This window comes from Hyaena hyaena, unplaced genomic scaffold, assembly GCF_003009895.1.
Source record: "Hyaena hyaena isolate Hyena2069 unplaced genomic scaffold, ASM300989v1 scaffold_51, whole genome shotgun sequence".
In the NCBI taxonomy this organism is placed as follows: Eukaryota; Metazoa; Chordata; class Mammalia; order Carnivora; family Hyaenidae; genus Hyaena; species Hyaena hyaena.
The window spans coordinates 3,797,778-3,941,657 of NW_024080683.1; the positions used below are offsets into that span (position 1 = coordinate 3,797,778).

Below are 143,880 nucleotides of genomic sequence, written 5' to 3' on the forward strand. Positions count from 1 at the left end.
AGTCAGCAATCTATGGCATCTCTCTGGCATGGCAGCCTCATGGTAGCTAGACTTTTTACTGGAGATTCAGGGTTCCAAAGACATATAACTCAAGAGAGAGAGAGAGGGAGCAGGAGAGAGACAGGCAGATGGAATTTCTATTCTGGTTTTCATTTATTAGCTCTGTCACTTTAAGCATGTGATTTATTCTCTCAACCTCAGTTCTCAGATTTTAAAAATCAGGATTCACTTTGCCCAGAAGACGACTCTGAGACAATAATTGCAGAGAAAATAGTTTATTTGGGAGTTAATCCCAGGAAATATCAGAAGGCAGCTAAGTATACAGGGAAGGGAGGAAGCCTGTCACCAAGCGAGTCACCACGGTGGGCAGCTGGAGCTTAAAACCTCTGGGGAACCCTAGGGAAACACTGTAGAATCTACATCACAGAGCTACTTTGTCCAAGGGTCAGAAGCTGGGATATTTATACATCAACGCCCATCAGTCTTTGGTTGAGGACCCTGGGGATTAATCCCTGTAAGTTTATTTATTTCAAGAGAGAGCCCTTGAAAAGAGAGCCAGGTGAGAGAGAGCAGAGAGACATAGGGAGAGAGAGAATCCTAAGCAGCCTCCATGCTCTGTCAGTGCAGAACCTAACACGGGGCGCGATCTCATGAATTGTGAGATCACGACTTAACTGAAATCAAGTCAGACGCTTAACCGCATGAGTCACCAGGCACCCCAATTCCTCAGCACCTCTGGCCTATGGAGTTCCATGCAGGTGGGAAAAGCCCTTAGACAAACAGATACAGGTGCTGTTGGAGGAAAATGAACAGATTTGCATCAACAGGGTTTGCTACAGAATATAGTAGCTGTTTTTTAAGGTTGTTGTTCAAAATGAGAGGATAGTAAAAAAAAAAAAAATCCATTCCTGGTGTGATGCCCCTCTATCTGCTTTGGCACAGACCATTGCAGGATTCAAGGAACGCCCTCAGAGGACCAGGAGCTTTCGATACTCACATCGGAAGACACTGCCAATTAATTTCCTGAAAGGCAGTCTCAAGAAACGGCAGTAATATAAATGCCATTACCCACCCCCCTTAACAGACCTCAAGGGTGCTTCTGTAAAATTCTACCTACACCTCTAATAACTTGTCACCCTATGGAGTCCAGACCTCCTCAGTGGTTCCTCATAACCGAGTCTCATCTCTGTAAAACTTGCTACCTTGGTTAATCTTACTCAAGCTCCACCCTTTGCAGATCACCGCCACCCTCTCCTCCAACCCCGCTCCCCCGCCCCCCCCCCCAGCCCCTAAATGTTCTGGAACTCATGATCTGGTGATATTGTCCAAGAATGGTTGCAAACCCATGTTATTACGATATTGGATTTATAAGTTCGTGGTCATTTGATCGTTCTCTGCGCATCTCTGAAGGTTTTTGAGCAGAGGAGTGACATAATCCAATCTTGGGGAAGATCCTGGTGTGCAGGATTAAAAAGACAGGAAAGAGGGAAGAGCGGAGTGTGTGTGTGTGTGAAGTTATTACAACTACCCATTGTGAGGCACGCGGGATGGGAGGCACACACTTGGCAAGAAGCGCTGTGAATGTAAACGGGCCGATGTGAAAGCGGTGTCTCATAATAAAATAGCCAACGGCCTGGTGTCGCAAGACTCCGGACCCAATGCATGCGGCCACTGTTACCTTTGCAATGTCCCTCGAGTCCTCCCTCGAGTGTAAGGAGAGAATGGGGGTACCCTGCCTGGCGACAGCGCCAGCGGCGAGCTCAGCGCGGAGTCTGCACCAGCATGAGCGCGCCAATCCCGTTTTCTCCTCTATCGAGAAAAAGGCGGGGGAGAGCATACCCTCCACATCCAGGTTTGCGGTCAGTACTGAGGCTAAGTACCGGGCCTGCGGAATGCACCTTACCCAGCCCGTCGCCTCCCCGGCTCCCACGCCGCGAGGGACCCCAGGGAGACCGCCTCGGCCAGCGAGCTCGCGCACAGGGCTCCCCGGCCATCCCCCCGCACGCGCGCCCTCCCGCCAGGCGCTGTTGCCGGGGCCCGGGCACCGCCCCACACCAGCGCAGGCCAATGGCAGCGCGGCTCGGGCACCGCCCAGCTCCAGCGCGGACCAATAGCAGCTCGGCATGGGCACCGCCCTGATCCAGCGCCGACCAACAGCCGCGTGACCCAGCGCGGGAACCGCCCCCGGTCGGGTGGGGAGGCGGGGAGACGGTCACCGACTCCGCCCCCCTCCCCTCTGACCCGGTGTCTCGTCTCTCCGTCTTCCTGTTCCAAACCACGTGGACGCGCCGGGGGCTGCGGGGCGACGAGACGGAGCCCGGGTGACCACCGCCGCTGTCGCCGCCGCCGCCGGGGTCGCGACCCCCGCGCCCGTCCGAAGTCGCTGCGCCCCGGCCGCCGGCACCCTTGCGGAGGGCGCGCACATGGCGACCCAGTCGCACTCCCTCAGCTACGCGGGCTGCAACTTCTTGCGCCAGCGACTGGTCCTGTCCACCCTGAGTGGGCGCCCCGTCAAAATCCGAAAGATTCGGGCCAGAGACGACAACCCGGGCCTCCGAGGTACCTCGCGGCGGGCGGCGCCAAGGGTGGGCGCGGGGGCCGCGGGCGGGCGACGCCGAAGCTCGGCGGCGGGGGGGGGGCGGCGCGCGGGGAGCCTGCGCGTCCCGCGGGCGCGTCGCCCCCACAGCCGGGCGCGCCGGGCCAGGGATGGGGGGGCGGGGTCGGGCCCCGAGGGGCGTGCTCCGCGCCGCGCTGCGCTGGCGTCTCCCGGACGCTGGTAGTAAACAGCTACACGTTTCCCAGCGCTACGTGTGGCTACAAATCCCGGGCATCGCCCCCTCGCCCGCCTTCGGTCCCTCTTGCTCTCGCCGAGAACCTCTCGAAGGATAAAGGCAGTTTGCTGGACCGAAATGTGATTGGGCAGATAAAAGATGGAGAGAGATTTGGAGAGAAAAGTACCTACCACTGGTTGGTTCCGCGCCCTGTCCCGAAAACACGTCTCCGAAACGGCTGCCCCCACGGACATCGGCTGTCCCTGTCGCCATGATTTCTCGGCTGCCCTCACACCTCTCTGTGGGTGTGGATGAAAGACATTTTTAAAAATCTGTGTTTGCTTTTAGCCGTATCTGTGATGTGCGCAGGACGGAAGCTTTGAGATAAAATATTTTAGTCATGGGCCTAATTGCCTTGACTTTAGTAAGAGATTTGGTGACAAGCGCTAAACTACAGGTTTCCAAGCCCCGTTTTTCCCCTACGAAGGTGAATGGGTTACAAAAAGGCCCTATTTAAACCCACGTCAAGTTACGTGGTGCCGATTTTCAGCTGGTCCCCTGGAAGGACACACATGCGTTTCAAAGCTTCTGTCTGGTTATCCCAAACTGAGAGATTCAGCCAAAGGGGGGGAAAAAAAAAAAAAAGGAAAAACCGATCTGCACCTTGAAGCGGAGGGTTTGTGGTTGGTCCTGGAAGCTTTGTGGGTCCTACTGAAGTGTTTAATTTTGCACCAACTTCTGCACGATGTGGCCTGCCCCTTTCATCATCTGTCTGAATGCCTGTTCTGGACGGTTACATTTCTGCTTCTCTTGAATGGTGATTGGTTGCGCATAAAGGGAAAATGCCATGTCATTGATGGAGATAGAAGGTTAGGAAAGAAAGAAGCAGAAGACCCTCCATACCTGGTGGCAGTGAGGAAGGCTTGTGTTAGTACATGATTCTCTTCTCTCCACTGCTCAGGAACCCTGAGGAAGTTTAGGGAGGGACCCCTCGCATGGTTTACGCTGGGTATTCTCAACATTTCTCGCCCTTATTTTGTGTCTGCTTGGGCAGAGCAATTGCCCGATTGCTTTCCTCGGTGGCGTTCTCAGCCGACTCTCCCCTTTACCTCCAGATTACTCTAGACAACTTGCTGTTGGCTGGATATGGTAAGAACACCAACTTCTACTTCTGTGCACGCTGGGCATGGTTTTTGTCTATTTGTTTTGTTTTGTTTCAATAGGAATAGAGGCACTGTGATCTGAGAACCTGGGATTTCTGTGGAAAATATAATACCTGTAAGATACAATTTAGTGTTTGTCTTTCGACAGGTGGCTTCCAAACTAATATTTAATGTTCCGGAGGATTCTTCCCTCTCCCCCGCCCCCAGCCACTGTTTGTGAACTTCGCGCCCCCCCTCCCCCCCTGCACCCCAGAGCCCCAGTACGTGTGAGGCTTTGTGAGACTATAAACATGAGAAGTTGATTGCCCCATTCTCAGGGAGCTTGCTAAGAGGAAGTGCTTGAGAGAGTGGCTTGAGTAACGTGAAATAGGAAGGGCTGAATGTTGTCGAGGGACTCGGAGGAGTTAGGGCAGAGGCTTCCCCGGGGCTTGTTGAAGGAGGACTTTCTGGACCTGCTTCTGGTCTGGACACATTGGTTGGTGGCTCCCAGAATCACTGTAGGTGAGAGGAACAGCTCATAAGTCAAAGAGTTCCTTATTTATTACGTTGAGGTGAAATGCTTAATGCGTTGGGGTCGAAGTAGCTGGGTGGTTAAGAGCTCGGTCTCAGCATTAGACCTTGGTTTGAGTCTTGGTTCTGCTTTTGCTATTAGCTCTTGGACTTTGGGCAAGTTTGTTAACATTTCTGAGCCTCAGTCTTTTCATCTGTAAAGTGAGGCCTGCGTTACCAATCTCGTAGGGTTGTTGTAAAGATTAAATAAAATAACACTTGAAGTGCCCTGTACAGTGCCTGGCATGTCGACAGAATAAATGTTCGCTGGTTTTACTCCGTAACTTCTGCCTACGAAGTTTGGTTTGCTGTCTGGCGTCCGAAATCCATTCCTGCTTCTATACGGAAACTTTTCACATATTTAGAGAGAATTATTCCTTGATTTTGTCTTCTCTTTTCAGCCTAACGGTTTCCATTTGGGTGACGGCTCCCAAGAATTTGTGTGTATTGTGTATAATGTAGTGGTTTTCAACCACTGGGGAGCAGTTTTGCTCCCCAGGGGGACATTTGGCAGATTTTGGAGAAATTTTTGGTGGTCACAACCGGGAGGTTGCCTCTGGCATCTAGTGGGTGGAGCCCAGGGATGCCATTAAACATCCTGCAGTGCACCAGACAACTTCCTCACATAAAGAATACTTCTGCCCAAAACGTCAACTGTGTGGATGTTGAAACATCCTGGCATACAAGACTTAAATATTAAGCCTTTTCTCTCCCCCCCCCCCAACTCTGATGGTTGGGAATAGCAGCTTGTCAACTAAGAAAGCTGCTCAGGGATTCGGAAGGGGATGAGACACAGGGTCAAACTCTGTGACTTTAGGCAAACAAGCTCATCTCTTAAATAAAACAGATAAAACTGCCTTCTTCCAATACAGAAGGATTGTATATAATGAGAAGAATTTGAACTGCAAAGAAAGATGCTCATGGAATTGTTTTTATTAATTGTACAATTGTAATTTTTGTTTCACTGTTGAGAAACTTGAAAAACTGTGTTTCATTTTATTCTTCCTATTAGGAGGAAATTGTTTTGTTTTGTCTTTTGTTTTTGGCTGCTGTTTCCCCGCAGGTGGAAAGCCAAGGCATGGAGTGAGGTGGACTAGCTGGTGAGCTTGGACGGCCCCCAGGCGACAGGGCTGGAGGGAGACTGCAGCCAGCTCCCGCCCGGAGGGCTCGTTCCCCCTTAGAACTGCGGGACGGACTTGGCTATTTCTTGTCGTGTTATAAAGCAGCCGTCCACACTGCCTCTGTCCCTGGATTTCCTGAGGGCTGTGTCATGCAGGGTTAGGTTGAGTTCACAGTGGGTAAGGTGAGGTCCAAATGGAAAGAATTCCATGAGCATGATGACGGTTTTAAGTGGGAATAACGGAAAGATGGACTCTGGCTGGAGGGGCACTGGGTTAGCACTTAGGATGTGGGCCTGTCCCCACCCCTGAGCCAGTCACCTGACCGAGCCGGGTTCCCCTGTGAAATTGGAGAGGGGAGTTCCGTGGGCCCACGGGAGTGCTGCACGTGGCACAGGCAGATGAGAGTCTGAAAAGGGAGGGGGAATGGAGTTTTAATGAAAAGAATTCCTTACGCTGTGTTGCTGAAACATGCTACACAGAGGTCCTTTGAAAGGAAAACATCGTTTGGTAAACTGATGGGTTGTTTGGGGGATAAATCTGGCTGTTCATAAATTGCATCTTCTGGAAGGAGAATCATAAGGGAAACTTGTTTTTCTTCTCTAAATACTTCTAACACCAGATGTGTGGGTTTTTTCCCCTACGAAGCAGTTCTCCAGTTCTCAGCGGGCATCAGCGGCGTGTACTACAGATTCAGCTCCGTTCCGACACTGTCTACAGGGAGAGAACTTCAGATCCCACAGGGCAAGGGCTCTGTCCTACCTGACTGCTGCCGCTTCAGGCCTCAGTCACAAGTCCCAGTCGCACATTCAGGCCACGTGTACTGCTGACCAGCTGGCTGTATAAATCGGGGGATCCTACAGTCCCCTTCTTGGGCTGATAATTTGCTAGAGTGGCTCACTAAACTCAGGGAAACACTAATATTTACCGGCTTATTACAAAGGATTTTGTGAAGGACACGGCTGAACACACACAGATGAGGTGTATAGGGCCAGGTCCCAAAGGGTCTAGATGAAGAGCTGCTGTCTCTCTGCAATCAGTATGTGCCACCCTGGAAGTTCTCTCCTTGTTCTAGGGTTTTTATAGGGTTTAGTCTCCAGGCAGCCTCCCTGTCCCTCAAGGTCAGTGGTGGGGCTGAAGGTTCCAAGCCTCTATCTAATCACCTTTTTTCTGGTGACCAGCCCCACTCTGAGGCCATGTATGGGCCCCATGCTAAGTCACCTCATCAGCATAAATTCAAATGTACTCCAAATGGGCTCCTTATGAATACATTTTAAAAGACACTCCTGTTATTTTGGAACTTCCTTCCAAGGGTTTTAGGAGCTCTGTGCCAGGAATTGAGGGCAAAGACCAAATACATTTATTTATTTTCTTTTTAGTGTTTATCTATTTTGAGAGAGTGCACATACGAGCAGGGAAGGGACAGAGAGAGAGGTGGAGACAGAATCCCAAGCAGGCTTCATGCCCTCAGCGCAGCACCCAACACGGGGCTTGAACTCAGACTGTGAGATCATGACCTGAGCCGAAACCAAGAGTCAGGTGCTTAGCTGACTGAGCCACTCAGGCGCCCCACACATTACTTAGTATACCGCAAGGAGCACCTGTATTTTATTTTAGTAATGATAGTAGATTGAATATTGCCTTCTTGCTGGGGAACCTGCGCTTTTGTGCATCTGTTGACTGTTAAAGTTTGCTGCCACCTGACAATTATTAGGGGCCCCAAAATGAGATACTCATCTTTTAAAGATAAATGCCAAGAATTCTTATGGTCTACTTTCAGATCTGCTGTTGCTTGGAAGCTGTAAAATGCTATTCCAGATGGAACTGTGTACCACTTTTTTTTTTTTAACTATGCTTTTATTTATTTATTAAAAATGTTTATTTTGAGAGAATGTGTGTGCACACGCTTGGGGCAGGGGCAGAGAGGGAGAGAGAGTGTGCATAAGCTTGGGGGAGGAGCAGAGGAAGAGGAAGAGAGAGAATCTCTAGCAGGCTCCCAGCTGTCAGCTCAGAGCCTTACATGGGGCTTGATGCCACAAACCATGAGATCATGACCTGAGCTGAAATCAAGAGTTGAATGCTTAACTGACTGAACCATCCAGGCACCCTGAAAGCTAAACTTTTGAGATAGTTGTATATTCATATGCAGTTATAATAAGTAATACCAAGAGATCTTGTCTATACTTGTAACATCTTGTAAGAGCTGTAGTACAGTATCATATCCAGGGAGCTGACATTGGTAAGAGTAAGGACCCTGAGCATTTCCATTACCACCAAGATTCCTCAAGTTGCCCTTTTTTAGCCACACCCATTTTTCCTCCTTGCCCCACTAACTTCTTAACCCTTGGCAATCGATAATCTGTTCTCTATTCCTATAATTTTATCATTCAGAGAATGTTATATAAATGGAACCATAGTAAGTAACTTTATGTGGTTGACTTTTTTTCACTCAGCATGATTTCTCTGGAGATTTGCTTTTTTTTTTTTTTTAAATCAAATTTGTTCCTTATTATTGTTGAGCAGTATTCCATGGTATGAAAGTACCACAGTTTTTCTTACCCGTCCACCTGTTGAAAGACATCTGGATTATTTCCAGTTTGGGGGCCATTATGAGTAAGCTGCTATAGACATTTCTGTACAGGTTTTTGTGTAAATGTAAGTCTTTGCCTGGTCCACAAGCCTACGAGCGAAGTTGCTGGGTTGTATGGTAGTTTGCATACTTAAGAAACTGCCACACTGTTTGCCATTTTATATTTCTACCAGCAGTGTGGGGGTGATTCAGGTTCCGTACACCCTTGCCAGCATTTGCTGTTGTCACTCTTTATTTTTTATTTTTTACGGTTTTAAAACGTGTTACTTCTTCTAAAATCAACATCTTGATAACTTAGCTAAGCTCATGTGGCTGGTGGCACTGAGGACCCCTCCTGGCCTCTGGCCCTGCACACCAGCTGCCGAGTTCACTGGGCTGTATCTGGAAGACCTCCAGAGGTCATTGGCTGAGGCAGCAGTTTCAAGGTCGCTGTCCCACCCCTTTCCCCACCAGAGGTCACATGTTGGAACAGTCCCATCTTGACCAGACTTTCTTGTAGAACTTGATGTTCCTGGATTTGGAGGGCGGGCTGCAGTTTCCTTGGTGGTGGCCAGGGATGGGTGATGCTGTTGATGTGAAGGCCATTAATGGCGTTCAGAGGAGGAGGAACACCAGTGAGTGTGACCCGGTTTCTGAGGAGGGTTACAAAACCCAGGAGTACCCCACCCCTGGAGAGGAGGAAAGAGATGAGGAAGGGGGCAGAGCCCATGGTCCTCACATCTGGGACGCTGTCAGGAGCTGCAGGGTGGCCGGGCCGGGCGCCCAGAGAGGTGTAGTACTTGCTGTGCTCACTGCCTCCCTGGACAGCATTTCCTAGTAGGATTGTTTTGACCTTAAGTTTTGAGAGTTCTTTATGTGTTCTGGCCTTTTGTCAGATATGTGAACAGCTGATATTTTATCCCACTCCAGAGCTTGTCTTTTCATTATTTCTTTCTCTTTTAAGTAGGCTGTACACCCAGTGTGGGGCTTGAACTCATGACCCTGACTTAGATCAAGAGGTGTTTGCTCCACCGACTGAGCCAGCCAGGCACCCCCGGTCTTGTCATTCTCTTAACTCAGTCTTTGCAGAGCAAGATTTTACTTTTAATGTAATAGAACTGGTCAAATTTGTCTTTTATAGCTTGTGCTTTTGTTGTTGAAGCTAAGATCTCTTTGCCTGGTTCTAAGATCCCAAAGATTTTCAATGTTTTTTTTTCCTAAAGGTTTTATAGTTTTACGTTTGATTTTTGTATGAAGTTTAAAGCTTAGGTTGAGGTTTCTTTTTTTCTTTTTTCTTTCTTTCTTTTTTTTTCTTTTTGGCTTTATGGGTGTCCAATTACTCCAACACCGTTTGTTTAAAGGGCTCCCTTTCCAATCACAGGAAGAAGTCTGCAAAACCTCCAAAAACATGGAGGTTAAAGAACACTCTACTAAAGAACGAATGGGCCAATCAGGCAATTAGAGAAGAAATTCAAAAATATATGGAAACAAATGAAAACGAAAATACAACAATCCAAACTCTATGGGATGCGGCAAAGGCAGTCCTAAGAGGAAAGTACATTGCACTTCAGGCCTATTTCAAGAAATTAGAAAAAGCGCAAGTACAAAATCTAACAGCTCACCTAAAGGAACTGGAGGGAGAGCAGCAAGAGCACCCCAAACCCAGTAGGAGAAGAGAAATAATAAAAATCAGGGCAGAAATAAACACTATAGAAACCAAAGAAACAGTTGAACAGATCAATGAAACCAATAGTTGGTTTTTTGAAAAAATAAACAAAATTGACAAACCTCTAGCCAGGCTTCTCAAAAAGAAAAGAGAGAGCACACAAATAGACAAAATCATGAATGAAAATGGACTTATTACAACCAACCCCTCAGAAATACAAGCAATTATCAGGGAATACTGATATATGAAAAATTATATGCCAACAAATTGGACAACTTAGAAGAAACGGACAAATTCCTAAACACACACTCACTACCAAAATTCACACAGGAAGAGATAGAAAATCTGAACAGACCCATAATCGAATCAGTTATCAAAAATCTCCCAACAAATAAGAGCCGTGGCCCAGATGGCTTCCATGGGGAATTCTACCAGACATTTAAAACAGAATTAATACCCATTCTTCTCAAGTTATTCCAAAAACTAGAAATCGAAGGAAAACTTCCAGACTCATTTTATGAAGCCAGCATCACTCTGATTCCCAAGCCAGACAGAGATCCAGCAAAAAAAAGAACTATAGGCCAATATCCCTGATGAATACAGATGCAAAAATCCTCAACAAGATACTTGCAAATCAAATTTAACAGCACATAAAAAGGATTATCTATCAAGATCAAGTGGGATTCATTCCTGGATTACAGGGCTGGTTCAATATTTGCAAATCAATCAATGTGATATGTCAACAAAAGAAAAGATAAAAACCATATGATCCTGTCCATAGATGCAGAAAAAGCATTTGACAAGATACAACATCCCTTCTTTAAATTTTTTTTTTTTATGTTTTATTTATTTCTGAGAGAGAGAGACAGCGTGAGCAGGGGAGGGTCAGAGAGAGAGGGAGATACAGAATCTGAAACAGGCTCCAGACTCTGAGCTAGCTGTCAGCACAGAGCCTGATGCAGAGCGCAAACCCACGAACTGTGAGATCATGACCTGAGCTGAAGTCGGATGCCCAACCAACTGAGCCACCCAGGTGCCCCTATCCCTTCTTAATAAAGACCCTCGAGAAAGTCAGGATAGAAGGAACTTAAACATCATAAAAGCCATCTATGAGAAGCCCTCAGCTAACATCATCCTCAACTGGGAAAAACTGAGAGCTTTCCCCCTGAGACCAGGAACACGACAGGGATGTCCACTCTCACCACTGTTGTTTAACATAGCGCTGGAAGTCCTAGCATCAGCCATCAGACAACAAAAGACAATAAAAGGCATCAGAATTGGCAAAGAAGAAGTCAGACTTTCACTTTTTGCAGATGACATGATACTCCACTTAGAAAACCTGGCGGACTCCACCAGAAGCCTACTAGAACTGATCCAAGAATTCAGTAAAGTTGCTGGATACAAAATCAACGTACAGAAATTGGTTGCATTTTTATACACCAACGATGAAGCAACAGAAAGAGAAATCAAGAAACTGACCCCATTCACAATTGCACAAAAAAACATAAAATACTTAGGAATAAACCTAACCAAGGATACAAGAGATCTGTATGATGAAAACTATAGAAGACTTATGAAGGAAATTGAAGAAGACACAAAGAAATGGAAAAACATTCCCTGCTCATGGATAGGAAGAATAAATATAGTTAAGGTGTCATTACTACCCAAAGCAATCTACACATTCAGTGCAGTCCCAATCAAAATTGCACAGCATTCTTCTAAAAACTAGAACTATCCTAAAATTTGTATAGAACCACAAATGACCCCAAATAGCCAAAGTAATATTGAAGAAGAAAACCAAAACGGGAGGCATCACCATCCCAGACTTTAGCCTCTACTACAAAGCTGTCATCATCAAGACAGTATGGTACTGGCACAAAAACAGACACTCAGATCAGTGGAACAGAATAGAGAACTCAGAAGTGGACCCAAAAGTGTACAGCTAACTAATCCTTGTCAAAGCAGGAAAGAGTGTCCAATGGAAAAAAGACAGCCTCTTTAACAGATGGTGCTGGGAGAACAGGACAGCAACATGCAGAAGAATGAAACTAGATCATTTTCTCACACCATACACAAAAATAAAATGGATAAAGGACCTGAACGTGAGACAGGAAACCATCAAAACCCTAGAGGAGAAAGCAGGAAACAGCCTCTTTGACCTCAACTGCAGCAATTTCTTACTTGACACATTCCCAAAGCAAGGGAATCAAGAGCAAAAATGAACTATTGGGACCTCATCAAGATTAAAAGCTTTTGCATGGCAAAGGAAACAGTCCATAAAACTAATAGGCAACTGACAGAATGGGAAAAGATAGTTGCAAATGAGATAAAGGGTTAATATCCAAAATCTATAAGGAACCCATCAAACTCCACACCCGAAAAACAAAGAATCCAGTGAAGAAGTGGGCAGAAGACTTGAACAGACACTTCTCCAAAGAGGACATCCAGATGGCCAACAGACACATGAAACGATGCTCAGCATCCCTCCTCATCAGGAAAATACAAGTCAAAACCACACTGAGATACCACCTCATGCCGATCAGAGTGGCTAAAATGAGCAAATCAGAGAACTCTAGATGCTGGTGAGGATGTGGAGAAACGGTCATCCTCCTACAGTGTTGGTGGGAATGCAAAGTGGTGCAGCCCCTCTGGAAAACAGTGTGGAGGTTCCTCAAAAAATTAACAATAGAACTCCCCTATGACCCAGCAATAGCACTGCTAAGATTTTACCCAAGGGATCCAGGAGTGCTGAGGCATAGGGGCACATGGACCCCAATTTTCATAGCAGCACCTTCAACAATAGCCAAAACATGGAAAGAGCCTAAGTGTCCATCAGCGGACGAATGGATCAAGAAGATGTGGTTTATCTATACCATGGAATACTACATGGCAATGAGAAAAAATGAAATCTGGCCATGTGTAGCAACATGGATGGACCTTGAGGGTGTTATGCTGAGCGAAATAAGTCAGGCAGAGAAGGACAGATACCATATGTTTGCACGTATAGGAGGATTAGTAGGAACTTAACGGAGAACCATGGGGGAGAAGAAGGGGGAAAACAGTGGGGGAGAGGGAGGGAGGCAAACCATGAGAGACTCTTGAATGCTGAGAACAAACTGAGGGCAGATAGGGGGGAGGGGAAGGGGAGTGATGGGCATGGAGGAGGGCACTTGTGAGGGCACTTATGGGGATGAGCACTGGGTGTTATATGGAAACCAACTTGACAGTAAACTATTAAAAATAAAAGAGGGCTACCTTTCTTCCATTGAATCACTTTAGTACCTTTGTAAAAAAATTAGTTGGGCACATTTGTATGGGTTGTTTTTGGGACCTGAATTTGTTTCCACTGATCTCTACGTCTGTCCCTTGGTCAGTAGCACGTACCCTTGATTACTGGACCTATCATCGTGTAGGCTGATCCCTACACAATTACTTTTCATGATTTTGTAAGGTATTCTGGTTCCTTTACCTTTCCATATAAATTTCAGAATGATCTGTTCTCATCTAAACACAAATCTTGTTAGGATTTTGACAGGAACATTATGTAGTTTTCAGCATACAAGTTCTGTACACATTTTGTTAGATTTACACCTAAATATTTTTACTCTTTGAGCAGTTGTCAATGGTAGAGTATTTTTAGTGTTGGTCTCCATCTGTTCAATGCTAGTAAATAGAAATAGTTTATTTTTTTGGAAGATGTGTCTCTTGTATCCTGTAACCTTGATGAATTTACTTGTTACTTCCAGGTGTCTTTCTGCAGATTCTTTGGGATTTTTTTTTTAAGTTTATTTGAAGTTTATTTATTTTGAGAGAGAAAGAATGCATGTGTGCACATGCTGGGAAGAGGCAGAGAGAGAAGAAGAGAGAATCCCAAGTAGGCTCCAGGCTGTCAGTGCAGAGCCTAACTCTGGGCTCAGTCTTGTCAACCTTGAGATCGTGACCAGAGCTGGAATCAAAAGTCAGACCTTTAACCAAGGGAGCCACCCAGGCGCCCCTTTGGGATTTTCTGTGTAAACAACCATGCCATCTGCAAATGCGAATACTTTCATGTCTTCTTTCTGAACTTTATGGCTTTATTTCCTCTTCTTCACTGCATTGGCTACAACTTCTAGCACCATGTTAAGTATGCAGCGAGAGCAAATTGCCCTGTTCACTATCTTACGGGGAAGGCTTCCCGTGTTCGGCTGCTAAGTGTGATGTTAGCTGTATAGTTTTTGTTGTTGTTTTTAAGATGCTTTCCATCAAATTGAGACAGTTCACTTCTATTCCTGTTTTCTAAGTTTATTATTATTATTATGAATGAATGTGGTATTTTTGTCAGATGCCATTTCTGCATCAATTGATGTGATTGTATGATTTTTCCTCCCAGTGTGTTTGTAAAGAAAAAGACTAGAACTGAAGAATTTATATATGAATAGGAAACTTGAAAGGTCATAAAATAGCATAAATCAGAGAATTAAATTTCCCTTTGTTTATTTTATTTCTTTTACAGGTTTTTAAATAAGCACTGCAAAATAGCTAGGAACATTTGAAAGTATGGGATAAAAAAAGTAATCTTCAGTGTTTGTTATAAATAAAGCAGCAATAAAAATTTTTGTATATATATCCTAGCATACTTCTATTTCTGCAGGATAGAGTTCTAAATATGGAATTTTTGGGTCAAAGATAATGCTTTTTAAAAATGTGGGGTCAAATCCAAGTATGTGAAATCCTCTTGCTTAATTGGTAAGATAACTTTTCCCTTAATTGTGATTAAGGGATTAAGGGATTCTTCCTTGTATTGACACCTTCTGTGTTTTTTCTTTTTTTGGAGATATTTTTAATGGTATTTCTAGTATAGCAAATTGGAGAGATGAATGGATTTCTTTGCATTTCTCGTATTTTTTAAAGATACTCGTTCTTTGAGCTTGGTTTTTATTTTTTAAAAATGAACTTTTGCCAGAGGATACTCCACATTAATAAAAGTGCAGAGACAATAATAGATAGCTTGGTGAATTATTGCAAAGTGGATATGCTCACGTAGCCATTACCCCTGCCAAGAAATGAAGCAGCAGCCCTCAGACCCCTCTCTTGCCTGCTCTGTCACATCATTTCCTTCTACCTCCAGCGTAAATAATAAACTGACTTTTTAAATCATAGATTACACTTCTGCTTAACCGACTGAGCTACCCAGGCGCCCTGCCTGCCATAGATTACATTTCTGAAATGTTAACCATAATTTGTATAACTGGTATGGTAGAGTATGTATTTTTTGTGTATGTCTGGTTTCTTTGTTCTGTATCGTGTTTGTCAGATTCATCTCTGCTGTAGCAGCAGTAGCTGATTTTCATTGCTGTAGCATGCTATTATGATTTATTAACATGGCACACTTTTTGGCTTCTCTGTTAAGGTATTGCAAATAACTAGTTCCATTCTGTGATTTGTCTTTTCATACTTCATGGTTTGTTTGTTTTTTTCTGATAAGCAATAGGTACTACTTTTAATGTTGCCCAGTCTATAAATTTTTCTCTGCTCTTGTAAAAAAACATCTTGGTCTACCCCAAGGCCAATGAAGATGTTCTCCTTGAACTTCTAAGACTTCTTTTTTTATCTGTAAAAACCTATTACAATAAATAAATTCATTCCTCATACTTTTTAAAACAATTTTGTTGAAAAAAAGATGTTGGATTTTATCAGATGTCTTTCCAGTAATAGGTAAGCTAGTTACCTGATCCCCCCCATCCTGTTTTTGTATTTAATCTTGTATTTATTAATAATGTCTTCTTTTTTTGTGTCTTATCTGCAGTCCTTTCCTGGGGTGTCCTCTCTTTTCTTTCTTTTTTTTTTTTTATGTTTATTTATTTATTTTGAGACAGAGAGATAGTACAAGTGGGGGAAGGGCATAGAGAAAGGGAGAGAGAATTCCAAGCAGGCTCCACACTGTCAGCACAGAGCTGGATGCAGGGCTTGAACTCACAAACCGTGAGACACAGAGTCTGAAGCAGGCTCCAGGCTCTGAGCTGTCAGCACAGAGCCCGACATGGGGCTCGAACCCACGAACCGTGAGATCATGACCTGAGCCAGAGTCAGATGTTTAACTGACTGAGCCACCCAGATGCCCCTCATTTGTTCGTATTATATGAAGTTAGTTTGGGGGCATCTGGGTGGTGATTGAAACTCTCTTTGTGCTTTTGTTGTTGTTGTTCTTTGGAACATATAGTATAAGAATTATTTTCCTTTGAATGTTGGGAAGATATTTTCCAGCAATTTTATCAGTGATCCTTTTGGTTTATTGATAAATTTTCTCTTTTCCATAGTTTGGGGTTTCTCTCTTTGTCCTTTTATCATCTTTTTACATAGCTATATGAATTTCAAACGTATCTGTAAATATTAGAATAGTTTATCACAAGGCTTATAGTTTCTTTTGTTAATTATATTGTTTTTTATTTCTGATTTTCTTAACTCACATTTAATTTCCTCTTACAGGTGAATGAGACTATTGATCTGTGTTGTATTTTTAAAATTAATTAATTAATTTTTATTTATTTATTTTTAGAAACTGTAGTATTCTTTTTTTTTTAATTTTTTAATGTTATTTATTTGTTTGTGTGTGAGAGAGAGATAGTGTGAGCAGGGGAGGGTCAGAGAGAGAGGGAGATACAGAATCTTGAAGCAGGCTCCAGGCTCTGAGCTAGCTGTCAGCACAGATCCCGACGCGGGGCTCGAACCCACAAACCACAAGATCATGACCTGAGCCAAAGTTGGATGCTTAACCGACTGAGCCACCCAGGCGCCCCAATTAATTAATTTTTAAAGTAGGCTCCATGCCCAGCGTGGGGCTTGAACTCACAACCCTGAGATTAAGAGTGGCATGCTCTACTGACTGAGCCAGCCAGGTGCCCCTGTGTTGTATTTATTAAATAAATTACCTTGATTTTTTTCTGCTATGTTTCCCATTTTAAAAATCTCTTTTGAGATTATTTTTTTATTTACTTATTGGTTTGTAAATGCATTCCATATCTGAAATCTCAGTTCGTTTTGCTCTTTTCCTTTATTAAGTTAATTAAGGTATTTAGTATGGTAGATTTTTTTTGTAGACTCCTGTGTATTCTGATAGAATTAATATTTCTGTTTAAAGTATTTTATGTTCTGTGATTTTTTTTACTGGACATATTGACAGTTTAAATTGGAAAGGTGTTATATGCTTCAGTTAAAATACAATTTATCATTTATCACATAATGTATAATTATGTATTATACACAGAATACATGTTTTATTCATAGTGACTGTGTAGTATTAGAAAGATCTTTCATAGGCTATTTAATGAGAGCAGTTTTGTTGGCTATTTAAATTGTGTCACAGGACCTTTATTTGTATTTTTTAACTTAAATTTTATGTATTTTAAAAAATACACACATGGCATGAAACTCAGAGGGAACAAGAAGGGTTTCCACAGTGTAGTGTGCCTCTGTCTCTTCTTTATTCTTCCTTCCCTGTGAAGCAACTAGTGTTACTAGTTTGCTGTGTATCTTTCCAGGGCTATTTTATACATAAATAAGCAAATACATATGCATGTTTTCCTCTTTCACACAAATGGCCATCAGCATCTTTTTTTCACTCAGCATACCATGCAGATGACTTACATCAGTATGTAAAAAAGTCTCCTTAATTTTGATGCTGCAGAGTGTTCTGATATATAGCCTATATATATTTATATCTAACATTTATATATGTGTTATACATAAATATAAATAAATGTCCTTATTTGAGACATAGTTTGCCTTTCTTAGTGAGGAGTGGGTCAGGCTGATGACTGCCACTGTTTTACAGTTACTGGCCCCTTAAAGACGTGATGAGCTCACTTCCCATAAGGAGGGCAGTGCGTTAGGGATCGGAGGCAGTATTTAAGGAATTCTGAGATTGAAGGTCCTAATAATAGACATTTTTAAAAAGTGTTCAGTATAGTAACATAACAAATGCATAAAACGGAAAAGCAGTGCTTAAAAGCTGATACAGTGAACACCTGCGTGAGCCTGTTCACGTCAAGAAACGGAACATTTCTGACCTCTGGGGTGGGGCGTCTTCCAGCAGCCGCTGGCAGCCACTGTCCTGACCCCTGTGGTATTTGTGCTCATTGTCTTTATGGCTTTATCACCTAATTATGTGGTCCCAGGCAGTGCCAAGTTTTGGGTGTTTTTCCCCAGTGTTTTTGGATATCTGAAACTCTGTACCCCCAAGAGCAGCCTTGAAGAGGAAGGGTCACAAAGCGTGTACGGGAAGCGAGGGGACCACGAATCCTACACATCTTGCCTTAATGAAGACTGCGGACTTCAGGCTTACTATTATTAGGTGAACTTGAGAGCTTTCTCATACCACGTGATGGAGCTATATCTTCACTGTGGCCAGGATTCTGGAACTAGCTCTTGTGTTTGCTTCTTTGAAGTACTGTTTCTGAGTCACCTATTTGCTGTGACCAAGGGATGGTCCAGCCTGGGGTTCTCTGTGCCCATTCACTTCCTGCCCATGTCCCTCTGCTGTTCACGCTTAAGTACTCCTGTGGGTTGCAGAAGGAAACAAAAAATCTAAAGTTACGCTTTTTTTTTTTTTTTTTACATGTTCTTTTTTCTTTCCTAATCTGCAAGAGCGGTGCAGTTTAATCTTGGGGTTTATTTATAAATTCTTGTTCCTCTATCCCCTTTAGCCATCTCAAAAGCTTGAGCAAATCGAAAGGTTTCCTTTTTTTTGTGCAGATCACGCTGCGTTTGCTAAAAATATAGGTAGAAAGTGGCACTGTGGTCTTGATCATGCCTGATTTTTAAAACCAGAATGTTCTAGGGGTGCCTGGGTGTCTCAGTTGGTTAAGCGTCTGACTTCGGCTAGGTCAAGAACTCACGGTTCATGGGTTTGGGCCCCGTGTAAGGCTCTGTGCTGACAGCTTAGAGCCTGGAGCTGCTTCAGATTCTGTGTCTCCCTCTCTCTCTGCCCCTCCCCTGCTCATGTTCTGTCTCTCTCTCCCTCTTTCCCTCTCTCAAAAATAAGCATAAAATTTTAAAAACAGAATAGTCTATATGAAGAGGCCATAGAAATCATTTTGTAGTTGAGTTATTTTCAAACTTTGGGATGCCTAACACCACAACCAAGTACGCATGCAGATACTTGTAAAACACGAAGTTTTCACGAACTGTGCCCTACCTCCAGTTCACTCTGACCTTGTCATTCTAATTTCATTAACAATAAATGTTGACTGGGGATCCATGAAATGGCCTGCAAGACCCTGCAGTAGGTCAGTGCCTGCGGTAAAGAGGTACCACGGTTTTCTGGAGGAGGTGGTGGACTCTGAGCATTGACTGAGTCTGGCAAAGGTGTGTTGTGGTGAGGACTGTGGACCGCGGGGAACCTGCTTGCCCTGCGCCCCCAGCTCCGTCACTTGCCAGTTCCCGTTCTCGTGCCCCGGCCTCCTGTGCAGTGGGAACAGCCCTCCCCGCCAGGGGGTCTGCAGACCCAGGACAGAGGGTCCGGCTGTAAGGTCTCTTCCGTACACGCCTGCTGGATTGCCGGGACTCGCTGGGGTCTCTGACTTCTCGCCCAGTGCTCTCTGAATGGATTGCAGCATCTACCTTGACCCCGGAGGGGGGGGGGGAGGTGGCACGGTACATAGCAGCACAGGTGGACGGGAATTGCTTAGCTGGCGTGCTCGCCCTGTGGGAGTAGTGCAGTGACTGCTGGAGTCTGTGCTGGAAGCTTCTGTTAGTGTGTTACAGACAGGGGTGGAGACTGCCTATCTTGCCAGGTGGTGGCAGTGCCTTCAGTGTGGAAAAGTTGGTCTTTCTGTCCTTCTTCATGGGCGGAGGTTGATGCCCCAGAGAGAGGGAGTGAGAGAGAGAGAGAGAGAGAGGGAGAGAGAGAGAGAGTGTGTGTGTGTGTGTGTGTGTGAGAGTGTGAGTGATCCACTTAGGGAAGGCACAAGACATATTCTCCTGCCTGAGTCTTCGTTCTACCTCCTCTCCTTTTTCACATTAAAAATCCATTTTTTTCTTCTCTACCCACCCGCCTTTTAAATGATGACCGGTTTTTATGTTTCAGTTAACAATCTGTCCATAGAAGGAATTGAAGCAAATGTGTACATCAGGATTTAAATAAGAACATGAATTTCATACAGTGCCCTAGCGTGCAGAGAGAGCCATTCGTTAACACATGGTGGTTTTTCTTCCAGTCTTTGATTCACACATTAAAAAGAAGGTGGCAGTAATAGTGTACACTCAAGTACCTGTGCGCTGAGGTTACAGGCTACAGTGGGTAGATGGCTCTAAATGAGTTAGATGGCCGAACGAGGAGGGAGGAGGGACTGAGTGGGGGACCCCAGGGCCTCTTACTGCTTCTGAGACTGAAGGGGGCCTGCACTGTCTTCTGCTCTCAGGGGAGGAACACATAAGGAATTGGCTTTAAAACTCTCCCCTCCTTTCGGCCGCTTCTCCCGTTTGGCTTGCGCTCTTGAGGTCCGAAGAACGGGTCTTTATGTCGGTGTTAGGCTGCCGACAGGGATACCCCGTAGGTGCAGGTGGGCTTGCTGTCTATTGTGGGGTATGAAAGCCTAGTTGTTTCTCAGGGTTGCACTAAACATACAGACGCTGCTCAGTGCTTTTCAGATGCTTCCGGTCCCAGCCCTGTGCCGACTCGAGCCTGGGTGTGGTGCAGGGGTCACTGACCCTCCGCTGCACTTCCTGGGTGACCCACGTTCTCTGCAGATGGTGACCGGTGTATTTCCTCTTCCCCCCACAGACTTCGAAGCCAGCTTCATAAGGCTGTTGGACAAAGTAACTAATGGTTCTCGGATTGAAATAAACCAAACAGGTAAGCGCTCTTCCTTCCCTTTCCTGAAAGCAGCCACCTGTACCTCTCACACATTCCTCTACTTCGCGTGCCTTTTAACGGTATAAATGTTCGGGTGGGAAGTCCGGCCTCCCGGCCTGTGATTCAGTTGTCTGTGTTGTGTGTGAGATCTGCCGGTGTGAGAGGCGCACACTTGACCAAAAGAAGAGGGCTGAACATTTCAGCTCAAACAAGCACCTCCTCTTCTTCAACGACAAAAATACACCTAAAATTGATGTGTGGCTTTTTCGAAGTCTGTTTGTTTATTTTGTCACCATAAAATTTTATAGCAAACTCCCTTGAGATAGTTGAATGTGCTGAATTTTCTTTTTCTTTTCTTTTTTAAAATTTATTTCTGAGAGAGAGAGAGCGAGCGTGCATGAGCAGGGGAGGGTCAGAGAGAGGGAGACACAATTTGAAGCAGGTACCAGGTTCTGAGCTAGCTGTCATCACAGAGCCTGATGTGGGGCTCGAACCCACGAACCGTGAGATCATGACCTGAGCCAAAATCGGCCACTTAACCGACTGAGCCACTCAGGTGCCCCTGTTTTTGTCTTTTAAAAGTATGCACACGTGTATGCAAAAGATGTGAAAATCCCTTCACCTGTTTCTTCTTCCAGCCCCTCCCCATGGGGTCGCTGAGGTCACAGGCTGGGGTGTGTGCCCTGGGCACCTTCCCACATGTCTCCTTACACGGGCACCTCAGTACCTCAGACCCGCAGTGGCTCACGCTCCTCACGTTCTGTGGCCCGCGTGTTTTCCCTGCAGCCCATGTCTCAGGGAACTTGCCCTCCACGCATATGCGGGCCCACTTCAGGATGTCAGTGCGCTTACTAGAGTGTTCTGTCGTAGGGATGCATGGTAATTTATTTGATTGCTTTCTGCTGATAAACATTTAGGTTCTTTTCAGCTGTTCGTTCGCTATTAGAAACTCTTCTCTGGACACTTAAGGGAGAGCATGGCACACATACTTTGGGCAGTTCCCTGAGCTGGTCACCTTTGCACATATACTCAGCCCAGGAAACCCCAAGCTTTCTCATGCACCGGCTTTCTTAAGAAGGAAGACCAGCTTGGCCTAATAAGTGGCCGGTGCATCACGTGAGACTCCGCCGTCTGGAGCCGCATTCAGTCATACTTTATGGAGAACGAGTTTCAGGCCTGAGGCCTCAGATGCTCTTTGCAAGCTGTTGTTCCCTGAGTGTTCCTTGGCTTGTTTACTTGGAAATTGCTGGAGATTTTTTAAAAATTTAAAATTTTTAAAATTGTTTGGCTGGAGATTTTTTTCCGGCTGTTTTTATCGTTGATTCAGAGGGTGCGTAATTCTTCTCTAGTCCAGTCTTCAGCTTAAGTTGGTAAGTAAGACATTTTACAAGATCCTGCTTCCACTTCATATCCCGACCTGTGTCCACCAGAGTAGAAGCCTTCATTCTGAGAACCTGACCAAGTTGTCACTCTGTTAATTTGCAGGCATAAACAGGTTTGCAGAATTTAGTGGTTATGTAGTTTTGTTTTGTTTTGTTTTGTTTCTGGCTTTTTGACCTAAAGGATTGGTTTTGTGCCTCTAGTAGTATTTAGACTAACTGATGTAGACTCTTTCTCACTTTGATCAGAACAGGACTCCAATTGTGATCATTGGGATTTTGGGTTGTTTTTTTTTTTAAACATTTTTATGTATTTCTGAGAGAGAGAGAGACAGGGAGGGAGAGAGACAGCATGAGCATGGGAGGGTCAGAGAGAGAGGGAGATACAGAATCTGAAGCAGCTCCAGGCTCTGAGCTGGCCGTCAGCACAGAGCCTGACGCGGGGCTCGAACCCATGAACCATGAGATCATGACCTGAGCCAAAGTCGGATGCTTAACCGACTGAGCCACCCAGGCGCCCTGGGATTTTGGTTTTTAATATAATAAAGCCTACATTTATTTTATGAAACACACAAGAGCGGCTTTCCTTGTGAGTGACTGAGCATTCATCTCTTTCCTCTAATCTTGAATTTATTGATAAATTGTGCCAGAAGACATTGACAGAAGGTTTTGAGCAGCACCAATACCGTGTTCACCCATTTATGCCCTCCCGCCCCCAATCTAGAATATTTACTTTGCTTTCCCTATTATACATATACCCAGTAAGAAACTTTTTGGATGATACGAATATGCAAAGGAGTGAGCGGGGATCCTAGTTTCCACCAAAGCTATTTGATAATTTTAAATCTATTTGTTGTTAAATTAAAAGAGCTACTATTAATGGAGTTAAGTGCCAGAAAGTACTTGCCTGCTCTAGGAATCCTGTCAATGAGTGCAGTTTCTGGGAAATCTCATTTCAAGAGCCTGGAAGAGGCTGGCTGCTGATGTGAGGACTTCAGCATGTCGTCTGCGGAGCCCTCCGCCAGCGGGCAGAGTGTGCTGTTGGAAGACCACAGCGCCCGCTGGGATCTCTCCTCTGTGCCCTGCCACGGCTTTGGCACTTGAGATGCTTAGGGAGGGGTTTAATTTATTGCTGTTTATTAAATTACACTCACAGTTTATTATTGTTACAGGGGCTTGACAGTAATGAGTCAGCTTTTGGAGTGAAATGTGGGCTCTTGGGAATGGCATTTTGAACTTTTTGGATGCCCTTGTCAGAGTTTCCCCTTGGGACTTGCTGCTTTCCTTGTCTTTGTGCCACTTAGTGTTTTCTGGTTTTTTTGTCTTTTGTTTTTTCTGCTGAATGTGGCTCTCCCTCCTCGGGTGTAAGGCACAACCTTGTATTACCAGCCTGGCCTCCTGTACGGCGGGTCCCTGGAACATGACTGCAGTGTCCTTCGCGGCATTGGCTACTACCTGGAGAGTCTTCTTTGCCTGGCGCCATTCATGAAGCACCCGTTGAGAATCGTTCTGCGGGGAGTAACCAATGACCAGGTCGACCCTTCGGTGAGTAGTAGTGAGTAGTCTTGTCTCTTGTCACAACCCAGTTTTTGAGAAGCAACTTCCTGACAAAGCACAGGCTTTACTGTTGAGTGTCTTTGCTTTGTTATTTACCTTGAGATGTAGACATTCATCACTCTGGGAAGCGGATGAACCAAGATTCACAATCGTCAAATGCCGTGACGACTGTTAACATTCATCAAGGTGCCTTTCATTGTCGTGTCTGAGAACCTCAGAGCAGATGTGTGCAGCTTCACCATGGGTGACATGAAATATGGCTCTGTTGGCTCAAGTGCTCGAGCGTGGAGTCTTCTTAAGGTCACGTGATGGCTGTGGCTGCAAAACAGCAGACCAGAATTTTAGACGGAAAATGATAATATCCCCTTGGCATTGCTGTAGCATCATCTTGACTTACTCGGGTTTTAACCATAAATTTTAGGAATTTTCCTCTTCTGAGAAGAGTTTGCAGATTTAGAAAAAGGGCAGGGGCGGGGAAGGTGTATGTGACTTTGAGAGTTTGTGGGCACCAGCAGCCTCCTTACTAAGCATGCTAATTTTCCTGCATGTGTGGGGAGGATATTTTAATATATATCCAGAATTTTCATTGTGGTCACCCCAGACAGCTGTCTTAGAGCCAGTCTAGGATGGGTTTTGTCGTGTGTGGGTGTGGGTGTGGGTGTGTGTGTAAGAGAGAGTGAGAGACAGATTAGAGCAGTTCTTTCCAGGCTTGCCTTAGACCTCTCTTGCAGGGAGCAAGGATCTCCACCTTTTAATTCTTTGCTGTCCAGAGAAGGTATCTTAAAAGCAAGGGCCATGATGTGAAGTCCTTACCAAGGTTCACCTTTACCAGTGTGGGACCAGGGCCACGGAGAGGGTGGCTCCAGAGGCAGGATGTGAAGTGTGTGTAGCTTTCCTAACCAGTAAAGACCAGTTAGGCGGTGCGTCGAGCCCCACAGCGGAGACTGCTGGTATTCACCAAGACATCTAGGGTGTCAGCGTGGTTAATGTGTTGCTAGGCACTGGAAGACTTACTCCTCAGTTCGTGGGAGTTCAGGTACATGAACTCTTCCTAGGATCCTGGGTACAGTGCAAATACTGAAATTGTCAGCTCTAAAGGAATGCTGTACAAACTGTAGAATTTTAAACTAATTTCAAATGATTGCTTTTTTTCCTGCATTTTCTGAAGATTCTAGGAAATGGGCCTTTCAGTTAGAAATGTGACGGGAGGCCTCTCACTTCTGGATGGGGGTGGGGGGAGCAGGAGCCTCGCATAATGGGAAGAGCTCTGAAGCATAGAGGAAACGGGCGCTGGCTGCCTCAGTTCTGTACTCTTTTTTTTCCCCCTATAATTGCTAATAATCTTAAAAGCCATTACTACTGGCATTATTAAAAAAAAAGTTTTATATGGTTCCAGTGACAAAGATTAGTTGATAAATTCCCCAGAAATAATACTTTTGCATGCAAAGTATTTAAAGAAAAAAATCTGTTTTCAGGTGTTGTGGGGCTCTCTGCTTTTTCCAGCTTCATGGCTAAAATGACTTTGGTGAATAGTTGGCTCCGGCCCAGGATGAAAGAAATACACCTAATCCTGGATGCAGAGTAACTTCTTCAGCCTGTGGCTTCATCATTTCAAGCTTTCTCTATCCTGTTGGGCTTCCCCAGTTCATGCCCGTGCCCACTCTGTGCCCACAAGGCTGAATTCTAGGAGTTCTGCCCTTCGGGACCTCGATCTCATGAGGTGGACAGCTCTGGAGGCAGCCATGGAAGGCTATGAGGGTGCCCTTGTCAGAGGTACAGGTGAAGTGCTGAGGGCTGGGGAAGGTTTTCTAGAGGAAAACAAGCCACAGAGGCCGTCTTGGATTTTAGGAAAATGACTCTGGAGGCCAAGATGAGGATGAATTGGAAGGGTCTCCATTCCTTTGAACATGATGGAGGTGGAAGTAGAAAGGAAGGGACAGATGTCCTTCCGGACATTGTGGAGGGAGAGGCTTCTTAACTTGACAGCACATTGCAGATGGGACGGGGGAAGGAATCGTACATAATTTCCTGATTTCTGCCCCGGTTGACTTGAAGGGCAGGGATCAGATGGCATTTGACATGGGGAGGAGGAAAATTGTGGGATGATGGATGACGTGTGTAGTTTTGATCCTCTTCTCTGGGATCAGGATACTGGCAGGATATCCACAGGGCCTGTCCAGCCCACAGTTAGAAATTATTGTCTGGGGCTCAGAGATAGGTTGCCAGGATCCTACCTCCTGACGGTTCAATCCCAGGAGAATGAGGTTGACCAGCGCCAGGGTTGAATGCTGGGGGCTTTTTGACGTAATGAATTCTACATGTGTGCCTTCCCCCGCCTGAATAGTATGGTGGTGGCGTGTGTCTCTGACTTGGTGGTTCACATTTGAGACCCCAGGTTTTACGTCACAGTAGGTCCATGTGGTAGCACTGGGTGGCCATCAGAGGGACCTGAGTGGCGCCGTCCTCTTTGGATAAGATGTGAGTGCTCCTGTTGGACACAGGCCTTAGGTGGCCTCATCGTTCACTTAAATTCCCTTTCTGGCTTCCGTGGGCATTTGGCTTTTGCCGCACGGTCCCAGAGCCTGGGAGTAGGGGAAGAAGAGGAAATGAATGTTTGAGATGTGAGCTGGGGAAGAGGGGCTGGAGATGGTGACCATGGAGATAGGAGGCAAGTTCTAAGAAGCAGGCGGAAGAGCCACAAAGGCAGTGTGTGCAGGAGCCGACTTAGGGCGGGGTGTGGGGGTTTGGCAGCGAGGAGTTGTATGGACCTCGAGAGAGCAGTGTCCTTGGACTTTAAAGACAGGCATAGGTTGGGGAGTGAGTAGCAGACAGAACCATAGAGAACCAGGAGATTCTTCTAGAAGGTTAGGTACGATGATGGGGCTGTTTGTAAGGCTGACTCCCGCAGCTGCTGGAGGGGCGAGGGTAGACAGTAGAAGTGATAGAATGAGCCTTGTGAGGGAGTAGGGACATTTTCCCTTGGGGACGGAAGGGCAGAGAGTAGTGTGAAATTCTGAGAAGAAAAGTTCAGGAGGTCTTCTTTGAATCTCCGTGATACTGCACCAGAGCACATATGTTTATTGGTGCCAACAAACCAGTCAAATGGCAGAGAAGATTCCAGTCTTTTTCAGTACCCTCCTAGAAGGTGAAAAGAAGTACAATTTTTGTGTCTGCCGCATGCTGGGCACTGTTGTGGGTGAACCTGTGTTCATCTCTATGTGTCCTTATTTATTGAATTCTTGTCCCAACCCTGTGAGGTGGCTGTTCTTACCACTGTCAGACAAGGTAGCTGAGAGCAGGTTTCTTCCCTTTTTCTTTTTGGCTTGGATCTGATCACATTTCTGTCGACTGAACTGAAGGGTAATGCCTCTGCCATCAGGTGCCACTCGGGCCCGAGTTTGGCCTATAATCGCAGGGTTCCAGCTCCCTTTTCCTTAAACAGAACTTGTAGACACCCTCACTCTGCTAAGATGAGAGTGTGCACAGCCAGAGGAGCACATCCAGTCCAGCCCTCACCTTACGCAGGAGGCACCCGCGGCCCCGGGGACGTGGGGAGGTGTCCGGGTGTCACAGCTAGCAGGAGGCAGAGAGGGACTCAGGCCCACATCTGCTTTCGCAGCCCCGGTCCCACTGCACCGGGATGCCTGCCGTCCGTGTCAGGTGGGGACTGATGCAGGAGGGAGGGCCCCCTTCAGCTACGCGAGGGCTCCTGGCTGACCTTCAGAGACAGTCTGACCTCAGCCTTTTGACACCAGGTATAGGTAGCGTGAGCCAGAAGGGGTGCACTGCTTTCTCCCCCGGCTCCCCTGGGAGAGCTCTGCGTGCCCAGTGCCCGGGAGTCACGCCAGCAGAGCAGTTCCTGCACCCCCGCTGTTCCCAGAGCCGGGGTTGGCCTCCCCGATTGCCCTTGATCCTATCCTAGCCTGGCGTCGTCTCAGTTCTGGTAGCCCCAGATGCATTATTTTAAGTATGGGACATGTGTTCAGCTTTAATATTTAATGAAATTAGCTAATCTTTAATGAGTTTCCCTCAGAACTGCTCTTCCCGCACCCGATCCGTTCTGAATTGAATGACCCCAGTCATTTCTGAGGTCGTTTCTGCCCCTGGTTAATTTTGTGGCATCAGGATATTTAGTTGGGGCTGTTCTCTTCTATGAAGCCTTATTGGAGTATCGCTCTGGTCAGTCTCAGCATGTTAGAGTTGGTGGCAGCTTGGAGAGCCCCATACCTTAAAGACACATGGGATTTTCTGACCTGAGGCCACACAGATAACTGGAGGCAGAGCGTGGGTCAGGACCAGGACTTTTCTGGTCCTGCTCCTGCCCGCTGTGCTCGCTGTCTGCCGGGGGTCCGACCCGGGAGGCCAGAGAGCCACTCTGGTCCTATGGGAACAAGAAGGGAGTGATTCTCCTTTCCTTTCTGAGTTGCCATTGAGACAACATTCACTGACTTGTTGCCAACCTGATTTGAATGTCTTCCTTATTCAGTCTGCAAATAAGTAAGCAGAGGACCCCAGGCCCCCCAGGAGCTCCAAGGGAGGAGGTCATGGTAGCCACACTGCATAGCCTTGCCATCAACTGTGGGCATTGTCATCGCACTCTGGGCTTTGTGCTCTTCTCTGAGCCCGAGGCTGCCATGCTCCTCGCCCTCAAACCCCCCCCACCTCCACCCCATGGACTCCCCCCTCCTGTGACTGCCTGTGTGGTGCCCGCAGGACTCCCAGGTCGCCCCTGCCCAGGTTGCAGACTTCATTTGGTTTGCTTTGGCTTGGATTGCCACCAGCTTCAGCCCTAAGCAACCACGATGGGAAAAGAATAATAAAGAAGACTGATATTTTCTTCTGTAGCACTTAGGCTTCTAGGAATGAGCAGAAGTCCCAGTTTATTTTCTGGATGAGCCGAGCTGTTTCTTGATGCTTTTTGCATGATGCATGTGATTCTCACGACTCATAGGGAGGTGTGTGCTATTGTAGAGCGAGGAGAGGGGGCCTTGCAGAAGCTGGCGCCTGTGAGAGCGCAGCCTTACTTGGGAGCAGAGCCGGCCCCCGCCCTCAGCTGGGAGCCCGTGCCTTCTCCTCGCAGGCTGGCACTGCCTGCCTGCTGCCTAAACCTCAAACTGGGTCGTGGGCTCTTTGTTCCCCCGCTTCTTGGGGTTTAATTAAACTTTTCTCTTTTTCCTCTGAAATAATTCTACAGGTTGATGTTCTTAAGGCAACAGCCCTCCCTCTGTTGAAACAGTTTGGAATTGATGGTGAATCATTTGAGCTAAAGGTAAGAATGTGTACATTGTGGGTTGTATATATGTGTGCAACACATTCTCCTGTGAACTCATGGGAAGGCTGTGTGACTCTGTGTGTCTGTGTGTGTCACATTGAACGTCACCATTGAGAAGACCCCCAGGAGTCATGACTCCAGCATTACAGACTTTGATCTGGAAAGGGACTCTTAAGTTACATCACACTTACTCTGCGGTGGGTGGTGTTGTGAGTGTTGCACACGTGTCCGCTCCCAGTTCCTCGCAGCATGTTGGCTAGTGAGTGGCGGAGCCAGGGTTCTGGCCGCACCCCCTCTCTGGTCGGTATCATCTACATGTGATTTGTGTCTAGGGCCTCCCGACCTGGGTGCCCCTGAGGGTGTTTAGTGTTTTCAAAACTGAGTAGAAGTAATTGAGGCATCCGTTTCTCTGCTGTTAAGGGGGTTACGTCACGAACACTGGGTGTCTTACGCTGGTGTTTAGAATCTATTTCTTAAATGTTTTAAAACAGGGGAAATGACTTCATTTTTATTGAATAAAATGGGTTTTGATAGCTGAGTTAATTGCACAGGAGGAGAAACGGGCTCCCGATGGGTAAGGAATAGGATGAGCCGATGAGCCGGGCCAGTCACTCACTGTTAGGATGAGGGTACAAGCCCTGGTGGTGAAGTGGCTTCGCTGTGACAGGGGCGTGCTGGCCCGGTGTCACTGCTCGGCAGCCGCTGGGTGCCCACCTAAGGAGGGGCTGTCGGTATTGCAGGGACTGACAAGTCGGGCATGAACGAGCTCGCTGCCTCGGAGGGAAGAAGGGGCCGGGCTGGGCGTCAGGGTCTTGCGCTCCACCCAGTCCTCACCTCTTCTTTCTTGCCTCCGGGCAGGTGGTGCGGCGGGGGATGCCTCCCGGAGGAGGGGGTGAAGTGTTCTTCACATGCCCCGTGCGGAAGGTCCTGAAGCCCGTTCAGCTCACGGATCCTGGGAAAATCAAACGCATCAGAGGAGTTGCGTATCCTTTGTGTCTGGCTTAGCTTTCTGTCTCTGACTTGCTTCCCCAGGAGAGGGATGGCTCCCCGCTCCCAGCTGTGGACCTTTCCCCAGAGCTGTTTGCAGTTTAGACGGCAGTCTCAGAGACGTGTTCACCGCACAAAATGGTCATTGTTGGCTGCAATATGATGGTTTATTATCTGTCTCCCCATGACTAGACCGGTTCCTTTATTTTTTTTGTTTTTAATTAACGCACAAGCAGACAACCCCAGGGTCCGTGCGGCTCTCCTGGGGGCTTTGGTTTAGGGGCCGCCGCTGCCATCCCTCCCTCGGAAGAGCGCCCTGTCTGGTGAGGGGAAACTTTTGCAAACATGTAATTCTGATCTAATGTGTGACATGGTGTAGACGGGCACACAGCAGGTTGGGGGAGCTAAGATACAGGATGGCACATTTTGTCTGGAGGATATAGGAGGGCAGGAATAATACCTGTTTATTAAGTGATTATTCTGCAGGCACTGTGATAATAGAAGTGTATACTTGCTTTTATTTTGTTTTTAAAATCCCACTTTATTGGGGCACCTGGGGGACTCGGTTGAGCGTCTGACTTTGGCTCAAGCCATGGTCTCATGGTTCACAAGTTGGAGCCCCACCTTGGGCTTGCTGCTGTCGTCGCAGAGCCCACTTCAGATCCCTGCCCCTCCCTCTCTGCCCCTTCTTCACTCAGACTTTCTCTCTCAAAAATAAATAATTCTTTAAAAATAATTAACTAGAAACCACTTAATTGATGTATGATATACATACAAAAAGCAATATGGATTTAACATTACAGCTTGATGAGTTTGGAGGTTAGTGTGTACCCGAGAGGCCAGCAGCATAATCAGTGCCCTAAACCTGTTCGTTACCTCCTAACGTTTCTTTCTGCCCTCTTCATTTTTAAAAAAATTTTTACACTTTTAATTTTTTGTGGTAACACTTGATATAGGTCTACTCTTTGAGCAGATTTTTAAAGATTATTTTTTAAAGTCCAGTATAATTATCTTAGCAAAATTTTAAGTGTATAATGCAGGCATTACAGCCTATAGTAGGTCTGTAGGACTTAATCATCTTGCATAACTGAAACTCTGTCCCCTTTGAACAGCATTTCCACCTCCCCCTCCCTCCAGCCCTGGCAGCCACATTCCCAGTTCGCTTCTGTGAGGGTGACTGTTTTGGATTCCTTATATAAATAGAGTTAAGCAGTGTTTGTTCTTCTGTATCTGTTCTGTATCTTTCACTTCGTGTCTCTCGCTAAGTGTTATTTGACTTAGCACACTGTCTTCCTTATTAAACCATGTCACAAATACAGCATTTCATTTGTTTTTTTTAAGGCCTAATAATACTCTGTTGTATGTATGTAAATATTACATTTTTCTTTATTTATCTTTCATTGGCCATTTAGGTTGCTTTCGTATCTTGGCTATAGTGAATAACACTGAAATGAACGTGGGAGTGTATTCAGTTTCTGTGGATATGTACCCTAAGTGGGATTGTGGGATCAGTTCACATTCCCACCAACAGCATATAAGGATTCCCTTTTCTCCACACTGTCAGCAGTACTTCTTATCTTTTTTTTTTTTTTTAATAGCTATTCTAACAAGCATGGGGTGATAACTCATTGTGTATTTTTTTTTAAGGTTTTAATGTTTGTTTATTTTTGAGAGAAGGAGTGAGGGGGCAGGGGAGGGGCAGAGAGAGGAGACATAGAATCTGAAGCAGGCTCCAGGCTCTGAGCTCTCAGCACAGAGCCTGAGGTGGGGCTCAAACCCATGACCCGTGAGATCATGACCCGAGCTGAAGTCGGACGGTCGACCGACTGAGCCACCCAAGCGCCCCTAACTCATTGTGGTTTTGATCTGCATTACTCATGACGAGTGATACTGAGCACTTTGTCACATGAAAGTATGAACGTCTCTGGTTCTTCTTTGGAGAAGTATCTCTTCAGGTCCTTTGCCCATTTTTTAAATTGGATTGTTTTAATCCTTTTGCTAATGAGTTGAAAGAGTTTGTTATATATTTTGGAAATTAATCAGAGATATGAATTGCAGACATTTTCTCCCATTCTGTGGGTTGCCTTTTCATTTTTTTTGTTTCTTTTGCCCTTGTGTTGGTATTCCGTCTGAGAAATCATTGCCAGTGCTAAGTCACCTTTTCCCTAGTTTTCTTCTAGAATTTTTATGGTTTTAGGTCTTAGGCTTATCTTTAATCTATTTTGAGTTGATTTTTGTATGTGGAATGTCTGTTGAACAGACTTATAGGGGTTTATTTCTGGGCTCTCTATTCTCTTCCTTTGGTCTGTATGTTTCTATGACAATACCATGCCATTTTGATTACTGGAGCTTTGTAATATATTTTGAAATCAGGAACTCCGATGCCTCCAGCATTGTTCTTGTTCAGAGTTACTTTGGCTTTTTTGAGTCCTTTGTAGTTCTATATAAATTTTAGGATTGTTTTTTTCTGTATCTATTATTCCATAAAAAATATCATTGGGATTTTGGGGCACCTGGGTGGCTCAGTCAGTTAAGTGACTTTGGCTCAGGTCATGATCGCACGGTTTGTGGGTTTGAGCCCCGCATCAGGCTCTGTGCTGACAGCTGAGCCTGGAGCCTGTTTCAGATTCTGTGTCTCCCTCTCTCTCTCTCTGCTCCTTCCTGCTCATGCTCTGTCTCTCTCGTTCTCTCTCAAAAATAAACAAACATTAAAATATCATTGGGATTTAGATAGGGATTGCATTGAATCTGTAGTTTACTTTGGGTGTTCTGGATGTTTTAAGAATATTAATTCTCTCAGTCCATCAACATAGACTGTCTTTCCATTTATTTGTCTTTTAAAGTGTTTTTTTGTGAGTGTTTTATACTTTTTAGTATACAGTTCACTTCCTTGGTTAAGTTTATTCTTAAGTATTTAGGGGTTTTTTGGATGCTTTTGTAAATAGGATTATTTCCTTGATTTCTTACTCGGATAGTTTATGGTTAATGTACAGAAATGCAACTAATTTTTGTATGTTGATTTTGTATTCTGCAACTTACAAAAATATTTATTCCAGTAGTTTTTGTGTGTGCGTGTGGTGATATCTTTAGGGTTTCTACACATAAGATCATGTCATCTGTAGACAGATAATTTTACTTCTTCCTTTCCAATTTGGGTTCCTTTCATTTCTTTTTCATGCTTAATTGCTCCGGTTAGGATTTGCAGTACCATGCTGAATAGGAATGGAAAGAGTGGTCATCCTTGCTTTATTCCAAATTGCAGAGGGAAAGCTTTCAGTTTTCTACCATTCCTGAACATGATATTAGCTGTGGGCTTTTCATGTATGTCCTTATTGTGTTGAGATAAGTTTCTTCTGTACTTAATTTGTTGGGAATTTTTGCTTGTGGCAGAGTATTGAATTGTATCAGATGCTTTTTCTGGATCTATTGAGACAATCTTGTGATTTTTATTCTTCATTCTGTTAATATGGTGCATCACATTAATTGATTTGCATACGTAGAACCTTCCTTGCCTCTCAGGAATAAATCCCATTTGGTCGGTCATGTTACATGATCCTTTTAATGTATTGTTGAATTTAGTTTGCTAATACTTGTTGATAATTTTTGCCTCCATGTTCATTAGGGATATTGGCCTGTAGTTTTGTGTAGTGTCATTAAGGTCTGGCTTTGGTATCAGGGTGACACTGGCTTCATAAAATGAACTTGGAAGTGTTTTCCCTCTGTGATGTTTTTTGAAGTCTAAGGGTTGGTATTAATTATCATTTAAATCTTTGGCGGAATTCACCGGTGAATTAATTGTGAAGCCATCTGGTCTTCGTTACGAGGTTTTCGATGACTGATTCAGCCTCCTTACTTGTTATTGGTCTGTTCAAGCTCTAGTCTTGATGCAGACTTGGTAGAATTTATCTATTTCTTCTAGGTTGTCCAATTTGTTGGCATGTAATTGTTCATAATAGTACCTTATTATTATTATTTTTTAATTTGCGTCATCAGAATGTCTTCTTTTTCATTTCTGATTTTATTTACTTAAGTCTTCTCCCATTTTTTTCTTAACCTAACTAAGGGTTTGTCAGTTGTTTATCTTTTAAAAGAACTGACTCTTTTGTTGATTTTTTTTTCCTGTCGGTTTTTGATTTTCTATTTCATTTCTACCTACTTTGTTATTTATTTCCTTCTGCTAACTTTGGATTTTAGTTTCTTCTTCTTTACCTAGTTCTTTGAAGTGTAAAGTTAGGCTATTTGAGACCTTTCTTCTTTTGTAGAAGGAATGTAGGTGCTTATCACTATAAAATTCCTTCTTGGTATTCCATTTGCTCAGTCTCAAAAGTTTTGATATGTTGTGTTTTCATTTTTGTCTATAGATTTTCTAATTTCCGTTTTGATTTCTTCTTTGACCCCTGGTATGTTCAAGAATGTGTTCATTTTCATCTCTTTGTAGATTTTCCCATTTTCTTTCTATTATTAGTACTTACTTTCATTCGTTGTGATTGGAAAAGTTACCTGAGGTGGTTTCAGCCTTCTTAAATGTGTTAAGACATGTCTTGTGACCAACCGTGTGATCCTGGAAAATGTTCCCTGGGCACAATAAGAAGAATGTGTGTCCCTCTCCTGTTGGGTGGAATGTGCTATGGATGTGTGTGAGTTCCATTTGGCTTATAAAGTTGTTCAAGTCTTCTATTGCCTTACTGATTTTCTTTCTGCATGCTCTACGCATTATTGAAAGTGGGGTGTGAAGTCTCCTATTGGTGTTGTATTGCTCTTTCTTTAGATCTGTTGATGTTTGCTTTATATATTTAGGTGAGCTGATGTTGACTGCATATATATTTATAATTGCTATATCTTTCTGTTGGATTGACCTTTTATCATTGTATGATCAACTTCTTTGTCTCTTGTGACTTTAAATATTTTAAACTTATTTTTATTTATTTCAAGTGTGAGTGGGGGAGAGGGGCAGAGGAAGGAGGAGAGTCTTTTTTTCTTTTTTTTTTTTTTTGAGAGCATGTGAGTGAGTGGAGCAGAGTGGGAGAGAGAATCTCAAGCAGGCAAGAGAGGGAAAGAAAGAAAGAAAGTATATCTTAAGCAGGCTCCGTTCCAGGCTTAGCATGGAGCCCTGTGTCTTGTGACTTTAAAGTCTTGTTGGACTTAGTCTCTTTTGTTTGATTGAAGTTTAGTCACCGCTGTTCTCTTTTGATTCCCATTTGCATGGCATATCTTCACTTTCAGCTTATATATATGTTTATATGTTAAAGTGAGTCTTTTGTAGACAGCATAAAGTTGGGTCTCGTTTTACCCATTCAACTTCTTTTGTTTCTTCTGATTGTGAAGGTTAATCCATTTACATTTTAGACACTTTTATTTTTAAGCCTCAATGTACCTCTTGAGTTTACTTCATTCTGTTTTGCAGATGGGGAAACTGAGGCTGCACCTTATGGAATTTGTATCCACATAACACAGCCCATAGTGGGAGAGCTGGGATTTGACTCCTATCTGACTGCAGCCCAGGTTTTTAACCTCTGCATTTTCTTATAGGAAGGGAGGGCATTTGGACTAAGCCTTGGAGTGGAGGCCTGTGAAGGGGAGCAAGAAAGGCACGCTTGTGCACGCGGTGTAGTGCACGGTGGTTCTGGGAGGGACGGGCTGTGCAGTGTGGCCTGAATGCGGGTCATGCAGTGGTGTTTGGCAGTAGAAGATGGGGTGTGGACGATAGGGCGGGAGCCGGTGAAGACTGAAGACCAGGCTGAGGAGTTGGCTCATATTCCAAAGTCAGTAATTATCTAGAGAGAGAATTTCCATGTTAAGACCATAACTTTGGTGATGCTAAAAGAACTTTGGGCTGCTTTTGGTTCATTTTAGAGATTTTGGAAGGTTCGAGTAAAAAAAAAAATCTTATCACCTAATGGCAACCACCTAGAGGCAAAGATCCTACAGAGTCATTGTGCCCTGAAGAGCCCGGGTGAGGGCTGCTAGTTTACACAGATCCTGGGGCAACATTTAGGGATGCTGTCACCACCTGGCTCTGTGGGAGGGACTCAGGGGGTCCTTGAGGACGATTCTGATGTGTCTCCAGGCACCTGGTTAGAGATGTACGTTCTGACAGTGGCTGTGTGTTTGGGGCAGCATCTGGCGGGGTGGGGGCAGTGGTGACAAGTTCAGTCTTATTTCTGCTGGGTTTGAGGGCCCTCCGTGTGGTTACAGGGAGATAGGCCTAGAAAGGAAACAAGAAATGCACATCTGTAACCTGGGGGCCAGGTGAGGGCCCGGAGTGGGTGATTTGGAGTTGGCTACGGTGTAGTTTGCAGGTGGATCTCTGAGACGCCACGAAGACTTGAAAGGAAAAGCAGAGCTCCCGGGGCGCCTGCGGGCTCAGCTGGTTAAGCATCCAACCCTTGATTTCAGCTCCTGTTGTGATCTCTTGGCTCATGGGATCAGGCCTCATGTCGGGCCCTGTGCTGGCAGCGTGGGGCCCGCTGGGAATTCTGCCCCCTCGCCTCCCCCACTCATGCTCGAGAGCACACTCTCTCTCAAAATAAATAAGCCAAAAAAAAAAAAAGACAAAAGTGCTCCCAGGAAGGGGGACCAGGGAGAGTCGAGAGGTAGAGAGGAGAATAAACGAAAATGCAGCTTCTTAGAAGTCCCGGTCGGCACCCCAAGGAGCCCAGAGGGGTCAGCCTGAGGATGGAGAACGCTCAGGGCAGTGCACGATCGGGGAGGAGCTCCTTCCAGAGAGGAGGAGCCAGCCCCGAAGACCAGCTCCGGGCCGAGGGCTGTGACCGGGAGGGCTGTGGTGCAACCTGGAGGTTGCTCTGTCAGGAGTCTTGACCAGAAGGAGAAGCAGGAGGAAAGATAAGGCGGTCACTTGCCACATGGAGAGAGTTGAGAAGATTCCCTCTCTTTCTGAAGAAAAAGTTGGTGCTGCTCTGAGTACTTCTGTTGATCAGGTAGAGTAGATCTCTGGACAAGAAGGAGGCTCCTAAAGCAGGGGAGCAGTGACAAGGTGCTGGGGTCAGATGTAAGTTCTGACTCTGGCTTTGCCACTCAGGGATGGCAGGATCTTGCCCCCAAGCCTTGGTTGACCCGCATATCACTGGGCACATTCCAGGCACTGTGTGGGGCTGCAGTGAAGGTTGAGTGAGGTGACAGGTGTCTAGTACGAGGCACTGGGCTGGTGTGTAAGCATGTGATAAGTTGTAGCTACTGTTATTTTTATTATTATTGGAGAGGGTGTGGGTTGAGGATGGCTCTAGATCTGGCTGCGTGACCGTGGTGGGAAGGGGGCGGGGAGCAGATGGCTCTAGATCTGGCTGCCTGAGAACTGCCTGACCTAGGTGGGAAGGGGGCAGGGAGCAATTCTGTTTTCAAGAGTTAGGATGGTATTGAGGATAAGGTCATTAGCAGAGGTAAGATGAGGCAGTATGTCAAGTGTAAGGGTGTGCTGTCACAGTGGGACACAGGGACTGAGGAGAAGAGCCAAGTCTGTGTGACAGCCATGAGGGCTCAGCCCAAGATGGTGTCCATCATCATGGTGTCAGCTTTGTGACTGAGTGGCTGCGTCCAGCAGCAGTTGGCAGCCTGGAGGGTGGAGAAGAGAAGGCCAGATGGCCTCTCCCAGCCAGGGCTGGGTGTGGATGACAGGGTGAATGACTGGTGCAGAGGGATGGGCTAGAGGCACCGGGGGAAGGTGTTGTTGCAGTGACAGCCATGTGCTCCTGGCTGAGTCCTGTGGCAGGGACTGGCCAGCCTGGAGAAGGCAGGCCACCGAGGGGTTGGAATCCCTGATGGGTTAACGGTTGAGGGTAAATAGCTCTGCAGGTTGAGTGGAAGTAGCTGTGTGTGCTGGGTAGAAAAACAAGAACTTGTGGATTTTGGGGTCTCACATATAAAAAGTAGTATGATTCCAGAGGCCCGCAAGATCCAGGGCTGGATGGCTTGGGCAATGACTTTCCCGGTGGGAATTTGATACAGGGGCAGATCAGGATGCCTGCTTCCCCGGGGCGGGGCAGGTGCTTAAAGTCAAGTTTTATGCTTCTCTGGAGGTTTTGGCGTGTCCTTCTGGGAGGCAAAAAAACATGGTGTGGACTAACTTACCAGAGGCCTGATTAGCTTGAGCAGTGAGCGGGGAGGGCATGGCCTAGAGTGGGGGACGTCAGGGTTGGGGTCCCAGGGCGCTGCCTGGACCTCTCTGCAGGAGCCCCCAGAACAGGGGGAGTGCGTCACAGAGCTCCCTGCCTGGTGGCCTGTTCTGTCTGCGAGGCTCTGTCCCGGGAGCCCCCAGGTGGGCATACAGTTAAATGGACTTAAAAAAAATTGTTTTTAAATGTTTGTTTATTTTTGAGAGAGAGAGAGAGACAGAGCACGAGTGGGAAAGGGGCAGAGAGAGAGAGGGAGACACAGAATCTGAAGCAGCTGCAGGCTCTGAGTTGCCAGCACAGAGCCCGACGCGGGGCTCAAACCCATGAACCGCAAGATCACGACCTGAGCCGAAGTCAGACGCTTAACCGACTGAGCCACCCAGGCGCCCCTAAATGGACTTTCTTTCTTTTTTTTTTTTTTTAAATATTCTGATAATTTATTTATTTATTTATTTATTTTTTTACAAATAGTTTATTGTCCAATTAGTTTCTGCATAACACTCAGTGCTCATCCCCAAAGTGCCCTCCTGCATGCCCATTCCCCCCTCCCCCCCACATCCATCAGTCCTCAGTTTTTGTCAGCATTCAAGAGTCTCTCATGGTTTGCCTCTCTCCCTTTCCCCCACCATTTCCGCCCTTCTTCTCCCCCTTGGTCCTCCGTCAAGTTCCTCCTAATCCTCCTATACGTGCAAACATATGGTATTTGTCCTTCTCTGCCTGACTTATTTCGCTCAGCATAACACCCTCAAGGTCCATCCATGTTGCTACACATGGCCAGATTTCATTGTTTCTCATTGCCATGTAGTATTCCATGGTATAGATAAACCACATCTTCTTGATCCATTCATCTGTTGATGGACACTTAGGCTCTTTCCATGTTTTAGCTATTGTGGAGAGTGCTGCTATGAACATTGGGGTACATGTGCTCCTATGCCTCAGCATTTCTGTATCCCTTGGGTAAATTCCTAGCAGTGCTATTGCTGGGTCATAAGGGAGTTCTATTGTTAGTTTCCTGAGGAACCTCCACACTGTTTTCCAGAGGGGCTGTACCAGTTTACATTCCCACCAACAGTGCAGGAGGGTGCCCGTTTCTCCACATCCTCGCCAGCATCTAGAGTTCTCTGATTTGCTCATTTTAGCCACTCTGACTGGCGTGAGGTGGTATCTCAGTGTGGTTTTGATTTGTATTTCCCTGATGAGGAGGGATGCTGAGCATCGTTTCATGTGTCTGTTGGCCATCTGGATGTCCTCTTTGGAGAAGTGTCTGTTCATGTCTTCTGCCCATTTCTTCACTGGGTTGTTTGTTTTTCGGGCGTGGAGTTTGGTGAGTTCCTTATAGATTCTGGATATTAACCCTTTATCTGATATGTCATTTGCAACTATCTTTTCCCATTCCGTTGGTTGCCTATTAATTTTCTGGGTTGTTTCCTTGGCTGTGCAGAAGCTTTTAATCTTGATGAGGTCCCAACAGTTTATTTTTGCTCTCGATTCCCTTGCTTTTGGGGATGTGTCAAGTAAGAAGTTGCTGCGGTGGAGGTCAAGGAGGTTGTTTCCTGCTTTCTCCTCTAGGGTGTTGATAGTTTCCTGTCTCACGTTCAGGTCCTTTATCCATTTTGAGTTGATTTTTGTGCATGGTGTGAGAAAATGATCTAGTTTCATTCTTCTGCATGTTGCTGTCCAGTTCTCCCAACACCATCTGTTAAAAAGGCTGTCTTTTTTCCATTGGATATTCTTTCCTGCTTTGTCAAAGATCAGTTGGCTGTATACTTTTGGGTCCACTTCTGAGTTCTCAATTCTGTTCCATTGGTCTATGGGTCTGTTTTTGTGCCAATACCATACTGTCTTGAGGATGACAGCTTTGTAGTAGAGGCTGAAGTCTGGGATGGTGATACCTCCCGTTTTGGTTTTATTTTTCAGTATTACTTTGGCTATTCGGGGTCTTTTGTGGTTCCATACAAATTTTTGGATAGTTTGTTCTAGTTTTGAGAAGTATGCTGGTGCAATTTTGATTGGAATTGCATTGAATGTGTAGAGTGCTTTAGGTAGTAATGACATCTTAACTATATTTATTCTTCCTGTCCATGAGCATGGAATGTTTTTCCATTTCTTTGTGTCTTCTTCAATTTCCTAAATGGACTTTCTAAGACGATGTTCTCCAGAGAGAAATGGAGATGCTGTGCAAATAGGAAGGTTTATCATTTTTCTTTTTAATCAAGTACGCGTGTACTTTTAGCTCAGACTCGGTCTTGTTAGCAGGCGCGTGTGTTTTGTCATGCAGAGAACCCACACTGAAACCCTGCTGGTGGCCATCGGTGGCCTTGCGCCTGAAGCCCTGCTCGCGCTCCAGACTGCTTCGGCTTGTTTTTTGTTGTCTGAGTTGTGGGCTTCCTGCTGTGTCGGGGCAGCGGGCCCATTCTCCTTAGTCTGGAAATGCGGCTTCCAGCGCGCTCCATTTGTTTTGACACAGTCTTGTGGGAACGACATGAATTCCACCGAGGCCGTCACGCTGGGGTCCCTTGGTGCTAGGTGTCCCTGGTGTGTACGCGCCCCATGATCATGGGCGCCTTTGGTGAGGCAGCTGGGAGGTGGGGCGCCTCGGGGTTGTGCGGAGGAGAGCTAGAAAGCCGTGTCCCTCTGCTCCTCCCTGACTTCTCCCTCCTGTGTTCTCGGAGCATCAGCACCAGGAGGACCCTGGAGAGCCCCTTGCGCGGGGCCGGGACCCCTGAACCCTCCCCCCGACTCCTCGGGAAAGGAGCCACAGTGCCCTTGCTCGGATCCCTGTCTGCAAACCAGAGTGAGCTGCCCCTCTCACAGACACCCCGAAGGAATGTGGGTTTGAACTGACCTCGCCTTCCTGGCCGGTGTTAGAGCCCAGGGAAAAAAAGAGCCGCCTTTGGCAAAAAGCTTTAGCTGGTCTTGTGGTTTTTGTACTTGTAAGTCCAGTTCACTGTGGGTCTGAGCTTGGACGTTGTATTCCCCACGGGAGGGCTGGGGTTGGAGAACCAGCCCTGCTCTGGTGTGCGGTTGTGAGTTACCTCCCAAAGCGTGTCTTCCCCCTCCCAGACCTATTGGCCAGGGCCAGGGCCAGGGCCCAGGCGGGAGCTGGGGTGGGTTCCTGCCAGCAGCTGTGACTAGACAGTGCGGTTACCTTTTATTTAATGCCACCCACTCTCCTCTCCCCCTGCCTGAGGAGGGTGGTGGGGAGAAGGGGACGATCTGTTTCCAGCATGTGGCGCTGTCCCAGAAGCCATGATTTGGTACCTGAGCATCCAATGAAGAAGCTGGGGTAGAGACCCAAGATGGCAGTGAGTTAGAATTTATTGGACAAACTGGTTTCCTTTCTCTGATTGTAGGGAAGGTACTTAGAGCATCAGTTTGTGTGTGTCTCTGTCTCTTTCCTCACACACGCTCCTGTGTGCCCTCTCTGACCTGGCATGCCAGTGAGGGGTTATGAGTCCTGTAGCTGTGGAATCGTCTCTCTTGGATATGGAAGTTCAGATGGTACTCACGTTTGGGCCTCAGCAGGGTCACAGTCCCCTGAAATTGCCTGCGAAATTATGTGTGCATGTTTCTTGAGGGAGGGGCCATAGCTTTCATCAGATTCCCAGACAGAGCTCCGGTTTCTGAAAGGATAGCGGCCTCTGCTTTGAGATTTACGTCTTGGATTTGAACAGTGACTGGCATTCGTGGGGTTCCTGCCCCACACAGGCGTGGCTACGCATCTACGTGCCTTATTTCTTTGGGGCCTCTAAACCCAGGGGAGAGTTTTATGATTTTCCCGCTCTTACTGACGATGAGGTGGACGCACACTAGACACACAGTGATGGTTCACTGGAGCCGGGGTTTGAACACAGAGGGTCTGATTCTGGAACTCAGCCTCGACACTGTGCCAGGTGGCTCCACAGTGACTGTGGGGTGTAGCCGCTCTGTCCCCTCCACTGCCAGGATTCTGGTGTAGGATTCCACAGGCCCTGAGTTGGAACAGTTACCCACCAGATTTCCACATCTCCGGAGGGTTTGGATGGAGGAGGTTGTCTTTGTGAGGTCAGATCTGTTTAATTTTGTATCTCAGTTCTGTGGCTCAGTTGTCCTCAGCCTAAGCCTAGGAATCATGACCCTGGCCCACGGGGTCACCGTGAGCATAAGGTCAGTTGCTAACACTTCTGAAAGGATTTGGGGAGCCGTGGATTATGTCAGGACAGTGCCATTGGCTCTCCTTAGGAGGGCGGGCGGCCTCAGGCTCAGAAGGACCAAAGGTCTAAAGGTATGAGACCCAGGACTGTTTATCTCAGCTGCCTGTGGTCAGAGGTACATTCTGGACAGAGGTGGTGATGTAACCGTCTAGGTGTGGGTATTGAAAAATCCCTCTTTGCTCTTTCCCCATTTCAGGTTTGCCCTTTGAGTCAAGTCAAATATTTATCGAGTGTTTCTGAGTACAGAAATAGGGTGTGAGAGCCATCAGAGAGCTCTGCTCCGTACAGAAGCGGAGCCCCTCTTCTTCTGGAATGCGTGGTCTTGTTGACGGACAAGGGCAGCGTGTGTGGAGATGAAGAGAGGCGCACAGTAAGGTCGGAGGAGACCGCAGCCCGGCACGGGCCGGAAGGTGCTGGGGAGACAGGGAGCTCTGGGCTGGGACAGTGAAGGAAGGTGGTTCAGGTGGAAGAATCTGGAGAGTTTGGGCGAGTGGCGGGGTGCCGAGGCGGGGACAAACACTGAGCAGACTGATCATAAGCTCTGAGAGGGCTGCGACTAGCAGTCTCACTGGCGTGAGGAAGGTTGATCTTCTGGTGGGGGTGCAGGACGGGTCCGAAAGGGGAGTGAGGTGCCAGCCATGTTCTTGGCAGTCTCTGAGCACTCTGTCGCTGCAGCCCAGATGTAGCTGCAGCCCAGATGGAAACGGAATGTGTTATTGACATTAAGTTTTGAAGAGCTGGGCGGACCGGGCAGACCACACCCCCGTCCTCCCTACTGGACACACGGTGTGGGGTGTGTATCAGGGCAGCGGGCAGATTACATGTTGCCACCTGCCCATTTCTTTTAGGCCCTTGTCCGACGAGCATAGCCACTTCTTGACTGCACGTTGCACATTGAAAAGTGCTCAGGACTAATTTTTTCAGTCGCGGGGTTGAGGAGAGCCAGTCTACATGATGAAATCTTAACTCTAGATAATTGTTCACGTCCTTAAAAACCTGCCTTTTCACTTGAGTTGCTGATATCTTTTTCCTTTTCTCTCTGGCGGTGCCCTGGTATAAAAGTGCTAATGATCAGTATTTTGACTGTAAGGTAGCAGTTGTGAGGAGCCTGTCTTGTCCACAAAAGGAGTAATTGATACGTAAATAATTGAGAATAGTCTCTGTGAGTTACAGAAACACCCTGTTTAGATCTTTATAAGCAGCTACTGTACTGTCTCTCACTAATCTTTTTCTGCTTTTCCAGTCAACAGGACAGGGTGGGGGGATTGGGATTGGCCTGGGTGAGCCCCCGGGTGGGGACTGTTCTGGCCTCAGGTTCTCAAGGGACAGACTCCTTGGTTCCAGCAGTGGGGACGGTCACACAGCACTTCAAAGCAAGCTCTGCTCATGCCACACAGTCAGGCAGTCTTCCCTTGCTCCAAAATTGTGAGGTGAACCATTTCTAGGGGGACGGAGGGGCAGCGGGTAGGAAGTCTAGGGCAGGGTTGGGAACTTGTATTTTATACTTTCCAACTCTCTGTATCTGGGTGTTTTTCACTGTGATCCTTTTATATAATAATATAAAAGTTACATATTAATACGATAATAATTGATAGAAATGCTCTAAACGTTGAGTTAAGGTACTGCAGAGCGAAGCGGTTAAGTGCACGTGGGAGGTAGAATGGCATTGGGAGCCCCGTTCTGTTACCGCCCCGCAGATGGCTGCTCTCTCCTCGTTCCTGGGCGAGCAGGACGCACCCTTAACCACAGATTGCAGGTACTCCGTGCGTGTGTCGCCGCAGATGGCAAACCGGATTGTGGATTCTGCAAGGAGCATCCTCAACAAGTTTATCCCCGACATCTATATTTACACAGACCACATGAAAGGAGTCAGCTCTGGAAAGTAAGTGCATGTGCACTTTTAGAGCCTAATTGTGCAGCTACCCCAGCCTTTTCACAGCCCTGTTCTGATCGAAGTGACAGCCGCGAGCTGTGCTGTAGGCCAGCCAGAGGGAGAATGATTGCAGAGTTGACTTCCTCCTAACTTACCGCCACTGTCACCCGCAGGCATCTTTGGAGTGCCTGTCACACGGAAAGGACCGCAGTGGCCAGTGCCGGACAGAGATGAGGGGTCCAGACCCTGGCCTGGGGGAGTTAAAGCCCAGGTGCTTCCAGCTTTAAATCCCATCTGTTTCCACAAAAAACTAAACGAAACAAGTTCAGGGCACCTGGGTGGCCCAGGTGGTTGAGCGTCTGACTTGATTTTGGTTCAGGTCATGATCCTGGCGTCGTGGGAATGAGTGCCAAATCAGGTTTCGTGCTGACAGTGTGGAGAGCGCTCGGGATTCTGTCTCTGTCTGTCTCTCCCTCCCCCCCCCCCCCCCCCCCCCCCCCGCTGCCCCTCTCCCTGACTTGTTGCTCTCTCTCTGTTTAAAAAAAAAGTTTATAAAGTAAACAAGTTCTCCCATTCTGAGTAAATAACAGTTTAGGGGAAAATGTCCTTTGCTGCTGGTCTATGCCAGTTGGCTTCCCCCTCCATCGGGCGGGACAACACTTTTAGAGCCAGAGAAAGTTGTTATTGCCGATTGGAATTGGGTTTCATTAAGCCTTTGTGGAAAACCTCACTTTAGAAAATAAAATGGTGATGATGATCTGTGTAATGAAAATACTTGTTTTAGGCTTTAGTTGTATGTTTAGAAACCAGTAAGTGAGGCAAGCAATTAAGAACTAGTTTTTTATTATGGAAATGTTAAATATACAGAGAAGGTGAAAGGCTAGCACAGTGAACACCTGTGTATTCCTACTACCTGTAGTTAATGGTGACTCTTTTGCCAAATCTACTTACTTGCGTGTAGGTCTTCTGTGTTTTTGTTTTTGCTGAGTCATTTCTGTGTGAACGATGGGATCATGACACTTGGGAGTCTGCAGCTTGTAGGCTGTGTCTCTTAAAAGTAAGAACATCAGGGATTGACTGTGGGGAGTTCAGACATCAGTGTTTCTCTGAGTAGGACCATAGCCCACCCTTGTCCATGGCCCTTGCATCTGAACTTTCTTTTGACTTCAGCCAGAGAAGGAAGGAGCAAAGGAGGGGTGAGCATGATGTGGCATTTCTGACCTTGACAGGCCCACGGGAACGGTGAAGGTGATTTCAGCAATGTGGCAGTGGCTCGTGGTTCAGAGGAGCAGAGGCGAAGGTGTCAGAGGCTATGGTTGGGGAAGCATTTGGGTACACAGCTGGCCCCTCCTCTGGTAGTTGGAAATGCCAGTGATGGTCCCAGACTCCTTTGGGGCACTGCTCAGACACCACCAGTGACTTCCTCACTCGTATGGTGGGTGTGGTAACGCCGGCATCATTAGGTTACTGTAAAGAGTTAGGTTACTGTAAAGATTGAGCGATCACCTGTGTACCACTAATGCAACGGCTGGCACATAGTAGGCGTGGCAGAAAAGGATCCCTTTCTCTTCCCTTCTTGGCCATTCTCTGGGGAGGCGTGGCCACAGAGTGATGGGGTAGATCGGTGCGGCGGCAGCAGCAGCCATCTGAGGCGTCTGGCCTCTGGCTCTACCAAAGGGTGGCTGAGAGTAGAGCAGAGCGGGCCTGAGGCCATACTGCCCCCAGCTGTGGTGTACCTGTTTATGACGCCATTGACTCAGCTGACCCCGGTGTGCAGCTCAGTCTTGTCCTTGCTAAGGGCGAGTAGGAAGCTCACACAGGGATCAAGATGTGGGCATGATGGAGGTTGGCAGGTCGTCAACCCCAAGCCCCACTTAAAAGAAGTCACATGTAAGAGCAATGGATAACAGGAGGTTTGTGTCTTGTTTTCTAAACCTCAAGTTGCAGAGCACCGATGGGGACCTTCCTTGTCTGGAGTGGAGGTAAAAGCCATAGAGGTATCTGCCTCTTGGAACTCAGTGGAGCATCCCTGTAGTGAGGTTTCCTCAACTCCAGGGCTGATGGGTGCTGCAGCCCAGAAGCCCGGGGACCAGCCATTGCGGGTGGTCTGTGTCAGCTTGCTGACCAGTGTGCCATGTGCCCTTTGGCCCGTTTTGATCCTCACAATGGTCAAGACCTTAAAAAAAAAATCTAGTCGTTTACCAGCTGGGAAGTTTTGGAGGCCATCGCTTGCAAACTACGTACTAATGCAGGTGTTCAGTGAGGTCGCCTGGTGACCAGCTGCTTTGTCACTGCAACAGGCCTGAGAGCACACGCCCCAGGTCGGAGGGGACAGATCAGAGGAACGCACACGGAGCTTCCTATGTTCTTGAGTCTTTTGTGTTTCCTAAAACAAATACAGTGGTAAACACAGCAGTTTTGATTAAAGTTTATTGGAATAACAACCACACAGACTTCAAAAATTTCACAGAGATGGAAGAATCTGGAAGTTCTTGCGAACTGTAGGTGAGTGGGTTGAAGCAGTGATGGTAGCTCATCTTCTGCTTCTCTGCCCCCGGTTTCCACTCTGCACACTTCCGTGGCTCTGCCTGTACTGCTGATGGAGCTGATCCCCTCCCCCCACCGCCATCTCCCTGGTCAGGTGATCGAAAGCCACTTAAGGTTGTCCCATGGCGTGATGGACGAGTGGCATGGTGTTCAACTGTAAAGCATGACTCGGAGCGCCCCAGCACCTTTATTCTCACCCACCTCCTTTCCTGGGCAGGTGTTAGTAGCCCTTGGCTGTGTAGACATTTTTTTTAAAGAAAGTAAGGACTGGCCAGTGTAGTTCTTTCACACAGTGAGCTCACTTAGTACGTTTGAAACGTTACTAATTTTATGATTTTATTCACAGTTTTTCTGAAGCAGGTATTTTGGCTAGTTTTGTGCTGGACATGTAGAAAGTGCTTCAGTCTGTTGAATTGTGTTAAAGGAGGAAAATGTGTGCAGTGATTGCTGCGTGTGGAGTGTACCAATGGCACCGGGCAAATTAGATGCCTCTGAGATGTTAAATTTGGAACTTGTAGGGGAGAGAGACTTCTTTTTACTGTTTGTGGACTGACTGGTTGTCAGTAAGCTCTCTAAGGGTAGGAACACTTGTGTACGTGGCGCTCCACGTCCTGGCCGTGGAGGCTTTCCCCCACATGTTTGTTGGGGTGCGTGAGCAAGTGAGGCAGCTGTGATTCTGGACAAGAATGCTGTTCGCTTCCGGCTGCTGGTGCTAGACACACAACGGAGGAGGGCATGGTGCCAGCTCCCTGGTTATATTCAATGAATTCTGAGTCGAGGGGGTTCCTTCATTAAAGGTGTGCCATCCCTAGGTCCTTTCTGGGCCATGTGGTACTTCTCATTATGGGGCTTGAACTGCCTGGTGTTTCAGGTGGCCTCCGGGCCGCTCATTCCTTCTGGATCCGCTGAGGGCCAAGTACCTTGGTGGAGAACTTGCATGGGCTTTGGAGTCTAGAAGGCCTGACTTTGAAACCTGTCTCGGTCACTTGCTAGCGGTGTGGACTTGGTGCAGTTGCTGAATTTCTCACTTGTTAAGTGGGGATGGTAATGTTGACCCTGTGTCAAACCCCCGGCTCAGAAACTGGCCATAAGTAGGCACTCGGTGCCCGTAGCCCTTGTTAACGTTACTTTACGAGTTGATGGAGACGAACTCTCGCCGGGCAGGCGTCGGGGGGAAGGTGGGCGGGCAGGGCCAGAAGGAAAAGCAGTGCAGACTTGTCTCCTCTGGTTCCGCCCCGTAGGCTCTCACTCAGTCATTTGTGTTTGCAGGGTAAGCTGGTAGGAGCGCTGGCGGGCTTGGCTGTGGTGGCCGGACAGAAGGCCGTCAGAAAGATGCTTGTGTTCTTCCCTTTTGCTGGTGGATGTGAGCCCCCCGCTTTATCAGCCACACTCACTTCCATGCCTTTGCATCTGCAGGTCTCCGGGTTTTGGATTGTCACTGGTTGCGGAGACCACCACCGGCACCTTCCTCAGTGCCGAGCTGGCCTCCAGTCCCCAGGGCCAGGGGGCTGCCGTGCTCCCCGAGGACCTCGGCCGCAACTGCGCCAAGCTGCTGCTCGAAGAGATCTATAGGGTACGTCCTCAACCTCTACGGGTGTGGGAGCGGCGCATTGGGAAGCGGTTCACTGTCTCTCCTTCTTACTCCTTAGCAGCTTTCTTCTCTTCCAGGGGCTTGAGCCAAGGGCTTCACTTCTTCCTACCTATTCAGCAGTTTAGCATTAACTAGTTTAACGGATTAGGTAACAAGTGAGCGAGCATCCAGCCTCCCTGGTTTGGGATACAGAGCAGGTAAGTTTAGCGGGGAGAGGGGAGAACAGGAGCATAGTCAGACGAGAGAGAGAAGGTAAAAAAACATGGAGTGTGTTTGGTGGTGACTGGCCAGGTGAAGGGCAGACTCTGCCTTGACCTAACAGGTGCCATCTCTCAGCACCCTGAGTCTGGTCGTAAGGAAGAGGGGCGCGCCGTTCTCAGATTTCTCAAGAGAAGCCAGAAATCTGGGTTTGTAAGTGACAGTTCAGATAGAAAATAGTATCAACAGGCAAGATGGTGCGGTGTGCTCTGGAACACAGCGGAAAGCCTTGGGAAGGCAGCCCTGTGTCCGCGTGTGGTCCAAGCTTGGAGGGATCCGAGCGCAGGACGGCGGGAGAGGAGGCATCACTCGGTGCCGTCTTCCTTTGCAGCGGGGCTGTGGGACACGGCCCGTCCTCCCTGTCGCCATCATGTTTTCTCTGCCCGTCCAGACAAGCTGCACGCACCCGTGCACACACATTGTTTCCTAAGAGAGCTGAGGTGGCCTCACAGAAGCAAGGAAGAAGTTGGGAAGGAGGGAAAAACGATGGCAGGAGAAAATACCTGAATGCAGAATGGAAATACATTCTTAAGAGTCTGTCCGCCTCGCGTAGTGGGGAGCCCCAGGTCTGGCTCCGGGACTTCTGTTACTCTGCACCACCTTTTGTCTTGGCTCCATGTCAGGAGGCCCAAGCTTCCCCCGGACATGCCGAATCCAGGCTTTGCGGGACGGTCACTTCCCTGCTGTGTATGAGGCCCCACGTTCTAGAACTGAGCACGAGTGGGAACCGTACTCTGGGTGACTCACTACCAGGTGGCGTATAGCAGTTGTAACCTGTCTTTTTTCTCTAGCTCAAGGGCCTTTCGTCTCTGTGTTTGTCTGTGTATTTATTCTTGGGTACTAGACATCTCTGTGGTGCTTTCCTGGAGTCTCCCGGGGGGCTGTGCCCTGCTCAGAGCAGCAAAAATCACATGGGACCCAGTGTAATAAGAGCAGTAGGGCGGGTACAGTGGTGATTTTTTTTCCTTTCACTTCTTCCGTTTGCCACTGCAGTTGATTAATCTCTGTGGTAGGGTGACGGCCGGGTCATGGGTATCGATCCCTGTACAGGCCTCACTGAGGAAAACAGCTTAGAAACTCCCCTGATCCCAGTCAGCATTCTTGAAAATAATGTTCTTGGTCACAGGGTGGCACAGGTAAGAATGAACTGTTTCATCCGAGTTGATTAAAATTTCCAGGTCTTAAATGGCTTTATTTAACATCCACCTGATTAAAACGGAAGACAGAGAGCCTAGAACTGTCTGCATTGGAGCCTCGATCCCCTGTTTGCAGCGATTCAGCTGGAACTGGTGGAGGAAGGAAGTAACCCTGTCGGATGAAATCCTCCGGAAGGAGGAAATACCTCAACACGGTTCCTGTGCGGCCAGGGTCTGGCCTCTGCTATTTTGATGCTAAATCAGCCCAATATGTGGTGCTGCGTTAAGTGATTTTTGAGAGATGAGTAGTAACCGGAAGCTGGGAGTGAATGATCAAGAGCTTGCTCTGCCTGCTCCTTAGCTCAGGAAGTTTGTCACCTCGGCGTTTACGAGGGAAGACTGTGCGTCTGGTACGTGCGTCCCCAGTCCCTGTGGTCCTGTGGTGACTGGCAGGCACCCTCTCTGACCGCAGGGACGCTGCTGTCCTTTCCCAGCTGACCTGGGGGCATCAGAAGCATCACGTTCCAGAATAGCCCTGTGGGAGACCCCGGGCACAGCTGGAGTGGACGCTGCATCCCCGTAAAGAGCAGATTATAAGGCTCTGGGTGAGAGCACAGCCCATCGTCAGTCACCTGAGAGAGAACGTGCAGTCTGGATTAGGTTGTTTCTTTTTTTTTTTTTTTTTTATACTCTATTTAAGTTCTGTTTTATACCATCACCTTGTGCCTGGACCAGGTTTTTTGCCTTTGTTTTTAATCATTAAGAAATCATTCTTTGTGTGTGTCTGTGATCTTTAACTGTCAAAAGGATGAAAACGCTTTATGCTTTCCTGAATAATTTTTCATAGGTGTGTGATGTGATGGGGTTTAAATGAGTAATAAACATCCATCCCTTGGGGGCACCTGGGCGGCTCAGTTGGTTAAGCATCCAACTAGTTTTTCTCGATTTCAGCTCAGGTCATGATCCCATGGTTCGTGAGATCGAGCCCTGTGTCTGTGCCTGTGTTCCTGTGCAGAGCTTCTTGGGAGCCTACCTGGGATTCTCTCCCTGTCTCTGCCCCTCCCCTGTGTGCACATGCTCTCTTTCTTTCTCAAAATAAGTAAATAAACTTAAAATCCATGCCCCGGGGGTGCTGGTTATTTTTACCAGTTTTAATACTCTGGTCTAACCCTTTCATTCATGTCCCCTCCGTTTCCAAGCCCCCCTGATTCCACGCAGGCTCTCTGGGCTGCCTTTCTCATCCGCCTTGTGTCGCCACCTCGCTTGCACCTGTGTCTCCAGCGTCTTCTGTAGATCACGTCTCCCCCTGAGACACTGATCTGATCTGTTCACCCCTGTGCTCAGAGACCTTCCCCAGCTTCTCACTTTCCCAAGATAAAGTCAAAGCCCTCAACCTGGTTAGAAAAGTCTGTGTACGTCTTCCTCTCCCTGCGGCCGCCCCCCTCCCCAGACAGCACGCAACCCTTCGCTGGGCTCCTGGCCGCTCTTGCTGGCCCTGGGCCCGGTCCCCCATCCTCCTGCTGTCCCCTCCCCGCAGCCTCCCTCTGATGCCGGCTGGGTGACAGCCGTCTCTTGTCTCCTGCCCGCCGTGCTCCCCCACCCCCCAGCACTGGCTCCACTTGACTTGTGCCCGTTCCTGCACCATCTTTGCCGTAAGTACAGGGCCTACACCCTGTGCCTTGGGGGCGGCTCCGCCACGCCCTCCGCGGTGTCCCGTACACGCAGCCTGACGTATTCATCGCACTAAAATACTGGTCCAGCACGTACTAGAAATCAGTGAGAGTGGTAGAAAAGCAAGAGTGCTAAGGAGGAGAGACCGAAGAGAAACAGTTTACTTTTAGACACTTAGGAGAGGGAGCAAGTTCTGTAAAACAGAGTTAGTTTGCTTGGGCCTCCTCTTCTCCTTGTGGGTCAGGTTTCCCCTTTTAGATAGAAATACATATGCTGTAATTCTTCTCGTCTTAAAATTTGCTGAGTGAGGTGACTGTTGTCCTTTAATACCCCGGTGGCTTGGGAAGAGCAGTGGGTTTGCGTAAAGGCTAGCCGTAGCAGAAGCCCCTTTATTTTCTTACTCCGTCGTCACAGAGTGTGACAGCAGAGACTGAGCATCTGCCCTGGGAACTGACTTACCCCACCCTGCCTGCACTAACAAGGACGGGGCGCACCCACGTAAGTAGTGGGTGCACAGTCCGAGAGAGCCTCGCCTTGGACGGGGATGCATCGCGTCAGAACCCGGGTTTCTTACTGTGACGTGTGCCAAATGCGTAGAGATCCAGGGTCACCCTGCTGTCACTGTGTACCATGTAAGTTTGAACTATTTTAAATCAAACTATCCCAGGAGGAATGAGGAGAGATAAAGACAAATTTAAGGGCACAGATGTCAACAGCCGTCAGACAAGCATTGGCAGAAGCAAAATGGGGGAAAAGGTGGACACGTTCAAGAACGAAGGAAGAAGGGCAACCAAAGCAGTCGTGTCTCGGGAGAGGTTTTGCTCTGCGTTCTGTTACAGAAGGAAAGGAAGGAAATGTTGGGGGCAGGGGAATAATGCACACGCAGTAAGAACAGAGGGGTTGATCGCAATAGTTGTCCAGTTTTAGGGGTGCACAGGGAGAGGTCGAGGCAGGAAGCCCCTGGAGCATGGCCAGCAGTTTCTGAGTGTGACAGAATGTGTGCACAGGTGATGCCATGGAAGGTGACGGTCCATTCACATCACCTTAACCATGGTGCTCCCTCACCAATCAGGTCAACAGAAGCAACATTCATTTAGCCCAAGGTGATTAGCTATGGAACTGATTATGCATTTTTGCCCATATGTCCTGCCACTTTTGCTACAAAGGCAAAGTTTCATTTTTCACTAGATGCACCTCAGTAGACTTGAGTGTCTATTCATTCTCGTAGTCTCCGTGATTACAGGTTTTTTTTTAATTTTTAAAAGTTTTTAACGTTTATTTTTGAGAGAGAGAGAGACAGTACGAGCTGGAGATGGGCAGAGAGAGAGGGAGACACAGAATCTGAAGCAGGCTCCAGGCTCTGAGCTGTCAGCACAGAGCCCGACGTGGGGCTCGAACTCACAAACAGTGAGGTCATGACCTGAGCCAAAGTCCCGACGCCTAACCGACTGAGCCACCCAGGTGCCCCTGTTAGTTTAACCCCCTGAAGTTCGTGGTATAAGGATCACTCTTACAAGATTGTGTTTCATTATTGCTTGAGCTTTGTTGCCTGCTCTTCTGTGCTTCCGATATTCTGGGTGTCTGCAGTTTGTTTCCTTCCCTCTGTTTCGTTGGTTTTCCATTTTCTGGTTGGTAGAACAGTTAATCTCGAAAGTGTTTGTATTTACAGGGTGGATGCGTCGACTCAACCAACCAAAGCCTGGGTCTGTTGCTCATGACCCTTGGACAGCAGGATGTCTCCAAAGTCCTCCTCGGACCACTGTCTCCCTACACGTGAGTCGTTTTCCTTCCACCTCTCCGTGCCATCCAGTTCAGTCTCGCAGTGGCACAAACGACCGAGGCGTCTGCCGCACATAGCCGGTCCCCGTGAACACCTGCTTGTGCTGCTGCTGACATGAGCCGGAGGTTGTCACCCTAAACCTGGGGTTGAACAAGGATTTTGCTTCATATCCTTTCTTGTAGCTTCATCATTTCTGTGTGTCATTCCCCTGGCATGAGAGTCACATGAGAAATACCAGACAGTTCTTTAGTCTGTGCTTTAGATTTTGTTTCCATTTGGGAGGTAAACTGGTTCTGTTAATAGCTTGGATTGTGTCGTTAGTTCATGAAATCCCTCTTTTCCTTCGCTGTGGCCGAAAGGACTGTCTTTTTGTCGCAAACGCTAGGGTGTGAGCAGGCTGGAAAGATGGAGGAAGAGACAGAGTTCATTCGCAGGCATGCGGCTGGAGTAGCGGGGAAGCTAAGCGAGTGTAAGGCCGGGCGTGGGTATCATCCAGAGTCGACGGCTAAGGCGGTAAAGCACGCACTCTGCAGAAAGAGCAGCTCTCCGAAGACGTCAGTGGCAGACAGCACAGGGGAGGAAGCATCTCCCACTGACAGTACCTGAGGGTGCCGAAAACAGCCAGTCGGAGTGCCGGTGTCTGCGAGTGTGTGTTCATCGACTCCCGATCATTCCGTGCTCCTCTGTGGGTGGGGAGCAGGGTGGGTGGGCCTCGTACTCTTACAGGAGGAGGTTTTCAGGTAGACATGAGACTGAACTGTCCTTTTTCGGTTATCATGGTACCGATGCTGTATATCTGAAAGGTACAGTACTGTGATAACTGAAGAATGATGGTGCCATCACATTGAGGGGGCGAGCGTGGCCACGGAGCACTGTGTCCGGGGAGAGGCGCTCAGAAGACATTCTTAAGAGGCTTTTTTTTTTTTAATGGGGGAGGTTTTTTTTTTTTAATATTTTTTTAATTTATTTCTAAGAGAGAGAGACAGCGTGAGCAGGGGAGGGTCAGAGAGAGGGGGAGATACAGACTCTGAAACAGGCTCCAGGCTCTGAGCTGGCAGTCAGCACAGAGCCCGACACGGGGCTCGAACCCATGAACCGCGAGATCATGACCCAAGCGAGAGTCGGACACTTAACCGACTAAGCCACCCAGGCGCCCCATGGGGGGGGGAGGTTGTTTTGAACAAGGACGTGGAAGAGAGAGAGTCCATTCTGTTAATGGCGGAGAAGACTGGTAAGCAGGAAGGCGGTGAGGGCCACGCTGTGTCCCGATGACTCGTGTAACGTGTCTCACAGGACGTGAAACCCGAAGTGAGTAACTGGCTGAAACAGACTTGGTAACCGAGGCGTTCAGAGAGGGGGGCGGGGCTGGGAGCCCAGCACGCCCAGTGCGCAGGTTTCCCCTCGTGGAGACTGTGCTGGACGCAGCTGGCGGTCTGCAGCCGCCACGGTCCCCCCTTTGGGCAGCTGCTCACACGGCACCAGGCCCTGTCCCCACATGCGTGTGCTCATGGGCCATGGGGTTTGGCAGAACGTGGTGTGAAAAACGGAATGTATATTTTTATTTTTCCTTGGTGGCTTTTTTTTTTCTTTTGGAGATTTTTCTTTTTCTTTTGGAGATTTTTTTTTCCCCCCAGTTTGGCTACAGGGCCTTTATATAATCTTTTCAAGTCAGCAGCCCCTGCAGAGATGGCCAAGGTGTAACTGACACTTGTAGAAGTTTCTGTGTCCTCTTCGACTCACTTTTCAGCAAACATTAATTGCAGTGTCCTGTCTTCCAGAAACCTTGCCTAAAATCACACCGTCTCCTGGGAAAACAAAGTGGCCTGCTCTCATTGGAGCTTCAGAGCAGTAGCACAGATTGTAAAGCTGTGTGTTTGGAGACAAGGGGCTCAGGCCTCCAAGGCATTTGTCCTCTGGGTTACTTTCTCCCAGGGCTTCCTGTAAGAGGGGCTGCCGTGGGTGGGAAGGGGCAGCCTGCCTTCTTTGTGGTGCTTTCTGGTAAACTAGAACGAGGGTGGAGGCAAGGGGGTTTATTTTTGAACGCTGTGTCTGTTTGGGGTCCTTTTTTTTTTTTTAAATTTTTATTTATTTATTTTTGGGAGAGCACTGGTAGGGGAGGGGTAGAGAGACGGGAATAGAGGATCCGACGTGGACTCCGCCCTGACAGGCTGACAGCAGCGAGCCAGATGTGGGGCTCCACCTCACGAGCAACGAGATCATAACCAGAGCCCAAGTCAGACACTTAACCGACTGACCCACCCAGGCGCCCGTTTGGGATGCTTTATCCTCATGGAAGGCTCTAGGGGCCCAGAGTGACGAAGGGGCAGTGGCGGGAATAAATCTATGCCCTTCAGGGACCCAGTAGGTGAAGTTAACATCTACTTCTGTACAGTGAAGGGTGAAAAGAGATGGAATCCGTAATCAGGACAGTCATACTTGGGGGAAGCAGTTTATCCTAATCTAGTTCAGGAGCTTTCCAGATCAAACTGTCGCACTTAACTTTTATGTGCAGTTCAAGTCCTAAGAATCCATCTTCTGAAACCTCAGATTTCTAACGAAAACCAGAAGCAAGACCCTCTTTGGTTTAAAGAAGTGTATTCTGGCCCTTCATATGTTTTGATTTTTATAAATAGCTTTTCAAATGTCTGTTGATAGCACTGGGATTGGGGAGATGTTTTTCTTGCACTGTTGCTTTCAAATCCTTTCTGGATTTGTGTGTTCTTCTTTTCCTCTCACCTCTGTCCTTCTTCAGGAGATGGTTGGTGGTGGTTTCCTGCGTTACTTGAGAAAGTAAGCCTCTATGTGTGAAATTCTCCAGGAAGGTCAGAGATGCCTTTTTTTCAGTAGAACAGAATCGTGTTGGATGGCATGCTGGTACGTGAAGAATCTGTTTCTGTTGAATTTGTTGTGTTTTAGACAGAGCTGGCCACGGTAGTTCTGCCTTCCCCTCAAAATGCTTAGCTTTACAGCTTAGGGGAGGATTTATACTTGGTATAAAAGCAGGTTTAACAGCAAGAAAAATATTAATGAGCATCTTAATTAGCCCTTTTGGAAACTGCTCATGATCAGAGCATGCGGTTACCAGAATATTCTGTATTCTGCCAGTGCACAGGCATCGGGCTCCACCCCATCTGCATTTCAGTTCTGGCTCTGCCCCGGAGCACGGGAGTCTGTGGACAAGGCACTGAGCATGTCTGTGCATCTGCGTCCTCGGTCGTGAAGGTGAACAATGGTCCTGTGGCCGTGGGTTTGTGGAGATGGTGTGAAGCTTTAATGAGGTCGGATACTCCACTTTCCCAGCCGTGCAGTGTGCCTGACAGAGCTTAGTTTGTGCTGAACACCGGGGTTCCTGCCTCAATGTCCCCTCTGTGTGGGAAGTCCAGTCTCCCGGTAAGGTCACACTGGACACCAGGAGTCCTGGTAAACTTGCTTTGGGTATTCTCAGGCCTGAAGTCACCATAAATTGTCTGTCCAGCTCTCTCTAAATCTGTGTCCTTTATGACTAACATCTTGCAGTTGTTTTACTCAACAAACCATACACATCTTACATACTCTTCCCGAGAATTCTGTAGGGTCGTTTTACTTAGCAAGCACTTAATGGTATTTACTGTTGTCCAGATGTCCATTGAAGTGTTTTCAAAAGATGAACTCACAGGGCGCCTGGAGGGCTCAGTCGGTTAAGCGTCTGACTTTGGCTCAGGTCATGATCTCATGGTTCACGGGTTCGAGCCCCGCATCGGGCTCTGTGCTGACAGCTCAGAGCCTGGAGCCTGCTTCGGATTCTGTATCTCCCTCTCTCTGTGACCCTCCCCTGCTCACACTGTCTCTCTCTCTCTCTCTCAGAAATAAACATTTAAAAAAAAAAAAAAAAGGTGAACTCAGTTTTCATGATAAGCCTACAAGGGGGTGGTAAAGGCAGGTAAGTATCCTTCACGGTCCCTTTTACAGGTGAGGAGGGTGTGGGGTGAGGCACAGAGCGGTGCAGCCACGTGCCAGGGGCATACGCGTCAGCCATGGGGTTCTGACCCAGGCAGCCTCGCCCAGAGTCCCTGCTCCCCTGACGCACTGAGCTCTTGTGTAAGAGCTGGGATGCCGTCCACGTTGCTGGAGTCCACACACCTCGCTGCCTGGGGCGGGGTGCCACGCCACATCTTTCCAGAGTCCTCGTTTCAAATTCTGCCGTAAAGTGATCTCCTTCTATCTTTAGTTAGACGTCTAAAATAAACTGTGCCACTTTGTTTTTCTCTAACTTTAATAAATGACCTCTTTCCACTGCTCGTGAAGCGCTGGGGAGTGGGAGCCTGGTGTCTCTCTTGTCGTGACCCGTGGGAGCGGTGAGCGATGCGCGGCTGTTGGGTCCAGTCGCTCTGCTGCTCTCTGTGAGCTGCCAGGGCGCCGCCGCCCCACACATTTGGGGGGCTTGCTGTGCCACCAAGCCCTGCCTCTTTATTGTCACTCGGCGGAGCCCCAGCACAGAGCTGGTAAAGCAAGAGACATCATCACGTTTGCAGATGAAACAGTTCGGATGTAAAGGCAGCAGGAGGCCGGGGCCGGGCTGGGGGAGCTGTGGGTGTCAAGGCCAAGTTCCGCTCAGAGCTCACTCAACGTTCACTCGGAACAGAGGCCAGCAGGCTTTGGGAAAGCCGCGGTTTGGCAGAAAACAAAAAACAAAACAAAACAACCCACCACCAATGTATGTTTTAAAAGCCGCTGCATGATGACTGGGGCCCCACTGAGCAGACTCCCCTCCTGCCCCCGGGCCTTTCCCCTCAGTTTCCAGAGCCACGCCTGCGGCCTGAGAGGCAGGTAACCCCAACACAGAAGTGGCCTGCTGGGGCAGGGCCGGGGCCTTGTGTCGCCCGGAGAGGGCTGTCCTGACCTCTCTTCCCCTGGGTGTCAGGCCTGGGAGGCAGGCGGGGCTGTGGTTCAGAGGTGGGTGGGCCACCCGCAGGTGCCGCGCCCTCGGGGCCCCGTGGGCAGGTCCCGCGCCCGCACTGGCCTTCACCTGTCCGCCAGCAGTGGTGGTGGGCGCGGCCCGCACTCTGCAGACAGACAGGAGGAAGGGCCCAGAACTCTCTGAAACCCGCGTGCCGCAGGGACCGGAGGCTTTCATGGGGAAGTAGGTGGTGGTTTTCCTAAAAACAAACCCTTTTTCCTGAACAACCACCAGAAAAGCCCACTGTGGGTAGGTACAGTCCAAGCCAGGAGTTCCGAGCCTTCGCGTGTAGAAAGACCCCCGTCTGCCTCTGCGGATGCACGCGCATGGGGGGCCCTGCTGCGCTGAGGGGCAGGGCGGCCGTGTGCACGCTGCTTGTCACTCCCGCCTGGCCGTGTGGCCGCGTGCCCAGGGGGTGTGTCCAGGAGTGTGCCGCTGGGTCCGGGAGGGAGGGACAGGTGGGGGGTGGGCCTCTCGGGCCTGGCTGCCTGGCTGCAGCCGTGGAGAAGGGCGACAGCCGGCAAGGGGTGACCTGTTTAATGACTTGTTTCATTCCTTCAGGAGACTGTTAGGATCTAATGTCGTCTGTGGTTAGGTCTCGGCTTCTGGAGAACTGGGCTGGAGGCTAGAGAACATTCCAGCCCCTCAGGGGCGGTGGGTAGAACATCTTGTAAAATGTGGAACCCGCTTTGCTGTTCCCTCCTAGTCCAAAGGCCACAAATACCCCGGAGCTGCAAGTATGCAGGCCTGCGTCCTTCTCCGGGAGCCCAGCAGCATGGGGGGGGGGGGGGGGTTTGGGCCCTCGGTTCTGCCAGCTGCCCAGGGCTCCCGGGTTTTCCAGCACAGCCGACTGATTCACGGTGCGGCCGGCGGGGGGGCCTCTGGGGGCAGAGCGGGCGTTAGAGCTCAGGCCGCGAGGGGACACACTGTTTCCTCCTGAGAACGCAGCCGGGCCGAGACGGACTTGTCAGCCGCGGGTTTGGGGTGCTTGTTTTCTCTCCGGGGACAGGCTGAGGGATGTGGTGAGGGGGGGACGGCGAGCAAGAGACTGAAGTGTTGGGTGGGTGAGGCAGACGGGGAAGCCAGTGGGGAAGAGCCGCCCTCCCGACCCCCCCGGGAGTGGGGACGGCCCTGGTCAGGACCCGAGTGCTGCTCCGCACTGAGCGGCTCCCCAGCAGGGACAGGTCATTGCCCCCAAGGGGGAGGGGCGGTCGTGAGCCCACGCACACCAGCAGTAATAATTGGACATCGCGAGCAGGGCCCGGAATGCTGTCCCCGAGAGTTGGCACCTGCGATGCCACCTTAGAGATGGAGATGAGGGGAGAGCAGGGGAGCGAGGGGCTTTCCTGCGAGCGCACCCCGCGCACCAGAGCCACTCTCCGGGGTAGTTACTCTTTCTTCTCTTAGTCCCTGAAACGCTGGTCACATCAGCCGGACCAGGTGAGGGATTGTCCCAGCCCCCTTTCTCCTTTGTGCCCTTTCTCTCCGGTGTGGATGGGAGGACAGGAAGGGGTAAAAGATGCACCCGGGGGCTGCTCTGTGCTCAGTTGTGTCTACACTGTGTGAGCGCGGGAGCCAGGTTCAGTATGTCTTCTGAACTTCACAAATACCATATGTTTACATTTGAAACAGCCGTGTTGAGATGTAATTCACATACCACACAGTTTACCCATTCAAAGTGTACAGTTCAGTGGTTTTTAGCGTATTTACAAAGTTAAGTCACCGTAACCGCAAGTTCGGTGCCGCAGAAAGAAGCCCTCTGCCCGTTCCTGGAGGCTCCCTAGCCCTTCCCCGCCCCCGCAGCCCGGGCAGCCACTGATCTGCCTCTTCTGGCCACTTTGTGTGAACGGACTCCCGCAGCCTGTGGTCCTCCGTGTCTGGCTTCTTTTACTGGGCGTCGGGTTTTCAGAGCTCGCGCTGCGGCTGGGTCAGTGCTGCGTTCCTTTTCAAGGCCGAATAGTATGCTGTTGTGTGGACACACGGCGTTTTGTTTAGCCACTTACCGCTTGATGGGCATTTGGGTTGCTTATGCTTTTTTGTTCTCCCATTGGTGGAAACTGGCTTTTATTTTTTATTTTGTTTTGTTTTTTTATTTATTTTTTCAAATTTACATCTAAGTTAGTATATGGTGCAACAGTGATTTCAGGAGTAGATTCCTTAATGCCCCTTACCCATTTAGCCCATCCCACAACCCCTCCAGCAACCCTCTGAGTGTTCTGTATATTTAAGAGTCTCTTAAGTTTGGTCCCCCTCCCTGTTTTTCTACTATTTTTGCTTCCCTTCCCTTATATTGATGTTTTGTATCTTAAACTCCTAGTATGAGTGAAGTGATATGATATTTGTCTTTCTCTGACTAATTTCACTTAGCATAATACCTCTAGTTCCATTCACATCTTGCAAATGGCAAGATATCGCTCTTTTTGATTGCTGAGTACTACTCCACTGTATATATGTACCACATCTTCTTTTTCCATTCATCCATCGATGGACATTTGGGCTCTCTCCATACTTCGGCTATTGTTGATAGAGCTGCTGTAAACATTGGGGTGCATGTGTTCCTTCGAAACAGCACATCTGTGTCCCTTGGATAAATACCTAGTAGTGCAGTTGTTGGGTTGTAGGGTAGTTCTAGTTTTAATTTTTTGAGGAACCTCCACACTGTTTTCCAGAGTGGGTGCACCAGTTTGCATTCCCACCATGAGTGCAAGAGGGTTCCTCTTTCTCCGCATCCTCGCCAACATCTGTTGTTGCCTGAGTTGTTAATGTTAGCCATTCTGATGGGTATGAGGTGGTATCTCAGTGTGGTTTTGATTTGTATTTCCCTGATGATGAGTGATGTTGAGGATTTTTTCATGTGTTGGCCATCTAGATGTCTTCCTTGGAGAAATGTCTGTTCATGTCTTCTGCCCATTTCTTCACTGGATTATTTGTTTTTTTGGGTGTTGAGTTTGATAAGTTCTTTATAGACTTTGGATACTAACCCTTTAACTGATATATCATTTGCAAACATCTTCTCCCATTCTGTCGGTTGCCTTTTAGTTTTGCTGATTGTTTCCTTCACTGTGCAGAAGCTTTTTATCTTGATGAGGTCCCAGTAGTTCAGTTTTGCTTTGGTTTCCCTTGGCTCTGGAGACGTGTTGAGTAAGACGTTGCTGCGGCCAAGGTCAAAGAGGTTTTTGCCTGCTTTCTCCTCTAGGATTTTGATGGCTTCCTGTCTTACATTTAGGTCTTTCATCCATTTTGAGTTTGTTTTTGTGTCTGGTGTAAGAAAGTGGTCCAGTTTTCCCGGCACCACTTGATGAAGAGACTGTCTTAATTCCACTGGATATTCTTTCCTGATTTGTCAAAGATTCATTGGCCGAATGTTTGTGGGTCCATTTTTGGATTCTCTATTCTGTTCCATTGATCTGAGTGTCTGTTTTTGTTCCATGCTTCTGCTTTTCTGTTACGAATAATTTTATCACGAACATTCATGTCAGACTTTTGTGTGGCCGTATGCTGCATTTCTCCTTTGTACCTACCTGAGACGGGGAGTTCCTGGATCATGTGGTAGCTTCTTACTTAGGAGTTAGCCACCAGACTGGTTTCCACAGGGCCACACGGTGTTCCCGTCCAACCAGCAGTAAACGGGGGTTCTAACTGCTTCACATCCTCACCCACACCTGTGTTCTCTCTCTCTCTTTCATTGTAGTCATTCTGTTGGGTGTGAAGTGGGACCCCATAGTGGTTTTGATTTGCATTTCCCTAATGACTCATGATGTAGAGCATGTTACTCTTAATCTCAAGATTGTGAGTTCAAGCCCCACACTGGGCATGGAGCCTACTTTAAAATTCAATTAATTGGGGCGCCTGGGTGGCTCAGTCGGTTAAGCATCTGACTTCAGCTTCAGGTCATGATTGACCATCCTTTCATGTGCTTGTTAGCTATTGGTAAGGCTTTGGAGAAATATCTATTCACATCCTTTGCCTATGTTTAATTGTATTACTTGTCTTTTTGTTTTTGCTTTTTTTTTTTTTCTTCTGAGTTGTAAGAGTTCTTTATATAAGCTCAATACCAGACTCTTATCAGGTATATGATTTGCAAGTATTTTTTTCCATCCTGGAAATTGTCTTTTTACTTTCTTAATAATGTTTGTTGATGCACAAAAGATTTTAATTTTGATGATGTCTCATTTATATGTTTCTTTTCTTTTGTCACTCTGCTTTTGGTGTTATATATAAGAAACTTGGGGCATCTGGATGGCTCAGTCAGTTAAGTGTCTGACTTCAGGTCATGATCTCACAATTAGTGAGTTCAAACCCAGTGTCAGGCTCTGTGCTGACAGCTCAGAGCCTGGAGCCTGCTTCAGATTCTATGTCTCCCTCTCCCTCACACCTCCCCTGCTCGTGCTCTGCCTTTCTCAAAAATAAACATAAAAAAAAAAAAAAGAAAGAAACCAATGCCTAGCCTGAGATCATGAGGATTTACTACTGTTTTCTTCTGTGAGTTCTGTAGTTTTAGGTATTAGAGGTTCTTAATCCATTTTGGGTTAATTTTTATGTATGATGGGAAGAGAGGGTCTAACTTCATCCTTCTGCATGTGGAGTCGTTCACCATTTGTTGAACAGATTATTCTTTCCCCATTGAATTATCGTGGTACCCTTTTTGAAAATCAGTTTACCATAAATAGGTGGGTTTATTTCTTGACTCTCAGTTCTTTCCCATTGGTCTTTCTGTCTAGAATCAGTCTTTTGAAAGCTCCTCAGGTGATTCCATAGCAGGCTGGTTAGAGCCATCTAGCCAGGATAGGGAGTTTGGATGGTTCATTTGGGAGGTAACACAAGGTTGCCGGATATTTCATTACAGACCTTCAGACCATCTGTTCCTAACTAAGCCAGTGTTCTCTGTCTTGCCTGATAAGAATCAGTAGGGTCACTTGTTAACGATAGATTGCTGGCCCCTGTGCCCTGGGGAGACAGGGCCTGGTAATGAGTGGGGAGGGGCTGTCTCTGTGTTGGCCTGTGTCCAGGCTTTACCACTCGGACCCTTATTCCCTACCAGTTGTTAGTTGAGTAAAACCTTTAGGAACTTGTGTGTTCAATGAACCCTCCAGGTGAGTCTTCTGGTTGGGCCAGCTTGGGGAGATGCTGAGTCTGCTGGGCCGACCAGTAGAAGTCCCCTTACCTGTCCCATTTGCCCTTCCATGGAATTGCCCTTCCAAAGGTACTGTTGGGATGCAGCCATCATTGTGTCTTGAAGGAGATGACAGGAAACCGCCCCATGAAACTTCTTGTAGTGTCCACTGTGAGCTCCTCCCTGGCCTCCTGCCGTATACATACAAATATTGTCATACCCAAGTTTCTCCCCCGACCCCCTTCTTGTTATTTAAATTTCCATAGTACTTTTAAAGAGTATTTAACTTGTCTGCCTCACTTTATTGAACATTTCATGACATGTTGACTACAAGATCCCCAGCACCAGGGACAGTGCCTGGAACATAGGCACTCAGTAAATGTGTGTGGAGCAAATTGAAGGGTTTTGTTGAGGTTGAGGAGCAAAGAGAAAGACTTTGCTCTGATTTGGCATCTGCTTGGTTTTACCCCATGATGCTGTGAGCAGGAGTACGTGTTTCTCTGCATATGCTGCTCAAAGACTAACACTGTTATGTCCACTCTAACTGCGCGGGACCCAATGACTTCTGTGTCATGGACTAAACTTGAACCTTTAAAAAATGTGTTTATCTTGTATTGTGTGCATCTCTATAGGCTGTCTAAATCCACTTTGGAAAATGGCAGGCTGTGAATAAATACTATTCAATGAGTTGTAATGAGCAGTTCTTAATTTCAGGTATTCTTGATCTGTGAAAGTAAAAGCTTGGGTTCTGCACAGGGGAAGGAGAATATTTTTGAAAATCAAATTCCTTTTTCACTCCTCCCTCTTTTTTTCCCCTCCTTTTCAGGATAGAGTTTTTGCGGCATTTGAAGAGCTTTTTCCAGATTATGTTTAAAATTGAAACCAAACCATGTGGCGAAGAACTCAAGGGTGGGGATAAAGTGCTGCTGACCTGCGTTGGCATTGGCTTCTCCAACCTCAGCAAGACCCTTAAGTGATGCTGTCACAGGATGAGGCCCCAAGGCCTACAAACAAAGCAGACGCTGCAACGGACATCCAAAGGGACCAAGTCCAAGTTCATCCGGGATAGGAGAGCCTCTTACGTTAAGGATTTCTTCATTTTCCATTAAAAACAAATTCAGAACGTTTAAATAAAAGGCCTGTCTGTATCATGTGGTTTCTAGCCGTTTCTGCAGTGGCATTGACATTCCTCAGGAGGCCCAGTCGTGACAAGAACTCCCGTGGCCCACGGGGAGGAAGAGCGTGCCGTCAGGACACGGCCGTGTTGCTGGAGCGGCTGCGCCCCCAGGTCTCCACTGGGGCTTCCTCCATCTGCACCCCAGGCTTCTGTGGTGGTGCCGCTCTCCAGACCTGCAGGGTCTGTTCCTGTTCCTTCTGCGAGGACTGCCCACTTTGAGCCTCGGTTTCTGGGTAGGGATTAAATGAGATAAGATGAGGGGAAGTCTTTATGAGGAATGCACATGTCAGAAATTGGTAACGTGAAACTGATCTGTCCCTCGTCTTGTGAACGGACTGATATCTCAGAGGCAGGTACCACCCCTCTCTGGTCTGTCGTGTGTCTGTGGGGGAGGAGTGTCTGGGGAGGGCGGGGCTCGATTAAAGTTATTGAATATTTTCTGTATCTCGGGTGTGATGTAGATTTTATTATATTCTTGACAAAATTCAGGAAGGGCATCTTATCCCATTGAAATGTTTCATGTAATGACGGTGACCTCCTGATTTAAACTTCTGTGTATAATAGTGTCGGAGTCTGGAGTTTTACCCTACTTGCGAGCTAGTAAGTTAGATTATTACTGTTCCGTGGATGCCGGCAGAATCTTGGATCAGAGACCGAGAACTTCACTGCCTGGAGCCCAGCGAGCAGCATGAGCTTCGTGTGTGTGTCGGTTCCCCCTGTCGCCCTGACTTGGGGAGGACCCAGGTAGATAGATGCCAAGTGTGTGCCGGCTTGCATCACAGCCAGCGAGGTACGCGAGCTCAGAGGCCCCACCTTGTCCAGCGAGCCTGCTCTTTGTTCCCCCTGCACCCCTCAGGATTGCTGGGCACCCCTCAGGATTGCTGGCCCTGCGCACTGTTAGGAGAAAAGGCGCAGGCAAAGGCCCCCGCAGCAAGAACGTGCAGGAACACTCGGCCCGTGCTGGGATGGCCCTGACGACTAACAGAGTCTACACTGGGTATGTGGACAGGGTCACGGTTCGTGGGCAGGGGAAGATCTCATTCTTTCCACTGGGATTCCCAGTGGCATTCTCCACCGGAGGCGGGTGGCTTTTGAAGTAAGGAGAGGCTTTGCCTCCTAGTCTTCTGTGTAGGCCTAACGTTGAAGAAAGCCAGGCCACTTGAACCGTGGCAAGCCACTTAGAGCTTTACGTGGCTGTTAGTTTTCTGTTATGCGTGAGACACGAACACACACTTAGCAGCTTACAGCAGCACCCGTCTGTCGTCTCCCAGTGGTCCAGCTTGGACGTCTTGGAGTAGGAGACCCTACTTGGATTCTTTGCTTAGAGTCTCAGAAGGCTGATGTCAGAGTGTCCGCCGAGCTGGGCTCTGGGGAAGAATGTGCGTCTGGCTCTCCGGCTGTGGGGCTGGAGTTGCTCTTTCGGCCTGGGGTCAGCTGGGCTGTCCTTCAGCCTGTGGACGCTGCCCTGTTCCTTGTGACGTGGTCCCTTCCATCTTCAAGCCAGCAGTGCTGCTTGGAATCCTGTTGCATCGAATCTTTCTTGTGCTTTGAATCTGACCTTTTCTTTTTTTTTTTTTAATTTTTGTGTCTCAAATTCCACATCTGGGTGAAATCATATGTTTGTCTTTCTCTGACCCACTTATTTCACTTAGTGTAATACTCCCCAGTTCCATCTGTATTGCTGCAAATGGCAAGATTTCATTCTTTTTGGTCACCAAGTAACATTGCATCGTATGTATATACCTTATCTTCTTAATCTGTTCGTCAGTCACCTGCTGCAGTCCCACTGAGTGCTGCTGCTGTTTGAACTCACATCTGTCTGTGAGTAATCAGAACGAAGGGGCCACGTTGCTTTGGACACGAAAGATACTACCCTGCGGGGCTTTTTGTCTCTTGCAGCAAGCTCTAGAAATGGTATCGTATGTCAGTTTAGGTTACAAGTGGACTGTGGGCAGATCCCAGCAAGCCGTAGAAGGGGTGTGTGCTGCTGTCTGCTGTGAACGTGGAAGCATCTGGTGGTCTCCAGGCCTCCGGTCGTAGCTGCTTCTGCGGTGGGAACATCTGGTGGCAGTGGTGACGATCTTGCCAAAGACGAGAAGTTTCATGTTTGTAGACTGTTTTCGGCCCCTTCTTAAATGCTCAGGAGAAGCAGTGCTACTCACTGGGCAGAAGCCATTCTGTGCACATCGCTGGTCCATCTTACTGACATTCGGCCCCTCCAGTCTCTGCCTTGTTCCTAGATTCGCTCCTGGATCCTCCAGCTACCCCTGGGGTGGTTTGTGGATTCTAGTATTTTGGGCTTGGTTTTCTATCTTGGTCTTTCTGTTCGCTGTCTGTCTGAAGACCATTCCGAATTCAGGGAAGCTAGTGATCTTTTTTTTTTTCAGGGCAGACACACTGGTGACCTTGTTGGGAGTCATGGCAGAACATTGCTTTCGTCTTCTGTCATCTACCAGGCCCCGCTTCTGTCTTTCAGCACCCTTCACCTACGTTCTGTGTAAGCCCCAGCCAGCGTCCTTCATAGTTACTTTACCATATTCATCAAGGTGTTTGATCTGGGGTGGGGGGAAGCTAGGGTACCCCAGCAAGACCTGCCGCTGGGGGAATAGCAACCGGAGGCTCTGTGGAAATTCTGGTTGCCCTCACACGGCAGCTAAGCCTCCTGGTTAGTTGGTCTGTTTTTTCAATCTTTTCTGATAAAAAAGTGGTGAAGGACATCACTGATGACAGACCCAACAAAAAAACCAAAAGCTTAAGTTGTGTCATGTGCCTATATTCTAACTGTCACAAAAGCCCATGAGGTGGCCACTTCTTTTTTTTTTTTTAATTTTGTAATGTTTACTTATTTTTGAGAGGCAAAAACTGAGTGTGAGTGGGGGGGAGGGTCAGAGAGAGAGGGAGACACAGAATCTGAAGCAGGCTCCAGGCTCTGAGCTGTCAGCACAGAGCCCGATGTGGGGTTTGAGCCCACGAACCATGAGATTATGACCTGGGCTGAAGTTGGATGCTTAACTGGCTGAGCCAAGGTGGCCACTTTCTATGAAGTCTTTTGTTCTGGGAGCGTCCTCATTGAGGCCCATGCTGGCAGACAGTTTTATGCTGACTTGAGTGGAACCGTGGAAGGTGCTAACGGCAGGGGAGGAAGTAGGTGGATGGAGTAGAGGAGGCTGGAAGAACTGATAAAACCCAGGGTAGACGGAGAAGAGGAAACACCAAGGAAATAAGGAATCCCCACCGGGTTGGCCATGCCCAAGGTGGGGGTGGGACTCGCCTGGCAGAGGTGAGGGGGCCAAGATGGGGTGATGAGTGGGTTTACTGGGGGCTTTGGTCGTGGTATGAGGACTAGAATGTAGGGTTCCATTGAATTTGCCCATTGGCACTTGGTTGGAGACCTGTGGCTGTCCCTGTGGGCAGTTTTCTCCAGTCCGTGATAAATAGGAGAGCAGCACTACCGGTCAGATGCCCAGCCCAGACCTCCACTGTTCCTCACCTGACTCAAGGGTGGAGGAGAGGCAGTGTGCGCTTCAGACAACCTGGCCTGTTCTTCACAAGGGACTAATGGTTAATGGGAACGTAGCAAGCCAGGTCTTTTTGTACTTGAGCTGACTAGGTCTGAGAGGCCATTCGAGTGGAAGAATTGATCAATGTTTGGTATCCTACAGAGGCCATGCCACATCACTCCTTTACTCAAGCAAATAGAAGGTTTCATTTTGTCTGGGGCTGCTCAAATTCCTTGTCACGTTAAGCCCACACTTGTCAGACAGTGTGACCCAAGCCTGAGCACAGGCCTTGGGTCGCCCTGTTGAAGGGACCAGGTCAGAGTTTTGGCGGATGGGCCACCCCCTCTGTGGTCCTTCTGATGCTAGTGGTTCTGGGTGTGGACCTTGCTCAGATCCTTCCATTGAATCTGCAGGGGAGAGGATGGTCATCTCCAGAGGTGAGTGTGACCCGCTTGGGATCTGGTTCAGCGTGGCTACTCACCAGCTGTTAGGACGTTAAATAAGTTACCTCCCCCACAGGTTTCCTCTGTGCAGTTGAGGTCGATGTGTGATATGGTGCCAAAAAAATCGGAAAGATGCCCATCACTGTCCCACTGTCCCCTGACACTCCCCCATTCTCACGCATGTTCATTTAGGGTGGTGAGTGGCTTAGTTTGTGAATTCTCCTCCCTGTTAACCCGAGATGGTCCGGAGTCGGTTTGTCTTTAAGGTTTGATGTGGCTATGCTTTTAAAGTTATTTTTGAAAGCCTTTATTTTTTTTATAGTTTGTTGTCAAGTTGGTTTCCATATAACACCCAGTGCCCATCCCCACAAGTGCCCTCCTCCATGCCCATCTCCCCCCCTTCCCCTCCCCCACCCCATCTGCCCTCAGTTTGTTCTCAGCTTTCAAGAGTCTCTCATGGTTTGCCTCCCTCCCTCTCCCCTACTGTTTTTCACTTCTCCCCCATGGTTCTCCATAAAGTTCCTCCTAATCCTCCTATACGTGCAAACATACGGTATCTGTCCTTCTCTGCCTGACTTATTTGGCTCAGCATAACACTCTCACGTTCTATCCATGTTGCTAGACATGGCCAGATGTTCTTTCTCACTGCCGAGTAGTATTCCATCATATAGATAAACCACATCTTCATGATCCATTCATCAGTTGATGGACACTTAGGCTCTTTCCATGTTTTGGCTATTGTTGAGAGTGCTGCTATGAACATTGGGGTACGTGTGCCCCTATGCATCAGCACTCCTGTATCCCTTGGGTAAATTCCTAGCAGTGCTATTGCTGGGTCATAGGGGAGTTCTAGTGTTAAGTTTTTGAGGAATCTCCACACTGTTTTCCAGAGGTGAAAGCCTTTATTTTTTAAAAACATTAATTCAATAATCTCTACGCTGATGTGGGGCTTGAACTCAGATCCCTGAGATCAAGAGTCACATGCTTTACCAACTCAGTCACATGCTTTACTCCTCAGTAATTTCTGAGGAAGGCTTTTGGTTTCTCGGGTTTCAGTAGAGAGTTGTTAAATAACACAAGATTAGGAACGAGACCTTTGCGAATCCCAGCTGTGTCCGCTGATGTGTGGCATCGGGCGAGTCCTGCACCTGAGGCTACTGTTCTCATCTGCGAAATGGGAATTGTCTACCATCCACCCTGGTCTGGAGAGGGTTTCATGCACATAATGGTTAGGTACTAAACGCTTGGGATTCTTTCTAGCTGTTTGATCCCTGGGGAGGCTTCAAAGCAGGCTGTGCCCTCACTGGTAAGGGCAGCATGAGTCACAGGATTTATCTTCACATCTAGTACGTGGATGTGCTTGGCCTGAAGAGCAGAGATGAGATGTGGCACCTGCATGTGGGTCAGGGTCAAACTGCCCCATGAAAAATGCTTGAGTTAAAAAGAAGGCCCGCAGGCATCTCCACGAAGCTCGCCTTGTTCCAGTGCAGAACGGCAGGGTCTGTCCAGTTGGGGTGAACTGAGAAGGTAAGGTGGGCTGTGTCTCAGGGCTCTTGGCTCCTAGAGCTACTACCTACTCCCAACCCTCCGGCCCCCTGAGGGACGCCGATGTCATCAGAATTCAGCTCTCTCCCATCTCAGCTCTGCTTTCCTCAGTGTTCTCTCCCTTCTGCAGGAGTTCTCTTTAATAGTTTATTCTCTCAGCAACCTTAGTGGGTTAAAAAAAAAAAAAAAAGAATCCTCTAGAGGTGTGTCTCCCTCTGCTGACTCCAGAATGCTTTGATTGACCAGATCTGGTCCATTGCAGTACTTTCCAGAGCATGTTCCATGGTACACTAGCATCACAAGATGCTTCCCCTGGAAAGGGCTTAGAGGTGTAGACCACACCTATTAGAGGTGTAGACCACGCCGTAATGTCCAGCCCAGGCTTAGAGCCTCACAGTGTGTGTTAGCAGACCTCTGGGAAGGCCGTTGGAACTGCCTTTGTTTAACCTACCTCTTTTCAGACTGACTTGGCCACGGGACTCTCCATACCTGCCAAAAAAAAAAAAAGTATTACACATAGTGCTCTTATTCTGCAGATCATACTTCAGGTGTTTTTGGTCTAGTGGGATTTTTCTTAGGAAAAGATAAACTCCTCCATTCTCGGGGCGCTTAGGTGGCTCAGTCAGTTAAGCATCCAATCCTTGATTTTGGCTCATGTCAGGATCTCATGGTTCGTGAGTTTAAGCCATGCATTTGGCTCTGTGCTTGGGATTCTCTTCTCCCCTCTCTGCCTGTCCCTCCTTCCGCACACTGTGCTCTCTTTCTTTCACACAAATAAGTAAACTTAAAACATCCATTCTTAACGAGTATTTGTGAGAAGCTGAGCAGTTTTGGGGACCTGGTGGGAAATCCAGAGTCATGTCTCACCCTTGCCCCAGCCTTACTGCATCAGTTGTCACTCACACATGAACTTCAGAGCAGCGACCACCAGTCCTACTCATCCCCATACCATCTTTTCTTCTTGTCTGGACTTTGAAGTACTAGAAGTGTCAGGTATGTGGATAGGCTGGGTTTGTTTTTCTCCCATCATGTGATAATTACAGCGTCCCTGGTTTTTTGAGCATAACGTTGTCTGGTCCTTACTTCTTGGCTCAGAACCTTAACACATAAGTAGAGCTCATTTAGTGCTCAGGAAGAACAGGTCAGAACATGTGTGTAGAAGTTCTACTGGCACGGTCCAGGGAGAGTGTATGAGCCTGTGGCTGGTTAGCACAAGCCTTGGCAATGGGTCAGGGAGAAACCCTTGGGGAAGGGGCCGTGGAGAAATGGTTGGCCATACTCTTAGGGCAGCCTGAGCCCCCAAGCACTTGGAGTTTCAGAGAACTCATGACGGGGTGGCATCACCCACCAGCAGATGTGAAGATAGAGTTTTCGAGGCAGTAGACCTGGGAATGGGGAGAGAGAGCTTGGGCTTTTTGAGCGGGCTTTAAAAAAGAGACTCTTGCACTTAAAACAAACCCCTGCCAGACCAAGGCTCTCCTGCTAATGGGCTTTCCAGAAAAGAACCCGTGTGGATCCTCTCTGAGGGCTTTCTCTAAGACGTAGAATCTATGTGGATGTTTTTGAAAGCACCTGATCCTGTATATCAACAATGAACTTTTGCAGCTCTCGACAACCTGAGTGGGTGCTTTTCGCTGTCTTGAGTTTTGTCTTTTGGGAGTTCAGAAGGTGAAATAGCAGCAAAGGTTCAATCAGAGCCCTGAATTTGACCCAGGGGTAGGAGATAACAAAGAGAACTTGAACTTCCTGTCCACCTACCTGAGGAGAAGGAAGCGGAGAACAGCCTAAACCCCAGACCAGAGGAGTGCGTGGCGAGCACCTTTGTTAACGATACTGAGAAAGCAGGTTTGGCAAAATACGAGAAGGAAGGGACTGCCAGGGGAAGAGCGGGGCGCTGGGCCGGGTCGCCCAGGGGCCGTCCTGCGTGTCTTATCTGTTTACCAGGAATCTGCGGCGCCAAGAGGTCTGCTAATGCTGAACATGCAATACGAGCAGCACATTTCTCTGCGACTCTTTACAAATGCTAAGCACTTCTGCTGTTCTGAATAATACAAAGAAGCACTGTAGAGCATTCTGGTAAATTTATTCTTATTCCATTAAATACCTTCTCAACCAGCAGATCGATCCCGTCGTATAGAAACAGGTATGTGGAAATTTTAGATATTTAAGAGAAGAGAGGTTTCCATGTTTTCTCGAAAAGGCTGGCATGACCGTTAATGTTGTGTAATTATGTTCTCCCCAGTAGTCGTCTCCTGTCGGTCACCTACTTTGGTCATGTGATCATTCTGGAATATTCTGGAATGTTTGTGTCAGGGTAGTTGAGGAGAAAGGGGAAGACTGGAGGTCAGTTCAGCTATTTAGCCGTTCTCAGTCATCATACAGGTGACGTTCCGTTTGGCATCACTGATCTGCTGGTACTGAAATGTCCAAGTTGAGCCTTCTTGCTTTGAGATGAAGTGCTACTTTCTTCCTTCGGGATGTTTTCCTCCACAAAGCCTCAGCCTCCCAAGGTGGCAAGTGTTCAGATTTGCCTTGACTCACAATTGTCACTGTCTTAGGGATTTCAGAACCCTTCCCCAAACTTACTTCGCCTCTCAGGCACTATGTTCAGGCTTCCAGGCACTGTAGGGACATCCTCAGGGCCACACGAGTGGAGAGCTGGAACCTGAACACAGAACTTTTGTCCTAGCTCTGAACCTGATGTAGGAGTGTCTCCAGCAGGCCTTACCTTGGTGTCCTTTCAAATGGGCCCTATTTAAATATTTGCTGGGTATTTATTCAGAGATAAGAGGATGAACCTTCTGTGAGGGGAGGGCAGAAAAGGGGCATCTCAGATTTTTGGGTCTGCGCAGTGGAACTGGAGCCCAGCTTTATCATGTCTGTTGGCTAAGTATTCTCTAAGAAGTCCTACTCACCAGGACATTTTGTTTGACCTGAGTGTAAGCGGCTGAAAACAAGCAGTCTTCAGCAAAAAAGGGAATGGATTGACACGTTTAAAGGAAAAGGCAGAGCTGCCTCTCACTTTGGGCCTCGCTAGATCCTGAGGCTTAACTGACATCATCAAGATCTCTCACTTTTGTCCCATATCTCTGGCCTTTCTCCTGGCCTCTTCTCTAGCAGGCAAGAAGCCTTCAGGTCTTGGTCTGTGCCTGAGCAGAGTGCTGATTGATACAATTTCCCCTTTTTCATTACATAATAGGTTGGCTCCCTGGGCACCTTCCCAACTGGCTCCCTCTTATTCCAACTCTCTCTTCACCAGGTGAGAGGGGAGGAGAGCAGAGGGACTCAGCCCAGGACAGAGTAGAGGTCAGACCAGATCCTGGCCCTGGACTTGCAGTGTTGACCCTGCTGCTGGGGGCTTGGGCAAGCCCAGCAGTACAGCTTTGCTTGTCCCACAGCCCACCTGGGACCTGCCTGGGACGTAGGTACGGGTCGTGGCTGTACCAAGGGGTCTCCAGACTTAGGATTGTAAGGCACTTTGGCCGGAGGCATTCACCTACTTAGGCTCTACGGACGGTGTGCAGGTATAGCTACTACAGTGGACTGTGTCTAGCATTCAAAATATGCATATTGCTTTAGGTAAAACATGCTTTAGAGTCCCCTCCCCCACCCCCCACCCTCAAGAAACTGTCTGGAGTAGCCTAGGCATGTGAGATTGGAGAGGGGATGTTCACTTTGCTTCATTTATTTTCTGTTGTTGGAGTGTTTAAGGAGGGACGGACTGGGAACTGCAGGGAAGTTAAGGTCTTCAGACGACAAGGACTTTTTCTCCTGTGGCACTGACACTACTAGTTGGAGACTTGGTACACTGGATCTAACACTGCCAGGACCCATTGATCAGTAGGCATGGTGATTAGTGGCCTCCCTTCTGGGAAGTTTTACAGGACACAAGAGAAAAGTAATGACTGCACTGGCCTACATTCACCTTTTAGGTCACCTAGATTTTGGCCTAAAAGGTAATAGCCCACTTATTAGCCAGGCTTTACTCCAGCTGACTGACTCCTTCCTGTCATCAGGCATGTCCTGGAAGGATTTGCTCTTGCTGAGGACATCAAGAATAATAAAGTGTAGGGGCGCCTGGGTGGCTCAATCAGTTAAGCATCTGACGACGGCTCAGGTCATGACCTCGCAGTTTGTGGGTTTGAGCCCCACATCAAGCTCTGTGCTGACAGCTCAGAGCCTGGAGCTGCTTCAGATTCTGTGTCTCCCTCTCTCTCTGCCCTCCCCCTACTTGTGCTCTGTCTCTCTGTCTCTCGAAAATAAATAAATATTTTTTAATAAAAGAATAATAAAGTGTAAATCCTAAAGGGAACATAGAGTTTCCTAAATATTTATAACAAAGAGCTTCTCTGTTGAACTGAGGATCTCACCTTCCCAGGTGATTCCTTTGAAGAAGATGCTATTCATTTGCATAAGCAGGGATGCCCTTCACCCCACTCACCTGAGACTGTCCGGGTGGCCCCCGTTGTACTTGGAGCTCCCGTGCTCTTTTCTCCCTCTGCTGACTGCTTCCCAGACAGGGGCCTGGGTCTATCCCCATCTTTATACTTAGTTTCTTCTTTATCTCTTGCACTAAGTTGCAGTCTGCGTTAGCCAGGTGTAAACTTCTGAGTCTTTCATATCTGGACACTATAGTTCTAGGCGAGAGCTTTTTCTTACTGAGTCTGCAAGAGAGAAAGAGATTTTGAAGGTGGATAAAACAGAGTAATTTTTTTCTTTCCTGTTTGCTGTTATCAACATAAGCAAAACCCTTTAGGAAAGTGGAAAAGAGATACACCTGAAGTAAGAGGAGACTCTAAACCTTCAAGAGATGGGCATTAGGAGAAGATGCCCAGAGGGGCAGGGCACATGAGCATGGCAGCAAGCTGCGGACAGAGCATCTGGGCAAGAATCCCCTGTGTCCCTTGGAGTCTTTTGATGGAATTCCCACTGGGCCCATAGTGATGTTGGCACAGGGTATGGTGTGGAGTGGGTTGTCCTTAAGGATCATTCAGGTTTCATTTCTCATGTCCATGGCAATCTCCATTGAAGAACCATCTTTGGTGGCCTTGGATATGCATACCTTTCTTAAGCTGATGTGGAATCATGTGATACGATCCTATTCCACATCTTCCCTACATACAGATGCCCAGAGGTTGCTAGAAGCTGAGAGCTCAGGTGGGGCCCGAGGTGAATTTAGGTAAGAGTGGGGGCTGCCCAGGGCCGTGAGGCAGGGACAGGGCGGCGGGTGGGGTGAGGGAGGAAGGGCCGCCGCTGCTGGTCACCGACACCGACAGTACCCCTGGGGGAAGCTTGCGTCATCCAGAGAAGCCTGACCTCGATTCCCTTGCTGCCTGTGGGATTTTGTCACCAAAACCCACGTGGACTAAAGGATAGGAACAGTTTGCTCTATTCCTTGGCACCTATCTTGCTTGAACACTAAATCAATAAATGCCCATTTAATGAGACCATTGCTGGGAATCAAATATCTGACATCTCCTAGGAGAACACTTCTTTTTTTTTTTTTTCTAAAACCACAAAGTCGCTCCTTATTGCTCTTAGGTTATTCTTTTCCAGTAGGAAAAATGGCTCTCCATCCCCCCTCCTCCCCCACCCTTGGATGAGGCTTGAAAATGGACTCAGCGATTGCTCCCACCGTTAGCGGGAGGGCAGGACGTTTCCAGGTGGGTAGGTCCTCCCAGCAGACAGAGTGAAGAGCTGGCGATGAGAAAGGAGATTATGGCCTTTTGAGAAGAAAAGCTCTAGAGGAAAGAATACTTGGGTAACAATGAACTGCTCATCCTGTGACTTTCTCTCGCAGCGTGTCGGGACTCTGTTTTCAGCAGAACTGTGCGTGGCTCTTGGCCTGGGCCCCTCTCGTCCTGTGCTGGCACCATGCTGTCTCACCCCCACCTTCTGTCAGTTTGCTGCAGAGAACAAGCAGCCGAGCGTGGCTCTGATGTCCAAGTGTCTCCCCTCGGGACGGAGGTGCCCGGCTTTGTGCGTGCTTCACTTCCCGTTCACCTCCCCGCGCCATCCCTCTCCTGTGCCCCGGGCTGGCCTCCAGAGCTAGCGCTGGGCTGTAGGACTGGCTGTTGGCAAAGGAGAAGGACAGTTCCCATGTTCTTCAGGATGGGTACCATATATGTCCCCCAGACACCGGCTGGGAATGGGGCCCGGGAGGCCAGCTGTTGGTGGCTGTCTCGCTGGCTGGGCCGAGGCGTGGTCCTCACTGTCCCCATCTCCCACCTTGCAGCCGGCTGTGAATGCCAGCTTCCTCAGATGCTTGAGTCCTTTGGAAACTGGGCTCAGAACTCTGTTCCATCGGTGTTGACTATGGGCCGTCCCATCAGAGTTTCCATCTAGGTCTCCAGTTACCCTAGAGCAAGAAGAAAACAAGCTGCAAGGGGAGTAATGGAGCAGGTGGGTGGTCTAAGGACAGCGGTTCTGACCGAAAGAGAGGAGGTACCTTCTGTACGTGCGTTCTTCACCCAGACAGTGCTCAGTGGTCGGGACTGTACTCATTTCCCGGGGGTTTCATGATGAAGTACTGCAGTCTGGGCGGCTTACAGTAACAGACATTTATTAATTCACAGTTCTGGGGGCTAGAAGTCAGTAACATAAGATGTCAGTAGATTTGGTCTCTTCCGAGGGAGAATCCTTTCTATATGCCCCTCTCCGTGCTCTGCTGGTCCTGGGCCTTCCGCACTTGCAGATGAGCCCTCCATGTCCACGTGGTGTTCTCCCTGGGTCCCTGTCTTCATGTAAGGACACCGGTCATACTGGATTAGGGACCCACCCCTAATACCCACTGTGCTGTGCCTTCATCTTAACCAATTACATCTTCAATATCATATTCCCAAATGAGCTCACATTGTGAGGTGCCGGAACCAGAGTAGGACTTTAACATGTCTCTTTTTTTGGATGGAGGACACAGTTTGACTCACAACAGAGACCAAAAGCAAGTGGAGATGGAGGAGTTAGTGGGGGTTACTTGGAAGCCCTTGCCCAAACCATGGTCTTGTTAACTCTACGGGGACAGTTGTCTAAACTCCAAGACTTTATAAAACCCCGTATTTGTATGTATTGTTCCATTAGTGGGAATTTTGGTGGCAAGTAATAGAAATGAACTTGTATTAGCTAGAACCAGTTGTGTTGCAAGGGGTGGAACCCCAATTCCAGCCGGGTTGAACAAAGAAATCAAAGAAATTTATTGGCTTACGTAACCCAACAGTCTAGGAATGGAGCTGGTTTTAGGCAGGATGGAGTCTAAGGCTTAATGTCTTCAGAGATGAGTTTCTCGCCCCCTCTCCCTCCTCCACCCCGTCTCCCTCCCTCCATTCAAAGTCTCTTCATAAAGGGTCAGACGGTGGCTGAGTGCCCCACACTCACATGTTCTCGGGTTAGCCACCTTAGCAAAAAAAGACCTCTCCAGCTGCCTGCATCAATTCTAGGGAAGACTTGATTGGCTTTGTCTGGTCATGTGTCCATGTACAAACCAATCATTGTGGCCGAGGGAATGGGGCACCCTGATTGGCCAGTCTGGACCATGTGCTCACCCATGGGAGGAATGTCCATGATGGTTTGTCCTAATAGAACCTCATGAAAATTGGGGCAGGAGCTCCTCAGGGAGCTCTGCAGAAGGGAGTGGAGCAGTGCGTTGTTGGACCAACACTACAGCTGCTACAAGCCAGTGTGTAATTCAAGTCCGTTTACAGAAGAAGGGGGTGGAGTTTGTTATAAGGATGCAGGCAGGGGTGTCTCCGGGAATGCAAGGCAGACTTACAGCAGGGTCTCCAGAGGGAGCCTGAACCGCTAGTGGCCCAGGCAGCTTCTTTCTGCTGAGAAGCTATGTTCTTATCCCAGAAATCCTTTCCTTTTTTGTTTCTTTCTTTCTTTCTTTCTTTCTTTTTTTAATTTTAAGTAGGTGCCCAGTGTGGAGCGCAATGGAGGGCTTGAACTCATGACCCTGAGATCAAGACCCGAGTTGAGATCAAGAGTCAGAAGCTCAAGCCGCCTGAGCCACCCAGGTGCCCCATGACATCCTCTGTTCTTTGCTTCCTAGTCTACCCTGTGGGAAGAGAGGGGTTCCCTTCACCCTCCAGGTTTTGAAATTCATTCAAGGAACTAGCCCAATTTAAAGTCCGCAGGCAGGAAACCGTGCTCACTATATCAATAGTGAGGGGTTTTCGGTGCTGAGAAGTATTTCTTTGTATGAATGTATAGTATCCTTTCACCAGCTGATGGATGATAACATTGTTTCAGTTTGGGGCTAATTATAAAACTAGCTCCTTAACCTGCTTTTTAACAAAACCCCTGGGTAATTCTGAGAGGCAAGCCGACCACATTTTGAGAAACACTGTTCTAAAGCGGAAAAGTGATGCTTACAGAGGTCAAGTAGATTTCCAAAGCCACAAAGCCAAGAAGGCTCTGAAGCCAGAAGATGGTGGCGCACACTTCTTCTGGCACAGTAGACCTAAGGACAGCAGCGGGAAGTGTTGGCCAAAGACCTTGAGGACTAAAATGGAACTCTTCTGGGGCACCTGGGTGGCTCAGTCGGTTAAGCGTCCAACTCTTGATTTCAGCTCAGGTCATGATCTCACAGTTGGTGAGAGTGAGCCCCCTGTGGGGCTGTGAGCTGACAGTGCGGAGCCTGTTTTGGGATTCTTGCTTTCTCCCTCTCTCTCCTCTGCTCGCATGCTCTGCCTCTCTCAAAATAAATAAACCTTTTTTTTTATTTAAATGTAACTCTTCCAAGACACAGTCAGAGGACGGTCTTGAAAATAAGTCCTACATTTCAGTTACCGTTTGCTGCCTAACAGAACAACCCAAACTTTGGCTTACACAACAATGATTTCTTGAGGATGCTCTGGCAGGGCTGGGTGGGTCTTCCGTCGGTCTCGCCTGGGCTGTCCCATGAGGCCGTGTTCAGCTGGCAGGTCCACTGCATGCTGGCCTCAGTGGGGCTGACTGGGACTGCTGGGCTTTCTCTCTCCATGATCTTTCATCCTTAAGGAGTTGAAATGTGGCTTCCAGACATGGCAGAGGCAGTATGCCAAGAGAGAAAGCTGCAGTGCCCAAACGCTTATCAAGCCTCCAGTAGTGTTGCGTTTGCCAATGTCCACTGGCCACGAACAAGTCACGTGACCAAGCTCAATCAGATTCAGTGTGGGAGGGGGTATGCTAAGGAATGGTGAGATTCACAGGGCACGTGATTCATTTGGGGCCGTTAATGTAACAGTCTACATTGCCCGGAAGTTTACGTTTCAGAGGCAATGGGGAGCTACCGTGAGCAGAACTACAGAGCTGAGAAGAGGATTAAAGAAAATTTCAGTGGAGCCAGAAAAGGTCAGAAAAAATATTCTTTGAAGGAAAGGCCCGTCGGGTTCCTCCTAGTCATTTCTGTGGCCCCCACAGCAATCAAGACGGAGTTTTACCTAGAGTGGGGGCTCAGGAATATTTTGTAAATTGAATTAAAGTATCAGTGATCTGTTGGGGTGTTAGCACCTCCAGGAAGGATGGCTAAGTAATAACTCACTGAAAGAAGCCAGAATTATTTTTTTAAATGTTTATTTATCTTGAGAGAGAGACAGAGAGACAGAGAAGAGAGACAGCATGAGCAGGGGAGGGGCAGAGAGGGAGGGAGACACAATCTGAAGCAGGCTCCAGGCTCCAAGCTATCAGCACAGAGCCAGATGCGGGGCTCAAACCCATGAAGGGTGAGATCATGACCTCAGCTGAAGTCTGACGCTTAGCCAGCTGAGCTGCCCAGGCACTCCTAATGTTTATTCATTTTTGAGTCAGAGATAGAGACAGAGTGTGAGTGGGGAAGAAGCAGAGAGAGAAGGAGACACAGAATCCGAAGCAGCCTCAGGCTTTAAGCAGTCAGCAGAGTCTGATGCGGGGCTCGAACATCACAAACCACGAGGTCATGACCTGAGCCAAAGTCAGATACTTAACCCACTGACCCACCCGGGCGCCCCATCACTGTAGATTCTTTAAAGATCCTTTCTTGCTTCTTTTCCCCCCCAACTATTCCCATCAGCCTGGTTGAGGAGGGAGCATTTGAGTGAATGCAGCTGTGGGTGGGAAGGCCCACAAAGTGAGCCCTTCTGTGTTTCTGCTGATAATTCCCATCCCTGGTGGCTTTACCCGGTAAAGTGCACTTTTGAGCTCACTCTGTCTGTGGGGCACTGGAGCCAAGCTCAAGGTCATAATGTGGTCAGTAGTCAAAGAACACGAACCAGGACGACTGCAGGGAATTTCTAACCAGACAGTCTGGGGATTTCCATCCTAACCTTCGTATTCTCTTTAATTCTAGGTTATTCAAATGTATTTATATTTGGCCAACCAAAGAACTCTGTGACTAGGGGATCTGTGCTTTTACAGCTGTAGGAAAGAAATTGGATTAGAGACGATTAAAGCGATACTAGCTCCAACTCCTAGCTGCGTAGTTTTTGGGGTTGTTGTTGTTAAAAAAGTAAGTGTTTCACATCATCGAAAATATAAGGTTTGCCTTCATAAGCTTAAAGGAGAGCTCTTCTTTATTGAGCCAGAAAAAAAAAATGATAAATTTGTAGTATTTTTCCATTGGTCTGAGATACCATTTCTCAAAGTATTTTGTTTCTTTGAACACTGGTGAATTTTTATAAGGGTTTCAAACACAGAGGTCTGCCTTTGCCACCTTGGAGATTTACAGTGCACATTAGCATATTAAACATTCTGGGAAGTCCTGAGTTCAACACAGTTTGATTTATTTCCACAAATTTTTTGGTTTAGAATTTCCTTCTTCCCTTTCTCCTTCCTTTCCTGCTTTCTTCCCTCTTTTCCTTTTTATGAAACATCATTACCAAGTGATACACTTTGAGAAATATTGGATTAAGGTAAACAGAATTGAAAATCAGTCTACAGTAGGCCAGTAATTTTTCTTCTGAGACCAAGAATGTTTTGTTGCTTGGGCTGTGTTCTCTACTGTGGGTATGATAACATCACAACTTGCATCTTTGGGAAGGTTTTGACTTACTTAGGTTGTCTCTGTGATGCTCTCTTCCTGCACAAAAAATGCACTGGTGTGTGGGGAACAGAAGTCAGATCTCAGGTGCACATAAGGGAAATGTTTCTATTGCTTTACAATAAATTTTAAAATTAAGTACTTGATATCTTCAATTTATTTTGCTTTTTTTTTTTAAAGATCATCTTGGCTATTTTACTTTCATTTGCATATAAATTTTAAAATTAGGTTGTCAATTTCTAGAAAAATTAGCCTGTTGGGATTATTTATTTATTTATTTATTTTGAGGGAGAGATAGAAGGAGGGAGGGACAGAAAGAGAGATGGAGAGAGAATCCCAAGCAGGCTCTGCACTGTCAGTACAGAGCCCAACGCTCGATGCCACAAAGTCTGAGATCATGACCTGAGCAGAAACCAAGAGTCAGAAACCTGATGGACTGAGCCACCCAGGATTTTTGTTCTGATTGCCCTCAATCTGTTGACCAATTTGGGGAGGACGGATGCCTTGACAATGTTACAATCTATGAACATGATTTTGATATTGTGATATGATTTTGGCCTTCAACAAAGGACAAGTTCCTGTCACAAGAACTTATGCAGACTTGTAAGAGTTATCTTTTGTATGCTAATGAAATGGCACGTGGCTGGGGACCCCTGGAACACTTCAGAATGGGGATAAGCTGCCAGAAAGACCAAGGCATAATTAGATAGTTGGAAATTTCCTTCCCCACCTACCCACACCTGTATCCCGGACATCCACCCACCGTGTCTATGGGACATCCCGGGAGGGGAGAGCGGCTGGAGACCGAGTTAATCAGCAACAGCCAATGACTTAATCAATCGTGCCTATGTACTGAAACCGCCATATAAACCCCTCAACTATGGGGTTTGGAGGGCTTTCAGAGTAGTGAACACATCTCTGTGCCAGGAATGTGCCTTACTCCCAACTCCCCAGGGCAGAGGTTCCTTTGCTCAGGGCCCTTCTGGGCTGTGACCTATGTAGCTCTTCATCTGGTTGGCCATTTGTATCCTTTATAATAAACCAGTTATAGTAAAAAAAGTGCTTTCCTGAGTTCTGTGAGCCATTCTAGCAAATTATCAAACTCGTGGGAACTACCAATTTGTAGCAGGTCCGTTGGAGGTATGGGAACCCTGGGACTTTGATTAGTGTCTGAGATGGGAGCAGACTGAGCCATTAAGCTGTGGGGTCTAACGCTAACTTTGTATTCAATCACTGGACAACCAGTTGGTATGTAAAGAGCTGCAGAATTTATTGTTGGTTTGGAAAGAACCCACAAAATGGTATATATCTCCATGTATTTGCTCTTTTAAATTTCTCAGTTGGCTCTAAGTATAGAAATCTTGCACATTTTCCGTTAACTTTATCCCTCATTATTTGTATTTAATACAGCAACTTCTCTTCCCTCCCCATTCCCTGAAATTCCTATTCCCCTAAGTCTGTCACTTTTTTTGTTACTTGTTTTACAGTGCTATACCTCCTAATATACTGTGTGTATTAGAGTTAACCATTTATGTTTATTACAGTATATTTATTATTATTCTGTTTAATGCTTCTAGTCTCTCCACAAGAATGTAAGGTCCATGAGAGCAGGGATATTTGTTTTGTTCATAGATATACTCCATGCTCTTAAAACAGTGCCTGGCATATATTAGGCACTCAATAAATATTGATTCAATGAATTTGTAAATGTAGTACAGTCCAGGAAACTGAAAGGAGGTTGGAGTGTGGGCTTAATGAGCCAATCTGCAGTAAATTCCACAATGAAGCCCAACTTCTTTCTTATTTCCCCCATCAGTTTTTAACCCTGGGAAAGTTAGATGCTTTTGTTTGCTCCTCTCTTGTTCACTACTCAGTATATTTTATTTTATTTTAAAATGTTTATTTATTTTTGAGAGAGATGGATAGAGGGCATAAGTGGGGGAGGAGCAGAGAGAGGGAGACAGAGGATCAAAAGCAGGCTCTGCACTGACAGCAGAGAGCTTGACGTGGGGCTCCAACTCAAAAACTGTGAGATCATGACCTGAGCCGAGGTCGAATGCTTGACTGACTGAGCCACCCTCAGTTTATTTTAATCAGACTTCTCTTTACCATGCCACCACAACAGCTCTCACCAAAGTCACCCATGATTTCTCTTTCACTAAACCCACTGGATGTCTTTTAGTCTCTCTCAAGTTTAACTTCATAGCAGTGGTTGACGTTGACCATGCCTTTCTGGAAATCCTTTCTTCCTTTGGCACCTGGGATACTCTCCTGATTATTTTCCTTCTCTCATGGCAAAATTTTTCAAGTCTCTTTTGCTGTCCTTTTCCACTTCCTGACCTTCCAATCTTGCAATTCCTTTGGACTTTGTTAATATATTCCATTTGGCCTGAATTGTGTCCCCTCCAAAATTCCTATGTTGAAATTCTAACCTCCAGTACATTATCATGTGGCTGTATTTGGAGATAAGGTCTCTAAAAAGGTAATTAAGTTAAAATGAAGCCATTAGGTTGGGCCCTAATCTGACTAGTATCCTTATAAGAAGAGGACATTTTGACACAGATGCCCATCTATGAGACAAGGAGAGAGATGTCAGAAGAAACCAATGTGGTCAACACCTTGATCTAGGATTTCTAGCCACCAGAATTTTGAGAAAATAAATTTCCGTAGTTTGTGTTATGGTAGCCTTTGACTTCATCTACCATCTATATGTTATTCCTCTCAGTGTTTCATCTCTAGTCCAAATCTTGCTCCTGAGATCTAAATCCATGTATTCAACTAAACACCTCCTTGACATCCACACTTGAGGTAGACTCCAAAAAGACTAGCTGAGTCTAGAAGTATTGAAGGGAGACTTCAGCTGTTATCCATTGCAGGAAAGGCAGAGTTTAGACATGGAGTTCAGCTAGGCAAAGTTAATTGCCTGATAAAACAAAAAAGATCAACACTCTTCAGAGGAATATAACAGAATCTAGAGCCTCTGCAAGGTTCATAGTGTCCACATAAAATCCAAAATTTCTAGACTTATAAATAGGAAAATGTGATTCTATACTAAGAAAAAAGGGAATCAATGGACATCAACCTTAAAATGACTCAGATGTTGGATTTAGCAGATAAAACAGCTATTGAAACTATTACAGTAACTCATGGAGATATATGAAAATGTTCTCATTATAGAAAACAGAAAATCTCAGTAGAAATAAGAAATTATGAGGTAAAAAAAATAGAATTTCTAGAACTAAAAATATAGTATCTTCAATTAAAATGTATTGGAGATCTTAACAGCAGAATAGAAATGGCTGAAGACTCCATTAACTTGAAGATACAGTGATCAAAACTATCCAACTTGAAGACCAGAGAAGAAAAATATTTTTAAAATGAGATAGTTACAGATACCTGTGGAACAATATCAAAAGGTCTAACATATGTAATTGGTGCCCAGGAAGAGAATAAAGAGAGAATGGGACCTAAGATATATTTAAAGAAATAAATAGCAAAAATGTCCCTAAATTTGCTAAAGGACATATTTAGAGATTCAAAATGAACCCCAAGGTTAAATACAAATAAAACGATGTCTAGCCATTTCATACTCAAACTTTGAAAACCAAAGATAAAGAGAAAATACTGAAAGGATTCAGAAGAAAATGATACATTACATATAGATGAACAAAGATTCCAATGACCATGGACACATCATCAGAAATCACGGAGGCACATGATGTTCTTAAAGTGTTGGAAGAAAAAAATAATTGTCAACACAGATGAATACAAATGACAGCTATAACATCAAGGACAAAAGAAGTGAGTGGACATATAGAGTTATAAGATTTACACAGTTTGCATAAAATTAGTAATATAATAAGTCTAAATAGAGTTAAGAGACATTTAAAATGTCAAATGTCTAATTTCTCGGGAAATCACTGAGGAAATGATACAAAGAGGTATATATAAGAAGCCAATATATGAATTATAATGGAATTCTAAAAACTATCCAATTATCATAAAGAGAGCAATAATAGAGGACAAGAGTTACGTTAGACAAAGAGGGCAAACAAAATAAATAGCAATATTCAAACACTTGGAATATTACTCAGCAATAAAAAGGAATGAGCTACTGATCCATGTACCAAAATGGATGAATTGCAAGAACATTATACTGAGTGAAGGAAGCCAAACACAAGAGATGAAATACTGTGCTTTGATTTTTAATGAGATTTTAGAACAGGTGAAAAACTAATCAGTAGTGAAAAATAATCAGAACAGTGGTTGCCTCTGTAGTATTGGGGGTGAAACTGTTGGAAAGTTGCATAAAAGAACTTTCTGGAGTGATGGTAGTGTTCTGTACCATGATAAGGATTTAGGTTACACAGCTGTGTATTTACCAAACTCATCAAATTGTACCCTTAGATATGTGCATTTCACTCCATGTAAATTTGCCTCAGAAGGAGCCATAGGATATGAGGGCGGTCTGGATGCAACATCTCTCACCCCATTGAGTGCCAAGGTTGATTCAGCTGACCTGGCTGGCTAGGCGGGTGTCCCCCTCCTTCCTCACCACTCCATGTGTGTCCCTACCGAAGCTGTGCACTGGGTCGAAGAGGATGACCTTCCCCAATAGAGGAGCACCATTCTCAGGTCAAGGGTGTGCAGGTAGCTGCATTCGCCCACTAGAGCCTCCTAAGAAGCTCTCCAGGTCCATTTGTAGGAGGATGTAGGGTCATCACGGTTTTTTGTTTTGTTTTGTTTTATTTATTTCTAGGATAGAAAAAGAGAGAGAGACAGCATGAGCAGGGGAGGGTCAGAGAGAGAGGGAGTCACAGACTGAAACAGGCTCCAGGCTCTGAGCTGGCAGTCAGCACAGAGCCCGACGCGGGGCTCGAACCCACGAACCGCGAGATCATGACCTAAGCGAAAGTCGGACGCTCAACCGACTAAGCCACCCAGGCGCCCCGGGTCATCACGTTTTTGAGACCCCAGACACATCCAAATGAGGAACTGCATGTGGCAATCTCCCTTTCTTCCTTTTTTTTTTAAAAAAAAAGATCAAGAGCCATAAACAGATATTTAATTGATAGTATACATGCTGAAGGGTTTAAAGGTTTAAAGTGCTAGTTTCTGCAGTTTACTTTGAAATGCATCAAAAGATGAGATGATATGTGATATGATAAAATACAATAAAGCATAAACTAGAGGAACTGGGTGGTGGATATATGAGTGTAACATGTGCAGTTCTTTCAACTTTTCTGTGTATTTGAACATTTCCTTAACAAAGTATTGAACAAAACTAACAGACTCCAAACTGAACTCATCATCACTTCTTATTCCCTTCAAGCCTTGTTGGTTTCGTCCAATGGCATTGCCTTTGACTGAGTTGTATAAGTCACGCACCTGGGGTTCATTTTTTACTCCTCTCTTTTCCTTATGTTTCACATCTAAATTATCAGCAAATATCACAGGTTACATTTCCTCTACATTTCTCCTGTCGATATACTTCTTTTTCCATCATAGCTGCCGATATGGTCTCGGCCATCATCATCTGTCACCTTGACTACTGTTTGGGCTTCCAAATGTGGATTCTAGCATTGGCCACTGCCTCTTTCCAAGCCACTGTCCATTCCTTTTCGTATTTGTTTTGTTTTCTTTTAAATATGCTTCACGCCCAGTGCAGAGCCCAATGCGGGTTCCTGAGATCAAGAGTTGGAGGCTTGACCGACTTAGCCACCTGGCGCCCCGTAGTGCAAGTACGTTACATCGCTCCTGCTTCAACCTCTTTGAGGTTATGCCATCACTGTAAGGCTAAATCTCAACAGCCTCCATGTGGCTTAGGAGGCCTCTTTCTGTTTCTCAGCTTCATGTCATCCTGTTCTCCGCTTCGTTATCTCAGCTCCAGCTCTCCTGGACTCATTTTGCTCCCAGTATGTCTGACATACGCTCTTTCCTCTGCCTGGAATATCCTTCCCCCTCAATCTTCTTTCTCCTGGCAAATGTCTCCTCATTATTCATGTCTCTATTTAAGTGGAACTCCTCAGGGAGGCCTCCTGCTCCCAGAAGAGTTTATATCTCCTTCCCACAGTAGAAACTAGTCTTTACAGCCCTTATTATGTCACAATTACATCATTCCATTCCCAGAAGTTAGCACAGTAGGCTGGCAAATAATACATGCTCAAGAGTTATCTGTGGTATGGATGGTTGAATGGGAGAGGACATGTTATTATTACACACTCTTAATATGACTTAGAGGACCAGTTTAGGAAAAAGAGCATGTTTTCATACACTTGAGGGAGTATGTGTCAACACATTTCGGATTACAAATATCAGGCACCAGGATGAAGCTGGCAAACAATGAGGCTTCTATGTAGATGTTTAGAGGAGTGTAGGCTTAAGGTACAGTATGATCAGGGCTTTCAATCCATTTGTTTTCAACCATCTGGCTTTTCTTTTCTCATATGTTTGGTTTGTCTTCAGGCTTGTTTTCTTCATGGTTTGAAGACCGTTTCCCTCATGGTTTAAAGACCAATGTCAGAAGCAGCTGCAGCTTCCTTTCATGTTTAGCAGAAAAGAGACGTTGGCTTCTCATTGGCCTCTCTTAACGCCAAAAAATAAATTTCCCAGAACTCTTCATCCACCATCTCCTTGTGTCTGAAATGCAGTCATGTACTCATCCTTGAGTCAATCACTGGTTGGCTTGTACCCATGAGTTTCCTCCAAGACCAGATTCCTGCCATTACAAGGGCTGCGTGAGAAAGGGGTAGAGACCTGAACAAAACTGAGGTTCTGTTAAGAAAGATGAAGCGGGGAGCGGGTTCTGGCAAGACAACCAACAATATCTATCTCTGTGTATTATGTTCTAAGAAATTGCCTTGCTCTTTTATTTTTTTTTAAATATTTTTTAATTTATTTCTAGGAGAGAGAGAGAGCGTGAGCAGGGGAGGGTCAGAGAGAGAGGGAGTCACAGACTCTGAAACAGGCTCCAGGCTCCGAGCTGGCAGTCAGCACAGAGCCCGACGCGGGGCTCGAACCCACGAACCGCGAGATCATGACCTAAGCAAAAGTCGGACGCTTAACCAACTAAGCCACCCAGGCGCCCCTGCCTTGCTCTTTTAAAAAAAATTTCTTTCAATGGCCATTTATCTTTGAGAGAGCGAGTGAGCACGAATGGGGAAGGGGCAGAGAGAGAGGGAGACTCAGAATCTGAAGCAGCTCCAGGTTCAGAGCTGTCAGCACAGAGCCCGACACGGGGCTCAAATTCATGAACCGTGAATGAGCCATCCAGGTACCCCCCACCCCATTTTTTAAAAATAAATACTTTACATTTTGTGATTGAGATTATGATTGTTTGACCCTGTAGTGAGAGAGATAACTTGTGGCCCATTCATAGTGAATGCACAAAATACTGTGTTATTTTTAGGTCAGCTTCATTCCTGCTTCCTGCTTATGCTTTTACTCTTATTTTCCTTTTGGCTCATCTTTCTTGTCCATTCCTAGTGTATTTGTGTGAGAGTATCACTTGTTTACAGCTTCTTCCTGCTAGCCATCAACGGGAATTAGTTGGTGCCACCAGCATATCATCATTTTCTCCTTTTATTTCCATTCTCTTTTGGAATATTCTTCTTCTGCTAATATTTTGAGAAGATCCAATAAACATGGGTTTTTTGGGGCACCTGGGTGGCTCAGTCAGTTGAGCGGCAGATTTTGGCTCAGGTCATGATCTCAGGTTCGTGAGTTCGAGCCCCGCGTCGGGCTCTGTGCTGACAGCCAACTCAGAGCCTGGAGCCTGTTTCAGATTCTGTGTCTCCCTCTCTCTCTGACCCTCCACTGCTCATGCTGTCTCTCTGCCTCAGAAATAAATAAAAAACATAAAAAAAAAACCAAATATGGTTTTTTTTGATGATGGAAACTAAGATGACCTAGGAAAATCTAATAATTTCAGAGCCTTTGAAAAGAGCATTCTATATAGAAATTATCTTTAAAACAATGAAATTGATCCCATCTCATTGTGAAAGAATCGCCTTGTCTTACCCTTGCTGTGAATTGTGGGTTACCTGGCTTTGTTTAAAATATTACGCCCTGTAACCATTTGGCAAAAAGTAAAGTTAGATTCCTTTCTTATTTCATATACCCAGATAAATTCAGAGATTTCAATGTAAAACAGAAAACCATTACGTGGATCCTTGAGGGCATTAGGCTAAGTGAAATAAGCCAGTCACAGGAGGACAAATACTGTGTGATTCAGTGTACATGAGGTGTCTAAAATAGTCACACTCATAAAATCGAAGAGTGAAATGGCAGTTGCCAGGGGTGAGAGGGAGGGAGAAATGGGGGGTGCTAATTCGTGGGCATAAAGTTTCAGTTAAGCAAGATGAATAAATCCTAGAGATCTGCTGTACAACATTGTGCCAAGAGTTAAGAATACTACATTTACACTTAAAAATTTGTTAATAGAGTAGATCTCATGTTAAATGTTCTTAGCACAATGAAATAAAATTTTGTAAAGACTTAAATGTAAAACATAAGATCATCAAAGGAAATATGAGTGCATATATAATCTTAGGGAAGGAGAGAACTTTCTAGGCATGATACCCAAGACAGAAACCATACAAGCAAACACTGATTTCAAATAATAGCTAACTTCTATTAAGAGCCTACTGTGCGCTAAGAACTTGTGTTACCTCATTTAATCCGCACCTCAGTCCTGTGAAGTAGGTATGATTGCTATCACCCCTTTATGAATGAGAAAAACCGGGCACAGGGAAGTAAATTACCTCACTTAAGGTCACATAGCCAGGAAGAGACTGAGCTAAGATTTGAAGCCCAAATGTGGGACTCCAAAGCCTGAAAACCTAATGGAATACGACACAAAATAGTATTTACTGTATATACTGGCCATTTCTTCACAAGATCTGCTGTGAACGCCAGGTGAGTTCTTGTGCGTATCAGAGCTCCGTCACCTGTAAAGAACTAGTTAGTATTGGTGAGCAGGGGCTCACCTCACTGCTTGCCAGGGTGGGACAAGGAAGAGCAGCCAGGGTCCTGTCCATGCCTCCCCCACAGCCTCCTCTCTCCTTTCTCACTCTGTCTTCTTTCGTTTCTTTTTATTTTTTTTCATGTTTATATATTTATTTTCATATAGAGAGAGAGAGCAAGAGAACAAGCCTCCTTCTTATCTCTAGGGACAAAGTGGAGTAGATTCAACACCTGAAAGATGAAAGAGAATGAACAAGAGTAGGTCTTAATCACATGACCACCCGCCATTTTTCTTTCTCTCCACTCTTTACCCAGCAGGTAGACAAACATGGTTAATTTTCACAGCTTGGATAGAGTTGGGATAGAGTTGGGTTAGAGCGGGAATAGGCCTTTAGGAAATTGCTAATGTAAGCCAACTTTTAGCTTAGTTTTACAGGAAGGAAGTATTTGTAAATGCAATGTTGCTCTTGCCAAAGAGTTTGTGGAACATCGTGTTTGGTGATGTCATTCTGGAAGCCATTCACTCCTTCATCTTCCACTCCTAGTCATTCTCCAAAATGTTTAGGACTTAACGCTCCTGAAAATGTGAAGGGAAGAGAGACCCTGTCCATTTCTAAAAGCACTGGTAAATGTGAACTGCTGTGGTTGACAAAACTTGGTATGTTGATGAAATGGATCCCTGACAAAATTGGAGGTTGGGAATTTCCAAGTCTGCTACATTCCAGTGGATGAATGAAAAGTCAGGAATTATGAGTGGCTCCCGCATGGGGTGAAAACTGTCAGTATTCCTGACCACAAAAAAAAAAGTTTCAAAATTTCCAGTTATTTGTTGCTTTAGATTACTTTCCATCTCTGGGAAATCCACTCTTACCAGCACTAGAGGCAGCTTCTAAGGAGAAAAAAAGAAGATGCTACTTCGGAAGACATCTTTGCTTCACCCTTCAAATAACCACATGGGAAACATACAGCAATTTCTTTTTTAGGAAGTTCTGCTCAAAGCCTCCTGTACTTTTTTTTTACTGGAACTCCCTGAGACTGATGGACGCATCACCTGACGGTACATGGCTCCTGTAGCTCCAGGAAAAGTTGCTGAACTCAAAAGCCCACGCATCCCATGGGCATTTCTGATGGGGCTTTAAACCCTGAGACAAAGCAGGTAGTACTGGAGTCACAGCTATTTATTTTCTCATTCTTTACATGTTCCTCCACAGGTAGTCTCACAGCATGACGGATTATTTAATTACTGACTATGTTGTACCTCCCTTGGAGGAAAAATAGGACATTACTGGAGTTGGGATTAAGACACATTAAGAATCAAAGTTTAGTAAATTAAGAAAAAGTGTACAATTCCCACCTTAGCCATAATGTAATACTCACTTGGAAAATCTGTACTTAGAATAATTACCTGAAAAGGCTACTAATTGAAGACTAGACTCACTTTGCTTCTGGAACCAAGGAAACTGAGAAAAGCTATGCCAGTTTGCACGACCTAGGAACCTCATGCCCTCCCTGAATGACTGCATGTTTCAAATAGCATATCATGACCAAATCATCACCGTAAATTATTAAAGACCACTAGCCGGTTACAAAGGTAGTTCCTAGGCTTTTGAAGGGGGAAGCTGTTAGGTTTATTTATTTCATTAAAATATAACACTTATTCTGCTTCCTGATTAAAAAGTAATACATATTCATCCAAGAGCATTAGAGAGAAATGTTAAAAACCTCAGGTGGGTGAAATAAAGATCACCTATAATCCTTAGAGATAACTCCTATTAATATTTTGCTTTTAGCATTCGTCTTCCAAAGGTTTAAGAAAAATTATAGCAGAAATATATGTTCATCATTAAACAGTGGAGACAAGGTAGACAAAATGCGGAAGTTACATTTTTATGGGCTAAATTGTGTTTCCCTCAAAATTCTTATGTTGAAGTCCTTACCCTCAGTACCTCTGAATGCGACTGTTTGGACCTAGGGTCTTTAAGAAGGGGATTGAGTTAATATGAGGCTGTTAGGATGGGCCCTAATCCAGTCCGACTGGTATCTCTAGAAGAGGAAATTTATACACACAGAGACACTGGAAGGAAATACACAGAGAAAAAGCCGCGTGAGGACACAGCAAGAAGGTAGCTATCAGCAAGTCAAGGTGAGAGACCTCAGAAGAAACCTGTGGACACCTTGATCTTGGACTTCTAACCTCCAAAATTGAGAAAATGTGTCACAGTTGGTCAAGCCACTGGCCTGTGGTATTTTGTTAGGGCGGCCTAGCAAACTCATACCCACCCTTTACCCCTTACCACACTGTTCTCTCCAAAGGTTACCATGAACAGCACTGTTCTTCCAGACGTATAGCCTGTGCAGTTACCCACACAGTCATATACAGGAAGTTTGTCTATACAGATGGGATCATACTACAAATAATGATCTGTGACTTGCTTTTTTTGTTTATAATACATCATAGAAAGCTCTCCACGTTAGTACATACAGAGAACTACCTTCTGCATTTTCACTGAAGACTGTGCAGTTTTCCACTGTATATCATGATTTATTTTCACCATTCCATTATTTATGAGCATTTAGATTTTTTTTTTTAACAGCAGCACTGCAATAAACTTCTTTGTACATTTGAGGTTGGGCTTATATGCTAATGCATCTGTCAGAAGAATCCCAGAATTCGAATTACTGGATCAAAGGGCTCATGCATTAAAATTTGAAAGCTCTTTGTTAAATTGTCTTCCATAAAGGCTTAAGTAATCTCCAGTCTTTTTTTTCTTAATGTTTGTTTATTTTTAGAAGTGCAAGGTGGGGAGGGGACAGAGGATCCAAGTAGGCTTTGCGCTGACAGCAGAGAGCCCAATGTGGGGCTCCAACTCCTCAAGCTCACAAACCACAAGACCACGATCTGAGCTGAAGTCAGACCCTCAACAGACTGAGCCCCCCAGTGCCCCACTGATCTCCAGTCTTATTGACATCTGTGAGACTCTCTGCTTCCCCATATAGGCATTTTTTTCTCTTCTTATTTACAGGTATAAGTATATGGATATACATAGGTAAGGAGTGGACTTTTAAAAATTGGGGATTGTACTGTATTGTTTTGAAATCACCCTTTAGTATTTTAGACAGAAGCATGGTTGGTCCTCACTTGCAGATTTTTCTGTATAGAATCATTCTTTTGGGGAGCTCTTGCCTGCGTCATCCACTGCTATTGCCCACTCTGGGTATTGGAACTGTGGATTTTGATTGGACCAACCTAAACCCGCCTCTGATGGGGCTGGCTCCTGGCTGGAGGCAGAAATGAGTCTTTCCCTAGAAATCAGTGAGCGGATGCTTTGCAATAGTTTGCTAGAGTGTTCCTCCCAAAGCTAGGTTCCATGATCAAGGTGGCATTCCAACCCAGTAGGCTCACTAAGTGCTTGTTAAATTGCATTGGAGTGTGTGTTAGTCTGCTGCGGCCACTGTAACGAAATATCACAAACTGGCTCAAACAAGAGCAGAAATGAATTTTCTCCCAGTCCAGGAGGAGGTTGTCTGTGATCACGTGGTCACTATCTGGTGAGAGCTTCTCCCCTCAGGTTGCTGTTGGCTGCCTTCTCGCTGTGCCCTCACATGCCATTTTCTTTGTGTGCCTGTGTGTGTGGGGTGGGGGTGTGCAGTGAAGAGGAAGGTCTTTATTAGCGGGCTAACTGTATCAGGTCAGGGCCCTACTCTTATGACCTCATTGAACCTTACATTTCTTTCCTTAGAGGGCTCTTGTCCAAATACAGCCACACTGTATTTGGGTGAAGGGTTCAGTATATGAATTTTAGGGGGACACAGACATCCGATCCATAGTAGAATGTGTCTGTGGCTGAGCCAGGATTAGCCCTAAGGATTTTTTTCTAGATGCATCTGAGGGAATTCAATCCTTTTGGTTGGGGGTGGCAGGGAACCTCCATCAAGTGAAAACAGATGACTGCTCTGGTTGGGATCATATCTCTTTTTACTGTCTCATTTAAAAGGAATACTCTTCTATAAAACTGTTATTTATCTGAAAATAAAGTGAAGTGAGAGCTTTGTGGTTCCTCACGTATTGATTAATACTTGGGGAAAATGTAAGTCAATCCATTTAAGTCAAATTTAATTCAATATTTGCTGATCTCTTACCATGTGTAAGGCATTGTCCAGTACATTGGTGGTGGTAGAAAGAGCTCAACATTGTGGCTGCCTTCAAATGCTCGTGCATTCAGTGGTTACCACAACTGGCATTAAGTCAACTGGGAAATAGTTTAAAATATACCTGATTTGATACAATCATATTGAAAACCTGTTTGGCAGTATCTACTAAAGGTAAATATAGGACTCGTCTCTGACCCGTGAGGACCTTCATTCCCATATATGCACCCAACAGAAATGCATATACATGTGCACAAAACACATGTATAAGAATGTTCATTACACCATTGTTTGTAACAGCCCCTAATTGGAAAGAACCTCAATATCTATACACAGAACAGCAGTGAGAATGAACAAGCCACAAATATAGTACAACATAAACTTCAGAAACGTGATGTTGAGCAAGGAAAGCCAGACACAGAAAAGTAAATATTGTATAGTTCCATTTATATCAAGTTCAAAAAAAAGTCAACATTACCTGTGCTGTTCAAAGTTAAGATGCAGGCTAACTTTGGGGGGGAGATGAGGCAGAGTCTCGGAAAAGAACATGAAAGGGATTTTGATACGCTGCTAGTATGTTCTATTTCTTGATCTGATCAATTAGCTGGGTATGTTCACTATGCAAAAACTCTTAAGCCCATTGAGTTACGATTTTTACCCTTTTCTTTATAGATGCTGTTTGTTCCTAAAAAATAAAAACACAGATTTCTAAGCCCTATCTCAGGCTTACCAAATTAAGATATGTACTTAATGTAACTGTCTACATAATATAAGGGGCTTAGGAATCTGTGTTTGAGAAACTCCCTGGAGATTCTGGGGCATTTGGATTTGAGTTTTGGGGAACTGCTCCTTTCATGAAGACAGCGTTTCAGTTCTCCTTCCCAAGACCTTGTATCTCCTTGGTCCTGGGGACGGATCTTTATCATTGTGGGGGCCATTAATGCACTAGGGGTTCATTATGGAGACCCTCAGGGAACTCCAGTGGCATTCTCCTGCACTGACTGCCGTGGTCTGATCCGGTACCTGCTCAAAAAGAAATAGATATTCTCAGCTACATGAAGAGATGGATGGATCAAGGGGTAGATGTGGCAGCGTTTACTTAGGAGACTAGATTGTCATGTTTTTATACTAAATGGTCATATTGGATCAAACAGGAGTGCAGCTGAGAAGCAAATGGAATCCGAGGAATATACCAAGTGTTTCATGAGGATTTTGCCTAAATATTGACAAATCATGACATGCAGAGCTACTATTAGGAGATTAGTTGTGTTGTCATTACCCTGGCTTCTTATCACTCACGGAATCATACCATACTGAGTGAAGAAAGGAACAGATGTCCCTTTTGTGAATATGTGAAAGCAGTGGAAATATGATAATAGTCATGAATCAAAGAAGGAGAATGTTATTTCACGATCAGACTTACTGATCAGGTATCAAGGAGACACTGAACATCATTAGACTTCATTTGACTCTCTCTTTCCCTCTTTCTTTTTCCTGCTGAATTTTGCCAAAGAGATATTCACTAATCAACTATAGAGAATTACAGTCTGGAAATTTGAGTGTGACTTAAGTATCATAACTCTTTTGTTAAAATCTGAATTCATTCATCTTTATTCATCTATAGATTTATAGATTTTCTTGTTCAATAAATCTCAAATGTCTGTACTATTGCTGATACTAGAGTTACAGCAGTTAAGAAGATAGGTCATAGAGGCACCTGGGTGGCTCAGTAGGTTCAGCATCTGACTTCAGCTCAGGTCATGATCTCACAGTTTGTGGATTTGAGCCCCACAGGCCTGGAGCCTGCTTCAGATTCTGTGTCTTCCTCTCTTTCTGCCCCTCCCCAACTCTCTTTCTCAAAAATAAATAAACATTAAGAAAAAATTTAAAAATAGGTAGGTCATAGATCTATCTCTTATAGGGTTTACATTTTGATGGACATCTTTTTTCTTGAGGATTTTTTTTCCAATTAAAAGTTCAGTAGGAGGCAATTTAGCCTTAACTCACCCAACTCTATGTATAATTCTGGCTGTCCATTTAGAAGAATTTGTGCCATGGCCTGAATTACTATTAAGTATCATGACTCTTAAATAGAATCTTCAAGTATGAGGTAGAGAACCATAGTCAAGTGTTATTCAAGCTTTTTTTTTTTTTTACTATGATCCTCCATAAGGAAAATATTTTACATTGTGACCTAACACACACACCCCACACCTGAAACAAAAGATTGATCAGAAGTACTTTTTACTGGGGCACCTGGGTGGCTTAGTTGGGTAAGTGCGAACTCTTGATTTCAGCTCAGGTCATGATTTCATGGCTTGTGGGTTCGAGCCCTGTGTCAGGCTCTGGGCTGACAGCACGAAGCCTGCTTGGGATTCTTTCTCTCCCTCTCTCTCCCCTCCCCTGCTCTTGTGCTCTCTCTCTCTCTCTCTCGCTCTCTCTCAAAATAAATAAGTAAACATTTTTAAAAAGTACTTTTTACTGCATGTGAGTAACTTTATTTTTATTCCTTATTATTCTAATACTATAAATAGTATATAGCAGTGATATTATAAATATATTAATGCTCTACTATTCTATTCTAATTTCTTAAAGTTTTTTTTTTTTTTTAGTTTTATTTATTTATTTTGAGAGACACAGAGAGGATGCAAGCAGGGGAGGGGCAGAGAAACAGAGAACCTCACGCAGGCTCTGCGCTGTGAACACAGGGCCCAATGCAGGGCTCAAATTCACTAATTATGAGATCATGACCTGAGCCAAAATCAACAGTCAGATGCTCAACCAACTGAGCTACCCAGGTACCCCAAATTCCTTAAAGTTTAATGATTATGGTTGATTTTATAACCCACTGATGGCTTGTGAGATGCACTTTAAAAAACACCGCCTTCAGCTGTATCCAGTACAACTCCAGAGGCACAGAGAAGCTAGTCAGCTACTTACCCAAAGGCACACAGAAAAGAATAAGGAAACTAAAGAGAGGCTCGTATTTCCCCACACTTACTGTTTTCCCTCAAAATGCAGCTCCGTTATTTCTGAACCTGATTAATTTAGATAATTGCTTGGACCCACCCCATTCAGGTAGTTGTCATCCACTGTAGACAGAATTCATGTTCTTATAAGTTGGTAAATAATCTGTAACTTGCCATGTATTGGGCCACAGTTTTAGTGGAAATAATGGAAATAAATGTCTTCAGGGCCTAGTCAGGGAAGAGTGTAGATGGCGGGACAGTCAAGGGGTCGGGATTTGGAGTCACACAGACATGGTTATAAGTCCCAGTTCCAGCCCTCTCCAGTTGTGTGATTCGTGGGCAAGAAGCCTGTGACTCAACTTCAACTATAAAATGGGGAACACCACCGCCCCTGCAGAGCAGCACGGACTGGGCGAGGTCACTCACGTGAAGTAGGTCTGTTAGTTACACAGTGCCTTAAGCATGGGAAGTACTCGATATATGTTGACGTTATGATGGTGGCCTCTGGGGAAGTCCAGTCCACGGGAAAAAGAGGCAGTCCTGTGGCAGAACCCTGGAAACTACCTACAATTACATGTGAAAAGAGGGAATTCTACTTGGCCTCCATTGATTTCCACATCCAAGGGGCATGCCTAAGATACTAACAGTCCCTTACATGAAAATTACTTAAGCAGATTTACAATAGAAATGAGAATAGCATTCAATCAGCCAATGACAGATTTAATTATGAACCGGCATAGAAGGACTCTGATAAAAATTCAGTGTCAGTGTTTACCCCAGAACAGACTGGAACTGGAGAGAGGTCTGGCTTTCATAAACTGGCAGATAGTAGCAGATGGCTCTTCTGTTGCACTCACCTTTCAGGGCAAATGATACCAGGACATCAGATGGCTGGAAGGCTCAGTTCTTTTGCTAAGGACTCAACCGCTTCCCCTCTTTCTCTCACCTTATTACACTTCAGTTTAAGCACAAAACTGCGGACGTGGCTTCCTGCAGTAGCTCTGTGTCCAGCTGCCTGTATAGAAGAAGAACGTGATAATAAACCTTCTGTAAGAATTCCAAACCAGTCACAGGGTAAGTATTTCATAGACTGCCTGTATCTTAATCATTTAAAGGGAACCCAGAGATTACTGTAAAGGTGTAGGGGCTCTGAGCTTTCGTGCTCTGACTCACTGTGGTAAGAAGCCTCAGTGCATCTGTAGAAAATACTCAGCTTTGGTCACTGACGGACAAAGGCAGAAAGAGCCTAGGTAGGAATTAAAGTAAGCCCAATGTGTGGGAGCCTCCTTTCCAGAAGTCAGTGATGGTGAGGTCAGCAATGTGAATAAGAGTATCTGAATTCTTTTCATGCCTCAAATTGCATTTTCACTACACCTGGTAACAGTGCTGCCCCTCTTTGGATGCGCCTGGGATTGCTGTTGGTGCCCCAGAACTGGATTCTGCAGCAGGAGGGTCCTCTGCGTCCCCATCCTTATCATGAGGGCTCAACTCCACCCTCTCATGTGATGATGACCCTGCATTGGGTCCTTGTAAATGTTAGATCAGAGAATCTTCACCACATCTTTGGAACTAGGCTTTGTTCCCCCATTTTACGGTCAAGGTAGTGAGGGTAAGTGGACCTTTAGAAGGAGAAATGGGGTTAGAAGCCAAATTTGGCAGAATCCAAACCCCATGATGAAGCCCAATGGGAGGCAATGAGCACAGAGCTGTCAGAGTCAGATGCTTGGTGTTCATGTGTCAGCCACATCTCTTACTAACCAGGAGCTCAGAACAGTTTCTTACCCTCAGTTTTCCTCTCTGTAGGGAGGAGATCATAACAGTAGCTACCTTAGAGCATTGTTTGGTCATGTGAGACAATGCATGGAAATAACTTAGCACAATATTTTGCACATAGAAACTGCCCAGTAAATATTATCTGTCATGTTCTTCATCTTTCTGGGGCTTTGGAAACTGAACTATGTCCAAATTTCTGTACTCAGTCTCTAAGATCTGTTAAGCTTTCTGGTTCTGGGCACATAATATTCTGAAATAAAATGTTTGCATCTTTATGAGAAAAGAAAAGCTGCATCTAAAGCATTCATTCCTGTAGACTTAATATGAATTTCTCTTGGGCTGGTCACTTTATTTTTTTAATTATTTTTATTAATAATTAATAATTAATTATTTTTTAATGTTTTATTTATTTCTGAGAGAGAGACAGTGTGAGCAGGGGAGGGTCAGAGCAAGAGGGAGACACAGAATCTGAAACAGCCTCCAGGCTCTGAGCGAGCTGTCAGCACGGAGCCTGATGTGGGGCTCGAACCCACAAATTGTGAGATCATGACCTGAGCTGAAGTCGGACGCTCAACTGACCGAGCCACCCAGGTGCCCCTGGGATGGTCACTTTAAATAGGCTTCTAATCACACCAGTGTCCCCTTGAACTGGGAAGTTGATAGGTGAAAATATCAGTTTACACCGAGAAGGCTTTTTACATTTGCAGAGTGTTTACCAGGACCTTGGCCCATCATGTATGAGCACTCACCTGGTAGTGATATTCCCAATGTGTAACAGAGCATCTGGGCTGGTTCCAGCTGGGGCTCAGGTGATTCTGGTGAGAGAGCTCGGCATGGCTTTTAAAGGGGCCAGGGAAGTCTTGGAATTTGGCCACCATTGGCTTCAGGCAGTATGCCTGATGGACTCAGCTCCCATAGAGGTCAAACAACAGGGAGAAATGACTGGGGCCCCGGAAAGCTAACTCACCGTAAAGAAGGAGGCCAAATCCAGCAGCAAGGCCATCTGTTTCTTGGGGTGTTTGCTCCTGGTGTACCAAAGGGACTGCCACCAAAATCTGTCCTGACCTTACCAACCTGGTGGTGAGTAAGGGCCCAAAGGAAGATAGCGCTCTCTAACCTGTGAGTGAGCTGTCCAGAGCAATATGGGGCCTGAGCAACTTTACTGTGGAAGTTCCTAACCGCCTCTCATTTTCAAGGTCAGTTTTGGGTAATTAGATATCTAGCATTGACCAGATGGTGTGACCTCTGGGTGAACTGTCAGTGTTTAAACTGTTAATAAGGTGGCAGGTGAAAAAGTTTGCTGGACTAACCACTTAACTCTGAGGCTCGGGCAATTTTGCTGAAGCCTTTTACCCCCCTGAGTCTGCAGCTCAGGGTTTGTGGATGCATGTAGGCACTTTTGCAAGCTGCGGAAACAACTTGGAAGGAGAGATTCTGAAAGATTAGGCTTCCCGTGGTCAAGAAAGTGAGAGGCTTGGAGCTGATGAGGTTTGGGTGTTTTTGTTTATCCTTGTTCTAAAGGTGAAGGAAGGTGAGCAATTTGTACAGCTTTTTAAAGTCAATATTATAGGACCCATGAAAAGAATACTGATTTTCTTATAAAGAAAATTTCAGGTTAAATACTCCTTAAGGTCAGACACTATATCCTATATTTAAAACAATTTTTTTAATGTTTGTTTATCTTTATTTTTTAAATGTTTATTTACTTTTGAGAGAGACAGAGCATGAATGGGAGAGGGACAGACCGAGAGGGAGACACAGAATCCAAAGCAGGCTCCAGGCTCGGAGCCGTCAGCACAGAGCCTGATGTGGGGCTCAAACTCGCTGATGATGAGATCATGACCTGAGCCAAAGTTGGACACTCAACTGACTGATCGACCCAGGCGCCCCAATGTTTATGTATTTTTGAGAGAGCAAGAGCAAGAGAGAGACAGAGAGGAAGACAGAATCCTAAGCAGGCTCCAGGCTCTGAGCTGTCAGCACCCAGCCTGATGCAGGGCTCAAACCCATGAACTGTGAGATCATGACCTGAGCCAAAGTTGATGCTTAACCGACTGAGCCACCCAGGTGCCCCTATCCTGTTTTTTTTTTTTTTTTTTAAGTGTACTCACAAGTCCTAGAGCAGTGCTAGTATACAGTAGGTGCTCAAAGAAAAGTTTTGAGTCAAATTTGTTATTAATTCCATTCTTCTGTGGCCTGAAAGGCTGGAGTGCTTGGTAGTGGACTGTGGTTTCTTCTTGCAAATCATCAAATTCTTCTCTGTTATGACTCATACCAACAGGAAGACTGATCACATATGTTCTTAGCAGTGACCAGAATGTGTTCTTTCCTTTATTACCAAAGAGAGCAGTAGATTCAGCAGCACTGAAAGTGGATATGGCCAAGGCTGAACGATGACACAAGAAAATGATGCAGTTTCTTAGAGGATTATGGTACAACTTGCTCCCCACTCCCTTTTTAAAAATTAATTAATTAATATTCATTCATTTAGCATGAGTTGGGGAGGGGCAGAGGGAGAGGGAGAGAGAACCCTAAGCAGGCTCCATGCCCAGTGTGGAGCCTGATGCTGGGCTTAATGTGAGATCATAACCTGAGCTGAAATTAAGAGTCAGTCTCCCAACCAACTGAGCCACCCAGACACGCCCCCCCCACCCCCTTATTTATTTATTAAAAATGTTTTTTAACATTTATTTATTTTTTAGAGACAGAGCATAAGCGGGGGGGGTGGGGGCAGAGAGAGAGGGAAACACAGAATCTGAAGCAGGCTCCAAGCTGTCAGCACAGAGCCTGACATGGAGCTTGAACCCACAAACCATGAGATCATGACCTGAGCTGAAGTCCGACGCTTTAACTGACTGAGCCACCCAAGTACCCCTTCTTTAAATCAGAGGAATGATTATAAATCTAGCAATAATGATACAATGAGCAGGTGTTCTGAACAAAATGTGTCCACCTGCACTGAAGATGCTTTCTATGTGAGCTGCAATTACTTACCATTAGGAATAAACGATCTACAAGAGGTATGTTTCTTATGCAGAAAACTCAAATATTTGGAAAAGTTTCCAATTAGATAAAACTGCCCTTGCCCCCTTAACCACCATACCCCTGTGAATTTGGGGGAGATTTGCTTTGTTTGCCAGGACATTCATTACCTTCTGAGAATTCGAAACTGTATTGCTCTTGGAGCCAGCCAGGGAAGGAAAGCCGTCAGCAGCCAGCACGTCTGCTTCTCTTGAGAAGTCAGTGAACCATCTGGGTTTGTCAGTTTCACTGGCAGTTCGCTCTAAGACAGTTTTTCTTTCAAATACACAAAGTAGTTGCTTAGACAAGATCTTTGGAATAAACTAAAATCTGATATATGAAATAAAAACCATCATGTCGATGTGTTTGATTTAGATCCGGCAGCTCAACTGGAGATTAAGATTGAAGATTTAGTGTATTGCTTTGCCCTTATTTTTGCGTCCCCATCTTCTCCCCTCTCTCCATCCGTATGATTTTAGGCCAGAGGGGAGGAGCGTGGCCTTTCTACTCCCTCCCCTGTGTCTCAGCCATAGTTCTGTAATAGACGTTATTCGAGTGCCTACTTTAGGCATCATGCAAACAAGGTCTCAGTTACTCCATTCAAGAATACTCTATAGGAGCTGCTATTATCATCCTCATTTCCTGAGAACACTTAACACAGAGATTATAAATGTGGAGCCTAATCTTAACCCAGTTTCATTTAGTTCCTAAAGGTCCACTCTTTGACCACTTGTGACCTTCAATGCCACACCACAGGGGACATGCTGAGTTTGACATGAAGCCTGAGGCCTCCTCCCCCTCCCCCTGCACCAGGCTTCATGAAGAAAAAAGAGGACCTTCTAGTCTTAGGAGAGAGGGAAGGAAGGAGGGGAGGAAAACAGAAAAGAAGAAAAGCAAAGCAGAGATGAGGCCAAAGAAAAGGCAAGGGATATCAGGAGAATTTGTGAAGAAAGGGAACGGAAGAATTAACAATCAAGGCTGTGGGGCGCCTCAGGGGCTCAGCTGGTTAAATGTCCAACTCTTGATTTCGGCTCAGGTTATGATCTCTTGGTTTGTGAGTTCGAGCCTCGCATCAGGCTCTATGCTGACAGCTTGGAGCCTGCTCGAGCTTCTCTCTCCTTCTCTCTCTGCCACTCTCCACTTGGGCTTCTCTCTCCTCTGTCTCTGCCACTCTCTACTCATGCATGCTCTCTCTCAATAAACAAACAAACAAACAAACTTAAAAAACAAAAAGAATGAAGTCTGCAAAAATTCAGGAATGCCCTGTACAACTTTGGCTGTTTTATATGAAAATATTTCCTTGTCTTTTCACTAAAAGTTTCCTAAATATTGCATACCCTGCTTTAGAATTTCTACCATTTTGAAATGTAAGGAATTCGGATAATGATGATTCTCCCATGGAAAAGGCAGGCTGAGAGAGGCTGATCTCCCTTGTGTTTGCCCACCTTTAATGATCTCTTTGTCCCTTACCCACACCCCTGCCTATGCTCAATCAGACCCGCTGTGCCCAAGACACGGGGTGGAAGGAGTACAGAGAGGGAGTCACTGCTCATCTAATAAGGCGAATAAGATATGTGCACAAATAATTTTGATACAAAAAATAACAGTACAATTAAATAGAGGTGGAGTGTACTCTGTATGCTGTTAGGGATCTCTCCCTAGCAAAGAGAGTAAGAATCTAATAAGCTAATTCACAATGTCGTTTGGCAACAATGTAAAGGGGTGGGGAGGGGAAGAGATATTGGTGGTGGTGGTGGTGGTGGTGGTGAGGTTAGTAGTGGTTCATATGGTGCCATTTCAAATCGTAATTCTCACAAAACACGTATTTTTGTATTATTTGTTTTGGTGGCCAATCCTGAGTCCTGAGCATTGATTTTATTTTATATTTGTATTGGTTACTGCTAGTGTAGGAAAACGAATGATTTTTGTATTATCTATCTTGAATCTTGGTATGTCATTATTTTATTAGTGCCAATGCTTTTTCAGTTGATTCTCTTAGATTTTTTAAAGTTAGATATTTGTCATTAATATCCGTTTTTTTCCTCTAAAATATTTTCTTTTTCTTTCTTTATTAAATGAACTATGTTTAATAAGAGTGATGACAGAGTACATTTTCCCATTTCTCTAGAAGAAATTCTTCTCGTGAATATGATGTTTACTTTCTTTTGTTTACCAAATTAGGGAAATGTCACTCTTTTTCTAACTTGCTGAGAAATTTCTAAAACCTCATGTATGAGTGTTGAATTTAATAACAACAAGCTGGAAATTTTTGAAACGATCAAATGGTTCTGCTCCCTTAATCTGTTAGTGTGGTGAATTATACTAAAATCCATTCAAAGTATATTAGGATAACTGTTCTTTGGTCCTGTTCTATTATCCTCTTGATACTTTGCTGAATTCAGTTTGCTGACATCTTAAGAAGAATTTTTATATCTAGCTTTCTTTTTTTCGATGATCTGCAGCAATGTAAATAATTCAGGAATTATCTATTCTTTTTAAGTTTTGTTTTTTTTTTTTAAAGTTTATTTATTTTGAGAGAGCGCGCATGCGTGCACAAGCAGGGGAGGGGCGGAGAGAGCAGGAGAGAGTCTCAAGCCTGCTCAGCGCCGCCGGGGAGCCGTGGGACTGAGGTCTTCTGTGGGTAGTAGATTCACTGACAACTTTGCAGTTTAGGTTGCAGTCAGTGGCCCGTTCAGATTTCCTAACTCGTCTTGAGCCCACTTTGATAAGTCAGATTTCTGTCGTGGCAGCCGTCGGAGCTGCTGCTTGCTTCACACCCTCATGACCTTGAGGAGACTGTCCTTGCATTCGCAGCGGTCCCAGAATGAATGTAAATCTAGGTGTGTGGTCACCACTTAATCACGGGGGTGGACGCAAAAGCCAATCAGAAACTTCCCCCTAGACTGATACATGGACCTCGCGGGGGTGGGGGTGGGGGACATTTTCCTTTTTCTACTTTGGTCTTTAAACTAGCAGGGGCGTCTGCGTGGCTCAGTCGGTTGAGCATCCGACTTCAGCTCAGGTCATGACATTGCGGTTCGTGAGTTCGAGCCCCACGATGGGTTCTGTGCTGACTTCTCAAATCCGGAGGCTGCTTGGGATTCTGTACCTCCCCCTCTCTCTGCCCCTTCCCCACTTGTGCTCTGTCTCTCAATCTCTCTCTCAAAAATAAGTAAATGTTAAAAAAAAAAAAAAAAAAGTAAATGAGGAGGATGAGATTTTGTGGTCATTTTTCTTTGACCCACGAAGAGAGCCTCCATGAGCTGAAAGAGAAACTGAGCGGAGGGATGTAGTGGGAGAGAGATTTCTCCAGCCACGTGCGTAGCCAGCACCACGCTGTGGGCCTCTTAGGTGGATGTGTGAGTATAGTATGTTTTTTGCTCCAGCCAGTTTGAAGTAAGTGCCTGTCATTTGCATCTAAGGCAGTCTTGAGCAATAAACTTCCCAAATGTTCAAGTTTATAGGTAGAGATAATACAGAGATTGTCTTATAATTTCAAAGATCTCTTCTTATTTGCAGTTAAATCTCGTTTCTCATTCCCCATATGGGATTTTTTTTTGGCACCCATTCTTTTAAAAATTATAGTTGCCTATAGTTTTTGGTTCTTAAGAACATGGACTTGGGTGATTTTACAGATTTTTTACTTCCTTTTTTCTTTCACTTATATTCTTCACATTACTTTTTATTTTATGTTTTTTTACTTATTAAATTTTTAAATGTTTATTTAGAGAGAGAGAGCAGGGAAAGTGCAGGGAGAGGGAGACAGAATCCCAACCAGGCTCCACACTGTCAGCGCAGAGCCTGATGTGGGGCTCAAACCCATGAACTGTGAGATCGTGACCAGAGCTGAAATCAAGAGTCTGATGCTTAAGCAACTGAGCCACACAGGTGCCCCTATTTTTACTTATTTTATATATTACTTTCTATTATTGTTTTTTTTCTTCAATTCTGTGGTTAATTTATTCCAAACTTAATTCCTTTCTAAAACATACATTAAAGGCTGTAACTTTTCCCTCTGGTTTTTAATTTAAATTCCAGTTAGTTAACGTGCAGTGAATATTGGTTTGTGGTATAGAATTTAGTGATTCATCACTTACATACAAGCCCAGTGCTCATCACAAGTGCCGTCCTTAATCCCTGTCACCTATATAGCCCACCCCCCACTATCTCCCCTCCAGTAACCTTCACTTTGATCTCTATAGTTAATAGTCTGTTTCTTGGTTTGCATCTCTTTCCCCCTCCCCATGTTCATTTGTTCTGTTTCATAAATTTCACATATGCGTGAAATAATATATTTGTCTTTCTGTGACTGACTTATTTCGCTTAGCATAATACTTTCTAGCTCCATCCACATTGTTGCAAATGGCAAGATTTCATTCTTCTGATGGCTGAGTAATATTCTGTTACACACACACACACACACACACCAACCACATCTTCTTTATCCTTTCATCAGTCAATGGACATTTGGGCTCTTTCCACAACTTAGCTGTTGTTGATAATGCTGCTGTAAACATGGGGTACATGTATCCCTTCAGCTTTCTTTTATCCTTTGGGTAAATACCTAGTAATGCAGTTGCTGGATCATAGAGTAGTTCTATTTTTAACTTAAAAATTTTCTAACATTTATTAATTTTTTGAGAGACAGAGACAGAGCGTGAGCAAAGGAGGGGCAGAGAGAGAGGGAGACACAGAATCTGAAGCAGGTTCCAGGCTCTGAGCTGTCAGCACAGGGCCCGACGTGGGACTTGAACCCACAAACTGCAAGATCATGATCTGAGCCGAAGTCAGCCACCTAACTGACTGAGCCACCCAGGTGCCCCCGGTTTTGTTTTGTTTTGTCTTTAATTTTTTAAGTAGGCTTCATGCCTAGAGCAGAGCCCAATGCAGGGCTTTAATTCATGACTCTGAGATCAAGCTCTGAGCTGAGATCAAGAGCTGGATGCTTAACTGCCTGAGCCACCCAAGTGTTGTTCCCAGTGTAGTTTTGATCTGTGTTTCCCTGATGGTGAGTGTTGAGCATCTTTTTGTGTGTCTGTTGGCCATCTGCATGTCTTCTTTGGAAAAAAGTCCACTCAAGTCTTCTGCCCATTTTTTAACTGAATTATTTGCTTTTTGGGTGTTGAGTTTTACATATTTTGGATGCTAAACCTTTATCAGATATGTCATTGGCAAATACCTTCTCCCATTCCAAAGGATGCCTTTTAGTTTCATTGATTGTTTCCTTCACTTTGCAGAAGCTTTTTATTTTGATGAAGTCCCAAAAGTTTATGTTTTTCCTTGTAAGGCTGTAAGTTTTAATTTTCCTCTGCATATTGCTTTATCCATATAGCAGAATTTCTTAGGTATAATGCATGTATCTTAATATGTTTCTAAATTGTTTGTAATTTTTTTCCATTTTCTCTCTTGCCCAAAAGTTATTTAGAAGGATATTTAAATTTTCTAACTGTATAGATATAAAACATTTTTTTAATTTGCAATAATTTTTTTACAACAGTTCTAGATTTACAAACAGATCACAAGGAAGGTACAGAAATTCCATGTACTCTCCACCTAGTTTCCTCTAGTGTGTGTGTGTATATATATATATGGAAATATATATATATATTTTAGTTTCCCCTATTATTAACATCTTACATTAGTAAGGTACATTTGTTACAATTAATGAACCATTATTGATACATCATGATTAAGTAAAGTCCGTATTAACCAACTTTATTCAGAGTTCCTTAGTTGTTTTTTTAACATTTAAAAACATTTTTAAATTTTTTTTTTAAATTTTTTTCAATTTCTGAGAGAGAGAGAGAGAGAGAGAGAGAGACAGCGTCAACAGGGGAGGGTCAGAGAGAGAGGGAGACACAGAATCTGAAACAGGCTCCAGACTCTGAGCTGTCAGCACAGAGCCCGACGTGGGGCTCGAACCCACAAACGGTGAGATAATGACCTGAGCCAAAGTCGGCCACTTAACCGACTGAGCCACCCAGGCGCCCCCTTTTTAACATTTTTTAATGTTATTTTTGAGAGAGAGGGAGACAGAGCACAAGTTGGGGAGGGGCAGAGAGAGAGAGGGAGACACAGAATCTGAAGTAGGCTCCAGGCTCTGAGCTGTCAGCACAGGGCCTGATGCTGGGCTGGAACCTATGAACTGTGAGATTATGACCTGATCCAAAGTCGAAAGCTTAACCGAGAGCCACCTGGATGCCCATCTGATGCTCTTTTCATAATCAACCTGGGGTTATGGGTTTCAGGCAGGAGGACCACAAAGATTTAGTGTCATTCCCGGGACATCATATCACGCGTGTCCGTTATCGACATCATTTCCCACTGCTGACGTTAGCCTGGTCCAGCTGGCTGAGGTCGTACATGTCAGCGTTCTCAGCTGTAAAGTGATTCTTTTATCGCCCTTTCCATTTGGAAGGAAGCCACTATGTGTGCGGGCCACACTTAAGGAGTAGGGGATTGTGCTCAACCTTTCTGAGGGTGGAGTATGGACGCAATTTATTGTGAATTCTTCTGCAAGGGAGATTTGTCTCTCGTCATTAATTAATTAGATTTACACTCAGAGCAGTGTTTCCCACTCTTGAAGCTGAGAGGATTTGTCGTCCCAGGGGCACACACTCCTTACAGGAGAGGCATGAGGCAGAACTGTGGTTCCGTCAGGAAGGAGGGGCAATGAGTGCTGGGAGGCAATCGCCACTATTCCCTACAGCACTGCTAATAAATTTCCACGCCGGTGGCTCAGGAAGAGTCCACTCTTCCTCTCCCAACCTGTAATCTCTAATCTTGAGTCATTCCAGCGTTCTTTTGGGAAACTCATGTTTTTGAGGGGGTGGAGTGTGTCTTTTATATTCTAGGTTTAGTGCTTCACACTGTCAATCTGCTTTATCCTTCCGATATTTTTTCGCTCTTCAGAAAACCTGGCAACACTCTCCTATCCCATGTATGCCTTGAAGTTATTTTTCTGTTCAGATTTCTTCCATCATTCTAATGGGATATTGGGAGTGAGAAGAAGCACAGGCCCTATTGAATTGGAGGTCAAAATGCATCTAAATTATCAAAATGTTCCAATCTCTTACTACCTGACCCAATTGTTTGACTTAAAATGCTCCGTAGGGCTTATTCACATGTTGGTCTACAGACTGTTGCTGGTCTGTTAGCCATTTGTTACAGGTCTTCAACAGGCAAACATGGAAAACTGGAATGAGCATTTAGAACATTTTATTTAACAAGTGACGTTTCAAAGCCATCAAGCATGTGATCAGCGGACTCTTCTTTTTGAATAGCAGAGAGACAACTGTCGCAGTTACTGAATTCCCTTGGTGACTCTCATGTAGGGTGAGCTCCCTACTAGTCACATGGCCAGACTACACCATCGTCCAGAATTGATTAGAAAAACAAAGCATCAGACAGATAAACAAAATCTGGCCCTGCATCACAGGAAGTTTGAGAAGTCTGATGTACAAAATATGAAAATCCTCAATTTGGGAAATAACTTTATTTACCTTGTTTGTAGATATCCCACATGGCTATATTTTTCTCATCGGTTATACAGACTGAAGATGTCTAATCATTTTTATAGTTTTTAATTTTTGAGACAGAGAGAGACAGAGCACGAGTGGGGGAGGGGCGGAGAGAGAGGAAGACACAGAATCTGAAACAGGCTCCAGGCTCTGAGCTGTCAGCACAGAGCCTGACTCGGGGCTTAAACACACGAACCGTGAAATCATGACCTGAGCCGAAGTCGGACGCTTAACTGACTGAGCCACCCTGGCACCCCCTCTAATCATTTTTCCATGAATCATTTTGGTTGGGTTTTTTCCCTAATGTTTTTAGGCCCAACAATGTCATCTCAATGAAATGAAATGCCTCAGTAGAGATTGTTAGGACCTCAGAGCTAGCAGAGTTTGGTGTTTTCAACAGCATTAAGCGTTGAACTGCCTTAGAGGCGCTATTTTCCTTCGGAGAAGCTGTCCATGTGCCTTCTCCTAGATTTAAGTCCTAACTACTTGACCTGGGCTCCTAAGATGTGACTTGCCATTCTCTTACCATCATCCTTGATCTCTGCTTTCCGTTTCCAGCTGGAAGTTCCAAGCCCCTTAGCTCATCCGTTTCTGCAATTACATTTCTTGTTCTGCTTTCCTGTCTTCGCCTTCCAGGTGACACGGAACAGACGCAGATTTTTGAGTTTGTTTCAACCTCTTCCCTTGGAATCTTCTACTAGTTCCTTTTTCTCTCTGGGCACCTGCTTCATTGCCTTTTTCTGAACCATGAGTATAGCTCCCCGTTCTCTCCCCTACAGCCAGGAAGCTATAAAATAATGTTCATTAATATTTACTACAAAGCTCCTACGTATAAAGCTTAACGTGTATTATCTCCCTCTGAGGTAGATTTCTTATTAGCTTCAGAGGGCCCTGCAGGGTCATATAGCTTGTAAGTGACAGAGGCAGGATTTGAATGCAGATGGCATTAGAATCCAGCTGTGGAGAACTTCCTGTTCAGGCAAGTGCACCATATTTTTGTGAAAAAGGAAGGTTATACTCTCTGCTGTATTTTCAGTACTTTATGAAAACATCTAATAATAGTCTCTCTTTCTTTCTTTTTTTTCTTTCTTTCTTTCTTTTTTTTTTTTGGTATTATTCTCTTTGTCCTGAGAAACAAAAATCTAGCTGAAGTTTTTAAGAATCATAGAGGCAGATTCTTTTTTTATGAGGCTATAGTCGATACCTTTGAGGCCACCATCTTATAAGCGTACTCTAATTCATAGCTTTGAGAGCACTTTCTGCAGTGTGCCCCCTTCCAGTTAGCACTTATCACTAGGAAGAGCTATATATAATTAATATGTAAAATGTTAAGTAATCAATTCTGGTATTGATATGTAGGATATAGCTCATATTGAAACTTTTCCACCTTTTTTTTAGAGAGAGAGAGATAGAGTTCACATGTGTTAAGTAGGAGAGGGGCAGAGGGGCAGGAAGAGAGAGAATCCTAAGCAGGCTCCATGCTCAGTGCGGAGCCCAGCATAAGTCTCCATCCCACAACCCTGGGGTAATGACCTGAGCTGAAATCAGGAGTCAGATGCTCAACCAACTGAGCCACCCAGGTACTCCAAAACTTCCCTACTTTCCATAATAAGAGAACCATTTCACTTACTCATCTCATGTTTAATATCGGTTCATTATCCCTGATGTAACTTGCTTGAGAATTCTAAGTGCTACGTTTGAAAAATGGCTTTTGATAGAGAATCTTACTAAAAGTTTCTGAAAACATAAATAAACGTTCATTTGTTCTCTTGATATATTTTTTGATAAGATGACTTTTCTTGTGTTGTGTTGGAAGAAAATTGATGACATCAGATAGCTGTCCCTGTTTAACCTCCATTCCTATGAATTGCCAGACTTTAAATTTTTATAGTTCTTGTATCTGGGTGGAGGGACAATGAATTTGGTATATTTGTTTGGCTATTACCACCCCCCTCCAACATGACACATAGGATTTTACATGTCTGTTAAATAGTTAAAAGGTAGAAATCCAGGGGAGAAATTAAGGAAAAGAACAGAAGATATTCTTGGCTAACTTTCCACCGAATTGTCATTGATCTTGTCTAACATCAGGTGGATTTCTGTTGCAAAAGGAAGAGTCAAGGTAACTTTGGATCCCATTAGCCAATGGAGTTAGCTAGATCGTAATATACTTATGACCCTGAACTTTCTCACACCAATTTGGTAACTCAAAGAGAAAATTACCTAGTACCTAAGATTACAGGAAAAAACAAACCCTGAAGGACCAGTGAGGTGTTGGGAAATACTTCAATCTGGGAAGCGCAGTCAGTTCCAAATGAATTTGGACTTGAGAAATTCAACTAGGAGAAATAAAATGGTCTGCAGATATATATCCAAAAAAGTCATTTCAAATTTATTTTTAAATGTAATGCCTAAAACTCTCTTTTCTCAAATTAAAATACAAAGGAAAGGTATCTCTAACTTAGATTCAGAGAAAATTGGCACAGAATATATCAATTTTAAAAATATGTAAAAATGCGTGTAAATAGGAAAATGTCAGAACTCTATCTAAAACCAACCTGAGTATGAGGGTGAAGTCAGAGAAGGAATTAGTGTCCAATGAACCATCATTGTTATGAATTGGTCTCAACAAGCTGTTTCACAAAATGCCATGCCAGAGGAAGGCTTAACAAGAAATTTGAAAATAGTCCTTTTCTCTACAATTAATACAGTCAGCTTTTCCTCCAAGGAAGTGTAGCAATACTTGTCTTTAAGTGAAGTAAAAACATGTAGGGCAGTGCCTGGCACAGAATCAGGATTCAGATTCCTTCCCCTTTTTAGTGGCAAACGGACAATCTGTCCACTTTTTTATTAAAAAAATTTTTAATGTTTATTTATTTATTTATTTTTTAATGTTTTTTATTTCTAGGAGAGAGAGAGAGAGAGACAGCGTGAGCAGGGGAGGGTCAGAGAGAGAGGGAGACACAGACTCTGAAACAGGCTCCAGGCTCTGAGCTGGCAGTCAGCACAGAGCCCGACGCGGGGCTCGAACCCACGAACCGCGAGATCATGACCTAAGGGAAAGTCGGACGCTTAACCGACTAGGCCACCCAGGCGCCCCTTAATGTTTATTTTTGAGAGATACGGACAGAGTGAGAGTGGGGAAGGGGCAGAGAGAGAGAGGGAGACACAGAATCTGAAATAGGCTCCAGGCTCTGAGCTGTCAGCACAGAGCCCGATGGCAGGGCTTGAACTCGGGAATGGCAACATCATGACCTAGGCTGAAGTCAGACGCTCCACTGACTGAGCCACCCAGGTGCCCCTGTCCACTTTTAATCTAATTAAAAGCTCTTGAAGTTACAAAATTCAGTGAAGGGGATCTCTTTAGATAAGTGTAGTGTCCCTCCTCTCTCTGGGGATGCAGGTGGTGGCCAGGGTACCAAGAGAGACTCTCTCTGATAAAGTCTAAGTGTTTCCCAGCCAGGTGAGGCACAGGGACCAAGGTCTCTGGTCCGAGGTGGTCCACCTCTGGAGATCCCTGCTGTGCAGCGAGAGGCAAAGGTCATCAATCAGTTGTTTGTAAACTCTTTTATCAGGCCAGAGGTTTAGTAGGTACCTCATGGATTTTGTGATTTGGTGCATGTGTGTGTGCCTGCTCTGAGCCTCCTCGCTCTCCATCTCATCTCTTTCCTTTTCAGCAAAGTTGTCCCACCCATCTAGTGCACCTACTTCGTACCAGGATCCGTGCATAGCGCGACGTGGTCTGTGCTCCCTAGGAGATTTGAGTCTGGAGCAGCCATTAGACGTAGAAAGACATCACCCAGACTTTACAATGCAATTTTACTCCTTACAACGCAGTGGGTGTCATAGTCAAATGCAGAAGCTACCACAGGAATTTAAAGGTGGCACCAAACTCAAAGTGGGGCTCAGAGATGACTGCGTAGCAGAAATAAAGACTGAGGCGAGGAAGCATGAGGAAGAATTTGAATTGGTGATGTTGAGGGGGAGGGTGGGGAATGGAACTTCAATTTTCTTATTCACAAAATGAGGATTATAATGCCTGCCTCATACAGCTTTTGCAAGGACTAATTAAGATTCATATGTAAAGTGCTTAGCAGAGACCTCTTATAGGCTAACACGTAGGGAGTTGTTGTGGTAGACGATGATGATGACGACGACGAAGATGATGATGATGATGATGATGATGATGATGTTGATCTCTTGAGTTAGAGGCAAGAAGTTGAACAAAGACAGAGAAGTTCTCTTAACACCTTGGATTCATACTCAATCCGAGGTGATTCCTTTTCCTGAACAAGAGTCTAGAAATTACCAGTCATATTAGTAAAATGTCATACATGACCACAGTATAGTTAAAAGCCAAACTCTGCCTTTCTAATATATACCCAAGGTAGAATTAAATATAGCCCCAAGTACCAGAAAAACTGATGCAAAATGCTGACTTGTTCTAGAATTGTCCAAACCTTTATAGCCTCCGCCACATGTAACTTAATTATATAAGCTAAATTAGCCTTTTCCTGAGAATAAGAAGTGATAAGAAGGGAAATAAATGTCCCTTAAAGTAAATGGCTGTATATATTTCAGTTTAGAAAGTTGCCAGTTACTCCTGAATTTTCCATCAAGAATCTGTATCAGTTATCTTTTGCCCCAGTACAGCGCATAGCCATTACAGAATCCTAGCGGACTGATACAACAATAAATCTGTACTTAGCTCGGAATCTGTGGAGTTCCACAGACCTGGACGGGGTCCACCTGATCTTGCCTGGGCATGCTTCCACATCCATGATAACTGCAAGTTGACTAGATGCCCCTGCTGATTAGGCTGGACATGCTCACATTTGTAGGAGTTGGCTGGCTCGTGGTTCATCTAGGATGGTCTCATTTGGGGTTCTTGGAATTACTAGGGTAACTCAAGTGAGCCAAGGTTGAGGAGGAGGAGCAAACCTAAACATGCAAGCAAATTCAAGCCTTTGCTTGTGTCACATTTGTTAATATCTCATTGCCAAATCAATTCACTTTACTGTTTTTGGACTCTGTGAGCGGGCTGTACCCAGTTATAAGGCAAAGGGTGTGGATAAGGGAGGATAAACAATTAGGGTGGTTTTTACAAGATTCCAATTTTTCCTCCAGCCAAAATTAGTCAAATATTTCCCACATGTAAAATATGGGAAGCCCATCCCAGGACACCAAATTCTCATCCAGTTATAGACGCAGGCTTAAAATCCAGGTTCTCATGATTTACAACACTGGATGTGATTTTTAAAAAATTTTTTTTAATGTTTATTTATTTTTGAGAGAGAGAGACAGAGTGTGAATAGGGGAGAGGCAAAGAGAGAGGGAGACACAGAATCTGAAGCAGGCTCCAGGCTCGGAGCCGTCAGCACAGAGCCCGATGTGGGGCTTGAATCCCCGAACTGTGAGATCATGACCTGAGCCAAAGTCGGACACTCAACTGACTGAGCCACCCAGGTGCCCCCTGATGTGATCCTTCTTGATGTAGAGACTTAAAGACTAAAAACCAAGTTATCTGCTCCCACGCACTTCACATGCAGTGGTGAAACAGGGACAATATAAATACAAGAAACGTTCCCATTCCCAAAGTGGAGGAATGGGATGTCCCTATAGTTCTGAAATTCTGCTGGGCAAATATTGTCAGATTCCTGCAGTCTGAGGGTGGAAAACGTTTCTAATTAGACCCTAGTTCTGCTACCTGGGACAGATTTGTCATTCTACTCTCCACTGTTGTTGGCTCTGCCTTCTGACATCTCCTTGACCTCTTGTGAAGATGGCATTAGAGAGTATGCCCCCTGAGCACCTTTCTCTGCCTGCTTCCTTTCTGGAGAAGGTTGGAAGCCTAGAGGCCTTTTTACATTTGGAACAGTTCCTGTCCCTCTTAGTTTGGGCTAGCTACTTCTGCCATTATAGCTATCTCCATGATTTGTGAGTTTTGTACAAATTTTGACTTAAGTGGGGCGCCTGAGTGGCTCAGTTGTTTATGCAACTAACTTCGGCTCGGGTCGTGATCTTATGGCTTTTGAGTTCAAGCCCCACGTCAGGCTCTGTGCTGACAGCTCAGAGCCTGGAGCCTGCTTCAGATTCTGTGTCTCCCTTTCTCTCTGCCCCTCCCCTGCTCTGTCTCTCTCTCCTCAAAAGTAAAAAAAACATTCCTCCGTCAAGTTCCTCCTACACATGGCCAGATTTCATTGTTTCTCATTGCCACGGAGGAATAAGGGGGAGAAGAAGGGCGGAAATGGTGGGGGAAAGGGAGAGAGGCAAACCATGAGAGACTCTTGAATGCTAACAAAAACTGAGGACTGATGGATGTGGGGGGGAGGGGGGATGGGCATGGAGGAGGGCACTTTGGGGATGAGCACTGAGTGTTATGTAGAAACTAATTTGACAATAAACTATTTGTAAAAAAAAAAAAAACATTAAAAAATTAAAACAACAAAACAAATATTGACTTAATTTCACGTGCTGAAAAAATATCCCCCCAATTTTTGCGGAACCTCCCTCTCTCTTTGGACTGAATCAGTGCCATTTTGGAAATGCCAGGCTCCTGTGAGTCCCAGAAGCCTTTTTGTCCCACGAGGTGGGTCTATTCTGTCCTATGCAAAATCTTCCAGATGTTGCAACAAAGGGCTCACACCTGCACTCTTAATTTGGTCTGTATCTGGTGGCCACATCTTAATTTGAGAACTCTACTGCCTTGAGAGGCTGGTTTAAGAAATAGTTTTATTTTCCAACTTGGCAAATTCTGGCCCTCTATTTTCTGTGAAAATTCTGCCTGCAAACTGGCCCATTCTTTTCTGAGTTCTTCTCTTTCTTGAGGTGGCTTATGCAGTAGTTAGTAAGAGCCAAATGATACCGTCAGCATTCTTCCTGGAAATCTTTGCTCATGTCCAAGTGTTCGTTTGGCACATTTTGTGTCTTCCAAGTTATTGCAGGCTATGCTTTTACCAAATATTTTTCTGCTGAAAAACATGGGTCACCATTTTTCAAGCCTTTCCTAATAATTTCCTGACCATTTTTCCAGCCTGCGTTCACTGCCTAGTCTCAAGGCCAACCAAATGCCATGAATTAGGGTTTGTTACAGCTGTATTACACCTCTAGGTATCAATTTACTTATCAATTCTCTCTTGACACAATTGTGTTTCAGAACAAAAAATGACAAAATCTCATAGCGTTCATTATTTAGCCCAGGAGTGTGTACAGTTTAGCTGATTGAGGTTGAGCTTAGCTGATCTTGCCTGAAGTTGCTCACATGTGTAGGTGTGTCCCCTGGCTCATCCCAGGCCATTATGACTGGTGTATTTAAGTGTGCTCCATGTACCTTTCAGCAGCCTGACCATGTCCTGATGGGAATCACCAAGGTGCACGAGCTAGAGCAAGCTTCTTTTTGTTTTTGTTTTTTTTTAATTTACTTAGAGAGAGAGCATAAGCAGGGGAGGAGAGAGAGAGAGAGAGAGGAAGAATACTAAATGTTGGGCTCAAACTCACAAACTGTGAGATCATGATCTGACCTGAAACCAAGAGTCAGATGACTAACCAACTGATCCACCCAGGTTCACCTAGAACAAGCTTTTTATACATAAACTAGATGGATAGCCTGAATAGATATAAATGGATGGATAACTCACTGACCTAAACAAATGCTCTGAAAGAATGTGGAGGATATTTTCATATCATAAAATTAAAAAAATGATATATTGGGCTTTATCAAAATAAAAATTTCTGCTCATCAGAAAGTAGCATTAAGAAGATGAATAAATAAACCATAGGTTGAGGGGAAATGTTTGCATCATATATCTCTGACAAGGCTTATATCCAGAATATGTAAAGAACTCCTAGAAATTCACAATGAGAACAAATGACCCAATTAAAAATGGGAAAAGTCTTAGTCAGACCTTTCAAAAGAGGTACAAGAATGGCTAGATGAAAAAGAGACTCAAATGTCATTAGTTATCAGGGTAAAATGCACATGAAAACTCATTAGAACAGTTTAAAGCAAAAAGACAGACAACAGAAAATTCTGGCAAAGATATAGAGGAACTGGAGCTTTTGTTATTTGGTGTAAAATGGTACAGCCATTTTGGAAAATTGTCTATCAGCTTCTTATAAAGTTATACATCTACCCTAAGTTCTAACAAATCCACTCCAAGGTATTTGCTGAAAAGAAATAAACGTGCATGTTCATACAAGGACCTGAACCAGAATATTTACAGCATTTGGGGAACCTGGGTATCTTGGTTGGTTAAATGTCTGACTCTTGATCCCAGCTCAGGTCTTGATCTCAGGGTCATAAGTCTAAACCCTGTATTGAGCTCCTTGCTGGGCATAAAGGCTACTTAAAAAAAAAAAGAATACTTATAGCAGCTTTATATATACTAGCCTCAAACTGGAAACAACCTAAATACCCTTCAAAAAGATAAGGGAAAAGCCAATCTTGTCGTATCCACACATGGCGAGATCTCAAATGCGTTATGTGAAGCCAAAGAGACTTGATACAGTGCATACTCTACAGTTTTGTTTACATGAAATTTAACATAGGGGAAAGTAATCTGATGATAGAAATCAGATAGTGGTTTTTAGGAGTGGGGAGGGCAGTTGACTGAAAGGGAGCACGAGGAACTTGCACAGAAATGATCTAATCTTATTTTGGATGGTGAATATATGCGTATATGTTTGTCAAAACTCATCAAACTGAGCCTTCACGTTTGTTCATTTTATTGTATGTTAATTCTCTGAAGATGGTTTGGGTTGGGATGATCACCCGCTATGTTTTAAAAACAAGTAGTTGTATTTCTGTGTGGTTACTCTTTTTTCTACAGTATAGCTCACAGCTTAAAGGGGAAGTTAGATGTTTCAAGAACATGGAAACCATCACCTGTGGTATGATTCCTTCAGTAGCTTTTATTTCTAGGTATATATGAACATACATACACATCACTTATAGTTTTGTTGTGGGTGTTTTGTTTTGTTTGTTTTTGTACAAATGGGAACTACCATACATATAATTATGCAGCTTATTTCATGCTTCCCTTGAATGGATATCCTCTTAATTGGGTTTGCCCAAAAGCAGAATTTGAGTAAAGGACCTGGGGGGCTGGTAGTTGTATTTATACCTTTTCTTTTCTTTATAGCAATTCCAAGATGTTGGAATGAAATATTCAGGAGAGTAATATAGGGAAGGAAAGAAAACCAAAGGAAAAAAAAAAAAAGGCAGGATCACTAAGTTGTATAGTGCAGTGGGGCTTAGGGACCAATGTCACGGAGACCCTAAGAAATAATGTAGAATGCACCTCAGAATTGTCCCTCCAAAGGATGGGAGGCAGCCCCATTTGCTGAGGGTTTCCTAAATGGTTGATTCCCTTGTACTTGCAGTCCACGCTGAGAACCCTGAGAAAGCTCCTCAGCTTCGGAGCAAATCCTGGGGTAGAGAATCTAAGAGACGGCAGCGGGCACTTGCATTGAGAAGCCTTCATCATGCGTGGGAACTGTCCACCAGGGCAGCACCTGCGGTCAGGGCTGAGGGGGTGTGGCACACGCACAATTATTAACATGACATCATCCCATAGTAACACACATAGATCTCTACGATTCTTTTTATCTATCTATCTATGTATCTATGTATGTATCTATCTATCTATCTATGTATCTATCTATCTATTTAAGAGAGAGAGAGAGAGAGAATGAGTGGGGGGGGGGAGAGAGACAGAGAGAGAGAGAGAGAGAGAGAGAGAGAGAGAATCTCAAGCAAGCTCCATGCTCAGCACAGAGCCCAATGTGGGGCTCAATCCCACGACTCTGGGATCATGAACTGAGCGGAAATTAAGAGTTGGACACTCAATTGACTGAGCCATCCAGGTGCCCCAGCCACTATCCTTCTTTTTAAAGGCTGCATAGCATCGTCTGAATGTACCATGATGAAATTAACCAGAAACCCGAGCATCTTTCCTCTTTTTGTGCTGTGACTGGTGTTGCTCCTGGTGCTTCAGCTCAGACTTTCAGCTGGCCTGTTAGTCAGGATGTGATAGAAAGCAGCTGAAAATGGTTGTTAAAATATTTGAGATTCTTCTCAAAGGCAGAATAAGATGTCATTTTTGGCTGGCCCAAGTATCTGCAAGGCAAATTGAGAAACATACTGGAAAGAAGACCAAATACAAATCATTTCAATATGGTAACGTTTGCACCAACAAAGCCTTCCATTTGAGGCCATCTACTATCTATTGATTCACTTGTGCTCACTTGGATAATTCTTCCCTACCTGTGTGCCCCTTCCTTGACTGATATTGCTGGTAATAACCCCCACTCCCACACACATACCTTTTTTTTTTTTTTTTTTAATGAGAGGCACTTCTCAGTTCTCCTTGGTGATGTCCCCACCTCCCAGTTAGACCCACACCCATAGCCAATCCAGGTTCCCACTGACAGCCTGATGCCAGAGCTATGCCCCTACTCATGCAATCTGGTTTGAGAAGGCCCTCATGTCCCTTTTGTGACAACAGACTATAAGAACTTGAGCTGCCATCTTGTTATCTTATACAAAGTCCAAGTAAATTAAACCTGGGTAGTCTTGGGGATGTCTACAGATCAAACTGCAATTGACATGCCAAGCTCCAAAAGGCAAATGAGGGCTTTCAAGTCATATTTCCCAAGAACTAAGATAATCCAAAAATTGTCATATGGAGAACTGAAACCTTGATAAAGTCCCCTTTTTTTCAGACTGTGATTATAATGCATTTTAAAATGTTTATTTATTTTTGAGAGAGAGAGATACAGACAGCGTGAGTGGGGGTGGGGCAGAGACAGAAGGAGACCCCAAATCTGAAGCAGGCTCCTGGCTCTGAGTTGTCAGCACAGAGCTTGACACAGGGCTCAAACTCACCGATCATGAGATCATGACCTGAGCCAAAGTTGGACGCTTAACCGACTGAGCCACCCAGACACCCAATGCATTTTTAATAGAAATTAAAGAACTGTATCAAAAAATTTTCTCATAACTTCATAACCTAGAATTTATGTATTTGCTTATGCTTGCTGGACTTTATTTTTTTTTTTGACATAGCTTTGAACTTTCTAAGTACCTGTTTGCTGACTTGATACTTCTAGGAGACAGACTTCTGATTCAGCAAAGTTCTGCAAAGCCTCAGACAACATAGAATGGAAAGAGTGTTTCCCTTTTGCCCCTTCTATGTCTCCAAGGCCACATTGCCAGGCAACCTTCCTGGGTAAATCACCTCTACTGTTACTAAGTGGCAGCCTATGGGCCAAGAGTTAGGAGGTGTGTCATTGATATCTCAGATCAAGGCATAGCATGATTGATCCAACTACTAGCTTATCTTTGGGGATCTCTACCCTTGAGAGACAGCTGACTCTCCTTACTCGCACCAAGTATGTTCTGTAACGTTGCTGTGAACACTGCATTAGCAAATACTGAACCATTGCTTCTAGGGAAAATACAGGGTTAGGTTCTTGCAAGTCACTGGTCACAACATTTTCATCAATTGATCAATACATAGCCTAGTTTTATGTGTGCTTTTGTTTAAAGATACCTTACTTTGTGTGTGTGTGTGTGTGTGTGTGTGTGTGTGTGTGTATGATTGCCTTTATTAACATTGAGCTCATGGCCAACAGCATTATAATTCATTCCTTAATGAAGCTTATTTAACACATATATTTTCTCCATAAAGCACATCACAGTTTTCTTGAGCTCAGGGACACTAGACAGCACTTCAGGATCATGCTCAGGTGTCATTTAAACAGCAAAATCACCAAGAAAAAGCACAAAAGATGTGAAAGACATGGCACGAAATGGACCATGAAAAGGACTCTCTTTTACAGTTTGAGCAGTGAAACGAGAAGGTAGAGAATTGCTCTTATACTTAAGCTGTGAACGTGTGCTGTCAGATGACTCTGTTATTTTGCTGTTCTGTGCATGTCCACAAATGACCCCCAAAGCTGCAACCAGTTCTTGTTTCAGGGTTACAAATTAATTTTAGCAAGTAGGTGAATTTGTAAAGTCAGAATCCTCATATAAGGAGGATAGACCATGTGCTAGACTAAGTGGTAAGTCATCACTCTCCCTTTAAAATATACTCTGAGCCTTAGCATTGCTCTCTGACCCATCATGACACCAAAAAGATAAGATTAGGTGGGAAGTTGGGACAACAGGCTAAGTTTAATTTTAAATGAAGGGAGGGACTCTCCAGTCCCGTGTAAATGTAACCTTTTGAAGTCGAAAGTGTTTGCAACACTCTGCTCCAGATCTTATTTGTTGTGGTGTTTGGTTTTGGTAGAGGTTTTCTTGTGAATCCTATTGAAGCAGCATATGGACTCCTGCCGCCATATGTCTAGAGGACAATCTGAAGTCTTGGTTTGAAAAAAGTTACTGTGAAGTGAGAACACAGATACCAAAACGGGCAAAGTTTGTATGTAGGAATTTCAAGGGGGAAACTGGTTAAATCTGTATGTAATTGTACTGAGTTGGAATTTTCTTAAAATATAACATTATATCAGAGTCATTAGTAGTCTCCATGTGAACCATTCTGTTGTTCTTGATTGGAGTCTGCTCAATTTGTGTGATGTGGCAACCTCATCCATTAGCTCACCTTGGATGAAAACAAAATGGCAGGAGAAGATAAAAATTGCCCCAAATGTTTAAATTCCTGTTCTGGGTAAATTCGGATCTGAACGAATCACAGTCCTGCTAGGGCGTATAACTCTCTCAGCTTGTTCTCACAGGGTGGATTCAGACTGTCTTCCAACCTCTTAATAAATTCTAATCCATATCCCTCTCACATGACATAATCATTCATGTGCACTGTCTTTCAGGTCTCTCCCCAGCTTTTGTCTCAAAGTGCAAATTTGGCCTCCAATGAAGCTTTTAGGCATAAATAGTTCACTAGTGGGCATGATTGTATTCTGCCCTATTCTCACTAAAAAATGTAATTGTCACAATATTAACTGTGTATTATCAATCACTGTTAATCATTGGCTATATGCCAGGTACTATGCCTAGGTCACGATGGTCTTTTTCACTTTTTAAGAGACAGAAACAACCTTCAAACCTGGACCCATATGGCCTTGAGAGTTTATAACCTACCAAGATGTGTCATCTACAAAACAAGTAACGTTTTTTAAATTAAACGTTTTTTAAGTTAAATTGGGATTAACTATGTTTGGAATAAGAAATTGGCTTGAACATGGATAGGGAACCAGTCTTCCTATATTTTCCCTAAAGAATTCCACCTCTGAGATCAACTGGGTTAGGCACTTAATCTCTCTAGGCTCAATTGTATTCATCTGTAAAATAAGCGTGTTGGACTAGAGGGCCTATTTGAAAATTTTATTATGCTTTCTGGGGACCTTATACTGAACTGAGTGTATTTTGAAACTGGCAAATAGAGATACTCCAAAAATCATAATACTCATTAAAAGTTTAGGACTTCTAAAACCCAGTGTATATTCAAAAGATGTTATTACAAAGTCCTTAGAAACAGGGATCCAAAATGCTTGCTAAGTACCCTACATTGTTTCCTAAAGAATTGATATGCATTATCTAATTTAATCCTCATAAAACAACTCTGAGTTAAGTTCTATTATTGTCATCCCCACTTTTTAGCTGATGGAAACTGGCTTCTAAAGAGCTTAAGTAACTTGCCCAAGGTCACACACCTCATAGATGCCAGAATCGTAGCGCTCCCAGCAGGCTTGCTGGGTTCTACAGCCCAGGTTCCTAACTTGTATTCCAAAGAGTAATTTAGATTAAAGTCTAAAACCTTTTGCTTCAAAGGTAATTATATTTGAATTATGTTTCAAGAGAAGGTGCAAGTGACTTAATTAGAATGATGGAATATCAGACTGGTAGAAATTTTTCTTGTTCCTCAAATTAAATCAACTTTGATTATTTCCTCTTTTTTTCTACTCCTCTGTACTTCGCAATTTTTTGTGTACTGAGTATGTATTATTTAATTTTTTTTTTAATTTTTATTTATTTCTAGGAGAGAGAGAGAGACAGTGTGAGCAGGGGAGGGTCAGAGAGAGAGGGAGTCACAGACTCTGAAACAGGCTCCAGGCTCTGAGCTGGCAGTCAGCACAGAGCCCGACGCGGGGCTCGAACCCATGAACCGCGAGATCATGACCTAAGCGAAAGTCGGACGCTTAACTGACTAAGCCACCCAGGCGCCCCTATTTTTTTTTGTTTGTTTGTATTTAAGAAATAGAATTTACTGGTGTGCCTGCGTGGCTCAGTTGGTTAAGCATCTGACTCTTGATTTCAGCTCAGGTCATGATCTCACAACTGTGCGATCAAGCCCCACGTTGGGCTCAGTGCTGAACACTGAGTGTGGAGCCTACTTGGGATTCTGTTTTTCTCTCTCTCTCTCTCTCTCTCTCTGTGCCCCTCCCCTACTTGTGCTCTCTCTCTCTTCCAAAATAAATAAATAAACATTAACAAAAAGAAATAGAATTTACTTTTTAAAGAAGTAATAGGTTCACAGCTCAATTGAGCAGAAGAGACAGAAATGTCATAGGCCCTCTGCCCTAACTCATGCACACTCTTCCTCATTATCATCCCTTTAGAGTGAAGTGGGCACATTTATTACAATTGATGAACCTACATTGACACATTATTATCAACCAAACTCCAGAGTTTACATCAGGATTTTTTTAAGCTTATTTATTTATTTTGAGAGAGAGAGAGGGGAGGGAGGGAGAGAGGGAGAGCATGCACAAAAGTGGGGGAGGGGCAGAGAGAGGGAGAGAGAGAATCCCAATCAGGTTCTGTACCATCAGTGCATAGCCCAATGCCAGGTTTGAACCCATGAACTGGGAGATCATGACCTGAGCTGAGACCAAGAATCAGACACCCAACCAACTGAGCTCCCCAGGGACCTCAGGATTTGTTCTTGATGTACATTCTGTGGGTTTGGGCAAATGTATAATGACACGTATCCATCATTCTAGCATCACACAAAGTAAGTTTCGCTGCCCTGAAGATCCCATGTCCCACCTGCTCATCCCTCCTTCATCTCTAATGCTTGGCAGCCACGGATCTTTTTATCATCTCCATAGTTTGTCCTTTTTTAGAATATCATATTGTTGGACACAGATAGTATGTAGGCTTTTCACATTGGCTTCTTTCACTTAGTAAGGTGCATTTAAGTTTCCTCCGCATATGTGTTATTTTAAAAAAGGTAAAATACATGATAAGCAAACAAGCAAACAAATTTACAAAAGAATAGGGTGTTCTGTTAGGTGGCCATTCTCCTCTTAAGACGGACCCCACTCTGGCTTGGCAGACGTCTAGAGAGGTGTCAGGCTAGAACCGCTTGAACCATCAGACAAGCCCTGTGAGAGGAGTTTGCAATCTGCTGCCCTCAGGAAAGAAGTGAGCCAGAGGGAAGAGCCAGGCTGCTGGTAAGCGAGAAGGAGTGTGTAATCAAAACTGACTTTGGAAGACCTATTTTTAGAAGAGTTCATGGCTCTTAAGAAAACTTAAGAGAACTTAAGTGATATTTTACTGAATATGCTCACAAAACCTTCATGACGGGAACCAAGAGGTAAGACTCACGGGACCTTGAGACCTTCCAGAGAGCCACATGGCACACCCTGAGAGGAATACATTACAGCAGTTTTAGATTGTGATACACTCTGGCAATTGCAATGCAGTATCTCAGGCTCCCTCACAAGGTCACAGGTGGGGAGAGGATGTTCATGCCTTTGTCATGTGCAGGAGCACATGGGGCAGTTGGGTTAGGCCGGGAGAAAGGAGGAAAGTCTAGGTAGGTGTCCCTCCATACCGCTTCCAGGGAACTGGAGGCGACCTTGGCTCTTCCAAGGAATCCTCATTAGTTTCTGGAACTCTCAGTGGCCCACATCTCTGACTGCTTGACCGGCCAACTCCCTGGCTCCCTTTTGTTCTCTTTTCTTTCCTTGGATCATTCATTAGTCCTCAGTCCTGTCTTCCTCCCTTCTCTGCCCTGGTCTCTCGCACAGGGGCTGTGCCAGCCTGTGCCCTCTATCCTACCACCACTCCACAGGAGCCCGGAAGAAACTAGAAGCCTCAGTCAATATTTAAAGGTGCCCTCTGCTGGTTGTTGGGAACTTGATCTCAAAAGTGGAAGTAAGAGTTTCCTAGTCTGATGAAGTTGGGGTGGAGACATTAGCAGAGAGGATTAACACAGAAGAAACTGCCGCATGTTATAAGAGCATCTAAATTCCACTGAGTTACGTTTGGTTTCTGCAGTTTGCAGCAGAGCGGCAGTTTTCAACTAGGTGTGATTTTGCCCCCAAAGGGACATTTGGCAAAGTCTGGAGACATTTTGGGTTGTCCCAATTTGGGCTGGGGGTGTGCTACTGGCATCCGGTGGGTAGAAGCGAGGGGTGCTGTTCAACCCCCTACGGTGCACAAGCGAGCCCTCACCCCTGGCCCCCAGCAAACGGTGACCCAGCTCCAGGAGAGTGAACCTCACTGGGACAGGTTTGAGAAAGCTGAAAGTAGACTGACAAAATTGTGGGGTTTGGAGTAGTTTGGAACTTGAGTGGTCCATGGGATCACCCAGGAAGCTTTAAAATACTGACACTTGGGGGGCGCCTGGGTGGCTTAGTCGGTTAAGCGTCCGACTTTCGCTTAGGTCATGATCTCGCGGTTCGTGGGTTCGAGCCCCGCGTCGGGCTCTGTGCTGACTGCCAGCTCGGAGCCTGGAGCCTATTTCCGAGTCTGTGTCTCCTTCTCTCCCTGACCCTCCCCTCTTCACGCTGTCTCTCTTTCCTAGAAATAAATAAAAATATTAAAAAAAAAAAAAGGTTCACTTGGGCCTCCAATTTTCTTATTTGAAAGCTGTCCAGTCTGGGTGAGGGTTTTGTTGCAAAGTGCCCCAGCTGGGAGGCAGGAGTTCTGCCTCTGNAAAAAAAAAAAAATACTGACACTTGGGTCTCTTCCCTGAACACTCTGATTTTAATTCAACCTCTGGTCTAACCATCAGGATTTTTAAATCTCCACAGGTGATTTTAATATTCAGCCAACACTGAGTACCATTGAGGAGTCTCAAATGGATTATGCTAAGTGAAAGAGGCCAGACCCAAAAGGCTATGTGTATTGTGTTATTCCATTTGTATGACATTCCGGAAAAGGCCCCAAATTATAGGAGGAGAGAAGGGAATAGTGGTTTGAGGGGCAGGGAGTGGAGACAGGGGTGGAAAACAAATGGGCAGCACAAGGCAAGGCTGGGGTGATGGAATGGTTCTATGGCTTGATTTTAGTGGAAGTTACTTGACTGTGCATTTGTCTAAATTCAAGTAACCGTATACCAAAGAGAGTGAGTTTTACAGTGTATAAATTTTTAAAGTGGCTAAAACAATACATAAAACCTCAGGAGATATAAAACTATAAGAAGGGGGAGAGAGCAATAAATCACCCAAAGTTCTATATCCCCAAATGGGGGTGGCATTATTTCCAGATCTTATTTCCAGATCTCTCTCTCTCTGTGTACACAGATGAATGGAAATCGATAGAAACAGATAAATATTATGTTCCTGGGGGCTTTCCTACACATAGGACTGTGTTATAAAAAATGGTATCGTTTAATTTTACTTGAATTATATGTAAAATCACAGTATAAATAATACTTTAAATTTCATTGTAGTTGAACAAAAGCAATAGAAACAGAAGAGGTCGATGGATTTCAAATAATGTTTGTTTTTTTTTTAACCACGAGAGATATTTTCTAACCTATCCTTCTAGGGTTAAGAAAAGAAATTATGAAAGTCATTAACAGTTGGTAACTTTCTGGAGGACACCTGGGTGACTCAATCGGTTGAGCACTCAACTCTGGCTCAGGTCATGATCTCACAGTTTGTGGGTTCAAGCCCCACGTTGGGCTCTGTGCTGACAGCTTGGAGCCTGGAAACTGCTTCAGATTCTGTGCCTCCCTCCCTCCCTGCCCCTCCCCTGCTTGCTCTCTCTCTCTGTCTCTTTCTCTCAAAAATAAATAAACACTAAAAAATGTTTTTTAATTTAAAAAAAGGGGGTTGGTAATTTTTAAAAGAAAACATGCTTGGGGTTGCTGGAGGGGTTTTAGGTGGGAGATGGGTGAAATGGATAAGGGGCATTAAGGAGGCCACTTGTTGGAATAAGCACTGTGTGCTTTACACAGGGGAGGGAGTCACTGGAATCTACTCCTGAAATTATTGCACTCTATGGTAACTAACTTGGATGTAAATTAAAAATAAAGAAAGAAACAAAGAAAGAAGGAAGGAAGGAAGGAAGGAAGCTTAACTTTGAACAGTACAGATGAATCCTTTGTTAGGAAAACAGATATGAACTCTTACATATGCTCCTACCTCCCTTTACATTTACCTCCTGATTTTTGTTGCTGCTGTATTTGAACCTTGCCAGGAACTGTAACATTTGCATTCTGAATGAGGTCTAATTCTCCCAGTTGTTCAGTCTTAATTTAATATTTAAAAGACTACTGTGATCACCATTAGCCCTTTTACCATGATTTTTCCCTTCCTGAGTGGAATTTGATTGGCTGGATTATATAGGCAAGTAACTTTTCCAAGAGGTTTATGGGTTCTATGTGACCTGAGTTCTCTAAAATTTCGAGAAATAACACCTGCCTGTTTAAACAACAATTTTGGGGGCACCTGGGTGGCTCAATCGGTTGGGCGTCCGACTTTGGCTCAGGTCATGATCTCACAGTTTGTGGGTTTGAGCCCCGCATCGGGCTCTGTGCTGACAGCTAGCTCAGAGTCTGGAGACTGTTTCACATTCTGTATCTCCCTCTCTCTCTGACCCTCCCCTGCTCACTCTGTCTCTCTCTCAGAAATAAATAAAACATTAAAAAAAAAACAACAATTTTGTAGTCCATAATATTTCTGGATTTCCCTTTTCCTCAGAACTTTGAAAGTATTTTTCTCTTAACATTGCTGAAGAGCTTTTTGAGACTAATTTGACCAATTATCCCTGTTGTAGGGATCTTATTTTCTCTATGTGCCTGAAATATTCTTTATTTATATATGAAGCTCACTAACTTGGAAACAAACCTTCATTTAAAAAGCACTGTGGGTACTTCCAATCAGTTCTGCCTTCATTTCAGGGAAAATCTCTGGAATTATGTTTCTGAATATTTATTTCTAGTCCATCAGCTTTTGCAAAGGTCCCTGTTATCCTTAGAGAGGACTGTCTTTATTTTTCTCCTTAGGTATCACTTTTCCTTAACTTCCTTAATTTCTTTGTGTTTTTCTTCAGTACTAACTCATTACCTCTTACATTTCTTTCGTGTCATCCATCCAAATCGTTATTGTTTCCACCTTCACCGGAAATAGATTATCTTTCCCATTCTATGCCTTTTAAGAGCACCATGCTGCTTTCTATCCACTTTACTGTAAACCAAGAAGAAGGGTGTGGGTGCGAGGGAGGAAATAGCTACTTTGTGCTGAGTGCAGTCTTCAGTTGAGTTCCACTTGTCTGCTCAGATTTTGTGGCACCTCAGAAGAGAGGAAAAGTCTCTCTCCACTCAGCCAATGAATGGTACATCCCACCTCCAAGCCTCTTATTCATTTCTCCAACTCAGCACAATGCTCTGGATAATGACAAGTCCTGGCTGCCCTGCTTGTCTCTACAAATCTTGACTTTGACTTTTTCCAGGGCTGCTTACTCATTTCTTACTTCATTTGCAAGTTCTTATGACATTGTTCACTTACTTTTCCTTAGGGCTCTGCTTCTGTTTTTTCCTTGGTTACCAACCAAGTTTTGAAGTCTATGGCATAAGATCAATCTTCAGTAAGGTTAAAGGTACCCACTGTGTTTTCTCATGTTTGGTTACATATTTGGTAAGTTTTTGGATTTTCTTCTATGTTTGTTTATCTTTATAACATTGCCAGTGAAGATTTTACAGACCTTTTTGTTTTACCTAATATACCTGGAAATCCGTTTGTGCCACCTCTTAATACCTGAGGTCTTTTTTCTCATCTATAAAAATAGGAGGGAAGCCAACCATTAAATGGTTAAAAGATTAAATGAGACTTCCTGAAGGAAATTCTGACTCTTTCTAAATTATTTTGAGCCTATAATCCAAGACTGGATCCCACTAGAGAATCCTGTAATTCATTTGTCTGATCTCAAGGGCTTTGTGGTTTATCATCAATCAACAGTAAATCCCAGATGTTGGTAAATTTTTTCTGTAAAGAGCCATATAGTAAATATTTTAGGCTTTGCAGACCACAGAGACTTTACTCTGCTATTGTAGTATGAAAGCATCCATAGACAAAATGTAAATGTGTTCCAATAAAACTTTATTTATAGACGGAGTGCTTGGGTGGCTCAATTGGTTAAGCCACCAACTCTTGATTTTGGCTCACGTCATGCCTGCTTAAGATTCTTTCTCTCTCTCCTTCTGCCCTCTCTCCCACTCGCGCTCTCTCTCTCCCTCTCTCTCTCTCTCTCTCTATATATATATATATAACTTTATAAACACTAAAATTTGAATTTTATATTATTCTCACATGTCACAAAATATGACTCCTCTTTTGATTTTTTCCAGCCATTAGAAAAAAAAAAAAACCCACACACAATATTCTTTCCAAAAGGGCCATACAAAACCATAAAGCGGGACAGATTTGGTCCATAGGTTATGGTTTTGCTGATCCTCTGGTATATACCATAAACACTCCAGATCTTGCTAGAGAGAATAATCTGGATCCTTATAGCTCCTATTAAAATCTCCTTTGATTTCATTCTTTTTCATCAAATCAAAGGGGATTTTAATAGGAGTTAAAAGAATGAAATCTTGCCATTTGCAACAATGTGGATGGAACTAGAGTGTATTATGCTAAGTGAAATTAAGTCAGAGAAAGACAGATATCGTATGATTTCACTCATATGTGGAATTTGAGAAACATAACACAATGAACATAGGAGAAGGGAAGGAAAAATAAGATAAAAACAGAGAGGAAGGCAAACCAGAAGAGACTCTTAAATACAGAGAACAAACTGAGGGCTGCTGGGGGGGTGGGGGGTTAAATGGGTGATGGGCATTGAGGAGGGCACCTGTTGGGATGGGCACTGGGTGTTGTATGTAATTGATGATCAGTAAATTCTATTCCTGAAACCAAGATTACACTGCATGTTATCTAACTTGAACTTAAATTGAAAAAAAAAAAATCCCCTGAGAGAAATGAATTTAGGAAATATAACTCACAGGACATACCATCTCTACATTCTTCTATTAATTTTAGATTCCATCTCTGAGTCAAGTTCAATCACTGGAAGATCACTAACTTGACCCAATTCAGGTCAACTCTGAACAAAATCTTCATTGAATGAAATTAGAATATTATGTGTTCTACTTTTAAGTGGTTACTATAAGATAAAACAATTTTATTTCAGCTATTGCACTTACAAGGCAGCAGTTGTTAAAAAACATTCTCCAACAAATCCCTCAGTGTTCCTGGGTAGGGTCCCCTGCAAGGACTTTCAGAATTCAGTACCAAGAAACCTCTCCTTCCCATCAGATATGCTTACAGTTCTTTGTCTCAACTAACTGCACACAATTCTTACTAAACTTTCCTCTTTACACTGGCTTCTGAGAAGCTGAGAGTCAGATTTGATTCTCTTTTACAGCAACAGTATTCAGCCAGGGCTGCTGCCTAGTGCAACTCCAAGGGCCCCAAATTAGGAGGCTATTGCAGACATTGAGGTGAGAAGACTAATCTCAGGAAAAATGAAGGCCTTCTGAGTCCAATCTACTCCTCCGCTGCCTCTTGCCCCAGAGGTGTTTAAAAGCCACTGTTCCTTGGAAGAGAGCTGTCTTTTATGCTTCCTTAAAATAGATTATTATATGCTCTTAGGGAAAGATGGCAAAGGACTCTTCCTCTGAGAAAGTGATTACCTGAAGGGTCTCTCCGGAAGCTCATCTTGAAAAGACTCTTTCTCTGTTGGGTTAACTGCACAAAGAAGTGCTAGGAACAAGCTACAGAAACACTTGTCAGAAGCTGGCGGGCCGTAACTCTACTTTCTTTATGTCAAAACTAAATCAGAGGGCACCTGTGACTTGCCCTAGACTCTGAGCAGCCATACGCACACAGCTTCAACCCTTGCTATCATGCAGACACATGCCCAAGCCTGTGCAAGACCTGATAGTTGTTACATAGATGCAATCTGTAAAATTTCTAGGAAATGATATTCATTGACTCATCAAAGAGTTCTGCAATCTGAATCTTCTAGTGGCCAAGGAACTATTTTATTTTATTTTGATGGGTTTTGTTAATAATTTATTTATTTTTTAATTTACATCCAAGTTAGCAAATGGTGCAACAATGATTTCAGGAGTGGATTCCTTAATGCCCCTTAAGGGACAACTCATCCAGCAACCCTCTGTTTGTTCTCTGTGTTTAAGAGTCTCATGTTTTGTCCCTCTCCCTGTTTTTATATTATTTGCTTCCCTCTTATGTTCATCTGTTTTCCATCTTAAAGTCCTCATATGAATGAAGTCATATGATATTTGTCTTTCTCAGACTGACTAACTTTGCATAGCACAATACCCTCTAGTGCCATCCACATCATTGCACATGGCAAGATTTCATTCTTTTTGATTGCTGAGTAATATTCCATTGTATATGTACCACATCTTCTTTATCCATTCATCTGTTGATGAACAATTGGGCTCTTTCCATATTTTGGCTATTGTTCATAGAGCTGCTGTAAACATTGGGGTGCATGTGCCCCTTCAAAACAGAATTCCTGTATCCCTTGGATAAATAGCTAGTAGTGAAGTTCCTGGGTCATAAGGTAATTATATTTTTTCATTTTTTGAGGAACCTCCATACTGTTTTCCAGAGTGGCTGTACCAGTTTGCATTCCCACCAGCAGTGCAAAAGGGTTCCCCTTTCTCCACTTCCTCACCAACATCTGTTGTTACCTGAGTTGTTAATGTTAGCCATTCTGACAGGTGTGAGGTTGTATCTCAGTGTGGTTTTGATTTGTATTTCCCTGATGATGAGTGATGTTAAGCATCTTTTCATGTGTCTGTTGGCCATCAGGATGTCTTCTTTGGAAAAATGTCTATTCATGTCTTCTGCCCATTTCTTCACTGGATTATTTTTTTGGAGGGGGTGTTGAATTTGATAAGTTCTCTATAGATTTTGGATACTAACCCTTTGTCTGATATGTCATTTGCAAATATCTTCTCCCATTCCATTGATTGCCTTTTAGTTTTGCTGATTGTTTCCTTCACTGTACAGAAGCTTTTTATTTTGATGGGGTCCCAATAGTTCATTTTTGCTTTAGTTTCCCTTGACTCCAGAAACCCATTGAGTAAGAAGTTGCTGCAATCGAGGTCAAAGAGGTTTTTGCCTGTTTTCTCCTGTAGGATTTTGATGGCTTCCTGTCGTATGTTTAGGCCTTTCATCCATTTTGAGTTTGTTTTTGTGTTTGGTGGAAGAAAGTGGCCCAGGTTCACTTTTATGCATGTCATTGTTCAGTTTTCCCAGCACCATTTGCTAAAGAGATTGTCTTTATTCTGTCTTTATTCTGTTGGATACCCTTTCCCGCTTTGTCAAAGATTCGTTGGCCATATGTTTGTGCATCTATTTCTGGGTTCTCTATTCTGTTCCAGTGATCTGAGTGTCTGTTTTTGTCCCAGCACCATACTGTCTTGATTATTACAGCTTTGTAATACAACTCAAAGTCTGGGATTGTAATACCTCCAGGTTTGGTTTTCTTTTTCAAGGTTGCTTTGGCTATTCGAGGTCTTTTCAAATTTGGGGATTGTTTGTTCTACCTCTTTGAAGGATGCTGGTGTTATTTTGATAAGTATTGCATAGAATATGTAGATTGCTTTGAGTAGTATTGACATTTTACCAATATTCTTCCTATCCAGGAGCATGGAATATTTTTCCATTTCTTTGTGTCTTCTTCAGTTCTTTCATAAGATTTCTATAGTTTTCAGTGTATAGGTTTTTAATCTCTTTGGTTATATTTGTTCCTAGGTATTTTATAGTTTTTGGTGCAATTGTAAATGGGATTGATTCCTTGGTTTCTCTATCTGTTGCTTCATTATTGGTGCATAGGAATGCAACCAATTTCTGTGTGTTGATTTTATATCCTGTGATTTTGCTGAATTCATGGATCAGTTCTAGCAGGTTTTTGGTGGAATCTTTTGGGTTTTCCATATGACAAGTCCACATGTCATCTGTGAAGAGTGAAAGTTTGACCTCCTCCTGGCCTGTTTGGGTGACTTTTATTTCTTTGTGTTGTCTGATTGCTAAGGCTAAGACTTCCAATACTGTTGAATGAGAGTGGACATCCCTGTCTTGTTCCTAATCTTAGGGTGAAAGCTCTGTTTTTCTCCATTGAGGATGATATTAGCAGTGGGTCTTTCATATATAGCTTTTATAATCCTGAGGTATGATCCTTCTATCCCTACTTTCTTGAGGGTTTTTATCAAGAAAGGATGCTGTATTTTGTCAAATAGTTTCTCTGCAACTAATGAGAGGATCATGTAGTTCTTGTCCTCTCTTTTATTGATGTGATGTATCACATTGATTATTTTGTGGATATTGAACCAGCCCTGAATCCCAGGTACAAATCCCACTTGGTCGTGGTGAATAATTTTTTTAAGGTATTGTTGGATACATTTGGCTAGTATCTTGTTGAGGATTTTTGCATCCATGTTCATCAGGATGCAAATGAAATTCTTTTTTTTAATGTTTTATTTATTTTTGAGAGACAGAGAGAGAGAGAGAATTGGTGGGGGAAGGGCAGAGAGAGAGGGAGACACAGAATCTGAAGCAGGCTCCAGGCTCCGAGCTGTCAGCACAGAGCCTGATGCAGGGCTTGAACCCACGAACTGCAAGATCATGACCTGAGCCAAAATTGGGTGCTCAACCAACTGAGCCACCCAGGTGCCCCTATAGTTCTCCTTTTTAGTGGGGTCTTTGTCTGGTTTTGGAATCAAGGTAGTGCTGGCTTCATAGAAAGAGTTTGGAAGTTTTCCTTCCATTTCTATTTTTTGGAACAGCTTCAGAATAGGTGTTAATTCGTCTTTAAAAATTTGGTAGAGTTCCCCTGGAAAGCCACCTGGCCATGGTTTCTTGTTTTTTGGGAGATTTTTGATTACTAATTTGATTTTTTTAAAAAATATTTTTATTTCTTTCTTTTTTTTTTTTAATATTTTTATTTATTTTTAGGAGAGAGAGAGAGAGACAGCATGAGCAGGGGAGGGTCAGAGAGAGAGGGAGTCACAGACTCTGAAATAGGCTCCAGGCTCTGAGCTGGCAGTCAGCACAGAGCCCGACGCGGGGCTCGAACCCACGAACCGCGAGATCATGACCTAAGCGAAAGTCGGACGCTTAACCGACTAAGCCACCCAGGCGCCCCAACTAATTTGATTTTTTTAATCTTTTAAAAAAATTTTTAATTTATTTATTTATGAGAGAGAGAGAGAGAGAGAGAGAGAGAGATGGTTTGAGCAGGGGAGGGTCAGAGAGAGAGGGAGATACAGAATCTGAAGCAGGCTCCAGGCTCTGAGCTAGCTGTCAGCACAGAGCCTGATGCGGGGCTCGAACCCACAAACCGTGAGATCATGACCTAAGCCAAAGTCAGACGCTTAACCAACTGAGCCACCCAGGCGCCCCACTAATTTGATTTCTTTACTGGATGTGGGTCTTTTAAGTTTTCTATTTCTTCCTGTTTCAGTTTTGGTAGTTTATATGTTTTTAGAAATTTGTCCATTTCTTACAGATTTCCCATTTTATTGGCGTATAATTTCTCTAATATTCTCTCATTATTGTTTGTATTTCTGCTGTGTGGTTGTGATCTCTCCTCATTCTTGATTTTGTTTATTTGGATCCTTTCCTTTTTCTTTTTGATCAAACTAGCTAAGAGTTTATCAATTTTGTTAATTCTTTCAAAGAACCAGCTTTTGGTTTCATTGATCTCTTTACTGTTTTTTGCTTTGATAGCATTGATTTCTGCTCTAATCTTTATTATTTCCTGCCTTCTGCTGGTTTGGGGTTTTATTTGCTGTTCTTTTTCCAGCTCTTTAAGGTGTAAGGTTAGGTTGTGTATCTGAGACCTTTCTTCCTGCTTTAGGAAGGCCTGGATTGGTATATATTCCCTCTTATGATGGCCTTTACTGTATCCCAGAGATTTGGGGCTGTGGCATTATCATTTTTGTTGGCTTCCATGTACTTTTTAATTTCCTTTTTAACTTCTTGGTTAGCCCATTCATTCTAAACATTGAAACATTTTAAATCATCTAAACATTAAACATTCTAAATTTAAACATTTACATCTAACATTAAACATTCTAAATCATCATAAAATTAAAAAAAATTCCATCATCTCTCCTGAGACCTTTAACAGAGAGACTCTGGTTGGTCATTGGTTGCTCTGGATTAGGTACCCTACTTGCAACTGCCTAAGTCAGTTGTTAGCAGGTCAAAAGTAGAAATATGATTGGTCTTTCCACTTATGTGATTTGTCAGACTCTTCCAAGGAGTAAGCAGTCTTATGCTCCAGCTAGTTTTACTCCAAGAATCAAATGTATCAGGATAAGTTTACATCCAAGGTCATGAAGGTATTTCTCTGCACTTGGAGTGAGGATCAATGTTCATTCTCTCTTCTGTAAAACTCTGGCTTAGTTCAGTCCAACAGTTTGTCTTGAGCTGTTGGCAGTAGTTTGCTTCATCCAGCCTATTTGTGGTTCATTAATCTGCTTTGGCTTGACTCTTCGTCATGTGGTACCTACATATTGCTACCCTGAGAGGACCTGAGCCTTCAACTTGGAAAGAAGGCACCTTACACCTACCTTTGGAAAGCTGAGTGGGAACCAGAGAAAAAGAGGCCTTTAGGCTGCAACTGTAGGGCTTTCAGAGAACATTCTTTTTAAATTATTTCTAAGGTTTTATTTTTCCTCCTTTTGAAAAATTGTGGTCCCCAGGGAAATAGGTCAGGAAGATGATTTTGTGCAATCATACCAACAATGAAGCAACAGAAAGAGGTATCAAGGAATAGATCCCATTTACAATTGCACCAAGAGCCGTGAAATACCTAGGAATAAATCTAACCAAAGAGGTTAAAGATCTCTATGCTGAAAACTATAGAACACTTATGAAAGAAATTAAGAAGACACAAAGAAGTGGAACAAGATTCCGTGTTCATGAATGGAAGAAAAAATATTGTTAAAATGTTGATACTACCCAAAGCAATCTACATATGCAATGCAATCCCAGTCAAAATAGCACAAGCATTCTTCACAGAGCTAGAACAAACAGTCCCAGAATTTATATGGAACCACAAAAGTCCCTGAATAGCCAAAGTAATGTTCAAAAAGAAAACCAAAGCTGGAGGCATCACAATCTGGGACTTTAGCCTCTACTATAAAGCTGTGATCATCAAGACAGTATGGTATTGGCACAAAAACAGACATATAGGCCAATGGAATAGGACCCAGAAATGGCCCCACAAATGTATGGCCAACTAAACTTCAGCAAAGCAGGAAAGAATATCCAATGGAAAAAAGACAGTGTCTTTAGCAGATGGTGCTGGGAGAACTGGACAGCAACATCAGAAGAATGAAACTGGACCACTTTCTTACACCACACACAAAAATAAATCAAAATGGATGAAAGACCTAAAATACGAGACAGGAAACCATCAAAATCCTACAGGAGAAAACAGGCAACAACCTCTTTGACCTTGGCTGCAGCAACTTCTTACTCAACACGTCTTTGAAAGCAAGGGAAATAAAAGCAAAAATGAACTACTGGGACTTTATCAAGATAAAAGACTTCTATACAGCAAAGGAAATAGTCAACAAAACTAAAAGGCAACCAATGGAATGGGAGAAGTTTTTGCGAATTGCATATCAGATAAAGGGTTAGTATCCAAAATCTATAAAAAATTTACCAAACTCAATGCCTGAAAACCAAATAATCCAGTGAAGAAATGGGCAGAAGACATGAATAGACATTTTTCCAAAGAAGACATCCTGATGACCAACAGACACATGAAAAGATGCTTAACATCGCTCATCATCAGGGAAATATAAATCAAAACCACACTGAGATACCACTTTACACCAGTCAAAGTGGCTAAAATTAACACTAAGGAAACAACAGATGTTGGCAAGGATGTGGAGAAAGGGGAACCCTCTTGCACTGTTGGCAGGAATGCAAACTGGTCTGGCCACTCTGGAAAACAGAGTCGAGGTTCCTCAAAGAATTAAAAATAGAATACCCTACGACCCAGCAATAGCACTACTAAGAATTTATCCAAAGAATACAGGAGTGCTGATTCATAGGGGCCCATGTACCCCAATGTTTATAGCAGCACTATCAACAATAGCTAAATATGGAAAGAACCCAAATGCCCACTGAATGACGAATGGATAAAGAAGATGTGATATATATATATGTACAATGGACGACTACTCCATGATAAAAAAGAATAAAATCTTGCCATTTGCAACAACATGGGTGAAACTGGAGGGTATTATGCTAAGTGAAATAAGTCATTCAGAGAAAGAAAGATATCATATATTTTCATTCATATGTGGAATTTGAGAACTTAACAGAAGACCATGGGGGAAGGGAAGGAAAAATAAGTTACAGATAGAGAAGCAGCCAAACCATAAGAGACTCTTAAAATACAGAGAACAGGGGCACCTGGGTGGCTTAGTCGGTTAAGCGTCCGACTTTCACTTAGGTCATGATCTCGTGGTTCGTGGGTTCGAGCCCCGCGTCGGGCTCTGTGTTGACTGCCAGCTCAGAGCCTGGAGCCTGTTTCAGTCTGTGACTCCCTCTCTCTCTGACCCTCCCCTGCTCACACTGTCTCTCTCTCTCTGTCTCCTAGAAATAAATAAAAAACATTTTTAAAAAATAAATAAAATAAAATACAGAGAACAAATTGAGGGTTACTGGGGGTGGGGAATTGGGGTAGCAGGGGAAATGGGGGATGGACATTGAGAGGGCACTTGTTGGGATGAGTATTGGGTATTGCATGTAATTGATGAATCACGGGAATCTCTTGAAGCCAAGACTATACTATATACATCTATGTTAGCTAACTTGACATTAAGCTAAGGAAATGTAAAAAAAAAGATGATGATTTTGCCAAAATTTTCTCCAAGACACTTAGCTTGCTTCTAACCCAGGCAAATGGAATCCTTCCAGCACATAAACCATGTAGTCTGGCTTGGTAGGTGTAAGGCTGTAGAGTCAACAGCTAGTGAGAGAGGGCAAGCGTGTAGGGTCATCTTCACCTTCTGCTCCAGCATCTGTGGTCAGCAGAGATGTTAGTTAGATGTTAGTCCTGGGGTCATCAGTCTTCAGTCCCGCCCCCTTTCCCCTTTCCCTTTCTTTTTTTCTTTCCCTCCTTTCTGGGCTCTACCCCTTATGTGCATAACTGACGCCGTGCATCATCTTCCCTCCCCGTCATGCTCGTCCCGTGTTGCCTATCACAGGGAAGGTGCCACCTTCTGCTGAAAGCAGAGCCTGCTCTTATCCACGCCTCTCCCCTCCTTCTCATCCACTCCCCTTATCAAATCCTCTCCCCTGTGCACTCGTCTTGTGTCCACCCAGACTGCCTCTAATTCATTGCTCTCACCCCGGGAGAGGCAGCTTCTAGTCCTGTCCATCTGCATCTTCAGGCCTCCCCTCCTCCAGGAAGGCGGGACAGCCGGTCTGTGTGCCCACAGCAGCCTGTGCTTACTCGTGCGGTGAGCGGAATTTCCCTTCAACTAAATGATAAGCTCACTGTCTCTTCTTCACTCTTGTGTCTCCAGTGCCCAACCCAGACCTGACACACAGGACATGTCCAGTAACTAGCTGGTGTGTGGATGAATGAGATATTTAGAAGAAATTTGGAAAGCTGAGCTTTTACTCGAGGAGAGGTATTGAAGGTATTAAGATACTTTGTAATTTTTGTTGCATAGATTCTTGAGATGTAATTAATATTTCCATCCGTCTTTGTCTTTTTCAAGTTTCTAGTACTAATATATGGAATTGCTACTTTCTTATAATTACAAGGTGCTTCTCTGGTTATTTCTCATTCTGTAGTCTGCACTGTATATTGATAGAGATCCTTGGAAAGAAAGCATGTGTTTCGAATTCCCTTGATCCTCTGTGACCATCATGGAGCCCCCCACGGTGCCAGGACCAAGGCAGGCTTGATCAGATCTGGGCAGCAGTCAAGTGTTGGCTCTTGGAGGAATTAGCCAGCTTGCTGGATTTGCTAGGTGAAAATGGTTCTTAGTAGGGATGCCAGTAAATGTTGGAAAAAGATCAGTGCTGGGGGAGCCAACATGGGAACAGCAAGCCAGGAACCAGGAGAGAGACAGGCCATGCACATAAGGCTTGTCAGAGATACAGATCCCAACAGGAGCAGCAGAGATGGTATGACAGTCAGCCAAAGGGTCTTCCGTCTCAACCAGGATTGGCCATGTATTTTAATGCTGGTCTATGCAAATGATAAGGAGTCCTTTAAAAGCCACGGCCCAGGGAAGCCTGCCTGTCCTGTCCAGCCTTCAAACAGCCCATTCCAAGGATGGCCAAGAATTCCAACAGGTCTGTACCACTTTTCTATTTCACTAGATGCCATGTTCAGATTGCATTTGTACTGATTTGTTTTCCATGATATACTTTCAAAAAAGGATTTCAGGTGGTTTTGAACAAAAGCACAGGTATACGAAGATCAACAGCAGTAATACAGGTTAGAAGGCAGAAATCCAAGCAGAGAGGGAGAAAATTAGCACTACATAGAAACGTCATGGCTTAAGGAAACAACATCATTAAGAGCAAAGTCTGGCTCTGTGCTTTCTAGCATCCTCAGCAAAATAGAAACTACATGGGTTTTATATTTCAAAACCTCTCTTAAATAGTTTCAAAGTTTTGCATAGCTGAAAAAGAGTATCTGTTCATCAGGAGAGGAAATTCTGTCTTGTCAATGAGCTCTGAGAGGAATGGCCCTGCAGCTCTTTATTAAGAGGTACTGAGCAATGTAATAAATTATCTAGATCTGTCGTATCCTTATTAATGCTCTTTTTGATAGGGTTCTGAAAGCAGAGGATTAAAATCTCTTAATCATAGTTAACGTTTCTACCTTATTTCTATACATTTTTATTTTATGTATTTATTGCTATATTTGGAATATAAGTTCAACATTGTTATTTTTATCATTATTTATTATGGCTTCTATTTATAAAATGTCCTTATTTATTGCTGTAAATGTTTGTCCCTTAATGTTTTTTGTTATAAAATTGACATGATCAGACACCATGATTGAGTCCTTAAAATGGCATCATGAATTTGCTGATATTAGGCACATTTTGAGTAATTATTATCACAAATCTTTGCTCAGGTGGTTTGAATCTCTTCTCTTTCTCCCATCACTGCTTTTGGATTATATGTTATCTTTACATGTACATTGCTCTCATTCACTACTGCTGCACATTACAAGTTTACCAATTTTTTGAGGCTCTAGAATGATGTGTTCTCCAGGTAGAATGTGCCAGTTAAGCAGGGTACAGCATTGTATGTGCCAGCTTCAAGCAACAGTTAATTTAGAGTGAAATTCTGGGTGCCCTGCCCGGCTCAGTTTCAGAAAAGCATGTGTCTCTTGATCTTGGGAACGTGAGTTTGAGCCCCAGGTTGTGTGTAGAGATTAATGAAAAAGAAAAAACTTAAAAAAATTTTTATTTGGGGGCACCTGACTTTGGCTCTGGTCATGATCTCACAGTCCGTGAGTTTGAGCCCCACACTGGGCTGTGTGCTGACAGCTCAGAGCCTGGGGTCTGCTTGGGATTCTGTGTCTCCCTCTCTCTGCCCCTCCTCCACTCATGCTCTGTGTGTGTCTCTCTCTCAAAAATAAATAAACATTAAAAAAGAATTAAAGGGGCGCCTGGGTGGCTCAGTTGGTTAAGCATCCGACTTTACTCAGGTCATGATCTCAAGGCTTGTGAGTTGGAGCCTCGCGTCGGGCTCTGTGCTGCCAGCTCAGAGCCTGGAGCTGCTTCAGATTCTGTGTCTCCCTCTCTCTCTGCCCCTCCCCCCAACATGCTCTGCAGACCTTGAGTGAATGGGGTTTTCCCACGGTTTTCCTTCATTAACGGAGCCTAGCTATTCTTCACAAGCCTGCTTATTTCTGCTCTGCAGTTGTGTTCTTTCTTTTTTGGATGACTGTATTTCCTCTACCTCAACTTCTGCTTCTTACAACTTCAGTTTGCACAAGGCTTATCAGGGCATCTTTTCAGTTCCCATAGCTGCCATTGCTAGTGACCTCATTCTCGTAGTTGAAATCCTCTGGAGGTCCCAGAAGTCTGATTGGTTCAGCTGTGGTCACTGTGGTCACTGTCAGGCAGCGGTCCTCCTCCTGGCCCAACGAGCTGGTCTACTCAGTCTCCTCGGGCAGGAGCGGTGTGTACGGCGGTGGCACGTGCAAATGACGAAGGGAAGGGCAGACACAACTGGCGTATCACGAATAGAATGTGACCCAGACTCTCTGTACCCTCTTGTGAACTCAGGTGTGTAGTGAGCGTATTTTTCCACGGGAAAGTACTGCTTCGTCTTGAAACCTGACTTTCCCACCCCACTGTAAAGGCAAGTGTGTTCATAAATACGCACTAAAGAAACAATGAGTGAAAGGGTTCAAATCTTCCCATGACTGGTAGGGTTGCCAAATAAAACACAGGCTACCCAGCTAAATTTGAATATGGGCAGTGAATACGTTTCAGGTAAGCAACATCAATGTTTGTGACATACGTGCACTTAAAAATTGCTCATTGTTTTTGTTATTGTTATTTTCTAAATTGGGGAAACTAAGTGACCGGAGGTTTTTTCCAAAGAGAAAGCTACTCCTGAGGTGTGCTATGAAAAGGTCTGAGAAGTAATGAGAAGTAAGGAACGGTCTGAGGTATCCCAACCACCTTCTGCGGGTGGGGGAATTTATTTGCATTACAGTATGTATTTTGCAGTGTCTGTATTATAATTAGTTTGGCGCTTAATCTTCTACTCCAAAAAAAAAAAAAAACCAATCATAACTGCTATGTACAGCTACTTTATCCCATGGTGCACCCCGGCGGTGTGGAGATGTCAACAAAGGAACTATTCACCGGGCCACCGGGAGTGTGTAGGAAACCATGGCCAAGGGCAACCCAAGGCAGGCACAGTCACCTTGTCTTGGCCTTGAGGCCATCTGGCAAGGGACCTCAGCAGCCCTGTGACAACCCTCCAGGTAGAGAGATAGAGAATCTATGCCTCATCTTCCCTCTTCTGCCTCCCTGGTGTTCTCAGGTGACCAAATCCAAGCAGAAGCCAGCACACAGGGAGGTGGAGAAGAGAAAGGAGATGTCCAGAGAGTCAAATGGAAGAGTTGAGCTTCCTCGGTACCAGGCCCTGCTCAGCATGCAGCATGGTCACCTCACTGGATCCTCACAGTGACTGTGTGAGAAAAGAGCTATTACAAATGTGGTAAAGGATTAGTGATACTGGATAACTGGCTCCCGGACACGCAGTTGTTAACAGTTCAGGACTTGCCAACTATCTCTTCATCTTCTTATCACTGTACAAGACTTTCTGGTGACATCTTCTTCTTGTAATTTTTTTTTTTTTTAACTTTCATGGTGTTTTAGGGTCTCCTGGGTGGTTCAGTGGGTTAGGCGTCTGACTTTGGCTCAGGTCATAATCTCACCATCAGTGGGTTGGATTCCTACGTCGGGCTCTGTGCTGACAGCTCAGAGCCTGGAGCCTGCTTCGGATTCTGTGTCTCCCTCTCTCTCTGTCCCTCCTCTGCTCACGATCTGTCTCTCTCAAAATAAATAAACACTAAAAAAAATTTTTTTTTAAATTTTCATGGTCTTTTAAATTTTTCAATGTTGCCAACTACTAAAATATCACCGAGGACCTAGTTTACAAGCCTGTATACAAAACATGCTCACTCAGTGTTAAGTTTTGGTTTGATTTCTGGTTTGGGTTGACAGCTGTAGCGAGGAGTCCAGGTTTAAGAGTTGGGTCCCTCTGTCGTTTCCCGGCGGGACAACTGATGGAAGCGGGCACTTGCTCGGAATGCACAGTTCACTGGCACAAGGCAAGAACTGTCAAATCAAGGTTCACAAACTTCCCAAAGAGTATTTTTATAGAATCTTAGCCTTGGAGGGACTTCAAGGGTGACGTCACATTCCACCTCTCCCTAATGAGGAATTCTTCTTCTTGGTTTAATCAGCCCCTTGTGCTTAGGGTTACCATCTGAGTAAACATCCCAAGAAAGTGTCCAACCAGGAGGTTTGGTGAAGGATCTCCAATTCTCCTGAGTGATTCTTCTCGCAATCTAAGACTTCCATTCACAGTTGAGCTTTGAAGAGTCTTGGTTTGTACACTGATACCTTGGAGGTGGGTAATGTCAGATATATCCATCTCCATAATCTCCTTGAAAATGTGGAGTGCTTCTCGAAGAAGGTGCCAAGTTCTGCCGTTGAAAAGATAATAATGAACTTAGGCCCTCCGCTTACCTCTATTAGTTACATTTCTGATTTATAAAAATCAGGAGAAGGGAATGTTGGTTGAAAACTTTAATTTTGAGACAAAGCATGAAAGATGATTCACTTAGTATGTCATATAATTGGAAAGTAGAAATAATGGAATGGAAACAGTTTTTGTTTCTGGGAAATGAAACAGAAAGAGAGAAAAGCCAAGTAACTTAAAAGGAAAAAAAAGAGGCCCATTTTCCACAAAGGCTGAAGC

General features: G+C 44.9%; 1 protein-coding gene across 7 annotated transcripts; it reads left to right on the forward strand.

Annotated features, from left to right (window-relative positions):
* Positions 1-2,250: 2,250 nt before the first annotated feature.
* On the forward strand, positions 2,251-64,244 carry RCL1 (RNA terminal phosphate cyclase like 1). Of its 7 annotated transcripts, none has more exons than XM_039230811.1 (9): positions 2,251-2,559; positions 20,596-20,667; positions 23,416-23,591; positions 28,798-28,872; positions 29,734-29,853; positions 43,882-44,066; positions 48,021-48,177; positions 52,930-53,033; positions 63,916-64,244. In XM_039230811.1, the coding sequence occupies exons 1-9, from the start codon at positions 2,424-2,426 to the stop codon at positions 64,064-64,066; spliced, it is 1,176 nt and encodes a 391-aa protein (XP_039086742.1). In that variant the 5' UTR covers positions 2,251-2,423; the 3' UTR covers positions 64,067-64,244. The 7 variants fall into 7 exon arrangements, with proteins under 7 accessions (XP_039086742.1, XP_039086743.1, XP_039086747.1 ...); XM_039230812.1 differs by having other exon boundaries at positions 2,252-2,559; positions 29,734-29,858; positions 43,941-44,066; XM_039230816.1 differs by lacking the exon at positions 2,251-2,559 and adding an exon at positions 4,332-4,435.
* The last annotated feature ends 79,636 nt before the right edge of the window (positions 64,245-143,880 follow it).

Coding starts and splice junctions, on each gene's coding strand:
- RCL1 (XM_039230811.1), top strand. CDS start 2,424: ATGGCGACCCAGTCGCACTCCCTCAGCTACGCGGGCTGCAACTTCTTG. Junction 28,873..29,733: donor GTGAATCATTTGAGCTAAAG/GTAAGAATGTGT, acceptor GCCTCCGGGCAG/GTGGTGCGGCGGGGGATGCC. Junction 44,067..48,020: donor AAAGGAGTCAGCTCTGGAAA/GTAAGTGCATGT, acceptor TTGCATCTGCAG/GTCTCCGGGTTTTGGATTGT.